The sequence below is a fragment of the Hippopotamus amphibius genome, chromosome 2 (assembly GCF_030028045.1).
Source record: "Hippopotamus amphibius kiboko isolate mHipAmp2 chromosome 2, mHipAmp2.hap2, whole genome shotgun sequence".
Lineage (NCBI taxonomy): Eukaryota > Metazoa > Chordata > Mammalia > Artiodactyla > Hippopotamidae > Hippopotamus > Hippopotamus amphibius.
In genome coordinates, this window is record NC_080187.1 from 50704651 (window position 1) to 50848829 (window position 144179).

At 37.6% G+C, this 144179-nt stretch overlaps 1 protein-coding gene across 1 annotated transcript; it reads right to left on the minus strand.

Annotated features, from left to right (window-relative positions):
- Positions 1-7985: 7985 nt before the first annotated feature.
- Positions 7986-104456, minus strand: CFAP95 (cilia and flagella associated protein 95). Its single transcript, XM_057724304.1, has 6 exons — positions 104245-104456; positions 75447-75555; positions 65279-65397; positions 64335-64403; positions 36172-36229; positions 7986-8260 (listed from the first exon to the last, which is right to left on the minus strand). The coding sequence occupies exons 1-6, from the start codon at positions 104394-104396 to the stop codon at positions 8069-8071; spliced, it is 699 nt and encodes a 232-aa protein (XP_057580287.1). The 5' UTR covers positions 104397-104456; the 3' UTR covers positions 7986-8068.
- Between the last annotated feature and the right edge of the window lie 39723 nt (positions 104457-144179).

Sequence of the window (144179 nt, forward strand, 5' to 3'; positions counted from 1 at the left end):
AAAAGGGAACCCTCCTGTACTGTTGGTAGGAATGTAAATTGATAAAGCCACTATGGAGAACAGTATGGAGGTTCCTTAAAAAACTAAAAATAGAACTACCATATGACCCAGCAATCCCACTGCTGGGCATATACCCTGAGAAAACCATAATTCAAAAATATACATGTACCACAATGTTCACTGCAGCACTATTTACAATAGCTAGGACATGGAAGCAACCCAAACGTCCATCAAAAGATGAATGGATAAAGAAGACGTGGCACCGGGACTTCCCTGGTGGCACAGTGGTTAAGAATCCACCTGCCAGTGCAGGAGACATGGGTTCAAACCCTGGTCAAGGAAGATCCCACATGCTGCGGAGCAACAAAGCCCACATGCTGCAACTACTGAAGCCTGCGCACCTAGAGCCTGTGCTCCACAACAAGAGAAGCCACCACCTTGGAGAAGCTCAAGCACGGCAAAGAAAAGTAGCCCTCGCTTGCCTCAACTAGAGAAAGGCTGCACACAGCAATGAAGACTCAACACAGCCAATAAATAAAAATTTAAAAATAAATAAATTAAAAAAAAAGAGATGTGGCACATATATACAGTGGAATATTACTCGGCCATAAAAAGCAATGAAATTGAGTTATTTGTACTGAGGTGGATAGACCTAGAATCTGTCACGGAGTGAAGTAAGCCAGAAAGAGAAAAACAAACACTGTATGCTAACGGATATATATGGAATCTAAAAAAAAAAGACCATACTGATGAACCTAGTGGCAGGGCAAGAATAAAGACGCAGAGGTAGAGAATGGACCTGAGGACACGGGATGGGGGGGCAGGGGAAGCTGGGATGAAGTGAGAAAGTAGCACTGACATATATACACTAACAAATGTAAACTAGATAGCTAGCGGAAAGCTGCTGCATAGCACAGGGAGATCAACTTGATGCTTGGTGATGACCTACAGGGGTCGAATAGGGAGGATGGGAGGGAGGCTCAAGAGGGAGGGGATATGGGGATATATGTGTAAATATAGCTGATTCACTTTGTTATACAGTGGAAACTGCACAACATTGTAAAGCAATTACACTGCAATATAAATATGAAGGAAAAAAAAAAAAGGAGGATTTCAGTCAGAGTAATGGATGACCTGACAAACTGTCTTGCCATACAGGACATTAAATTTTCTTAGGCCAATTTTGCCAACACCTCCCATTTCCCACGATTACCACTGAAGCTCTTGGTAATATAAACCTGTTAATTATCTGAGTCTTTCTAGCTGAAACCATTGTGATCATATGGATTGCAATTATTATCAATTACCCACACACTCACTATACCAGCATAAGGTCATGACAGATGTCTTTATGCCAATTCCCTCAGCATTTCTGAGTGCCCGCTGTATTTTAGACACAAGTGGCCCCCAATGAGCAGACACAATGCCTGATCTCCAAAAACTGTCAAATGGTAGTAAGAAAAGCAGGTGAGTGCCATAATAGAGAGACACACAAAAAGCACAAATGATTGGGGAGCAACTAATTCCAGACTTGAGGAGAATTAGGGAATATTTCAGAGGGAAGTGTTTATCAAACAGTCAGAAATGGTCACAAGTCTATGTTTTAAGCCTCTATGACCATAGCATCCTTATATCTTCTGGTTCACAGAAACTAAGGCTGTTAAATTACATGGAAAAACAAGGATTTCACATACACATAACATCAGGCAGAAAGTGGTCAGACTAAAGAGCTAGCTTTCTATTAGGAGGATCAGGTGGGCAATGGATTGTGTGGCCATTTGACAAACTGGCCCCACACAGGACAATGAAAAGCCACATGCTAAACAAATAGCATCTCAGTCTCTAAGAGTTGAATCACACTTGCCTCAACAGTGAGGATATGAAGAGTTTTGAGCTTATTTTCAGGTAATCTTGGTTTGAATTCCAGCAAGTCCCTTCACCAATTGGAGGCTTAAGTAACAAAGAGATGGTACTAATAATAACCACACACACACACACATACATGCACACATACATATACATATACAATATCCACTGAAGTTGTTGTGATGATGAAATGTTGTAAATATACTAAAAGTGATAGCATGTGTTGGTTCTCAGCTTTGGTAACTGACTAAATCTGTACATTCTGTACTCTAGCACTTGACAACTTTTAAGAAACTCAGTTTAGTCTCCTCACCTATATAACTGTTGCCTCCTCCAACTTCTAAGCCTGGATGACTTGGCTTCAGGGTATCAGCAAACCTCCTGAAATGGTATGTAGCATTGGATGGATGGTACTATCTTACAATGTGCCAAACTTAAGGGCTGCTGCCTCCCTGAGCTAGGAAGTGCTTTGATCCTTTAATTGCAATGAGATAGTCCTAGGACACCAGGAGACAGAGAAGTCAATATGCGTTTTTTCTTATTCCTTTATTCTCTATTTGCACTATTTCCAGATATCTGAAATTCTTCACAATTCTCAGCTATCCAGGACCCCTGCGTGGAGGGGTTTTCTTTGTCTTAGGAATGGATCCAGAGAGGTTATCCTAGCCCATAACTAGGCTCCACGAAGACCAATAACTACATGAGCAAGGGCCTCAAGTGACAAAAAGGCACCAAATTATGTTACCAATTTAACACAAATGGAGAAGTCTCCCTCTCTATTCTCTAGTAGAAGTAATGAACAGGAGGAGGCACAATTTCTATACAAAGGACTTTTCATAAGACTCATGCAACAGTACAGACTGTGGTAAACTATAAAAATGGACACAAATTACCCCCTCCTTCTACCTACACTCTTTGGTACGGCCCACCCACACAGACTTCAGGCTGGCCTCTTGACTTGCTCCAGGCAGGCTTTAGTAAACGTGACACAAGCAGATGTCTAACAAGTCCTTGTGCGCAGAAGCATCCCCATTTGCTGTTTTGGGATCCCTGCCACTACTACCAAATGAATAAGCCCAGTCTGTTCTGCCACACGATGAACAACTCATGGCCAGGGCATCCCTGACATCCCAGCTGTCCCTAAGCTAAATGTCAACCAGGTGAGGCCATCCTAGAACCGTGCAGCCCCAGAATAGAGAAACTGCCCTGTGGACCACAGAATAATAAGAAATACCATAAAGAACATACTGTTCTTTTAAGTCAGTATGTTTTCAGGTGGTTAGCAAAAGCTAATTGATAAAACTACACATCCTCTTTCATGCTTGCCAAAGATAAATACACTATATGTATGTGTGTACATGTGTGTGTGTATGTGTGTGTATGTGTGCATATATACATATATGTGTGTATCATACTTTGTCTTCTAGAAATGGGAACACAGACCTTAATATTTTGTTAAATATTACAATTTATTTAATCTTCTTCCAAAGGAAAGGAAAACTTCATTACTTAGTGATGTCAGAATATTTCCCAATGTTCTTCTCTCAACAGGAATATTTGTAACTTTTTCAGGGCAAAAGGTCTGTATTTCATTAGATCATCAAAGGAGTTCATGAGCACAGCAGGTTGAGATCCATGCTGAAAGGGGAAATTCTAGTATGAGGGAAGACTGTTAGAGAATGAGATGAGTTTGATTCCTGGAGAACAAGCCGTAGTTACTATTTTGACAAATGAAAAGTAGAACTACATGATGAAAAATTTAAAAACACATTTCCCCAGAATTTTATGAATAATTTCAATATTACTTTACTGACTTACTGTATCATCGTCACTACCATTATCAAAAATATTGATTAAACCACATACATGTATTATAAATTTTCACTTGACAGTGCTTGCCTACAAGATCTTCCAGGTTCTATTCATTTTCAAATATTCTGTGGCATTGGAATAGATATTCCAGTATTTGATTTTAAATGAAATCTTCCAAGCCACTTCTCAAGCCCCCCAAAAATCTTTTCTTTCAGATTGTGTTCCAATTTTTTTTTAATTATATTATGAAAAGTCATGATCTTAAAAGCTAAATAGCCAAATTTAAAAATGGAAAATGGATCTGAATAAAGATTTCTCCAAGGAAGATACACAAATGGCCAATAAGCACATAGGAAGATGCTTGACCTGACTAGCCATCCAGAAAATACAAATCAAAACCACAAAGAAACACTACTTCACACCCACTAGGTTGGCTATAATCAAAACAATGGAAAATAACAGATGTTGGCAAGATGTTGGCAAGAAATTGGAACCCTCAGGCATTGCTGGTGGGAATGTAAAATACTCTAGAAAACAGTCTGACAGTTCATCAAAAGGTTAAACATAGAGTTACCACATGACCCAGCAATTCCACTCCTACATATATGCCCAAGAGAAATGAAAACACATGTCTACACAAAAATTCATACATAAATATTCATGGCAACATTATTTATAATAGTCAAAAGGCAGAAATAACCCAACGTCCATCAACTGATGAATGGATAAATTGTGGTATAGCTATAAAATGGAATATTATTCAGCCAGAAAAGAATGAAGCACTGATAATGTGCTTCAACATGAAACCTTGGAAATATTATGTTAAGTGAAGGAAACTAGTCACAAAAGACCACACACTGTATGATTCCACTTATGTAAAAATATCCAGAATAGGCAAATCTATAGAGACAGAAAGTAGATTAGTGGTTTCTTGGAACTGAGAGATTGGGAGGCAATGGGGAATGACAACTAATGGATATGAGGTTTCTTCTGGGAGTGGTGAGAATGTTCTAAATTGATTGTGGTGATGGTAGCACACCTCTGTGAATATACCAAAAATCACTGAATTACACACTTTAAAAGGGTGGACTTTATAGTTTGGGAATCGTATCTTGATAAAGCTGTTAAATTTTTTTATAATGCTTATGATCTTAATATTTAGGACACTGATTTACTGTGTGAGATTTTGTTTGGGTTTTCCACTTTGATTTACAATATTTGCCTAGTGCTTGCCCCATCACAGCTATTTGGGTGGGCTTCCAGCTATTGGAAAACTGCCCTGTTGCTGACTCTGAAATAAAGTTAGCTTTTGGTCAGCATAGCTTTAAGAAATAATCTTTCTGCTGCTCTATTTTTGATGGTGGCAATGCCAGGCACTTCTGTGGGCTCTCCCAACCTACCACCTATCTTCTATGTCCCATAGGCAAGACTTTACCATTTCTGCCTAGGGTCTTGGTGAATCTGAAGTTTTTCTGTACCTCTAGAAAAAGGAACACTAGAATCCAGGGAGTGATTTTCCTCTGTAAACAAACCAGTGAACTGGCTGCGCCCTGCTTCTTGTCTTCATCTGCCAGCTCCATATTCTAGGGGTGGGGTCTGGTACCCTCACTTCCTGCCTCAGCACAAATGGATTCCCAGTATAAACCAGTGGATCTGAGATTTCTCTACTCTATATTTCTAAGGTTAACCACTTGGCCCGCTCTTCATCTCTATTTTCTACATCACATACTCTAGGATCTTGATTCCTACTTGGACTCAGCCAGATTTGCTGTCCCTACATTAGGAGGTGGCCTCTGCCTTTATCATGCTAATCTCAGTTACCTTGGGTAAAAGGTCACAATGCCTCTATAAATAAGTATACCAGGTGAGAACTGCAGCAAAATGATGAACTTAGCCCCATTCAGAGAGGATTTCCCGTCATACCTCTGCTGATTGTTGCTGTATCAAAATCAGATCAGTGCTGCCAGATCTGCAATGCGCCAAGGACATAATTTGGCTCAATTTTTTAAGATTAATGAAAAGAACACTCTGAAGACTAAATAAAACTTATCTGTAGGCCAAATTTAATCAAGGGCCACCCGTGCAATTCATCTACTTGGGATCTGCCCAACCAGTTGTCCATTGTCCCAGCAGCAGTGTGCATTCTGCCATAGTGAGCTCACACCAACGGTTCTGACATAATAATACATAAAGACCGAAAGAGAAATACTGAACAAATACGAACGCTAACTGTATAAACACCCAAGATACAGTGTTATTTTGGTGTCTCAGAGGGAATCCTACAAAGTATACATGTGGAACCATCAGAAGGCAGTGTGGTCAATTCCTAAAGAAGACATTCTCCAATGATCATATCTGAGTTCTAGCTTTTATTGTTTGAAATGGTCTTTGATACTGGTGAGGTGAACCATTAAAGCAGTTATCTAAATAAATTCAAATCAACACAAAATAATTATACCTGAAAGATCTAGGCAATCTTTATTTTTTTTCAATGCATCATTTTACTCGACTAAATACAGTCCCTCTTATTTCATTCTCCTTCCAATCAAACAAAAACTGATTTCTAAATTGATCCCTCATGGCAGACCCAGGTCATTTATGTAAAATGTAGTGTTAATCATTGTGACAATATAGAATTCCTGCTAAAGTAGCTGAATTTTTTTCTAAGTAAAAGACATTGTTCAAAGGTAGTGATATGGCCATTAAGACTTTTTCCTTACAAAAATAAAAAATAATCATGATGAGTAGCTTGACATACAGATTTGCATACTTCGAATAGCTGTCCATGCTAGATATGTTAATGAATGTTGAGTGATTAAATTTGAATTTGTAGTCTATGGAAGGAAAGGTAATGCTAGGGATATATCCACTAGAACAGGTAATATATAAAGAATTAACATTACATATTTATATATAATATACATATTTATACATATATATTTGTGTATATGTACAGACACATTAAAGCAGCAAGAAATTATAGTAAAACTCTGCTGGTGAATGCTTCCTTGGCATATTCACATTTTCTTTATTTATTATCATTTCTCTACTCACAAGGCTTATAGTCTTCCCCATATTTTGCTAATCAAATTAGCATTTATCATGAAATACTATGTCATGAATTTCTTTTTTTTTTTTTTTTTTTATAAATTTATTTATTTATTTATTGGCTGCGTTGGGTCTTCGTTGCTGCTCACGGGCTTTCTCTAGCTGCTGCGAGCGGGGACTCCTCTTCATTGTGGTGCGCGGGCTCCTCATTGCAATGGTTTCTCTTGTGGAGCACGGACTCCAGGCACGTGGGCTTCAATAGTTGCACCACATGAGCTCAATAGTTGTGGCTCACGGGCTCTAGAGCACAGGCTCAATAGTTGTGGCGCACAGGCTTAGTTGCTCCGTGGCATGTGGAATCTTCCCGGGGCAGGGCTCGAACCCGTGTCCCCTGCATTGGCAGGCGGATTCTTTACCACTGCGCCACCTGGGAAGTCCCATGAATTTCTTTTTTAAAGAAAAACAATGAGAGTAAATTTAGCCTCGGCTGACCAAATAAATAAACCCATCCTCAGAAAAATAAAAGTTCAAATGCACCTCAAAGATCGACTGGAATCTGCTATTTATGTAACTCTGGGCAAGCTACTTGAACTTCTGTAAGTCTGTTTGCTCATCTGTAAAATGGGAGTGCAAGTCAAAACAACTGCTAAGATTTCTTCTAAATCTAACACTAGATGACTGGATTTTCCATTAACCCCTAAAGTTTCACTAAGAGTCTGTCTGCATCTCTGCTACTCCATACAATCAAAAAGTATTATATTGAATACGGAAAAACACCATGCTAAATGATAATCCACAGTGCAGCTAGCCACCATAGTATGTTAAGATCTATAAACAGACACACTCTTCCTCAATACACACACACACACACACACACACACACTCAATATTACTATAGGGCCAGTGTTGCTCAAACTTCAGTCATTTGAGTTTCACATTGAATTTGAGTACAACCTAAATTTTTATTCACTTAAAGTGGAATTTATCTCATTTTTTAAAAATCAGACACACCCTAAGCAATCATGAGCTTGATTGTGTTAGTTTTATGCATTTTTTCCTAATAAAATTTAAAATAAATCCACAGTCAATAAAGTAAAATAAAATAAAATTCCTCCAAGTACCATCAAGAATTGGGTTATATACCCTCAATGATAAACATATTAAACTTTGCAAAATATAAGAGTAGCTTATGAAAAGAAGAATATACACACTGGTCTAGAATACAAGATTTTGTGTTAAAGGAATTTATTATCATAATATTTTCATTGCATTTATTAGGATAGAAAATCATCAACTGTTACATACATTACCTTTCATTAGTTATAGAATCTGATTCCATACATTACTGCAAAAAGGGAACAAAAGGGCCACCAGTTAATGGGTAGAGTTTTCGTTTTACACATGAATTGGCATAAATCCCACTCTCATCATGCCAGGTGTTGATACCAAATCTTTTGGAACCATTTAGATCTGTGAACTGAGAACGGCATTTTCTGTGGACAACTGAATAATCATCATCTTGACAAGGATAACCCTATGGGGGGAAAAGATAATATTAAATGACTGAAATATGTAAAAAGGAGTGATTTCCAAAAGTTGATCTTTAATATGCTAGTCTTATTATGATTAAAGGTTAATTTTCAAAGTTGATTAATTTAATCTCAAATTACTAATGCCTCTTGTATTTGGCTATTGCATTTATAAGTACTTCTAATTCTGAAAGAAGAATCTAGTTCATGGTTATTTTATTTATAAAATTAAAATGATAAATTATTATATATATAAAATTTTTCTAAACCATAAATATACAGTAAATAAGTATTTAAATTGTATGACCATCTACATAAGACAAAAACAATTGTAATTTAACTACCATTCAACATCTTTTTTTATTAACATTATAATCATTTCAAAGAATAATATCTTGGGTTTATTTTTAATACTTTCTATCAAGTCATACTTGCCAGTAAATGCCAAGCTAAAAGATTCATTCCTATGAGAAATTTATCTCAGTATAATCCAGTATAATATTTAAGGTATTTATCCTTAGAGCACTTCATAAAAGCTTCTATTGTAATAAAACAAGACACTATCACTGACCATTTCCCAAAGGGAATATTGATTCTCTCAGATTACATCAAGGGTAATCGTAGACAAGAAACACAAAGCTCTTGCACTGATTATCTAATTTCTGCTTTAAATTGGTACTAATTTTAAAGCACTAGGACAAGATTGAAATTAAATCACCAAAACTATAAAACAATGAAAGAACACCAAAATAGTTCTAATCTTGGATTGGTTTTATTGAAAATAATTGAAAATTCTAACCACATAATAATCATTATAATATCTATCTATTTACTGAGTGCCTATTATGGGTTGAACGGGGCAGTTGAGTATTTATAACTTTTAATCCACAAAAGGCTCTGAAGTAGGAATTATTACTCCCACTTTACATACAAGAAAAGATCACTTGCTTAAAATCTCAGGAGAGAATCTAAAGAATGCTAGCGATTCAGCCTATCTGAATGCCAGGGCTTCAAGCTATCTACCTGTGAGACACATTATCCCACCAGCACCCTCATGAAATTATTAATAATTAAGAGATAAAATATATAAACAATAAAATCCAAAAGCTACATAATAGCCACGTCACTTTCTATATAGTTTTGGGCTTTTGCTTTGTGTTGTTGAGGGTCTGTTTCTTTGGGGTTTGTTTGTTTCTTTTTGGTCAGGTAGAGAGGCCCTTTAAATGAGATTTGAGTGTTGCTAGCCAAACTGCCATCTAAGTAGGAGGCAGGATCTGCTCATTCCTACTCCAACTGCAGTGGAACTGAGGAGAGCTTCTCATGCAAGGTCAACGCCTTCATTTGGCGTCTCCTAGGCAGAAAGGACAATATATTTTGATGAGATGAGTGACAAGAATAAATGTGATGTTTTAGGAAAAGTATTCCGGCAGCAGAAGGTACTAAAGACTGAAGGTGAAAAGCACTGGATTCCAGAACTATGATTAGAACTGGATCTCAACAACTTACTACATGTCATTAACTGATGGATGTATAAATAAAATGTGGTCTATTCACACAATGAAATATTATTTGGCAACAAAAGGAATAAAATAGTGATAGTTCTATAGCACAGATGAACCTTGAAAACATTATGCTAAGTGAAAGAAACTAAGGCAAAAGCCAGATTGTATGATTCCCTATATGAAATATCCAAAAAATGCAAGTCCACAGAGATAGAAAGTAGCTTTGCCAGGGGATGGGGGAGGGGAAGGAATTAGTAGTGACATTAAGGGTTGTGACTGGATCACCAGGCACCAAGATACCTGGCTAAACATTATTTGCGGGTTGTGTCCGTGAAACTGTTTCCAGATGAAATTAGCATTTAAATGGATGGACTCAGTAAAGTTGTTTGCTTTCCCCAATGTGGGCGGGCATCATCCAATCTGTTGAGGGCCTGCATAGAGGAGAAAGGCAGAGAAAGTAACAATTGGCTCCTTCCTGCTTGATTGCTCAAGCTGAGACATTAATCTTATCCTGCACCTTGGTACTCCTAGTTCTCAAGCCTTCGACTGGAAGTGAATTATATCACTGGCTTTCCTGGGTTTTCAGCTTTGGTTTTGTTTCTGTAGAGAAACCTGACTAGTACAATGGGTTTCTTTGGGGGTGATGAAAATGTTCTGAAATTGACTGTGGTGATGACTGTATGACACTGGAGATACATTAAAAATTACTGAATTGTATGTTTTAAAAGGGTGAATTTTATGGCACATGAATTAAATCTCAGTAAATTATATCTCAGTAAAGCCATTATTTTTTAAAAGTAGATAAGTAGAGAGTGTTTGTTGCCTGTCGACACACATAAAACTGAGTGCTTCCCATTATTAGAGGTGTATTGGTAAACTAGTAGATTTACTAATCTACTAGGGGCAGAATCTAACTGACCTAAAACAATCTGGATAATCTCACTTCATTCTCAATGATAGTGATTAGTTCAGTGTTAGGCAAGTGGTTGAATTTGTCCAAACGGCTTAAAGCCTGAGACTTTTGTTCAAGAGTTTGGGGGAAAAACATTCTTTTTCCACTATTGGACATAAATAAGGAAGCATCTAGCCCAGGTTGCTGTTGGCAGCCTGCCTACAAGAACGGCAGGTTTGAGAGTCAGTAAAAGTATGATGACATTGCTATATCAATCCTTTCCTGAAGTCAGACTTTTCAAAAACAATGAGCCAATAAATTACTTTTACTGTCTGATCTAGTTTGAGCTGGTTTTTGTACAAACTTCTAAAAGCATCCTAACTAATATATACTGAATAATCTGCAATATTGGAACACTGAGAGAGCAAAGAAATGAGATTTAGAGCAAAGAAATGGGTCAAAAACAAGGGAGTTGGGCATATATAAAAAAGTAGGAGTAAAGGCAATGCAGTAAATTTGTGCCTAAGCATACACTCAGGAATTAGAAGGATGCAAACACAGAACAGGTGAATAAAGAAGGTTTTCAAAAATAAGAACAAACTATTAGGAACCAGGAGGGTATAATTATTATAAGGAAACAGAACAAATTATGTTTTTCAAAGTTTAATACAGAAGGCACAAAATAGAATAGAAGAAAGCAGCTTCACCAAGAAGGTCCTACCTCAAAGGACCTTTATATTGACTGCAGCTCTGACCCAAAGCCACATTGAGATGGTGGGAGTTTTGGACAAGCAAGTATTTACTTTGGTGCACCTCTCAAACCAGGTACGCAGGGAAGGGGGTAATCATTTCAAAATTATTAGTAGTTTCCCCCGTTCAGTGTATGTAACCACCCACTTTCCCAAGGGGAGATCAAAATTTGTTTTAGAAAAAAACGGCAACCAAAGAGCAAAGTAATTTTACCTTCTAATGCAAAATAGGGTTTTTCCGAAAGACAACAGCCTTGCAATCCAATTCACAGTCTTGAGGATTTTAGAATATCAGTAATACCTGGAAGACTCAGATCATAGATTTCTCCAAGCATGTAGAAAAAACATCCTTTGCCATGAAGGCTTTAACAAGAGTTGGAATGGTGAGTAGGGAGATAGGGAAGAAGTCTGGGGCATTGCAGGAAGGTGAAAATAAGAGAAAAGCAAAGCAGAACAGCAGAAATAGTCAATGCATTTCCCAATTTTCCCATCCCTAGACTTAAATCAGACAGAGTCTCATTGACGTGGACTAAGAGAAGTGTATTAGATAAATGAGAATAATGGCAGAAAGGCATAAGGGGTCTCCTAGCCCCCATCGCTCATGAAAACTCGAAAGAGACCACCTCTCAGGCTGTTCTTTCATTTACCTGGGGCACAGCCAAACCCAAACTGGCAGAGCAGCACGGTCAGACAGAGGGAGGCTCTGAGAATCACCAATCCTGAACCACGTTTGGTATACCTGTGGCATAAACAAGACCCTGAAGTAGTTGCAAGTCTACAGAGGGAGTTCAACTGTTAGCTGCAGAGCTGAGCATTGGAGCTAGGCACTGAATGGGAGTCACAGAAGGCTTCTGTGGGGTCAACAGTATCTATGGAAGTGGGAATGAGGTGGCGTTATCTCAAACATGCCATGAGGGCTCCAATCAAGCCCAGAGAAAAAGAGTGAGAAACTGAAAAAGACTGACAGTTAACAACAGCCACAGACTACAGCCACTTAGGGCAGTAAGGAAAAGAGCAACCAGGTGGACTTGGGATATCATACCAGAGACCAGAACAGGCAGAGACCACCACACAGAAAACACTGCTCTTCCCGTCTGGCAGCAGGATGCAAAGTTGCATCCCTCTTTCCATATACCTGGATGCCATCTCAGGGAAACATGCAGTTGCCATTGCTGCATAACCGGCCAACCCATACACAGCAGTATAAAACAGTAGATTCTTTAGATCAGGAATTTAGAAAGGTACAGCAAAGCCATCTTATTGCTTCACAATGTCTGGGGCCTCAGCTGGGAAGACCTGAAAGCTGAGATTGACAAGTTCTGGGGTTAGAAATATCTCTCATTCCAATTAGTAGTTGATGCTGGCTATCTGCTGGGACTTTAGCTAGGGCTGTTGATGGAACAGCTACACAACAACAACCTTTGTGCCTGCATGGGCTTCCTCACAGCATGGTGACTGGGTTCCAAGAATAAGGATGGCACAAAGAGAATCAGGAGGAAGCTGCGTTGCTTTTTATCAACTACTCCAGAAGTCACATAGCATCGGTTCCATCATAGTCACAGTTCACCCAGGTTCTAGGGGAAGTAACATGGATTCTGCCTCTCAATGTGAAAAATATCAAAATCACATTGTAAGGGCACATGCGATGGCAGCACATGTTGCAACCATTTTGGAAAAATAACAATCTGCCACAGGGAGAAAAGTGGGGTCTGTTGGGGTTCCCAAGACCACCCCTAGATTCAATGACTTTCTAGGAGGACTCATAAAACTTTATATAATTGTACTCGTTGGTATGACTGATTACAGCAAGTTGATTCAAAGCAAAGCCAGCAAAGGGAAAAGGCACATAGGCTAAAGTCCAGAAAATACAGGTGCGAAATTCTGAGACCAAGAGCCCTCTCCAAGTGAGTCACACAGGTTGCACTTAATTCCCCCAGCCATGAGTCGTAAATGCTATCTACTGGGGAAGCTGATTAGAGAATCCAAGGCCAAGATTTTTCTTGGGGGTTGGTCACATAGGCACCCACTGCCTAGCACATACCAAATGCCAGACTTCCAGAAGGAAAACAGGTGTTTAACATAAACCACATTGTGCAAACAGTTTAGACACAATGAGCTACTCTTACTAGGGAATTCTAATCTCTAGATGCCAATCAAAGGCCAACCTTATAAGCAGGCCTTTTAACAGATAACAGTCTCAGTTCTGCTTTTCTACACATAGGGGATGGGAGAGGATCTCTGAGAAAGTGAGAGTTTTTTCAAGGAAGATTAAATAGTTCCTATAGGAACTATTTAAATTATAGAATCAGACAAAGCTTTACATGGATTGCAGAGTTAGTGTTTTCCCACTGGTGATGGGCTTGGGAAGAGAGCCCGCTATCAGTTACTTCCTCTGCGTATATGAGATGCAGATAGTTTTTATAGTTTCAACACCCTAACATCATATTTAAATGTTTACTCAACATCTACTTAGTGGGGGTGGGAAGAAGTGTTTAGAAACTGTGTATAGAAAGAGACTTTTGCATTATCACACATTATTGGCTGATTCACTATTCTGGTGCCACACAGACCCTGAGTTCTGACAAAGTTCACTTAAGACAGGACTATCACTGCAAGCTTTTTCTGGGTCTCCAGATAGATGAGGGTAACCAAGTATTTGTCTCAAGTGTGGAGTGGGTGGGCATCAGAGCACAACAACTTAAGCAGAGCTGGCCTAGAGGAAACATTTCACAGGAAGAATTTAGAGGACTTACCAGCCTAACTGGGGATAAAGAACCAAAGATGTTCCACAGCTTCAGACCCGGATGTCTGGGACAGTTCTAACACCAATAAAAAAAATAAAAAAGACATGGAGATGGGGAGGACTTTTTTAAGGGGGGAAACGATGAGTCACTTCTCAGACATTTTTAATTAGAGATAATATCAGTATAAAACATTTATTTGAAAGGCAATGCTGTGGGACAGATGACCTGGAGAGAAGTCAGTGCCCTATGAAGAGCAGTGATCATTGGCTAGGGAAAATAGCTATAGGGAACATTACGGGAATCATGCATTTTATCTGAATAGGGACTGTGGCTTACACAATTATACTGTATCAATTTTCTCTGAGGTTGAAAATTTTATCAGAGCTATGTATCTTTGTTATTAAGAAATATACATTGAACTATTCAGAGGTAAAGGGGCACAAAGTCTCCAGCCTGCTCTTAAATGGTAAACAATTGATAACTCTAGGTAAAGATTATATGGGAGCTCCTCATGCTAGTCTTGTAACTTTCCTGTAAGTTTGAAATTATATAAAAATAAGTTACCCAAAAAAGGTGATGGTTATAGAGCCATGGGAGAGGGTGAATTCTCTGAGATAATGTAAAATGAGAGGAGCAGGGTTCTGGGACCCAAATCTTGGAGACACTCATGGCTGGGTTCATAAAGAAGCTATGAAAGACAGAGAAAAGGTATGGAGGGAGTGTTGCAATGTCATAGATTCTGAGGAAAGGGTGGGCAGAGAATGCAGTAGCAGCCAACAATTGCTCACTTCCAAAGAAGCATTACAGAGGGCAAGACCTGACAAAACACAACCAACAGTAAGAATCAATCACTTGTCATTTTTGAGTGTGCTGTTTCAGAGAAGGATTGAGGAAATTGAACGAAACATCCTGATAGAAGAGGGAAAGAAGTGTCAGAGAAAGGAACGCTGAGGGCAAACAGGCCCTGTAGAAACAGGAACCACTGAAGACCCAGTATGAGAATCACTGTAGGGAAAATCTGTGTTAAGGTTAATAAAGCTTTTTTCTTCCTTTTCTTTTCTTTCTCTTCCTTCTTCTTTTTAACAGATCATAGAAATACAGGTTAGGATATTACAGAAGGGTCTTCTTGAGTTACCAGTCGACCTTCCCTCATTGTGAAAGACAGATAGAACATGGTTTTACCACTTATATCAGTGTATTTTGTCATGGGTATCCAATTCTTAGATTCCCAATCCCTTCCCATCCTCATTCCCCTAGCCTCTTAGCATCATCTCCCAAACCTTTTTTCTTTCAGAATAAAATGAAATTGCTTTTTCTTAGTCAACCATATACCAATCTTTACCCATTCTCCAACCCCCCCCCCCCCAATTTTCTAAGGGGTTAGTCTGTAGTTACACTTATTCTTATATGATTTCATACCTTTTCTTTAGGACGTTTTATTTTTCATTGTTTTATTTTTCAAGGTCATTTTCAGTTTTCGGCCTGCCTTCTGGAACATCAGTAACTCTGCCTAATTTAATACTACAAGATAATTTGAAAGCACAGTCTCAATTCCTTCATCTCATCCATAAAAATACATAATGGATTATGTTTCCTGGCCAAATCAGTCACTGCGAACTAACCTTGTGTCCACCATTACATAGCTGTTAGCCACCTGGCATTCATACAGCAAAGATCACTCTTCCCTAGCACGCCTATAAGTATCCTCATTTGGTGTACTCCATTTACTCTTAAAAAAAGTATTGAGGCAATAAGCTTATTTATTTGAATGTCACATTGGATGGAATGAAAATAGATATTAAAGTATATTGCTGTGATATTTTGTTTGATTATTTTCAGTATTTATCATGTATAAAATTCTTCCCCACTTACATGCACTTGACTGAAGATCCGCTTTCCCCTAATAAGCTTGTCTTCTAAGAACACATACAGAGTGATGTGGGAAGAAAAGAACAATTCCCCTACAGCCAAAATTACTAACCCTGGGAATCACAGGGCATAGGCATCTTAGACAGATCCCTTTATTCATTTCCCTTCACTACTTTTAAAATGATTTCATTTCTATTGGATATTTTTTCTCCCAATGATTGAATTACAGATAAGAGTAACTGGCAAATGCAGCTACAAAGAACATGTAACTATTAGTTGGATATATTTTTGTTAACTCTTTAAGAAACCTTTACTATCTCTATTTATTTGATAAAATTTTACAAAGGAGAAGCATTTGTAACAAATACAGATATTCAACTAAAGAAAAATAGTCATAGGACCCTGAATAGCCAAAGCAATCTTGAGGGAAAAAGATGGAGCTGGAGGAATCAGAGTCCCTGACTTCAGACTATACTACAAAGCTACAGTAATCAAGACAATATGGTATTGGCACAAAACCAGAAATATAGATCAATGGTACAGGATAGAAAGCTCAGTGATAAACTATGGTCAACTAATCTATGGCAAAGGAGGCAAGGATATACAATGGAGAAAAGGTAGCCTCTTCAATAAGTGGTGCTGAGAAAACTGGACAGCTACATGTAAAAGAATGAAATTAGAACACTTCCTAACACCACACACAAATTTAAACTCAAAATGGATTAAAGACCTAAATGTAAGGCCAGACACTATAAAACTCCTAGAGGAAAACATAGGAAGAACACTCTTCGATGTAAATAACAGCAAGACCTTTTTTGATCCACCCCCTAGAATAATGGAAATAAAAACAAAAATAAATAAGTGGGACCTAATGAAACTTCAAAGCTTCTGCACAGCAAAGGAAACTATAAACAAGATGAAAAGACAACCCTCAGAATGAGAGAAAATATTTGCAAATGAATCAACAAAGGATTAATCTCCAAAATACATAAACAGTTCATGCAGCTCAATATCAAAAAACAAACAACCCAATCAGAAAATGGGCAGAAGACCTAAATAGGCATTTCTCTAAAGAAGACATACAGATGGCCAAGAGGCACATGAAAAGCTGCTCAATATCACTAATTATTAGAGAAATGCAAATCAAAACTACAATGAGGTATCACCTCACACCAGTTAGAATGGGCATCATCAGAAAATCTACAAACAGTAAATGCTGGAGAGGGTGTGGAGAAAAGGGAATGTTCTTGCACTGTTGGTGGGAATATAAATTGATACAGCCACTATGGAGAATAGTATGGCGGTTCTTCAAAAAACTAAAAATGGAATTACCATATGACCCAGCAATCCCACTACTGGGCCCATACCCAGAGAAAACCACAATTCAAAAAGCACATGCACCCCAATGTTCATTGCAGCACTATGTACAATAGCCAGGTCATGGAAGCAACCTAAATGTCCACCAACAGATAAATGGATAAAGAAGATGTGGTACATATATACAGTAGAATATTACTCAGACATGAAAAGGAATGAAATTGGGACATTTGTAGAGATGTGGATGGACCTAGAGACTGTCATACAGAGTGAAGTGAGTCAGAAAGAGAAAAACAAATATCATATATTAACACATGTATGCAGAATATAGAAAAATGGTACAGATCAACTGGTTTGCAAGGCAGAAACAGAGACACAGATGTAGAAAACAAACATATGGACACGAAGTGGGAAAGGCAGGGCAGGGGGATGGGGTGGGAGGGTTGGGGTGGGATGAACTGGGAGATTGGGACTGTCATATATACATTACTAATAAGAAAAAATATCAAACTGTATACTTTCAATACATGCAGTTTATTGCATGTCAATTATATTTCAATAAAAGTTCAAAAAAATCTATAAATATATCATTAATGAGTCTGGTCATCACAAAGAAAAATATAGAGATCTATATGAACAATCACATCATAAAATAAGCTGACTTTTAAAGACTAATCATTCAAACTTCAGTAATGGCCAGCATCAAAATCTAAGCAATACACTATTAAACCTTAGTTACTGACACACTTTTCTTTCTTATGCACAAATTTTGATTGGTCTTATCATTTTAATATAAAAAATAAATATCAACTTCCTATTCCTCAGTCTACATTACATGAGGACACCTGCCACTATTTTATATTTATAATGGTGTGGTTAGATATAAATTTGAGGCCCAGGGTTCTCAATTTTTCAATCTTTTGTTTTCGTTTTTTATTCTTTACAAAAGTCAGATATGTTTACTGTAGAAATTAAAGATAATCAAAAGGAAGAAAATAAAATCTCCCAGAATCCCAAGTTCCCTAAGGTAGAACTGAGCTTTTATGACTTGACCCAGAAACAAAAGGAGGTCATGGTTACTTAACTTCAGAAAGCAATATAAGATGAAGGTATACTATCAGAGGAAACAGCGTTCTTTCTGCTAAAAGGACACAACACTAAAAAGTACTTGGGGATCTGAGTTTCCTGAGGATCAAAACCCAAAATTTCTCAACTGTTAGTGATACATGAGGTGAGCGCGAGTTAAAACATTTATTTTTTAAATTTCAAGTAGACGAATTAAATGTCTGCCAAGGTACTTAATCAAAAAGATTACTTGGTCATAAATAAATATTAGGATAAGAAAGGATCAATGAGAATCAAATCATAGAATTTGAGAGCCAGAGAGCTCATAAAGATCTTTCTGTTTATATCAGTGAGCATTCTCCAGAGAATCAGAACCAGTAGGAGACAGATAGAAAGAGAGGATAGGGAGATAGGATAGACTATCTACCTGTCTTATCTCTCTATCTTATCTATGTACCTATCTATCTCTACATCTAAATACAGCTCAATGGGGGAAGCTGGGGAAGCCCTGTGGAGCTATATGAGCAACTGCCAGCAGATCCTAAGGTTGAAGCTGGGGCCTAGGAAATGTGGTCCCTTAGTGCTGGCAGAATGCCATGAGACTCAGATTCAGAATTTTTTGCCTGTAAGCCACAAAATCATGCCTATATGTACATGTATAAGGTTAGCACAATATGTGCAACACACATTGAGATCTTTCAGGCATGAATTTAGGTCAAGGAAGGCCACCATTTTCTTCTAAACCAGGTAACAGAGGGCTGTTTTTGTGGTTAACTAGCAGCAGCATTTTGGAAACACCTTGACATCAACCAGAAAATACTAGGTACAATCATGTGACCCCTTCCCTCTTCCTCAATTCCACTCCCCCACCACTGCCTCTTTTGCAGAAGAATCTAAAACTCTCTCTCATTTCGTTTCAGTCAGTAGCAAATAAGAAGATAAACAAGCATATTCAGCAAATGGCCATGATTCTTTTGCTAGTAGATAGTGAGTCAGAATCTTAACAGGACAAAAAAGAGAAAATTAAATAGTGGATACATTAAGATGCAGTACAAAGCAAAGTAGTACTAAAATAAAAGTCATGAAGACACATCATGACCCCTGAAATATTGCCTAATTGAAGTTCAGCCTTAATTTTCTGGATAAAAGTTTGGCAAAACCACACTTTATTCTAGACTACAGGTTTATACATGATTATTCCCTGTGGCCAGATTTACATTGCACAACTTTTTGTGGTATTATGTTTTAAAACAGAACAATGACAACAACAAAAAAGCAAGGAAAAAAAAGACTGTCTATACTGGAATGAAATTATGGAAGATCATGGGGACACAGAATGGAGCAAAGATGCAGAGAGGGCCTTAAGGAGAACTGAGAACGAAAGCTAGTTTAGTTTAGACAGGTGATGCTTCCTACAGAACCCCCAACCTGCTCTAGATTCACTTTTCGACCCAGCTGTTGGTGGTTTTCACCAAGTCACTCTTTCCCTTTTCTTCTTAAAGCCCCTGTTAGGCATCTCTTCCTAGCAAGCAGGAAACTAAAGGCAATTCCAGCCTTTGGGGAGTTTCTTTCATGTGACTGAGCCTAATACAACAATAAAGGGCTCTTGATGATGCTCACCTGACTCTTAGCCAAGGTGCATCTTGGTCTGGGGTGATATTCAAAGTATTTACAAATCAGTACACACCAGGCAGTCAGATTGGGCAAGTTCTAGATGCCCCTGGTCGGACAGGTGTTAAACTACCAGAAGGTCCAGGCTGGGCCCACTCAGCCATGAAGCACAGAAAGCACAGTGCCTATGGCCCATAGCATTTTAAAGGCCCACAAAAATGTTTTCATTTCTTTTTTAAAATCAGAATTTTCAAAATGATATATATAATAATAATGTGAATGTACTTGGTGCCACTAAATTGTACACTTAAAAAAGGGTTAAAATGGTAAATTTTACATTATGTATATTTTACCATAATAAAAAAATGCAAATGCCATTTAGAAAACATAACTCTATTAAATGATAGAAACTCATACTGAAGCCAGGAAATGATGCCAGTAATTTAATATCCATAAACATCTTAGGGCAGTAAGCAATGGCAGCTATCAGACAGAAAATTTTGCTTAAAATAGGGTACAAAAACCCAAAAGCACTTCTCAGAAAAAATGAGTATTGTATGATTTAGTTTTGTGTAATAACACTCATTAGTATATTGGTAATAATTTCAGGAGAGTTAACAATAACATGGTCACATAACATGGCCATAAAATACAATAATATAGTCACAAATAAGTCATAAATAGGCTAGGAGACAGAACACTATAAAAGAATAAAAGGAAAAGATAGGCAATCTTTACAAAATGCCAATGAGAAATATAGCCTAAGAAATACATCTCTTTAATAAGCCTTTAAATCCAAAAAAAAAAAAAAAAAAAAAGAATATAATCTAACCTGGATTATATCTGTCTTTAGAGCAATGCAGTTGTAAAATATATTATTTAATTTTTTTTTTATCTTTAAATGGAAGAAGGAGCCCACAAAGGCAAACATCCTCAGGGCCCAGGTAAGTCATAATGCAGCCCTGGGTCCCAGGAGTCCAGGGGAATGGCTGGGGTTACTTAGGTAGCAGGGTTCTGGGGAATTCCAGGCCACAGCACATTTCCAAGCAGCACAGCAATATCAATATTTTAACAATGCTATATCTGTACCAGGGCATGGAATCCAAGTGATAAGATAGGCCAATCCTGCCATTGACGGTAATGTTTTAAACAGATACAGCCTCTTTTCTTACCTACTATGCAACACTGCTTGGATTCCTTATAAGCAATTTTGAATGCATGCCAGCCTTAAAACATAACTCTCTATTAAAAACCTCCTCAGGTTTTTATCTCTGAAAGAACTAGGAAATGCAACAGTTTTTGGATATGCCTGGAAAGATAATTCAATAGGCAGCTCTATTTAGGAAAACAAAATGGTACTTCACGCAATAACGACCAACCAGATATAATCAAATGGCAGCTGCAGGGCTGGGAGGAGCCATTAACCTCCAAAGTTCTCCCACTGAGGGACTGGTCATTCGACTCAATCTTTGGTCCCACCTTTCTTTCCTGCTATCTTGTAGGTTGACGTCCAACACTTTAGATTTAGAATTTAGCCAACACCCTGGCTTACCATTTCTTCACCTTCTCAAGTCAATGACTTGGATTCCATTATAGAAACTTATTCCCATGGCCACATCTTGGGATCTGTCATTCCCCAGAATTGCTCTACATCTGAAATATGAATAAATTCCAGTACATCCCCTTTGCTCACTACCTCTAATTCTTCTAGCTCTCTCACTCCTTCACTACTGCCATGCTTGTTGTTTTCTTTAATTCCCTGGGCCTTTCAGCTTCCTGAGTTTGTTAGTCCATGCCTGAACTAATTATTTTCCTTACTAATCCTGAGTGTGTTTGGTTGACTCTCCATCATTACCCTCAGCTCACTTGTCCTTTGTCTCAAAGGCTCACATATCCTACAAATAGCCAGCCTTAAACCAATCTATTATTTTTTTTAAGCTCTTTACTGGAATATAATTGCTTTACATTTTTGTACCAGCTTTTGAGGTACACCAAAGTGAATCAGCTGTATTTATACATATATCCCCATATCCCCTCCCTCCCGCGACTCCCTCCCACCTTCCCTGTCCTGGCCCTTTAAGGCATCACCCATCATCGAGTTGATCTCCCTTTGTTATACAGCAACTTCCCACTAGCTATCTATTTTACAGTTGGTAGTGTGTATATGTCTATGCTACTCTCTCACTTTGTCCCAGCTTCCCCTTCGCCCCCCACCCCCCCAACCCCGTGTCCTCCAGTCCATTCTCTGCATCTGCATCCTTATTCTTGCCCTGTCACTGGGTTCATCAGTACCTTTTTTTTTTTAGATTCTGTATATATGAGTTAGCATACAGTATTTGTTTTTCTCTTTCTGGCTTACTTCACTCTGTATGACAGTCTCTAGGTCTATCCACCTCATTACATATAGCTCCATTTCATTCTTTTTTATGGCTGAGTAATATTCCATTCTATATATGTGCCACATCTTCTTTATCCATTCATCTGTTGATGGGCATTTAGGTTGCTTCCATGTCCTGGCTATTGTAAATAGTGCTGCAATGAGCATTATGGTACATGTTTCTTTTTGGATTATGGTTTTCTCTGGGTATATGCCCAGTAGTGGGATTGCTGGGTCATATGGCAGTTCTATTTTTAGTCTTCTGATATAACTTCTCTGCAACTTTTCCTTTATTTTGATTCTTTGGGAGAAGGATAGGGAAGTTTTAAGAGAAGGTAACTTTCATTGAAACTGGGGTGAGTTATAGTAAGTACAGTAAGTCCCCTACATACGAAACTTTAAGTTGCAAACTTTCAAAGATGCAAACGTGTGTTTGCATGTCCAATCATGTAAATTTGTTCACAGGTCTGGCATACATTGTTATATGCGTGCATCCTCTACAAGTGGTTGTGCTTTTGTGTACTTTACTGTATAGTACTGTTGCTTTGCAACACGAGCAGCTTACAATGAAGATCTGATGGAATTGGAGGCCCAGAGAAAGGACAAAGAAAGACAAGAGGAAGAAGTAACTGAAGAATTGAAGAGATTCATGACACAGGAAATGGCAAGGGGATTTTCTTTACCTGAGGAGGCACTGTTAGTTTTTGAGGCACAGGACCCTAACATGGAATGGTACGCAAAGGTTGCAGCAGTTACTGAGAATGCAATCCAGTGCTACTGTGTCATCTATGACAAGAAAAAAGAGCTACTACCCAGACATCACTGGATCATTTTTACAAGAGGGTAGATAGAATTGAATCCAGCAAGGAACTAGAACCTGTGCCATCAGCGTCAGGCGTGAGTGAAAGTGCAGCTTGCCCTCCATCTCCTATTGTTGATGATCCTTCAGCTCTACCATCTCCCCCCTCCTCTCCCTCCTCCAGTCAGTAATTCTTCTTGCCTGTTCACTCAATGCCAGCCCCTGTATGCCAGCTGTTGTACTGTACTATTGTACTTTCCAAGGTACTGTATGATTAAAAATGTTTTCTTTATTTCTTGTTTGTTTTTTTATGTATTATTTGTGTGAAAAGTATTATAAACCTATTACAGTACAGTACTATATAGCCGACTGTGTAAGTTGGGTACCTAGGCCAACTTTGTTGGACTTACAAACAAATTGGACTTACGAACTTGCTCTTGGAACAGAACTCCTTCGTATGTAGGGGACTTGCTGTATCCAGCTTTAAGAGGAGGAGTTCTGAAGAAGTTGCTTGCAATTCTCTTTCATTTCTCTCATTGAAAATGATTTCATAACTTCTTAATACTCTGTATTTATCATTCATGTCTAGAGCTATGGGGAGATAATTTGCATTCCCTTAAGACTTCTTACAATGCTATCCCACTTTATGCAACTATGAATTAAGCAAATATAAGAGACCATAATATAAAAATTTATAGTTTCAATTCATGCACAAAATTTAAAATAATACGAATCAAAATATTTTAAAATTTCTTCAGGAATTGCATAATTAGGTGGTAGCCTGAGTGAATGGTGAGCTGTGTTTATGCTAGGCCACATGGTGAAGCCTCTAGCAAGTTAAAAAATATTCTCCTTATTTTGTCGGTATTTTATGAACTATGCATTTGCTTATGTGCATGATAACTTCTAAGTCAGAGTTCAGTCACTATTCTGCTGCTATTTAACAATTCACTGTCATTACAATTTAAAATATTTTTTGTATTCTATAATGATGTAATGCAAGCATTCATTAAATGGGGGTGCTAGAAGCAACATGCTTCAAAATCAATTACTTTGACAAGGAACTTAGAAGTGAAGGAACAAAACTCTAAATAAAGCCAAAGAACTGCCATCGCATGCTGCATGCTATGCTGTTAATGTGGAAACAAGCAATATGAGAAATACTAGAAATAATGCTGGAAGAATTAAAGCACAAATATATAACAAAATGGCTAAAGATTCATGCACCCTGAGAATACAGCCCACATTATATTTATGCTTATGGGAAAATTAGTCCTTTGAATTTTGTGAGTTTTTAATTATGTCTTGCAACTTCCTTTTGTTTGGAGATGGAGCCAAATCCCATGTATATAAGGAAATGAGCCTGAATTGCATTTTTTTTTTAACTTAATTGCATTTATTTATTATTATTATTTTTTTTGGGGGGGGGTACACCAGGTTCAATCAACTGTTTTTATACACATATCCCCATATTCCCTCCCTTCCTTGATGCCCCCCCCTCGAGTCCCCCCCACCCTCCCTGCCCCAGTCCTCTAAGGCATCTTCCATCCTCGAGTTTGAATTGCATTTTTAAATAATATATTTGTTTCCTTGTGGTTTATCTGATTTTAAACCACCATGCTTGCTGCATTGGAAAATGCTGAAAAAATGAAGAAAATCATTTAGAATGTCACCATTCATTAGCCAGCTCTACTAGCATTTTGACAGTTTCTTCAGGCTCTTTTCCCCTATATTTTTACATAGTTTGGATAAAATACACATACAATTGTGTATCTTAAGGTTCTTCTTGACCTTAAATATGAAAATTTATCAAGACACTAAGAACTATCCATGGACTTTCTAAAGGCTACAAAATATCTCACCGTGATTATTACTTATTTAATTACAACTGTCAGAGAGGAAAAATCTTTCCTTTACACTTCCAGGTTCTTCTGACTGGTCTAAGAATTACACTTACATGAGACAGATTAACCGGAAAAGGCTAATTTAATTTCATGCAGACAGAAACCCCACATACATGAGAAGGTCCGAGTTCCTATATACATGAGAGGTTCAAAAACAGAAAAGTAAAATGAGGTATACATGTCACCCTGAGCTAAGGAATAGGATAGGGGCCTGGAGCTTCCAAGAACAGTAGGGTTCACAAGACAATAAGAAGAGCAGATGTTTGGCAATTAGACATTTCCCCTGCCATACAGATGGGGCTACTTAGCTAAAATTTATCTCCGGTAATAACTTTTTTTTTCTGGGAAAACTTCCCAATTTAAATTCTTCTAGGTCATTAAGGGAGGAGCAGTAGGTTATCTTGAACCCACAGGGTCTCAATTGTCTTTAACTCAAAAAAATCCTTATGCAGGAGTGATACATTTTGGGGAGGCTCATTCTGAACCCCTAGAGCACTACACCTAACACTAAAACATTAGGTAATTTCCAAGTTTTGCCATAATAATTCATAATTCAGTGATGAGTATCCTTACATATAAATTTTAACCCTAGTCTGAATTATTTTTCTTTGGGGAAATCCTTAGGAGAATGATTAGATCAAATAGTATCTCAATTCATATTGCCAAATTCCTTCCCAGAAAGATTAAAACAATTTACAATACTCCTGGCAATAGAAAAAAGTACCCATATCACCCCACTGTCACTCAACTGAGTGTTATTATTTTTAAAAATATTGCCAATTTTATTAGCAAAAAAATTTAATGCTTTAATTCACACATATTCTATTATTTGTAGATTGGGATTTTCCCTGTTATTTATCAGCTAGTTAATAATAATAATTTCCTGGGCTTCCCTGGTAGCACAGTGATTAAGAATCCGCCTGCCAATGCAGGGGACATGGGTTCGATCCCTGATCTAGGAAGATCCCACATGCCACAGAGTAGCTAAGCCCCTATGCCACAACTACTGAGCCTGCGCTCTAGAGCCTGCTAGCCACTACTAATGAGCCCGAGTGCCACAACTACTGAAGCCCACGCGCCTAGAGCCCATGCTCCTCAACAAGAGAAGTCACCACAATGAGAAGCCTGTGCACCGCAACGAAGAGTAGACCCTGCTCTCCGCAACTGCAGAAAGCCCCCACACAACAATTAAGACCCAACACAGCCATTAATAAAAATAAATTAATTAAAAATGATAATAATAATAATTTCCTAATTTGTGAATTGTCTTTATATGCCCTTTGCTTGTTTCCCTAGGTCTTTAACATTTTTCCTGCCAATAGGTCTGAATTCTTTTTCTTTATTTTTTTTAATTTTTTTTATTTTTTATTTTTTACAATAAACTGCATATATTTAGAGGGTACAATTTGGTATCCCAGTCTCCCAATTCGTTCCCCCCCCCAACCCTCCCCGCTTTCCCCACTTGGTGTCCATATGTTTGTTCTCTACATCTGTGTCTCTATTCCTGCCTTGCAAACCAGTTGATTTGTACCATTTTTCTACAGTCCACATATATGTGTTAATATACGGTATTTGTTTTTCTCTTTCTGACTCACTACACTCTGTATGAAGTCTCTAAGTCCATCCATGTCTCTAAAAATGTCCCAGTTTCATTGCTTTCTACAGCTGAGTAATATTCTATTGTATATATATACCACATCTACTTTATCCATTCATCTGTTGATGGACATTTAGGTTGCTTCCATGTCCTTGCTATTGTAAATAGTGCTGCAATGAACATGGGAGTGCATGTGTCTTTTTGAATTATGGTGTTCTCTGGGTATGTGCCCAGCAGTGGGATTGCTGGGTCATATGGTAGTTCTATTTTTAGTTTTGCAAGGAACCTCCATACTGTTCTCCATAGTGGCTGTATCAATTTACATTCCCACCAACAGTGCAAGAACGTTCCCTTTTCTCCACACCCTCTCCAGCATTTACTGTTTGTAGATTTTATGATAATGTCCACTCTAACCGGTGTGAGATGATACCTCATTGTAGTTTTCATTTGCATTTCTCTAATAATTAGTGATGTTGAGCAGCTTTTCATGTGCCTCTTGGCCATCCGTATGTCTTCTTTGGAGAAATGCCTATTTAGGTCTTCTGCCCATTTTTTGATTGGGTTGCTTGTTTTTTTGATATTGAGCTGCATAAACTGTTTATATATTTTGGAGATTAATCCTTTGTCTGTTGATTCATTTGCAAATATTTTCTCTCATTCTGAGGGTTGTCTTTTTGTCTTGCTTATAGTTCCCTTTGCTGTGCAGAAGCTTTGAAGTTTCATTAGGTCCCACTTATTTATTTTTGTTTTTAATTCCATTATTCTAGGGGGTGGATCAAAAAAGGTCTTGCTGTTATTTACATCGAAGAGTGTTCTTCCTATGTTTTCCTCTAGGAGTTTTATAGTGGCTGGCCTTACATTTAGGTCTTTAATCCATTTTGAGTTTATTTTTGTGTGTGGTGTTAGGAAGTGTTCTAATTTCATTCTTTTACATGTAGCTGTCCTGTTTCCCCAGCACCACTTATTGAAGAGGCTGCCTTTTCTCCATTGTATATCCTTGCCTCCTTTGTCATAGATTAGTTGACCGTAGCTTATCTCTGGGCTTTCTATCCTGTTCCATTGATCTATATTTCTGGTTTTGTGCCAGTACCATACTGTCTTGATCACTGTAGCCTTGTAGTATAGCCCAAAGTCAGGAAGCCTGATTCCACCAACTCCATCTTTCCTTCTCAAGATTGCTTTGGCTATTCAGGGTCTTTTGCATTTCCATACAAATCGTAAAATTTCTTGTTCTAGTTCTGTGAAAAATTCCATTGGTAATTTGATAGGGATTGCATTCAATCTATAAATTGCTTTCAGTAACATAGTCATTTTCACAATGTTGATTCTTCCAATCCAAGAACATGGTATGTCCCTCCATCTGTTCGTGTCATCTTTGATTTCTTTCATTAGTGTCTTATAGTTTTCTGAGTACAGGTCTTTTACCTCCTTGGTTAGGTTTTTTTTTTTTTTTTTTTTTACTTTAAATATATGCAATTTATTGTATGTCAACTATATCTCAATAAAAGTTCTTTAAAAAAATTTCCCCAAATAACAAAAGATATATATATATGACCTGTTGTGTCTTCCTTTCATTTAGCATGTTCTTTTTTTATTAATTTATTTATTTATTCTTTTTTTTTTTTTTTTTAATTTTATTTTTTTTGGGGGTACACCAGGTTCAATCAACTGTTTTTATACACATATCCCCATATTCCCTCCCTTCCTTGACGCCCCCCCCTCGATTCCCCCCCACCCTCCCTGCCCCAGTCCTCTAAGCCATCTTCCATCCTCGAGTTGGACTCCCTTTGTTATACAACAACTTCCCACTGACTATTTTACAGTTGGTAGTATATATATGTCTGTACTACTCTCCCGCTTCTTCTCAGTTTCCCCTTCACCCCCCGCCCCCTCCCATACCTCGAGTTTTCCAGTCCATTCCCTGTATCTGCTTCCCTGTTCTTGTCACTGAGTTCATCGGTACCATTTTTAGATTCCGTATATGTGAGTTAGCATACAATATTTGTCTTTCTCTTTCTGACTTACTTCACTCTGTATGACAGATTGTAGTTCTATCCACCTCATTACATATAGCTCCATCTCATCCCTTTTTATAGCTGAGTAATATTCCATTGTATATATATGCCACATCTTCTGTAGCCATTCATTTGTTGATGGGCATTTAGGTTGCTTCCATGTCCTGGCTATTGTAAAGAGTGCTGCAATAAACATTATGGTACAAGTTTCTTTTGGGATTATGGTTTTCTTTGGGTATATGCCCAGGAGTGGGATTACTGGATCATATGGTAGTTCTATTTGTAGTTTTTGAAGGAACCTCCAAATTGTTTTCCATAGTGGCTGTACCAACTTACAGTCCCACCAACAGTGCAGGAGAGTTCCCTTTTCTCCACACCCTCTCCAACATTTGTTGTTTCCAGACTTTGTGATGATGGCCATTCTGATTGGTGTGAGGTGATACCTCATTGTGGCTTTGACTTGCATTTCTCTGATGATGAGTGATGTGGAGCATCTTTTCATGTGTTTGTTGGCCATCTGTATGTCTTCTTTGGAGAAATGTCTATTTAGGTCTTCTGCCCATTTGTGGATTGGGTTATTTGCTTTTTTGGTATGAAGCTGCATGAGCTGCTTGTATATTTTGGAGGTTAATCCTTTGTCCGTTGTTTCATAGGCAATTATTTTTTCCCATTCTGAGGGTTGCCTTTTAGTCTTGTTTATGGTTTCTTTTGCTGTGCAAAAGCTTTTAAGTTTCATGAGGTCCCATTCGTTTATTCTTGATTTTATTTCCATGATTCTAGGAGGTGGGTCAAAAAGGATGTTGCTTTGATGTATGTCAAAGAGTGTTCTGCCTATGTTTTCCTCTAGGAGTTTGATAGTGTCTGGCCTTATATGTAGGTCTTTAATCCATTTGGAGTTTATTTTTGTGTATGGTGTTAGGAAGTGTTCTAATTTCATTCTTTTACATGTTGCTGTCCAATTTTCCCAGCACCACTTATTGAAGAGGCTGTCTTTTTTCCATTGTATACTCGTGCCTCCTTTGTCAAAGATAAGGTGCCCATATGTGTTTGGGCTTACTTCTGAGTTCTCTATTCTATTCCATTGATCTTCCTTTCTATTTTTGTGCCAGTACCATACTGTCTTGATCACTATGGCCTTGTAGTATAGTTTGAAGTCAGGAAGCCTGATTCCACCAACTCCATTTTTCCTTCTCAAGATTGCTTTGGCTATTCAGGGTCTTTTGCATTTCCATACAAATCGTAAAATTTCTTGTTCTAGTTCTGTGAAAAATTCCATTGGTAATTTGATAGGGATTGCATTCAATCTATAAATTGCTTTCAGTAATATAGTCATTTTCACAATGTTGATTCTTCCAATCCAAGAACATGGTATGTCCCTCCATCTGTTCGTGTCATCTTTGATTTCTTTCATTAGTGTCTTATAGTTTTCTGAGTACAGGTCTTTTACCTCCTTGGTTAGGTTTATTCCTAGGTATTTTATTCTTTTTGTTGCAATGGTGAATGGGATTGTTTCCTTAATTTCTCTTTCTGATCCTTCATTGTTAGTGTATAGAAATGCAAGAGATTTCTGTGTGTTAATTTTGTAATCTGCAACTTTACCAAATTCATTGATTAGCTCAAGTAGTTTTCTGCTGGCATCTTTAGGATTTTCTATGTATAGTGTCATGTCATCTGCGAACAGTGACAGTGTTACTTCTTCTTTTCCAATTTGGATTCCTTTTATTTCTTTTTATTCTCTGATTGCTGTGGCAAGGACTTCCAAAACTATGTTGAATAGTAGTGGCAAGAGTGGACATTTCTGTCTTATTCTGGATCTTAGAGGGAATGCTTTCATTTTTTCACCATTTAGAATGATGTTGGCTGTGGGTTTGTCATATATGGCCTTTATTATGTTGAGGTAGGTTCCCTCTATGCCCACCTTCTGGAGAGTTTTTATCATAAATGGATGGTGAATTTTGTCAAAAGCTTTCTCGGCATCTATTGAGATGATCATCTGGTTTTTACCCTTCAATTTGTTTATATGGTGTATCACATTGATTGATTTGCATATATTGAAGAATCCTTGCATTCCAGGGATAAACCCCACTTGATCATGGTGTATGATCCTTTTAATGTGTTGTTGGATTCTGTTGGCTAGTATTTTGTTGAGGATTTTTGCATCTAAGTTCATCAGCGATATTGGTCTGTAGTTTTCCTTTTTTGTAGTATCTTTGTCTGGTTTTGGTATCAGGGTGATGGTGGCCTCATAGAATGAGTTTGGGAGTGCTCCTTCCTCTGCAATTTTTTTTGGAAGAGTTTGAGAAGGATGGGTGTTAGCAGGTCTCCAAATGTTTGGTAAAATTCACCTGTGAAGCCATCTGGTCCTGGACTTTTGTTTGTTGGGAGATTTTTAATCACATTTTCCATTTCATTACTTGTGATTGTTCTGTTTAAATTTTCTATGTCTTCCTGATTCAGTCTTGGAAGGTTATACTTTTCTAAGAATCTGTCCATTTCATCCAGGTTGTCCATTTTATTGGCATATAGTTGCTTGTAGTAATCTCTTATGCTGCTTTTTATTTCTGTGGTGTCTGCTGTAACTTCTCCAGTTTCATTTCTAATTTTATTGATTTGAGCGCTCTCCCTCTTTTTCTTGATGAGTCTTGCTAGAGGTTTATCGATTTTATTTATCTTCTCAAAGAACCAGCTTTTAGTTTTATTGATTTTTCCTATTGTTTTCTTTGTTTCTATTTCATTTATTTTTGCTCTGATCTTTATGATTTCTCTCCATCTACTAACTTTGGGTTTTGTTTGCTCTTCTTTCTCTAGTTTCTTTAGGTGTAAGTTTAGATTGTTTATTTGAGATTTCTCTTGTTTCTTGAGGTAGGATTGTATCGCTATAAACTTCCCCCTTAGAACTGCCCTTGCTGCATCCCATAGGTTTTGGATCATTGTGTTTTCATTGTCATTTTTCTCTAGGTATTTTTTGATTTCCTCTTTGATTTCTTCAGTGATCTGTTGGTTATTTAGTAGCATATTGTTTAGCCTCCATGTATTTGTGTTTTTTACATTTTTTCCTGTAATTGATTTCTAATCTCATAGCGTTGTGGTCAGAAAGGATTCTTGATGTGATTTCAATTTTCTTGAATTTACCAAGGCTTGATTTGTGACCCAAAATGTGATCTATCCTGGAGAATGTTCTGTGTGCACTTGAGAAGAAAATGTAATCTGCTGCTTTTGGATGGAATGTCCTATAAATATCAATTAAATCTACCTGGTCTATTGTGTCATTTAAAACTTGTGTTTCCTTATTAATTTTCTGTCTGGATGATCTGTCTATTGGTGTAAGTGGGGTGTTAAAGTCCCCCACTATTATTGTGTTACTATCAGTTTCCTCTTTCATAGTTGTTAGCATTTGCCTTATGTATTGAGGTGCTCCTATATTGGGTGCATATATACTTATAATTGTTATCTCTTCTTCTTGGATTGATCCCGCAATCTCTATGTAGTGTCTCTTGTCTCTTGTAACATTTTTTATTTTAAAGTCTATTTTATCTGATATGAGTATTGCTACTCGAGCTTTCTTTTGATTTCCATTTGCATGGAATGTCTTTTTCCATCCCCTCACTTTCAGTCTGTATGTTTCCCTAGGTCTGAAGTGGGTCTCTTGTAGACAGCATGTATATGGGTCTTGTTTTTGTATCCATTCAGCCAGTCTGTGTCTTTTGGTTGGTGCATTTAGTCCATTTACATTCAAGTTAATTATCAATATGTATGTTCCTATTACCATTTCCTTAATTGTCTTGTTTTTGTTTCTGTAGGTCCTTTTCTTCTTTTATGTTTCCTGCTTAGAGAAGTTCCTTTAGCATTTGTTGTAGGGCTGGTTTGGTGGTGCTGAATTCTCTTAGCTGTTGCTTGTCTGTAAAGCTTTGGATTTCTCCATGGAACCTGAAAGAGATCCTTGCTGGGCAGAGTATTCTTGGTTGTAGCTTCTTCCCTTTCATCACCTGAAATATATCATGTCACTCCCTTCTGGCTTGCAGAGTTTCTGCTGAGAAGTCAGCTGTTAACCTGATGGGAGTTCCCTTGTATGTTATTTGTCATTTTTCCCTTGTTGCTTTTAATAGCTTTTCTCTGTCTTTAATTTTTGTCAGTTTGACTACTATATGTCTTGGCATGTTTCTCCTTGGGTTTATCCTGCCTGGGACTCTCTGAGCTTCCTGGACTTGGCTAGCTATTTCCTTTCCCATGTTAGGGAAGTTTTCAAGTATAATCTCTTCCAATATTTTCTCGGGTCCTTTCTCTCTCTCTTCTCCTTCTGGGACCCCTATAATGCAAATATTGGTGCATATAATGTTGTCCCAGAGGTCTCTTAGGCTGTCTTCAGTTCTTTTCATTCTTTTTTCTTTATTCTTTTCTGCATCGGTGATTATCACCATTCTGTCTTCCAGCTCACTTATTCGCCTTTCTGCCTCAGTTAATCTGCTCTTGGTTCTTTCCAGTGTATTTTTCATTTCAGTTATTTTGTTGCATATCTCTGTTTGTTTGTTCCTTAATTCTTCTAGGTCTTTAGTAAACTTTTCTTGCAACTTTTTGATCTTTGCATCCAATCTTTTTTCAAAGTCCTGGATCATCTTCACCATCATTATTCTGAATTCTTTTTCCAGAAGGGTGCCTATCTCCTCTTCATTTAGTTGTTTTTCTGGGGTTTTATCTTGTCCCTTCATCTGGTACAAAGTCTTTTGCCTTTTCATTTTCTGTGTCTTTCTGTGGCTGTGATTTTCAGTTCCACAAGATGATATACTGTTGATACTGCTTGATTCTGCTGTCTGCCCTCTTGTGGAGGAAGCTGTCTGGAAGGCTCGTGGGAGCTTCCTGATGGGAGGGACTAATGGTGGGTTGGGCTGGGTGGGCAGAGCTCAGTAAAACTTTAATCCGATTTGGTGGGTGGAGCTCAGTGACACTTTAATCTGCTTGTCTGCCAATGGGTGGGGCTGTGTTCCCACCCTGGTGGTTGTTTGGCCTGAGGTGACCCAGCACTGGAGCTTACAAGCTTTTTGGTGGGGCTAGTGGTGGACTCTGGGAGGGCTCATGCCAATGAGCACTTCCCAGAACCCCTGCTGCCAGTGCCCCTGTCTCCTCGGTGAGCCACAGCTGCCCCCCAACTCTGCAGGCAACCCTCCAATACCAGCAGGTAGGTCTGGTTCATTCTCCTATGGGGTCACTGCTGCTTCCCCCTGGGTCCTGGTGAGCACACTTTTTTGTGTGCCCTCCAAGAGTGGAGTCTCCATTTCCCCCAGTCCTGTGGAGGTCCTGCCATCAAATCCTGCTGGCTTTCAAAGTCTGATTGTCTGGGGATTCCTCCTCCCGTTGCTGGACCCCCAGGTTAGGAAGCCTAACCTGGAGCTCAGAACCCTCAGGACTTCTGCGGTATAACTGTTCTCCAGCTTGTGAGTCACCCATCCAGCATTTATGGAATTTGATTTTAATGTGATTGCGCCCCTCCTACTGTCTCATTGTGGCTTCTCCTTTGTCTCTGGATGTGGAGTGTTTTTTTTGGTGAGTTCCAGTGTCTTTCTGTCAATGATTGTTCAGCAGTTAGTTGTAATTCCGGTGCTCTTACAAGAGCTCACGTCCTCCTGCTACACCATCTTGATTCTTCTCCCTATTATTCTTTCTTAATTAGTTATGCTAGTCTTCCATGATTGATATATTGTGTTCATTCTATAAACTCTAAATTTTTGCTTAACTTAATGTGGTTATTTTTCCAGTGAATCCTATAAACCGGCAGTCCATGCCACTCTGCTCCATGCTCGGATGCCACTGTGGTGCCAGGGACCTAGGGAAGGGTCGTTCCCAGCCACCCCGTGCTGCCTCCCTAGACCCTGCTGACTCACCTGGGGCCGATGGCCTGAATTCTTTATGTATTAAGCATATTAATCCATAAGCTATCATATTTGCTTTTCTTATGGCTTGAATGCTATTTTTTAATGAGAAAAAATAAATAAGATTGTAACATAATGAAAGTAGTATCATGAATACTTTACTTCCCCTAAATTGATTATGCCACTGTTTCAAAAAACTTTTGGTTATTCTCATCTGTTTATACTTTCAAATAATTTTCAGAATCTTAGAGTTCTGATAGAAAACAAAATCCATTGGGATTTTTGATATAATTATATTAAATTTATAAATTTAGTTATAATTAATTTAATTTTCCAGTCCCCTCAAATGGTAGTTATTCCCTTGTATTTGAGATTTCTGTCTCAGTTACCTTTGGTGTATATTTATTTAAAAAAAAAAACTCTTAATGCCTTCAAATAACAATTTATTATTATCTTCTTGGAATCTCTCATGACTTACAGTCAGATGGCAGCTGGAGCTACAGTCCAAGCTCACTAGGCTGGATGTCCAAAATGGCTCATCACTCATCAGTGAGGCTCATCAGTGTTCCTCCTCATGGCCTCTCCCTCCAGCAGAGTAGCCTAGATTTCTTACACGGTGGCTCAGGGCTCCAAGAGTTGCAAGCAGTCTTATTAAAGCTAGCCTACATTTGGCATAGGGTTACTTTTGACATGTTCTATTGATCAAATCTGTCACTTGACAGCCTAAATTCAAAAAGTGGAGGAGCATTTACCACTTGGCCTGTCCACCATCTTTGGAGACAAACTACCACATCTTCCTTATTGATCTATATTTGATCTAGACTTTTCTTCATAAAAGTATTTAAAATTTGTGTTGCTATAGTATTTTGTATGTTTTTTTCTTTTATAGCTTACTAAGCAGTTATTGCTAATATGAAGGAAAGATATTGTCTTTGATATATTTATTTTGTATTCAACCACCTTATTAAATGGTCTTATTTATTCTAATTACTTCTTATTTTAACTTGTTTTAACTTGTACTATCTTGTTTCTCCTGAGAAGATAATCATACTATCTGAAAATAAAGATTTTTTTCTCCTCTTTTTCAATAGTTAAATCTCTTATCTATTGTACCAGTTAAGACTTCCAGAACAAGACTAATAGAAAGCAGCCTTATTTTCCTTTTGTTGTATAATTTTTTAAGTCCTAGTATATTGAAGTTGTAAACTGGACATATTTCACCAGCATACATATTTCCCAGAGCTAAATTAAACCACTTATTTTCATATGCTAATACAATACAAATGAATAGAGAGGCAGGTTCTCATTCCAGATAAATTGAATTTAGGGAGTGGAACAATAAAATAAGGTGAGGAAGAAAGTAACTAATATATTTTGGATACTGCAATATTTTAACCCTGAAATCTATAAACTTATTCCCAAAATAAACCATAACCATAAAATATTCCATTAACTTCCACAAATAGCTAATATCTCTAAATAAATATAAAACATCATAAATCTCAGCAATTTGTCCTTTCTTCTCAAGCTTGACTATTTACACTAGACGTAAAGAATCATGTTAAGTACGTAAATATTTAGAATATGGCTTTTCAGTGCTCTTATACTCACAAGTGGCTGATATTCATATGGTGGGGCATATTCTTCAGCGTATGTTGTCAATGCACACCTAAGAAGGGTAAGTCAATATTTAAGAAAAGAATGACTCCAAAAGAAAAACCTTTTAAGTATTTAGTAGTATATGCTTTACACAAAATAAAAACATTTCAAGGAAGATTGGCCCAAGTAAAAATTTTTTAATTTTTAAATTCCAAGTCCTCATTTATAGTGTTAACTAATACTAGTAAGTTCCCTTCCTTCAATTACATCCAATTCAGCCCCACCTACTATTCTTCTGTACTAATGATATGCTACCAACTCCAAGTCCCTAAGCTCAGGTGCATTCCAGACAAAGGATTCTCTTTTACACTCACTTTCTGCCTCTCAAATTGTTTTGATTCTATGCCCTGTGTTCTCTGCTAGATGACAACTGAAAAATAATGGAAGACAATCAGGCAGACTGAGATTACATAGATTCCCCAGCCTCCACCCCACGAAACACAGAAATGGTGAATGAAATTCATCCTTCTCCCCCAAGTCTACAAACACTACCAAGGGAAACTGTGTGGTACTAGAAATGAAGAGGATATTCATTAGAATGGGAGACCATAGCTGATGTCCCAAGACTCAAAGCTGGAGTTTGAACTGCCTATCAAGGACAGGAGACATGGCCTTGGGTTCACAGAAGGCACAGAGCTAAACTGCTACTTACAGCCAGGAATCTGTAAAGGCTGTACCTCCATGTAAAAGAAACCAAAGAAACTCCAGCCATCAGACCAGGGAAACTTGCAAGAAAGTCTCTCTCTAATGGGCATTCAGAATAGGGTGGAAAATATTCTCCTATGAGAAATTACAGTCCTGCCTCTGTTCCTGGCAATAGTATGGGATTACATGGTCAAAGAAACTCCTCTGAGAATTGCACACTTAAAAATATCAGGTACAAGAAAATCTAAACATTTTAATGCATGGATAAGCTGATGGGAAAGCAGAGAACTTAACAAGTAAAAGAATTAAAAATAATTACAAAGTTAACTAAGAATGGTTATTGGGTACAGGTGCTAATATTTACCTGGTGGTATCCACCAATTGCTGTTGGGCTTTCAGGGTGTGATTTCCAGAGGGGCAGCATTAGCATTATCTGGGGACTAATTAGAAATGCAAATACTTGTATGCTACCCCAAATCTACTGAATTAGAAGCTCTGGGGGTGGGCCCAGCAATCTGTGTGTTAATGAGCCCTATAGGTGATTCTAAAAGTATGAGTACTGGCAATTAAAAGAACAAAAATTAGAAGCGTAAGTTTCAAACCAACAAATAGGATATTATTTTTAAAAAATAATCTAATAGAAAGCAGGGAAGGAGAATAAGAGAGAAAGATCTTTTCTGCTCAGAAGACAAATTAAAATCATAAAAAATTAAATATCTTGGCAATCACAATGAAAGCAAAGGGATTAAATCCATCAGTGAAAGTATTTTCTCAAAATGAAATTGAACTTGTATTTCTCTAATGATTAGTGATGTTAAGCATCTTTTCATGTGTTTGTTGGTCATCTGTATGTCTTCTTTGGAGAAATATCTATTTAAGTCTTCTGCCCATTTGTGGATTGGGTTATTTGCTTTTTTGGTATTAAGCTGCATGAGCTGTTTGTATATTTTGGAGATTAATCCTTTGTCGGTTGCTTCGTTGGCAAGTATTTTCTCCCATTCTGAGGGTTGCCTTCTAGTCTTGTTTATGGTTTCTTTCGCTGTGCAAAAGCTTTTAAGTTTCATGAGGTCCCATTTGTTTATTCTTGATTTTATTTCCATTATTCTAGGAGGTGGGTCCAAAAGGATCTTGCTTTGATGTAAGCCAAAGCCACAATGAGGTATCACCTCACACCAGTCAGAATGGCCATCATCAAAAAATCTAGAAACAATAAATGTTGGAGAGGGTGTGGAGAAAAGGGAACTCTCCTGCACTGTTGGTGGGAATGTAAGTTGATACAGTCACTATGGAAAACAGTTTGGAGGTTCCTTAAAAAACTACAAATAGAACTAGCATATGATCCAGTAATCCCACTACTGGGCATATACCCAGAGAAAACCATAATCCAAAAAGAAACATGTACCATAATGCTCACTGCAGCACTACTTACAATAGCCAGGACATGGAAGCAACCTAAATGCCCATCAACAAATGAATGGATAAAGAAGATGTGGCACATATATACAATGGAATATTACTCAGCCATAAAAAAGAATGAAATGGAGCTATATGTAATGAGGTGGATAGACCTAGAGACTGTCATAGAGTGAAGTAAGCCAGAAAGAGAAAAACAAATACTGTATGCTAACTCATATATACGGGGGGAAAAAATGGTACTGATGAACCCAGTGACAGGGCAAGAATAAGGATGCAGATGCAGAGAATGGACTGGAGGACACAGGGTTGGGGGGCGGGAGGTGAAGGGGAAGCTGGGACAAAGTGAGAGAGTAGCATAGACATATTTACACTACCAACTGTAAAATAGATAGCTAGTGGGAAGTTGCTGTATAACAAAGGGAGATCAACTCGATGATGGGTGATGCCTTAGAGGGCCAGGACAGGGAAGGTGGGAGGGAGTTGTGGGAGGGAGGAGATATGGGGATATATGTATAAATACAGTTGAGTCACTTTGGTGTACCTCAAAAGCTGGTACAAAAGTGTAAAGCAATTATATTCCAGTAAAGAGCTTAAAAAAAATTAAATTGAACATCAAGTTGTATTATATAGTCCAACTCCATGCTTTTTTGTGTGTGTTTTGTTTTTCAAGTATAGTTGATTTATAATGTTATATTAGTTTCAGGTACGGTACAGTGATTCAGTATTTTTATAGATTATACTTCATTAACAGTTATTACAAAATAATGGCTATAATTCCCTGTGCTGTACAATATATCCTTGTTGCTTATTTTATACATAGTGGTTTTTATCACTTAATCCTACACACCAATCTTCCCCCTCCTCTCCTCCCTCTCCCCATTGCTAACCACTAGTTTGTTTTCTATGGATCTGTTTCTGTTTTGCTATATACATTTTTTGTTTCACTTTTTACATTACACATATATAAATGATAACATACAGTATTTGTCTTTCTCTGTCTGACTTATCTCACTAGGCCTAATATTCTCTAGGTCCATCCATGATGCCTGCAATGGCAGAATTATATTCTTTTTATGGCTGAGTAAAAATACCATTTTACATATATACCACATCTTTATCCATTCATCTGTTGATGGACACTTTGGTTGTTTCTGTATCCTGGCTATTGTAAACAGTGCTGCTATGAACATTAGGGTGCATGCATCTTTTCAAATTAGTGTTTTTGTTTTTTCTGGATATATACTCAGGTGTGGAATTGCTGGATCATAAGACAGTTCTATTTTTAGTTTTTTTGAAGAAACTTCATACTGTTTTCCACAGTGTCTGTACCAACTTACATTCCCACCAACAGTGTACAGGGGTTCCCTTTTCTTCACATTCTCACCTACATTTGTTATTTGTGTTCATTTTTAATGATAGCCATTCTGATAGGTGTGAGGTGATATCTCATTGTTGTTTTGATTTGCAGTTCTCTAACTTTTCATGTGCCTGTTAGCCACCTATATGTCTTCCTTTGAAAAATGTCTATTCAGGTCCTCTGCCCATTTTTTGATTGGGTTGTTTGTGGTTTTTTTGATACTGAGTTGTATGTGTATGAGCTGTTTATATATTTTGGATATTAACCCCTTGTCATTCATATCATTTGCAAATATTTTCTCCTATTCAGTAGGTTATCTTTTAGTTTTGCCAAACGTTTCCTTTGCTGTGCAAAAGATTTTAAGTTTGATTAGGTCCCATTTGTTTATTTTTGCTTATATTTCTTTTGCCTTAGGAGACAGACCCCAAAAAGCATTACTATGATCTATGCCAATGAGTGTTCTGCCTATGTTTTCCTCTAGGAGTTTTATGGTATCCAGCCTTACAGTTAGGTCTTTAATCCATTTTTAGTTTATTTTTGTATATGGTGTTAGAGTATGTTCTAATTTCTTTGTTTTATATATAGCTGTCTAGTTTTTCCAGCACCACTTATTGAAGAGACTGTCTTTTCTCCACTGTATATTCTTGCCTCTTTTGTCATAGATTATTTGACCATAGTTGTCTGGGTTTCTTTCTGAGCTCTCTATTCTGTTCCACTGATTTATGTATCTGGTTTTGTACCAGTACCATGCTATTTTGATTACTGTAGCTTTGTAGTAGATTCTGAAGTCAGGAAGAATGATACCTCCAGCTTTGTTCTTTTTTTCTGAAGATCACTTTGGCAATTTTATGTCTTTTGTGGGTCTATATAAATTTTAGGATTATTTGTTCTAGTTCTGTGAAAATGTCATGAGTATTTTGATAGGGATTGCATTAATTGCTTGCTTTGGATAGTATGGCCATTTTAACAATATTAATTTTCTAATCCATGAACATTGGATATCTTTCCATTTTTTAATATTATTTCAATTTCCTTCATCAGTATTTTACAGTTTTCAGAGTATAGGTATTTCACATCCTTGGTTAAGTTTATTCCTAGGTATTTTATAATTCTTGATTCAATTTTAAATGAGTCCCCTCTCCTGTTTTTTGCTTTCTCTTTCTTTAGTATATAGAAAAGCAACAGATTTATATATATTAATCTTGTATCCTGCAACTTTACTGAATTAATTTATTAGTTCTAATAGTTTTTTGGTGGAGATTTTAGGGTTTTTCTATATATGGTATCATGTCACCTACAAATGGTACAATTTTACTTCTTCCCTTCCACTTTGGATGCCTTTTATCTCTTTTTCTTATGTGATATCTATGACTAGGACTTCCAAAACTGTGTAAATAGAAGTGGCAAGAATGGGCATCCTTGTCTTGTTCCAGACTCTTAGCATATATTGGAGCATGAGCTGTGATGGACTGGTCACTGAATAGAGTTCTGGGCTGCCTCTGTGGTACTGCTTGAGTAAGCATTAATAATGGCCACTGTGCCCCTATCGAGAATCAAGTCACCTCTGTATCCCATGGCCAAGCTTTTTCCCTGGTCATGGCAGCCCCAGATTCAGTACCATCCTGTGATGTGGAGTAAGCAAGGCTAAAGTGTTTGCTCAGCTCAGGCTGGAGCACGTGCCAAAGTGGCTGCAGGAAACCCAGCAGCCACTAGAGCAGCCTTCTATTTGCCTTCTCTGCCCTGCCTCAGAATCCAGGCTTCCCACAGCCCTCTTGTTAGTCCCAGCAGTCCTCCAGCCAGCCAAAGGGGCCCATCTCCCCTTTTCTGGACTGGGGCACCCAATCTGTGACTTGAACCACTCAGCCTGCAGGGTAGGTCTCCACCCATGTAATCTCCTTTTTCTTCTGAGCTCCCTCCCAGGGGCACAGGTCCGAAGTTGATCACTTTTCTTTCCTCTCTACCCGATTACATGTGGACCTTTCTTATAGCCTTAGTTGTACAGAGGTCTTCCTGCCAGTTTCCAGTTCATTTCCAGTGAGAATCGTTCCACATGTAGATGTATTTTTGTGTGTGTGTTCATGGGAGGAGGTGAGTTTCATGTTCTCCTACTCCATCATCTTGGTTGATCTCCTCCTCAACTTTATGCTTTTACACCTAAAATAAAATTATTTTCAAAAAAAGTTTGAAAGTTAAAGGATATAAAAAGATATATCCAGCAAATATTAACCAAAAGTAAGTGAATGTTCTATATTAATAACATATGTAATCAACATTACATCAAAAATTATTAGTTATAAAGATTATTACCTACTGATTAAAGGAACAAGTCATTAAGAAGATATAACAATCCTAAATCAATAAACCTAACAACACAGAGAATATGTAAGGCAAAAAAATGACAGAATCACAAAGATAAAATGATAAATTCACAATTATAGAGGAAGATTATACCACATGCCTAGATCCTTTCGTTCCTTAAATCTAAATCTACATACATCCTCCAAACCGCATACATTAACAACAAAGCAAACAAAATCACACAAATGGCCATGCGTAGAGCATAACAGGCTAGAAAAGACTACAAACTTTTATTTACACAGAGGTGGGAGAACTATCCAGAATCAGTGGAATCAGATCCAGAGCCAATGCTAGAGCAAAATCAGGTGGGGATTATATGGAAGAGAAGAGAAAGTGGCAAGCCCCTAGAGGCGATGAAACACAGAAGACATTACCTCCATAAAGAGGGCATCCTTCCCTGATGGGAAAATACTGAGAACAAGTCTGAGGCTAGAGGATTTGAACACTGGCTTTCCAAGAAAAAGACTTGGAAAGTATGTAGGACCACAACAGCAGTCTTGGGAAGGCACTGCCTTTGGGGTAACTAACAAGGTAAAGAAAAATAAGAAATTAAGCCCAGAAATTAAGGGACCTAGAACTACTACTCTTCCAAAAAAGATGCCATTAATGAAATAAAGTTCACTTCACTGATTCAACAGAGGAGGGCACTCTTGAACCAAGATATTGAGGAAACTGCCCAACCTTTTCATTCCCTCTGTATGATTACCTGATTGCTGCTAGTCCAAGAAAATTCAACATACTTAAGCAGCAAAGGGCAACATTACTATGAGAAGAAAACAATAAATCAAAATCAAAATCTTCCCCAGAAACATTTTCCTAAATAGTCACAGAAGTCCTCTATCAGCATTTCTATTCAATGATATATTAAAGATTCTAGCAAATACAGCAAAACAAGAAAAAGAAGCACAAATATAATAACTGGAATGGAAAAACAATATTTTCATTTTCCAACAGGTGATAAGGTTGCAATACCCATGAAAATCTACAAACCATAAAAATAGGCAACTTTCAGGAAAGTTGTTGGATACATGATCAATATACAAAAATATCATAGCTATACATCAGCAGCAAGAAATAAGAAAGCATAATTAAAGTGGTAAAATCCCACTTATAATTGTAATAAAATCTCTAAGCTTCCTATATGAAAACAATTAACAGAAGATTGACATTTATGGAGAAAATTTATTAAAAATTTTAAAGAACATAAAATAACTCCTTTATTTATGATAGATGACTCAATATATGTTATATACATGTATATATATGTATATATATATAATTTCTAAAAGGTTTACTGTCTGACATTTTATATATAGGTCTTTTTTTTTTAAGGTCTTTATTGGAATATAATTGCTTTACACTGTTGTGCCAGTTTTTGCTGTACAACAAAGTGAATCAGCTGTATTTACACATATATCCCCATATCCCCACCCTCCCGCGACTTCTTCCCACCTTCCCTATCCCAGCCCTCTAAGTCATCACCTATCCTCGAGCTGACTTCCCTGTATATATAGGTCTTGATTAAATTATAAGTTAAAACTTCTACTGCTCAAAAGACAGTATAAACAGAGTTACAAGAGAAGCCATAGACTAGAAGAAATTACAAAATTAACCAAATCAAGATTCGTAACCAGAATAAAAAATTCTTACAATAAAAGACAAAATACCATAAAAAATTGATTTTTTAAATAACCAGTCAATTCACAGTAGAAGAAATCAGAATGGCTAATAAATATTTGAAAATAAATTCAGGCTTAAATTCAGTAATTAGTGAAATGCAAAGTAAAACAACAATATACTATTTTATTTCATTATTTTTTAAAATTTTATTTTATTTATTTATTTATTATTTTTGGGGGGATACACCAAGATCAATCATCTGTTTTTATACACATAGCCCCATATTTCCTCCCTCCCTTGACTCCCCCCCACCCTCCCTCGAGTCCCCCCCATCCTCCCCCTCCAAGTACTCTAATGCATCTTCCATCCTCTAGTTGAACTCCCTTTGTTATACAACAACGTCCCACTGGCTATCTATTTTACAGTTGGTAGTATATATATGTCTGTGCTACTCTCTCGCTTCGTCTCAGCTTCCCCTTCACCCCCCGCCCCCTCCCAAACCTCGAGTTCTCCACTCCATTCTCTGCATCTGCGTCCTTATTCTTGTCACTGAGTTCATCAGTACAATTTTTAGATTCCGTATATGTGAGTTAGCATACAATATTTGTCTTTCTCTTTCTGACTTACTTCACTCTGTATGACACACTCTAGGTATATCCACCTCATTACATATAGCTCCATCTCATCCCTTTTTATAGCTGAGTAATATTCCATTGTGTATGTATGTATATATATATATATATATGCCACATCTTCTTTATCCATTCATTTGTTGATGGGCATTTAGGTTGCTTCCATGTCCTGGCTACTGTAAAGAGTGCTGCAATAAATATTATGGTACATGTTTCTTTTGGGATTATGGTTTTCTTTGGGTATATGCCCAGGAGTGGGATTACTGGATCATATGGTAGTTCTATTTGTAGTTTTTGAAGGAACCTCCAAATTGTTTTCCATAGTGGCTGTACCAACTTACAATCCCACCAACAGTGCAGGAGAGTTCCCTTTTCTCCACACCCTCTCCAACATTTGTTGTTTCCAGATTTTGTGATGATGGCCATTCTGATTGGTGTGAGGTGATACCTCATTGTGGCTTTGACTTGCATTTCTCTGATGATTAGTGATGTTGAGCATCTTTTCATGTGTTTGTTGGCCATCTGTATGTCTTCTTTGGAGAAATGTCTATTTAAGTCTTCTGCCCATTTGTGGATTGGGTTATTTGCTTTTTTGGTATTAAGCTGCATGAGCTGTTTATATATTTTGGAGGTTAATCCTTTGTCCATTGCTTCATAGGCAATTATTTTTTCCCATTCTGAGGGTTGCCTTCTAGTCTTGTTTATGGTTTCTTTCGCTGTGCAAAAGCTTTTAAGTTTCATGAGGTACCATTTGTTTATTCTTGATTTTATTTCCATGATTCTAGAAGGTGGGTCCAAAAGGATCTTGCTTTGATGGATGTCATAGAGTGCTCTGACTATGTTTCCCTCTAGGAGTTTTACAGTGTCTGCCCTTACATGTAGGTCTTTAATCCATTTGGAGTTTATTTTTGTGTATGGTGTTAGGAAGTGTACTAATTTCATTCTTTTACATGTAGCTGTCCAATTTTCCCAGCACCACTTATTGAAGAGGCTGTCTTTTTTCCATTGTATATTCATGCCTCCTTTGTCAAAGATAGGGTGCCCATATGTGTTTGGGCTTACTTCTGAGTTCGCTATTCTATTCCATTGATCTTCCTTTCTATTTTTGTGCCAGTAACATACTGTCTTGATCACTATGGCCTTGTAGTATAGTTTGAAGTCAGGAAGCCTGATTCCACCAACTTCATGTTTCCTTCTCAAGATTGCTTTGGTTATTCAGGGTCTTTTGCATTTCCATACAAATCGTAAGATTCCTTGCTCTAGTTCTGTGAAAAATGCCATTGGTAATTTGATCGGGATTGCATTGAATCTGTAAATTGCTTTGGGTAGTACAGTCATTTTCACGATGTTGATTCTTCCAATCCAGGAACATGGTATGTCCCTCCATCTGTTTGTGTCATCTTTGATTTCTTTCATCAATGTCTTATAGTTTTCTGCACACAGATCTTTTGCCTCCTTAGGCAGGTTTATTCCTCGGTATTTTATTCTTTTTGTTGCAATGGTGAATGGGAGAGTTTCCTTCATTTCTCTTTCTGCTCTTCCGTTGTTAGTGTATAGGAATGCAAGAGATTTCTGTGCATTAATTTTGTATCCTGCTACTTTACTAAACTCATCAATGAGTGCTAGCAGTTTTCTGGTAGAGTCTTTAGGGTTTTCTATATATAATATCATGTCATCTGCAAAGAGTGACAATTTTACTTCTTCTTTTCCAATTTGGAGTCCTTTGATTTCTTTTTCTTCTCTGATTGCTGTGGCTAAAACTTCCAAAACTATGTTGAATTATAATGGTGAGAGTGGACACCCTTGCCTTGTTCCTGTTCTTAGAGGGAATTCTTCCAGTTTTTCCCCATTGAGAATGATGTTGGCTTTTGGTTTCTCATATATGGCTTTTATTATGTTGAGGTAATTTCCTTCTATGCCCATTTTCTGGAGAGTTTTTATCATAAATGGATGTTGAACTTTGTCAAAAGCTTTTTCTGCATCTATTGAGATGATCACATGGTTTTTAGCCTTCAATTTGTTCATATGATGTATCACATTGATTGATTTGCATATACTGAAGAATCCTTGCATCCCAGGGATAAACCCCACTTGATCATGGTGTATGATTTTTTTAACGTGCTGTTGGAGTCTGTTTGCTAGTATCTTGTTGAGGATTTTTGCATCTATATTCATCAGTGATATTGGTCTGTAGTTTTCTTTTCTTGTGACATCTTTGCCTGGTTTTGGTATCAGGGTGATGGTAGCCTCGTAGAATGAGTTTGGGAGTGTTCTGCCTTCTGCAATATTTTGGAAGAGTTTGAGAAGGATAGGTGTTAGCTCTTCTTGAAATGTTTGATAGAATTCGCCCGTGAACCCATCTGGTCCTGGGCTTTTGTTTGTTGGGAGATTTTTAATCACTGCCTCAATTTCCATACTTGTGATTGGTCTGTTCATATTTTCTATTTCTTCCTGGTTCAGTCTTGGAAGATTGTACTTTTCTAAGAATGTATCCATTTCTTCCAGGTTATCCAACGTATTGGCATATAGTTGCTTGTCGTAGTCTCTCATGATGTTTTGTATTTCTGAGGTGTCCGTTGTTACTTCTCCTTTTTCATTTCTAATTCTGTTGATTTGCATCTTCTCCCTTTTTTTCTTGATGAGTCTGGCTAATGGTTTATCAATTTTGTTAATCTTCTCAAAGAACCAGCTTTTAGTTTCATTTATTTTTCTTATGGTTTCTTTCCTTTCTTTTTCATTTATTTCTGCTCTGATCTTTATGATTTCTTTCCTTCTGTTCACTTTGGGGTTTCTTTGTTCTTCTTTCTCTAGTTGTTTTAGGTGTAAGGTTAGGTTGTTTATTCGATAATTTTCTTGTTTCTTAAGGTAGGACTGTATTGCTATAAACTTCCCTCTTAGAACTGCTTTTGCTGCATCCCATAGGTTTTGGGTTGTTGTGTTTTCATTGTCGTTTGTTTCTAGATATTTTTTGATTTCTTCTTTGATTTCTTTAGTGATTTCTTCGTTGTTTAAGAGTGAATTGTTTAGCCTCCATGTGTTTGTATTTTTTGCAGTTTTTTTCCTGTAATTGATATCTAGTCTCTTGGCGTTGTGGTCTGAGAAGATGCTTGATATGATTTCAATTTTCTTGAATGTGCTGAGGTCTGATTTGTGACCCAAGATGTGATCTATCCTGGAAAATGTTCCGTGTGCACTTGAGAAGAAAGTGTATTCTGTCGTTTTTGGATGGAATGTCCTATAAATATCAGTTAAGTCGAGATGGTCTAATGTGTCATTTAAAGCTTGTGTGTCCTTATTTATTTTCTGTTTGGATGATCTGTCCATTGATGTAAGTGGGGTGTTCAAGTCTCCCACTATCATTGTGTTACTGTCGATGTCCCCTTTTATAGCTGTTAGCATTTGCCTTATGTATTGAGGTGCTCCGATGTTGGGGGCATAGATAGTTACCATTGTGATATGTTCTTCTTGAATGGATCCCTTGATCATTATGTAGTGTCCTTCCTTGTCTCTTGTAATAGTCTTTACTTTCAAGTCTAAGTTGTCTGATATGAGTATTGCTACTCCAGCTTTCTTTTGACTTCCATTTGCATGGAATATCTTTTTCCATCCCTTGACTTTCAGTCTATATGTATCCCTTGGTCTGAAGTGGGTTTCTTGTAGGCAGCATATAGAAGGGTCTTGTTTTTGTATCCATTCAGCCTGTCTGTGTCTTTTGGTTGGAGCATTTAATCCATTGACATTTAAAGTGATTATTGACATGTGTGTTCCAATTACCATTTTCTTAATTGTTTTGGGTTTGTATTTGTAGGTGTTTTCCTTTTCTTGTGTTTTCTACTTAGAGAAGTTCCTTTAGCACTTGTTGTAAGGCTGGTTTGGTGGTGCTGAATTCTCTTAACTTTTGCTTGTCTGGAAAGCTTTTGATTTCTCCCTCAAATCTGAATGAGATTGTTGCTGGGTAGAGTATTCTTGGCTGTAGGTTTCTCTCTTTCAGGACTTTCAGTATATCCTGCCATTCCCTTCTGGCCTGCAGAGTTTCTGTAGAAAGGTCAGCTGTTATCCTGATGCGTTTTCCCTTATATGTTGTTTGTTGCTTTTCTCTTGCTGCTTTTAATATTTTTTTCTTTGTCTTTAATTGTCATTAGTTTGATTACTATGTGTCTTGGTGTATTTCTCCTTGGGTTTATTCTGTATGGGACTCTCTGTGCTTCTTGGACTTGGTTAAGTATTTCCTTTCCCATGTTGGGGAAGTTTTCCACTATAACCTCTTCAAATATTTTCTCAGACCCTTTCTTGTTTTCTTCTTCTTCTGGGATGCCTATAATTCGAATGTTGGTACGCTTAATGTTATCACTGAGGTCTCTGAGACTGTCTTCTAATCTTTTTATTCTTTTTTCTTTTTCCTGCTCTGTGGCGTTTATTTCCCCCATTCTATCTTCCAACTCACTTATTCGTTCTTCTGCCTCAGTCATTCTGCTGGTTATAGCATCTAGAGTATTTTTTATTTCAGTTATTTTGTTATCCATTGCTGTTTGTCTTTCTGAGTTCTTATGAACTGTTTCTTGTACTTTCTCTATTTTGTTATCGAGATTTTGTATCATTTTTACTATCATTACTCTGAATTCTTTTTCAGGCATTTTTCCTATTTCCTCCTCATTTATTTGGTCTTGTGGGGTTTTTTTCCTGCTCCTTTGCCTGCATGGTGTTTCTTTGTTTCCTCATGGTTGTCCAAACTTTTGGGGTTGCTTGTCCTGGTGATAGAGGTGTTTATAGAAGACTGTCCAAGCCTCAGACTAATGTCCAAGTATTGGATTAAGCAAATATTAAGTCTAGGAAACACATACATGTATAAGACACAGGATTACTGAATCCATTAGGACATAAGGCTCTAGAAAGACCTGACAGAACCCCAGTGTGCTATCAGATATTCAAAGAGAAACCCAACAGAAATTGACAACTGAAACAGAACAAATCAGAGACAAAAGCAAAAGCAAACAAACAAACAAATAACACCTTACACATACAAACATTAATCCAGGGAGATTTTGTAAGCTAGGATCAAATATAGAAAAGAGCCAGAGTACCACCAGAGAGAATGGAGATTCTCAGAATGTAATTAAACAACTGTACTAAGAACTAAGATAAAGACAAAAACCTAATATTAAATACCAAGGCGGTGCGTCATCTGGAGAATAGAGCAAGGAGTCTGAGCAGATTGATAGTGTTGCTTATAAGTATGTTAAGATAAAATAAACTTAAAATGACTGGAAGAAAGGGGAACAGAAGAGGGTAGTGTGGTTGGAAATATGCAAATAAAAAGAAAGAAATAGAAATGTATAAAAGATAGGGATGAAAGGAAAGTATGAGAGATATATTGTCCATACTACCAAAAACTTAGCTAGATATAGAAGTATATAAAAAGGCAAAAAAAAAAAAAAAAGAATAAAAAATATCATTAAAAAATTATGTTATAAAACTTGTAGATCCCTTAGGGCTAAGAACATACTTAATAAAGGAAAAAAGAAAAAAAGAGAGAGGGAAAAAGAGAAAAAAAAAAAGGAAAAAAAAAATCCAGAACTGATCCCAGAATGGACCAGTTCAATAGGAATTGATACTACTATTTCTGTTTCCTTAGAGTCTCAGCTGTAAGTGTCCTTCTCCTTGCCTTGGGTTTTTTTGCATTATTCTGTGACCAGCAGAGGTTCCTTTATTGTTCATCTGTAAGCGACGGTGTGTGAGGAGGGAGAGGGTGCAATAGTGGCTCCTTCTCCTGGGAGTGAGTGAGCAGTGGCGCACTGTTGTTTCAGTCGGGCTTGGAGTGCCTGTTGCAGAGGGACGCTGGTGGCTCAGGCTTAAACAGAAAGTCTTAGAGTTGGGCCTCTCGGGTTTTTTGTTTGTTTTTTTCTCGGCAGCCTCCGTGCTGCCGGCTCCAAGGGGTTTTAATCTAGCCCTGCCCGAGTGCCTGAGGGTGCTTGTTATCCCTGATTGCCTTAGGTGGCCCATGGGCGTCTCTCCACTGCCTGTTGCAGAGGCGCCGAAAGAGAGAGAGAGGCTATGCGCGCGGCTCCTCCCCCCGGCCCATGAGCCTGCAGCCTCCAGTCGCCATCATGGCCGGGCAGCTCTCAGGGGAAGGCACTCCTCTCCGCGGACCTCTTCCCTCCTGTCCTCTCAGTCCGTCACCTTACTGGCAACAATGTTTCTCACCCTGAACCAGCTCTCCGGTTCCCACGCTCCTGCTCCCGGACCCTCTGTTTAGCTGTGGATCGATGTCTTGGTCCAGGAACGCTAAGCTGCGCTGCGGACCCTCCGTATGTTTCTCACTCCCTCCCGTCTGCCACAGCTCCGCTGCTTCACCCTCTTTGAGCCCTCGTAGATGCCTCCCTACCAGTTATGTTGGGCTCCTTGCGGTCCTTTCTGGTGTCCGAGGCCGTCTGCTGGTGTTCAGCTGGTTCTCTGTGGGAATTATTGCGTCCTTCGGTGTATTCCCAATGCATCTGTGGAGAGGGATGCATTCCACGTCCTTCTACTTTGCCGCCATCTTTTTTCTTCTTCCGTCCAGTACTGTTTTTAATTAACTCCCTTTTTGGTCCAAGATAATTTTAATTGTGCCTTCTCTTACTTACTACCTATTAACAATCAGGCAGGCAAAGTCTGAGGCCATTGATCATTGTAATCATATAACTTAACCCCCTTCACTCTGATTCCAAACAGACTGGCATCCTTTTGATTATAGTTTGGCTTTCTATACAGTTTTTTACAGAGGAAGAATGCTTTTATTAGGCTGACATAACTGGTGCACTTGAAGATTTTACTACTCATTATAAATTAACTAATTAGAATTCTGGCTTTTTTTGAGTTTAATGAGCACAAGTCAATTTCCATGAGCCAGATAAATTCTGAAGCACAGATAAAATTGTCTTCCTGGAAATGTAAAACTAAAGAAGAGATGCTGGTAAAGTCACAAAGATAATGCCACAATGAAAGGATGCTTGGAAGTTCGTCAGCTGGCTTTCACCCAGCACCACCCACAGTTTGCCACACATGCCCTCTTCAACCTTCAATAGTTGTAAGGTAGAGAACAACTAAAGGCGTTTTGTACAATAAGAAAGGAAAAGGAGTCTGATATTGAAGTTATCATTAAAGCCATGGTATTATTTAAAATACCTACACCCCGGGCTTCCTAGGTGGTGCAGGGATTAAGAATCTGCCTGCCAATGCAGGGGACACGGATTCGATCCCTGCTTCAGGAAGATCCCAAATGCCGTGGAACAGCTAAGCCTGTGCGCCACAACTATTGAGCCTGCACTTTAGAGCCCATGAGTCACAATTATTGAGCTCATGTGCTGCAACTACTGAAGCCCACGCGCCTAGAGTCCGTGCTCTGCAACAAGAAAAGCCATGGCAATGAGGAGCCCATGCACCACAATGAAGAGTAGCCCCCACTCACCGCAACTAAAGGAAAGCCCGCGCACAGCAAAAAAAGACCTAACACAGCCAAATAATTAAATAAATAAATAAATTTAAAATACCTACACCTGCAATAATAGCAATGGCAACATGTATGACTCTATGACAAGATGATGTACCAAAATCTAGGACAAGATGATGTATCATGGAATCACAGTTTCTTAAATCTGGAAGAAGGTTAAAGGTTAACTGCTTCTTTTGTGTTCTGTCAAGAGGAGGGGCAGATATTTTCTCGCCCAGCTTCCCAGTAGCCAGAATAATGGCACATGACATCTATTCAACAAATCAGATGGTCCCACTTAAGAATCTGAATCTAAGTTAGTAACTCAAGGAAGCAGAGAATTAAGTTGGAATTAATCCAATCGCTGACAGCAGGAGAAGCAGCATCCATTATTTAGAATGAGTATAGCCACAGAGGGCCATGAATTCTACTTGACTCTGTCGTACAAGGGAAGGGGGATCTTACGGCCACTCTAGGAAATTCTGTCTCATTCTCGACAAGCAACCATCATTAAAAACAAACAATCTCATATTGCGCTAAAATGGATATCCCTGTCATTTCCTCCTCCTTCTATTTACTGAGGAGGCTACAAAGATCAAATTTGATAGTTCTTCCACAACTGCTGAATGCCAGGACTATTTTTCAGAAACCAACCTTGAAGAAGCTAGTGGGCTAGAGGTGGGGAGGAAAGATGAAGTGAGAGATAATTTGAATCTGCTTTTACTACTGATCCAAGCCAAGCCTTGGCTTACTTCCCTAGCAATTTAGAAGCACTATTTCCCTGCCATCAAGAACATAGAACTCTAAACCCAGAGATTCTAGTCTCTGTTTACAACCAAGTGGTCATGGGGCCTTGAGCAAGTAACTTAAACTCTCTGCATCTTAATTTCCCTTATTAGTATCTGATCCACATGTATTTATAGAATGGATGGATTAATTAATGAGGAATTGGAATCCTTTATTACCTCTGTGCTTTGACTTCTTCATTTATACAATTAATAAAATACTCACCCAAATGACCTTGTAATGAATGTGAGGAGGAAAAGGATAGTGTATAATGCATGCGAAAGTGTTTTGAAGGATATGGAGCACTCCGTCCACCTAAGCATGAAAGACAATGTACTACAGTGGTTAAGAACAACACAGCCTCTGCAGTCAGACAGAATGGACATGAATTTAAAACCCAGCTCTGGTGCTTATTAGGTAAGGAACTTTTGGAAAGTTACTTTACCTCTCTGAGCCGCTCTGTAATGGAGATAGTTGCAGCATCCATCTTAAAGAATGAGAATTAAATGAAATAAGGTACGAAAGCCCTTAGCTCAGTGCCAGACACATAGTATGTGCTCATGATAACACGAGAAGAAAAAAGCAATACTGTAATGATATTAAGTAAACAGTAGAAGAACATGATTTACTTTGCATTTTAATTGCATTATTCGAGCTGCTGGGTGGAGAATGAATTGAAAGGGACAACAGCGGAGGCAGAGGAACTAGTTAAGATATTTATATTAGCAACTGGGTCTGAGTTAGTGACCTCTCTCATGCTCCAGTCTCAAATATCTACTTGCTCTCTGACATTTGCTCTTCCTCCTATCTTCACTGCCTCAATGAATGGGCCCATTAATCCCCAGCTGCTTAAGCCAGAAACCTGGTATTCAACCTTGAGTCTTCTTTACCCTCATAACTAACCAATCATCAAGTAAACGTCTATTCCTCTCTTTTAATATGTCTAAAATCTGAACCCTTCTTTTCCTCCACACCACCATCACTAAAGCTCGGGCTCTTATTATGTCTTGCCTTTTTTAGTTCAACAGTCTTCTGACTGTAGTCTCAGGTGCCTAACAATCTGTTTTCTGCTTTCTGAACACAAATCTGATCATTCCTACCCCACACTTTAAAACCCTTCACTCCTGCCTACATGATAAAGTCCAAATTCCTTAACATAGCTTTCAGGCACTGCTTGCTTTGTCCCCAGCAACTCTCTCCAACTTTAGCTGTCATCAGTGCAAATGTGTACTCTGTGAACCAGTCATGACCATCATAGATCCCACTAGTCCCTGCCTTTGTATGGCCTATATCCTCTTCCTGGGGTGCCCTTCTCTCCTGTTGGTCAGGCTAACTCCAACTCCTATTTCTCATGATTTAACTCAGGTTTCACTATGTTTACCCTACCATGTTGTAGGGTGTAGGCTGTCTTATTCAACCCCTATTCCAACCTTCCTTCTCCCCTGTCTTTCTCTACTTAGAAGACTCTTGCAGTCAAGGGTGGCCAGCCAAGGGTGGCCATGTCACAATCTATCCAACAGATGTAAAATGAAGATCCTGAAGAGGGTTTTCTTTATCTCTTTATTTTCCCACTTCTTCCTTTCTAGAACAGATTGCTGTTGGAAGACATAGTAACCATCTTGAGACTATGAGGATGAAAGCTACCTAGCAAAGCTGGCAGAGAAGAAAGACAAAAAGACCCGGTATCCTTGATGACATTGTTTAGGTGCCACATCAGTCTTGAACTCCCTTATATTTCATGGCAGATGAACAAATTCCTTAATTATTCAAACTGCTACTAGTTAGGTTTTCTTTACTTTCAGCCAACTATATTCCTCACTAATACACGAGAATTGACTGGTTATTTTTCTGTTTCATATATTAGATAATGAGCTACTTCAGGAATGAGGGTGTCTTTTGTCTCCATATTCCTAATACATAGTAGGCACTCATTAAATGTTTATGTTGAAAGAATGAACTCAGATATGTGGGACAAATAAAATTTCTTCAAGCCTAATAACTTTTGGAAGCCATTTGAAAATAATGTGTTATTCTTACATGTTAGGGTAATAATTTAACTATGTAAATAGCGAATAAAGGACCAAATTAAATTTGGATAGCAGCAGAGATTTCTGTAATTCTGGAAAGTTTTTATCCCTGTGAAACCACCTCTATGGTTCAAAGATGCATAGTATAGTACTATCCACCCACTGAAGGCTTATTTTAAGTAATTATAAATCATGATAAATTTATGACAACCACATAAACTTCCAATATTATAAAGAATAATACCAGTAATACAGGCTCATCACTAATGGGCATGGGATAAAAGGAAACAGGATTAAATATAAGTTACACAACACTGACATTTTGAAAATCCTTACCACTCATTTGTTTTATTAGCTCATCAGTTTCAAAAGGTTGAACTGCTTGCATGCCCAATGGATTATCAACGACAAAACTATATACCAATAGGCCAAATAACGGTAGAAGTAGCCATATAATCTTGATAGTTAGAGATAGGAAGGTTGTTTCAATTTTCCCATTGCCTGGTTTCAAATAACAACCATGTTATTATCTCTGATTATTATATGGGATGACGGGCTCAGCTGGGTGGTTTTTCTGCTCCACGTGATGTCATTTAGAGCTACAGTCATCCAGGTATTTGACTAGATTCAAATATCCAAGACCGTTCAGTCACATGGCTGGCACCTGGTTTTGTCTGTTGTCTGGGAGCTCAGTTGGAGCTGTCAAATACAGTATCTTGGTTCACTTGCATGTGTCTTGGGTTACTTAAAGAATGTCAGCTACAGTCCAAGAAGTGGAAAGCAGCAACTGCCAATCCCTTTAAGGTATGCATTCAGAAGTCTGAGGACATCAGTTCTGCTATATTCTATTGATCAAAGCCAGTCATAAGGCCAGCCAAGAATAACCTCTGCCTCTTGATGGGAGCTGTGGCATGCATGTACAGAGAGGGAAGGAACTGTTGGCAGCCACCTCTGGAGACTAGTGACCATACTTTCACCAGTATTTCCTCTTCAAGAGCTTGCTGCTAAAGGCTAAATGTAGCTATTATCATCTCTGGGTCTACAGAGGAAAGTGTATTCAGAGTCCTAGTTGATCTATCATTCAGAGAAGCAGCTTAATAGAGTGGCTAAGATCATGAACTTTGATGTGAGACTATCTCAGTTCAAATCCTGGCTCATTATTACTTATCAGCTGTGAGTGTTTGAACATGTTACTTGACTTCTCCATATCTTTTTTACCCCCTCCATAGAATGTAGATGATGATGGAAGCAACTCATAGAGTTTTTATAGGGAGTAAATAAATCAGAACATGTAAAACCCTTATAATGGTGCCTAGTACATAATAAACACCATATAAGTATTTGCTATTATTAGTATTACTCAAGTTATGTTATTCAAGCTCGATGAAGAGAAAAAAAGGGAAAATACCATCACACATAAAAAGAATATAATCAGAACTCTTTTTCCATACCTCTGCTTAGCTTCATTTACAGATAATGCTCCACTAGCATCAGGATGCCCTCTGTAACTTGTCACCTGGAGCACAAGAGGGCACCTTGCCCAAAACTCCAATTACTATCCTACAGTGTTTTCTGACTGGCCTGGCTTGGGTAATATGCCCAACACTTGGGTTTGTGGGGAGGTGGGAGTAGAGAACAGAATCACCCCATTCATCATACAGCCTAACTGGATTACACTGAATGGGAGAGAGAATGTTATTCAAAAGAAGAAAGCTGGACACACAGAAACAAAAGATCCTACAACAGATAAGAAGGGGAGTCAACAAAAAGTTATATGCACCCATATGTTCACAGCAGCATTCACAATAGTCAAGACATGGAAACAACCTAAATGTCCATAGACAGATGAATGGATAAAGAAGATGTGGTACATATATACAATGGAATGTTACTCAGCCATAAAAAAGAATGAAATGATGCTATTTGCAGCAACATGGATGGACACAGAGATGATCATACTAAGTGAGTATGTCAGAAAGAGAAAGACAAATACTATATGATATCACATATATGGAATCTAAAATATAACACAAATGAACTTATCTACAAAACAGAATAGACTGACAGATATAGAGAACAGATCTGTGGTTTTCCAAGGGGAAGCGATGGATTGGGAGTTTGGGATTAGCAGATACAAACTATTATATATAGAAGAGGTTAAACAACAAGGTCCTACTGTATAACACAGGGAACTATATTCAATATCCTGTGATAAAGTATATGGAAAAGAATATGAAAAAGAATATATATATATATGAATCACTTTGCTGTACAACAGAAATTAACGCAACATTGTAAATCAATGATACTTCAATAAAATAATTTTTTTTAAAAGAAGGGGAATCAAGAAGTGAATTCAGGTCTATCTCACTCTCATTCCATAGTCTTTCACCACACCATTCTCCTCTCCACATTTTCTTTGTTCTTATTCTCATCACCATCACCATAGGTCAACTTTTAAACTTTTTTTCTTGTGGAGAAATGTTCAACAACAAGGTGGTATTTTACCAAGAGACAAGTCACAACACAAGACCCTGAGTAGAAAAGAAAGTAAATGCCTTGCACTTTGAGGGGAAAAAAAAAATCCTCCTGCTATTCATATTCAGTCCCTTTCCTCTGAGGAGTGCCAAAGGTTTTACAGATGTTACATGCCCCATTGAGAGCAGTAAACTGAGGGAGTTTAAACTGTGGCCTGAGCTTGCTACTGCTACTGTCAGGTAATCATGCCACACACATATGGATAAGTGTTCTAGGCCAAGGATGAAAACTTAACCATCTGAACTACTTTTTGGCCTCGTTTACTTTGTCCATTTAGGCGACTACAGATGCCTTTCTCCTTTAGAACCATAAAATTTTAGAGCAGGAAAGGACTTTACAGATCATTTGGTTCAATCCTCTCATTTTCCAGATGGAAACAACTGGAGCCCAGAGAGGGTTATTAGCCAGCACAAGGTCACATAGCAGGTTTAATGCAGCTCCCAAAGTAGAATCCATGTCTCCTATTTTCCTATACCTTGCTCTTTCTTAGAAACCACACTATGTCCAAAAAGCTACTCAGTGATCTAAAACACTACTAATTTCTTTCTTTTCCAGTCATGTGGATCACATAAATGTTTGGATGACTCTGGAAACAAGACACACATCATAAAATTTCAACAATAAGCACTAATCACTACCACCAGAAGGCAATAAAATCTGGCAAAAATGACAGGACACCTTAGTTAGAGCTGACCTTGTAAAAGGTCTACCTTGCTTCTTCCCTATCCTCTAGTAGGTGGTCAATACTTCTTGGTTGCCCTCAAACCAACCCAGGAGACCATGGACTTGCTTCCATCCCAGCAAATATTCTATGCCAGAATTGGCTTTTTCCTGTCAAAAAAAAAAAAGAACTTCTCTTGTGAACCATTATCCTAGGACCACATATGATTATATATGTATATTTAAATAAGGGCTTCTGAGAAATATAAGATCTTAAAATTAAATTTATACTACATCTCTCTTTCAAAATTGGATTTGCTTTGTATAGTTTTTGTTGTTGTTTTGTTCTGTTGTTTTGGTTTCTTGGTTTTTGTTTGTTTAATGGTCATAGACACAGTCAAGATATACATGGAAAATCTTACTTCTTAGAATAAATCAGCTACAACTGTCTGGTTCTACAGACAAATCATATAATGATTTTGTACTAGATAATTAGACATCCAGGAGCCTTCTGATAATTAGTGATTAGTCTTCCATGCCCCATAAAGAGTACTTTCAAATTAAGCGAAAGTTCCATGAGAACTCTTGAGAACAAGGTATGAGGGCAAAAAAAGACTCAGATTAATTTATTATATCTTTATGTTCCCATTCCCTTTTCCTATGTGCCTTAAAGGAAATGTGCCTCATTACTTTTCTACACCTTTAATGTCTCTATCCATGTAGTAAAGGCAATGTATGTTAGAGATCCCTAAATATGCAACTGTATCCATTTGAGACCATAAGAGCACTGTTAATGTCTAAGAGGTCTTTGAGCTTCCTTGACTTTCACCCCTTCTATCACTGGCCATCATCAATTCCTTGGTAACTCACTGATGGAAATGTGATCAACTCTCAAGAGAAGCAATAGCTCTCGTTTTGGATGAGCTCAATCTAGCTTCAAAGCATACCAATCTCATTTTTAAAGTGTAAGTCATCAATATCACTTTTGGTTTCAACCTATATTCCCTATATTGCAACTGTTTAAAATTTATCTCTATCTGTGACATACGTGGAAGGAATTATCCACCAAGGCCTTTTCCCTATTTAAGGTCAGGAGTGATAAGTCCAGTGGTGTCAAACATTCTAGTTCTGATTTTCAACATGTTTCACTGAGATGTTTGCTGCCAATTTAAGGAAGAAAGGTGTTGTATCTCCTTTACATTGGTTCAAAATAAAGTGGGCTACTGCTTGAGTTGTGAGAAAAGAAACAGACTGTCAAATGCCATCACAACATAATGGGTGTTATTTAAAATTAAGATAAATCCATCTGACTAATGTCTCCTTAAAAACAAAGCTAAACCTGTATTCTGATTTCTTTTCCATTGAGGTAAACTGGTTACAGCTTTTCTTTTATAAGTTGAAGCACACTATTTTGGTTACAGCTTTTCTTTTATAAGTTGAAGCACACTATTTTGGTCCATTGAGCAAACTCATTTTTATTCATTGCCTTTTAAAGTTGACATTTAACTTCTATAGCTGTAGACTTGGCAAGAAGCAAAAGAATATTTAATATTCAAGAGAGCAGATTCTAAAACACCACAGCATTCTATTGCATGGAATGTCCTATAATTAGTGTACATTAACTGAAAGAATTACATACAGAATTAGTGGAGGACGGTTGAAGGTGCTCATGTATTTATTTCCTTGCTAATACTTGTGAATCAAATAAAACAAACAAGTAATTCTACCAATTCAAACTAATAAGGGCTGAGTTTCTAAAAGACCATGTCTTTTCATGTATGTACCAGAATAGAATTGAGAACAACTTTGGTTCTTCAGGACTTAAAGTCCTAAATCAAGTAAAATAGGAATTAGCCATACCTCTTTTCCATTGTAATTTGCTGTTCAACATCAGAAATAATTAATTTGTTCATTCAAGAAATTAATTATATCTGCTGTAGTTCAGGCTCTCTGTTAGGCCTAGGGGAGAGCTGCAACAGCCTTGTGCTTTGGAGCATTGAATTCAGCAAGAAAAATAAATAAGAATGTAAGTAATAGCAGCCTAAATGAATAGTGTAAGGATAAAAGAAGTACATGGTGCTATGAACACCCACAAGGGACCTACCATGGGGGCTAGGGGTGGCAGTAGGAAGGGAAGGTCCTCTGGAGGAGGTGACATTTCAGATGAGACTGAATGACTTCAGGGTTAATATTGAATGTGCACATCAAATCTTACTTCCTCAAAAGGCTTCACTAAAATCAAATTAAAGATACTTAAAAAAGTAAAAAATAAACCTACAAGAACAAGGAGAACAGAAAAAGGGACAAGAGAAATGAATTTTGAAAACTCAAGAGAAGATGGACAAGTGGTCTTTGACTTAGCAGAAAGCTGAATAAATCCTAAATCAGCAAAGGAAGACTGGGGGAGAGCTGTTTGAGAAGCACAAAAGCTCCAGTTTCCTCCTCTACACCCCACCACTGGATAACTGTCCCCCCTCCTACTCCAGCTGGAAGCTAGAAATTATTCACTAGAAAGGGTAAAAGAGAAAGTCCTTGACCAACAATACAGTTTGGTGACCATTCACAATGAAGGATTAACATTGATGTCTCAGCGAATTGTCTTACTCACTCCAAGAACACAGGCACAAGCCCTTTGCCCTCAGATGGGCAGTTTGGGGAACTCCCTCTGGGGAATGTGACCAGCCATGAGGAAAGACTAAAATATTGATACTAGGGTTTCTACCAAAAAAAAAATGGCCCCTAGATTCCTCCAGTGAAGCTCCAAATCAACAAGCCTCACACACAGGCTCTGAGCCTCATCTCTTTATCTTGAGCAGAGAACCAAGAATTAATTACCAAACAGCTGAGGAAGTGTCTAGTATGGAAGATAGATACCAAGCAAACAAGTAAAAGGCAAACTAATCAAAAGTATCTTGGAGGAAATAGACATGATGCATGGAGAAAAACATTAAGGAAAACAAACTATCATTAACATCCCCAGATAGATACTTCAGTCATGAAACAAACAAACAAACAAACAAAAAAGGATTCTATAAAAACAGACAGATTCAGAAAACAAAAAGAGAACTCAGAGTAGGGCTGAAGACACAGCAAGTAAAGTAGAGAGTAAAGATAAATATAAAATAGAGAGAAAACAAGAAAATTAGAGAACCAGGCCAGGCAAACCGCATCCAAATAAAGGATTTCCAAAAAGTGAGAATGGAGAAAATGGAGGGTATTAACAACATCAATGAAATAAATCAAGAATATTTTCCTGAACTGATATATAGGAGTTTCTAGATCGAAAGGGTTTGCCAAGTGTCTGGCCCAGCTGATCTGCATAGCATTTACCATATTTGCACAAATTACTATTCTAACTGTTTCACATGTGTTAACTTGCTTAATCATCACAACAACCCTATAACATCAGTGACTTTATAATTATCACCCCCATTTTACAGATGAAGAAACTGAGGTACAAAATGGTTAAGCAACTAGCCCAAGTTCACACTGCTAGTAAGTGGCAGGGCCAGGATTTGAAAGCAGGTAATGTAGCCTTGGAGCCCACTACACAATACTACCATACAGGAGGGAGCACTATTATTGTGAAATTTCAGAATACACTATAGACAGTTGTATTTGATTTTTTAAAGCAAGAGTATGTACAATTTTGATACTGCATGTAGAGTCCAGCCCTTGACTGAGAACCTGAGGGATATCCTATGCAGACTTGTGTTCCCACCTCCAAACACAACTTCCTTCTGTTTAATACTCTGTCCTACAAATTACAGTTACATCAGAAGCTCTAAATTCCTATTTCCGCCTCCTAGCTCAACAATAACACTGCTCTACTCTTGGGCTCACCTCCCGGCACTGCAGCCACGAAAAGTGACCTCAGTAATTAAGTGATGTTCACTTCTCATCTTTAGGAGCACAGAACCACACTGGTTGCAATCCAACCCTTGACAAGAGTTGCCTAATATATTTTGCCCAGTGGTATAGTTATTCGTTGCAGGATAGTAATTCTGAAACCAGTCATCACATGCCTGAAGATATCTTTATTTGACTCTCACATTTAAATAATTCTGGGTTCAAAATTCTTTTCCTTCAATACTTTAATATTATGCTTTTGCATCCACTTTTTCTGTTGGAAAGTTAATGTCAACCTGATTTTTATTATATTGCCTTACATTTGCAACTGTTTTATTTCCCTAAATAATAAAGCCTTAAATTTCTGTTCCATTGGTTTTAAATTCCTGTTACATTTGTTTCATCAAGTCCATTTCATCTGGTATAGGTTGCCCATATCTTTCCATTCTTCATGATGCTTTTGTTCTTTAGATGTGTCATGATATTTTTTTAAGACTGGGAATTCATCTGTATTATTACTAAGACTATCAGTTGCCTCTGCTTTTGATGACCACATAAGTGGTCCCCTGAAAAAGGAGGCTTAGCTGGTGTCTTCACTGTGAATGTAGGAGACATGAGTTGAGTGCCTCTACTGCACTTCTCTGGGCTTAACTACACTTATTTTCCCTGGCATTTCTTTCTCCTCAAGATATACTGCTTAGTTCCTCTATATCTGAGATTGCTTTCCCTAATTGGAATTGGGGAAGACAACTCAGAGTCCTACTGGCTATGTGTACTGGCATTACAGATCTCAATGCTGAGATCAGAGCTGCAGGGAGGTAGGTTGTTGGCATCAAAATTTCTGTTATACAAAGCCTTGGGTGTCTCATTTTTCTGTCCTGGGCTGAAAACAGCAGTCAAAATCAATGCAGAAAAATCCAGCTTTGAGTATATAATCTAAGTTTGCAAGCACAATAGTTAAGACTCATTCAGCTCCTATCCAAGCCTGGCCCACTAAGATCACAGCTCTCACCCTCGGTTGGCCCAAGTGTCCATCTAGAGACCTTAACCCTGCCTTCTCTCTTCTCCCTTCCTCCCATCCTTCAGCAATCTCATGCTCTAGCCCATCATTTTCTAAAGAGTTTCTCAGAATTTTGATATAGTTGTCAATGTCTGCCTCTGGATTCATTCTGTCTTCCCAAGTCTTTACTGGAATTTCTAGATTTCAGTGCAAGAAAAGGAGCCAGTAAGATGTTTTTAGTTCATCACCTTGATGGAAGCCAGAAGCCCATCTCCTCAAGGATCATTCTGGGAACGCTCCCTGTGGATCTCCCAGCCTACTTAGAGATGCTACAGCAGGCTGTGGGGGACACAGACCAGGCCAGCCTTGCTAGAGTAATGAAGATTAGAACCCTCAGTTTAGAATACCTGGCAAAAATTGTAACAGATGACTGTGAAATGGGGTAGCGCATTATCATTTAGTGTACTTTCCACCCCCACCCTAGGCAGACTGCAAAATAGGTTAGGTCTAATGCCAGACAGTTCTCAAAGGAAGCAAAAACATCTAAATTGCCAGTGATGATATGCACTATCTTCATAATACACAATCCAACACTTAGAATTTTTTCATGCTTGTAAGTACCTATATTTCATCACCTATCTATTTATCATTACAGAAATGAAAGTTTGCCTTCTTTAGAAAGATGAGTGGAAACAAAATTTCTTTTCTGTAGTAACAAGTCATGCTGCTCCCAAAAGAAATGTATTTCTTTTGTCAGTAAAAAAAACAGTAGTTTCTTGCTATAAGTCAAGACTCATTATTCACAGTAATATTCTGAAAAGTCACTATAAACACTGAATTAGCAAATCCTGAACCTCTTAGGGGAAATACAGAGTTAGTTTCCTTCAAACTTCTGGTCACAATATTCTCATCAACCACTCAATACATAGCTTGGTTTTATGTGTGTTTCTGTTTAAAGACACTTTATTCAATATATAGTTGCTTCATTAACAATGAATGTGGCCAACAGCACTGCAACTCATGCCTGAAGGAAGCTTATGTAACACACCTATTTTCTGCATAAGGCACATCACAGTTGTCTTGCCCTTAGGAACACTAGATAGCACTTTAGCACTACACTTGGAAGCCATTTCAAATAGCAAAATCACCAGCAAAAACCACCCCCCAAAAATGCAAAAAAACATACATGACTGTGAAAATGACACTCGTGTATAGTATGAGAGCTGAAATGAGAAGGCAGAGTCTCACCTTGTTCTACCTCAGCTGGGAATGTGTGCATAGGGTGGCTCAAATTTTTTGCCACTTTATGCATACCCATTAATGGCTGCAACAGTACCCTTAGTATTGATTTGGGTGTTACAAATAAATTTTAGCAAGTAAGAGAATTTGCAAATATAGAATCTATAAATAATGAGTATTGACTACTGTATTATAATTATCATTATTGCTTGCATATTGATGGGAAAAATCTTTTGTTAAAGGAAAGAAGTCAACGCTGATTTTTTTGTGCACACACACATCACTGTTCATAATTTTTAAATGATAATCTATTTTTCTTCTAACAGGTCTGATGGTATTAATAAATTGGGAAAAAGTAAACAAATACCATTTTTTTTAAAAAAAGGAAAGAAGTCTGTAAGATGCCAAATAAAGGGCACTTTGTTGACCTTGGTTCACCCCAACTTCTTCATCCCTGCAAACAAATTTCCTGAACCATTAAGAAATATTTTGTGCAATCTGCTGCAGTTTAGGGACTACGAACATTTTGCGCCAATCCGGTGGGTGTCTAGTAAAGAGAGCTCCAAAACCTGTGGCAGGCAATCCAGTGTGCCTGGAAACAAAATAACAATTCTTAGAAAACATGTCAAATTGACATTTATAAACTTTCAAAGCCATACAAAACTAATTTGGGAGCTGAATTTTTATTATAATTTTGTAAAGGATTTCCATGTTTGCAACTTTTAATGCACTTTGCAAAATAAAATGTCCCAACAAGTGAATGGAAAAAAATTTCAGCATTTTGTCCAATAACTACAATACATGATGAAGTCTAATGTCATGCATTTCCATGGAAAGGCACTATGCCAGGTTACAGGACTACAGACGTGACTAAGAAACAGTTCCTACCCTCAAGGAACAATCTCAGAGGAAACATTTTCATATAAATAATTTGAATGTAAGTCCAACTGCTATGTAGAACATAAACAAAATGCTCAGAGAGCAAGAATATAAGAACAATTAATTCTTATTAATGACAGCTTATGTAATTCTTACTGCATGTCAGGCAGTATTTTTATGCACATTTCATACTTCTTTTCATCTAAACTTAACCTTATGAAGTAGATACTTTTAAAACTCCCATTTTATGAACTGAGGATTATAGGTACCACATAATTTTCACAAGTAAATTGTGGAGATGGGGTTCAAACACAGGCAGTCAGAACCATGACCAGAAAAAAAATGTGTAAAGGGGAAATGACATTTTAGCTGGACCTAGAATGCATAGTGCTGATTGGCAAACAACCAAGGGAAAGGGAATTCCAAACAGAGGGAAAAGCATGAATAGGAAGCAAGGAAACGAGATGTGTTGATTGTGCTTGATGCGGTCCTATGATGTGTAGCTGGGACCACTATACCTCTTCACTATTTATATAAACCCTTTCTTGAATGTGCCTGTTCTTAAGCAAAGGACAACATGAAGCATACCTTTCAATAATTCCAGAGCTCATTGTTTCCTCATTCAATAAAGCCTTGCTCTTTATTTCAGCCAATTCTGTGTTTAAACAAACTTGTGCCATTTTTTCATGTGTTTCTGATATCCAAATCTGGAAAAATAAAAGCCACATATAAGGAAAATAAATGAATTGCCAAAAATGCTCAGTTACTAAAATATATTTCTATTGAAGTACATTTCGATTTTAATTGTTGACTCCATTAACATTAAAAAATAAGAAATGTCCCAAAGCAGTCAAAGATTTCATTATAAATATGTGAAAATGGCAATTCTTTACTATCTTTTGTTGGAAAATAAAAATCAAATCCGTTGTTTCCATGAAACGGAAAGTACTGCATTCAACTAAATACTAATGCTTTTTGCTTTCTATTTCCTTCTCAAGGTTAGTATATTTTAACTTCTCTAAGTAAGAAAATGCAGCAATCACTCTGTAAATCACATAGGACTTCAGATACCATCATCATCATCATTATCCATCCTCTATCATAGAAGAAAATTCAACGAATTATCAAGAAATTATCACTATGATAAAAACCTGATAATTACAGGATGTACTCAAGTCAATTGCAGAAGCATCATGGGTAATATCTAGAGGATCTCAGAACAAAAATGGATGCTGAGGAGTCAATATTTTTTCCCATACAAAACTCTAGAAGATCACAAATGTGGAAGTTTACAGCAGATATTCAGAACTAGCCACCTCCAAGAGAACCAATTACTTTCTTCAAATCTGAAGACTAGCTTCCCTAAGACATCCAGTGAAGCCCAAGATCATATTAAGTTCCACTAGATTTGGTTCAAAAAAGAGAAACTACTGTTTAGAAATTTGGAGACTTCAGCTGCAAGAGTCAAATTCCCTAGGTCCATTTTTGCTAAGTATAAAAAGGCTCTGTAAAACTAAGAACCCATCCTACTCAAAGCAATTTTAACTATAGTCACTGATCCTGGTTCCCTGGTCTACTCCTTGGCTTCTATGACCACTGCCCCCTAAGACCTTAACATTTTGAATCACCAGCCTCCCGGCCTAATTTCCCAGCTCTGAACTCCCATACTCTTAGCTCACTACTCTTGCTCACAGATTCCAAGGTTCATAAATCAATGGCAGGGACACTGTAATGGGCTTCATATTTTATACATTAACGAAAAATAAAACACTATCTCTTAGGGAAAAAATTACTAGATATCATTTTGTTTTAGGTATAAGGTTGATTCAAAAATTAACCTTAGATATGCTCTAATCAGTTTTGACAGTAAAATATTTCAATATATCAAACACCATTGAAAATTATATGAAACAAAGATATTGCCAAATTGAAATAATGAGTAATAAATGGAAACAGATAATAGCATTAGTGGCTCTTAGGTTTATTGATTGCTTATTCTGTATCAGATATCATATTAAGCACTTTATATATGTTATTCTCCTAAATACTTAAAGACACCCTGAGTGCTGTGTATCAATCATAGTGACAGAAGGAAAAGAAAAATCAAATGGGGAAATAAAGAGAGTTTAATAAAGAATCTATTTATAAAACTGTGGCAGGAATTCAGAAAATCAACAAATAATGATGAAGCATCCTGAAGACAGCATTATTGGGGAGCCATATGGTAGGGCAGTTATGGAACCCAGAAAGATCTACAGCTGTAAAAAGAGGGTCACTTGGTAGTTGTGGCTTTCAACAGACACAGTGTTTTAGTCTGTGTAGGCTGCTGTTACAAATACCACAGACTGAGTGTCTTATAAACAACAGAAATTTATTTCTCACAGTTCTAAAGGCTGGGAAGGCCAAGATCAAGGCACTAGCAGAGACTGATGAGAGCCTACTTCCTAGTTGATAGACAGCCATCTTTTCAGTGTCCTCACAAGGCAGAAGTGGGGAAGGAGCTCTTTGGTGTCTCTTTCATAAGAGCATTAATCTCATTCATGAGGGCTCCACCCTCATGAACTAATCACCTCCCAAATGCCCCATCTCCTAATTCTATCACACTAGGAGTTAGAATTTCAACATTTGAATTTGGGAGGGACACAAACATTCAATCCATAGCATATAGCCACTTCCAAACCATGGCCCTGCAGGGAGGAGAGCACAGGAGTAAATGTCCAAGCCAATTCTCCTCCCACTGCTGATCACCTGTCAGTGCCTTCCACAGGCCAATTCCTGGCAATTGACAGGAAGCCGGAGGGCAAAAAGAGCTCACTGATGCAATCCATAAAGGTCAGCCTGTTTGACACAGAGCAGGGTTGAGATGGGTACAGAATGGATCTGGAGGAGAAAAGGAAGGACTCTTGGCATAGTTTATCTTCATTTTCAGGAAGGGAAAACTGAGGCTGAAAGGGATTAAGTAATGCCTGGGTAAACCAGAGAGAAAAGTAGAAGTTCCACAATTCAAAACATGCAGTCTGACTCATTCATTCATTCATCCATCCATATCTGTGAAGTGTGAGGCATGCTACTAAGTTCTAAAGCTAGAGTATTAAAACCCAGAGGCTGTACTGGCTGTAGCTTAGTTAGCTGCAATAAATCATGTGGATAATGCTAACAGAAATAGCACATGGCCAGACACCATTCTAAATGTCTTCACGTTAAATGCTCATGAAAACTCTAATCCCACTTTACACCTATGGAAATAAAGACATGAAAAATTGTAAACTCTCAACCAAAGTTACAGCCTAGTAAGTAGTGGAGCCAAGAATCAATGAGAAGCCATCTGACTCCAGAGCCCACTCTTAACCTCTGTGTTTCCTGTATCAGAGGTAAATGTTATCCCCCAATATTAGACTTCCCATCTTCATCAATAATAGAACCCCCAAATTTTAGCTGGGCCCATGAGGTTTCAGACTACACTTTCTAGTCTCCCTTATACTTAATATGACCAGTGACTAGTTCTGGACAACAGGGCATAAACGGAATAAACATATACAGCCTCCAGGAAAGGTCCTGCTTCTGTTTCTCTTTCTCCTGTGTGGAATGTGGACATAATGACAGGTTTCCAGCAGCCATATTGGGCCCTACACAAGGATGGCAGAGCGGAAAGCTAGAAGCAGTAGGTCTCTAACAATTTATGGAACTTCCATACCAGTGCTGGCCTGCTATCCTCTAGACCTTTTACATAAAAGAATAAAACCTTATGTGAACAGCCACTGTTGATTTTTGATTTCTGCTTCATGTAGGCAAACCTAATCCTACACCATCTTAATGTGAAAAATCACTTTGGTCTAGAAATGTTCATAACCTGACATAAGGGTGGATAATTTATAAAAGCACTTCCATATGTTCAAAAGTCTTTTATGCTTTATATATATATCACAAACTGGAGATTGGCAATTTGATATGTGAGATAGCTAAATTAACACAACACAGTACCAACTCACAGGGTAATCACTAAAATTTCCATTTAATTTGCATGATAAAATCTAGCTTGAGTCAAATGGTAATATAAAAAATATCTAATATGTATACAGGAAGTGCACTTCATAATATCATTCTTATTCTCCGTTTTCCTGAGTATCAATTTTTTTAAGTCCCAATTTCTAATCTTCCAAGATGAACTCTTCCCATATGTGCTACATTTTTAAAAAGCCGGTAGACATATAACCTGGGTAACAGGTACAGGAAAAGAGAAGGTCATTCAGGGCTTCCCCTCAAGTTCCACATTTGAGTGTAACCAACCTCTTTGTGCTGAGGATGACTTAGCCCCTGGCAGAATTTCTCTTGGCAAGATTCATTTTAAATGATGTCCAATTGACATTTCTTTTTTGGTTTCCTTATAGGGTTCCCTGAAAGCATGCTCCTCTGACCCATACTGAAGGAAGTGCAGGCAATTCTCAAGTCAAGTCTCCCATCTTATGCCACAGGCTGCTTCAGGAATGAGTCAGATCCCAGACCACCTAGTTCCCCAACTTCAGGAGAACATTTATCAAACTCCCTTCAGGCCCCATACTATAGCTTGATGAACAGGACATACTTCTGCCCCCACCCAGTGGGGACAAGAGGGATGGGACTCAGCATGTACATCCCTCCAAATGACTTCTCCAAATTCCAAATACTCTCATCCAGGTCTCTTCAATTTCAACCTTTTCTTTTTTCCATTTTTTTTTAAACTTCAACAAGGATGAGAGATCCTGAGGTTCAAAACCAGTTACTGCCCAAATGCTTTGCATGTTCTCATTTTGAAATGAAGGAGAAATTGGCATCTGTTATCTTAGATCTTCAGTCATAATTGAGGAAGAGTCTTGTTTTATCCTGTTACACAGCACTCCCCCATCACTGCCAAAAAAGTTATCATCAAAAAGTAATAGACACTTTGTTAAAAGTCTCTACCTCTAAAAATCATCCAAAAGGTTATTCTTATTTCTCAGCAGTACTTTTTTCCTGTTTTCTGTTTTTGTGGCTCTACTTTCATGTCTAAGTGAACTCAGTAGTACCACATACAGATTATTTAAAGGATTCTAGAGAAGCAGAGAGGCCCCCTTTCCATCATTATTTTGAACAACTGAGACTCACGGGTTGCAATCAGAAAGATAATTTCAATCAGAATACTGCCCGTTCAAGTTAGCCTTTAGGGGATGGTTCTTTCCCTGCACCTAGAATAAATAAATTATGGACAAGCACCATATTTTCTTCTGATCACTTTCAGATAACAAAACCACTGCTTATGACAAAAACAGTCTCAGTTAAGCACTTAATATTAGTAGAATAATCACAAGAGGGCCTTTTATTTGTCTAGTTGTCTGAGGGAAGGACAGAGCAGACTAAGCGAAGAAACAGAAAATCAGCCAACCCTCCCCCTACACACACATCCCTCTGCAGACTTCCCTGGCCTGGAGCAGACTCTAGCTGGAGGAGGAGAAAATCTTTAACCCTAAGTAAAATTCATCATTTCGATGAGATATTTTAATTATTGAAATGTGACCAACAGACTTTTTATTGTCTGAGACTGATGATAAAAATTATGGAAACTGCACAAGATTTTATCCAGAAGGAGAGAAAGAACTAATTCCATAAAGTAGGGCAAAAAGACAATGGAGGTAAAGAATGTGCATGTGTGTGTGTGTGTGTGTGATTGCACCTTTTGAGTCCCATTTGTTCAACCTAACAGTTATACCTGCTAAAGCAAATTGGTATACACGAAATATTAAAATCTCGTTTCTCTAAAAGTTAAATTAGGGCATGATTATTGACATAGAAAAAGAGTTGCAAAGGAAAGTAATGGGACCAAAATGGCAGATGTCTCATTTCATTCATGTTCCAAATCCCTAGAAATGATAAAGAAGATATTTGATAGAACTAATAAGCCCATAGCTGCAGCATAACACAAGGAAAGTACACTCAAGTTGGTCAAAATTTATACAGAATTCCTGAAACAGGAAAGGCAGATACAATTGTGCTGATACTGGAAAAGATAATCCAAAGTAGATCCAGGAGAGGATGTTGGAATTTGTGGCATCAACACTAAACTCAGAGATTACAGAGACAGGAAGCAAGAGACTCAACAGCACACTATCCCCAAACATCTTCCTTGTCCCTGGTTTAAGTGGTTCTCCTCCACTGACATTTAAAACTATTCCATTTACAAAAATTTGATCCATATGCCTCTTTCAGGTACTTAGATCTGAATGCAAGAAGCATCTGTATGTAAGATTGTAGTGCTCAAAATACTATTCCACTACATCAATCAGAAAAAAAATACCTAAATCAATTAAGTAAATGATAATTGAATTTCTCAGATCCATTATAATTATATCCCTTTATATGCCCTTTAGGGTCATTAATTTTTTTAAAATATTTATTTGTTTTACTTATTTACTTGGTTGTACTGGGTCTTAGTTGCAGCTAGTGGGCCCCTTAGTTGTGGCTCAAGGGCTCCTCAGTTGTGGCATGTGAACTCTTAGTAGCAGCATGCATGTGGGATCTAGTTCCCTGACCAGGGATCAAACCTGGACCCCCTGCATTGGGAGTTCAGAGTCTTAACCATTGTGCCATCAGGGAAGTCCCAGCGTCATTAATTTTTAAATGTATTCTCATCCACTAAAACAGCTCATATTTGAGACCTATTAGCTATGTTAGCACACTTTTGTACTATTGATTTATTTGCCATTTTTAAGTCCAAAGTGACTGTGATGCTATTAATACTAATATTAGCCTAATCTGCTCATCAGTGTTGTCCTGTTAGTTCCAAAAATGCCTTGGCATTGATCCATTAGCTGTATAAGAAAAATCTGTTTAATGAAATTACTCCAGTTCCTCTTTGTTCCTTTATATCTGAAATTTCTCACCTTCTATGACACAGCATCAAATTTGCTCTCCATTTAATCCTTCTGAGTTTATGAGATTCAATATGCAACACTTCCTCAGAAGTAGTCTTATGTAAGTGATTGTGGCAGGGCCTTTGGTAGTGTTGTGGGGATCCTTTGGTGAGAGACTTTACAAATGAAGAAACAATGATAGAAGTATTCTTGATCATTTATTTTGCATGGGACTCACTCTGTTATAGCTAAGTAGTAACCTCAATAAAGTCCAAATAAAATACCAAAACAAAATATTGTAGTTTAAAACACTATTTCTCATGATCACTTGGACTAATAAGGCAATCAGAGAAACTCCAGTGGCTTGAATCACTGCTCCCCTGTGAATCCATGGCCCCACTCAGCCTCCTGAAGCCTGAGCGGCCATTGGGGTAAGAATTCAATTATGCCACCACTCAAACTTGGGTAGTATGTTTCTAGATTCCACCAACATATGGTTCCTTTAAACATTCAGCTCAGGAGCTTCATGTGGTCACCTCCACCAGGATGCCATCCTTTTTTTTTTTTTTTGGCCGCAACCTTGCGTGGCTTGCCAGATCTTAGTTCCCCAACCACCAGGGAGTGAATCCAGGTCATCAGCAGTGAAAGCACTGAGTCCCAACCACTGGATCACCAAGGAATTCCTTAGGAAGCCATCCTTGACCCTTCCCTCAACCCACTTCAGCTCCAGTGCCCCTCACAGCATCCTGATCTTCTCCCTATCACATCATCCATCACAGAAACTACCACTGTGGTTGCATGCACTCATTAACCCCATAAGCTTGTGAGTTCCTGATGTACAGTGACCTTGCTTTGAATTATGTTTCTTACCCCAGCACTCAGCATGATAACTTGGTACAACATTTCTTATCCCAGCAATTAATAAAATAACAAGACCTTAATACATGTTTGTTAAATACAGTCTTCCTTCCTTTTTTTCTTCCACAAATATTTATTGAGCACCCACTATGTGCCAGACACCATTCTAGGAGCTAGAAATAACAGCAGAGAACAAAACAGACCAAAGTCCCTTCTCTCATGAAGCTTGTATTCTAGTAGGGGGAGCAGACAATTAACAACTAAAAAGTCTTAAGTATGTCCAGTCATTGAAGTGCCATGAAGAAAACTAAGTAAGGGAAGGGGATAGAGAGATGTGAATAGACTTCTATTTTACATACAAATGGGAAACTGGCTCATTGAACAAGTGGGACTTGTAAGTAGATACAATCAGAAAAAAAACAAATATATTCTGCTTCCATTGCTGCCCATTCATAGTTACTTGGAGGGGTTAATTCTTTTTTATGCTTTTTGATGAAATATAGGACAGGCTCCAGGACTTTTCTGGTCACTCTCAGATAATATATTGATAAAATCCTTCTGGCTACTTCTGTCCCAAGAAGAGTCTTTTTGAGGTAAGTAAAATGCCCAGTCCCGTGTACTAGCCAAAACTTTATTTAAAAATGAAAGATTCTCATTCCTCCACCTTGGGCATGCTTTAGTCTGGCCTACTTCAGTTGGCTTCTTCCCAGTTGTCGCCCTCGGACTTTCCCCTATACCCCAACTCCTTCTGGCTCTTGAGCATTTAAGATGAGGGCGAGGGGACATGAGGAAGCAGAGAAGCAAATGTAGGAAAAGTGGACATGTAATCTTGTTTTGGTTTCCTCTGGGCGTGTCTGTGTCTGACCCTCTCTGGCACCAATGGATGTTCAAAGCTGACTTTCTTAGGGTGTTCTAATAGAAGCTGCGATCCTTTCTGGGAACAGTCAATGGTATGTTCCGTGATGCTGGATGCCAATTTCTGCACTTAAATGTCCTGTCTCAGCCCATAGAAATACAGTCCATCCCTCTCCCATCCCTACGTGAGATACTCTTGGGCAAGCTCTATAATGGTTCCCTGTCATCTTCTCTTCTACATGGCTCACATCTGGGCCTGAGTACTCACTTATCCTTGCCCCATCACTGATATATATATAGCTAGTTCCCTTCTTTCTGCTCTGCTGCTTCAGACAGATCACCAGTCTCAAATCTGTAACTTCACCAGGAATCCAACGGGGCCTGCAGATGAGACTTACAGCACACCTTTTTCAAAATCATGTCTCTATTTTCAAACTGAAATTTGGCTTTGCAGCACGTTGGGAAGTGGACCCCAATTTGGTTCAGTAACGTTCCCATCTAATACACATTGTAAACCTGGTAGAGGAAGGACAAGATTTCAATAACCATGAACAAAATTTGTAAAGAAGGTAAATATTATCTTATTTATACATCCTTTACTAAACCTAAGGCTTAACAACTACAATGCATGGAATATAAGGAATGAATGTTTGAGGTTCCTATACCTCATATTTCACTTCATATCACTTCCTCCCACAATCCAGAGACCAAGAACATTTTCACTTAGGAATCAAAAACAAATGTTTTTAAGGGTCAAAGATGCTAAGTGCATGCCAGGCACTGTCTGCCTTGCCCAACTTGCTCTTGTCCTCATCATGCTCAAGAAAGTGAAGGGAAGCTGGATTTGGGAGAGCTGGGCAGGGTGGTTATTTTCTGAGTTGGACATTGGACTCTAGAGCTTCCATCCATGTTCATGGTCATTAGCTCCATGGCTCATGACCAATTAGGCAGCCTGGTGCAAATGCAAGAAGGTAGGGTAGAAACTGAGGAAACTATCAGAATGCCCCTGAGATTTAAGCTGTGAGGCAAGAGAAGAATGGAACAGAGAAAAACAGAGAGGCCAAGAGAGACTGTGTGTGTGTCAGAGAGGAGAGAGAGAGAGAGAGAGAATGTTTTGCCTTAGAGCCGTCTTGGTTCCTATAAGTGTCTTCGTTCCATATTCAGGCAGCTGTAGCTTTATAATAAATTCCTACTTTTCAGGCTATCCTTATTTTTTATTCTCTGCCTATGGTAACTATAAGAGGAAGGGGAGAAACAGCATGGGCTGTTAATTCATGCCCATCACCCTGCAGAACAGAAAATTTTCTAGAACCATTACCAAAGCAGAATTATGGATCTTCCTAGGCTTACCCTTTTCAAAGTAGCCTGGCCTTTTGGGGGCAGAATATGATATACAAACCCCATCTTCTCAACACATTCACATTTGTCCTTGTCAAATTACCAGCTCTTCAGGCCCCAAGGCCATACTATGAGGTTGAATTGAGTCTTCAACTAGTCCCAAAACTCTTGATATTGTAGGACAAAATTTGGGAATCTTTGGGGAGTTGAGTTCCTGCACACTGATTGAGCAGATGGCCAAGGAGTAACCCACCCACAGCAATTCAAACAGGAAGTACTTATGTAATGATACTCCTTTTGTAACTTGGTTGTACAAATGTTATGAGAATAATAATAGCATGTTTAAATTACAATTCTATCACCTTAAGACAAGTACTAAAGATCTGAAATCAAAGAGATGGGTTCAGACTCTCACTCTTCTACTCCCTGGCTGGGTGACTTCGAGTAAGTCACTTAACTTCTAGGAGTTTCTCCCCATTTGAAAGATAGAGATAATAATACCTACTTCACAGGATGATGGTGAAGGTTAGAGGAGACATCTAGCAAGATGCGGCAGCTGCAGCAACACCATCACAACAACAATAATAATTTCTTGAGCATTTACTATGTGCCAGGCACTGAGTTAGGCACTTTATTTGCTTTATTTTATTTAATTTCCCAATAACCTTATGAAGTGTGCCCATTTTACAGGTAAGGTCACTGAAGCACACAGTGGCTAGGTCACCTGCCTAAGTAACTAACACAGCTAAGAGGAGTAATGAAAATGTGCTCCTCCCTCCACTTTTTCATGTTTCACTAGGAGGAAGATTTCGGACTTAAAGAAATTAGTAGCTACTACTTACTGGGGGTTCATTGGTTCCAAGTCGCCAATATGTTGAATTACACAGTTTTTTTACTTCTTCAGGACCCTCTATATCATAATCTTTGGGGTAAGTTTCTCTGTCACGGTGCCTTAAGGAAAAAATTAGAATCTGTTAGGGGATAAAGCTTATTTATCACATATTGCATTTAAATGTTTTAAAAATTATGCAGTGAAAACTTACTATATTTGTGACATTGTTCTAATAATAAATTTACTGGATTTGGGGACATATAACATATTTCCTATCTCTTTTCAATTAACACTGAGGCTACTTCCTAAAAATTTAGCACATGTGATAAAACTAATAATATCACAAAACAATACTTATCCAACACAGTAATTATTCAGTGACTCCAATGAAGTGAATCTTATTGAATAATGTAGATTAGTTACTGAAACAAATTATAAAATAAGACAGGGTACTATCTTAGAAAGGCAACTTACCACTATAGAAATTTTTCTACCATTGAACTGAATCTTAATTACAATTTTTTTTCAAAATGAGAGCAAAATATTTACTCATATGAATTTACTCATGTGCTTCCTGCTTCTAAAGAGGGTCTAAAGGAAAAACAGTTCTTAAAACATGTAGATGAAAGAGGAAAAAAGTATTCTGAACATCTTGACTAAAAGGGTGGTTAGAAATAATAATAAAGGAGGGATTTGGGGACAGGTAAGGAAAAAGGAGTTGAAGTGGCCCATGACAGAAATAGTTATTTTCACAAAGTTTTCTTGGGTGAGATAAAGGAAGCTAAACCCAAACACCCATCAAGAGGCTTTGCTATCAAGGGATATGGGGATAGGACTATGTGAGGGACACTGAGGTAACCAAGAATTTTAACATCTACGCACTCATCTGTTTGTTCATTCAGCAAATATTTTAAGTACCTATTACATGCCAGGCATTTTGTTAGGTGCAGGGGATACAATGTGGAGTAAGTGTGATGTAATCCTTGCCTTCAGTTGTTCATAGTCTGGAGAGAGACAGGCAATTAAACAAGAGAAATCTACAATGTGGTAAGTGTGGGCACAGGACTACAGAAGCAGAACAGCATCCACTAACCTGGATGGGGCACTCAGCCTCCAAATTAGGAAACCCTTTAGGACCTGACCCCCCCTCCCCCGCACCTCATCCCACTGCATTGGAGCTGGGCCCCTGCACTGCATTCAAATTATACCCTTACCTTCCCACTTCCAAGCATGGAAGCAGAGCTCTGCACAGAACACAGCAGAGAGGGAGCCAGCATGTGAGCCCTCTGCCTTCCTCACATCTGAGCAATAATTGCAAAACACTAAGAGCATTTTGGTACCATACCATTTTTTGAGAGCCTGAGAGAAAGCTCTCACTGCAGTTCTTTGGGGGAAATATTGAACACTAAGAACCAGGAGTGGCAGAGTGAATGGGGCCATGGGTTTGAGTCATTGCTCAGCCACGTCCTAGCTGTGTGACCTTGAGGAAGTCACTTAATTTTTCTGTGCTTTTATTTTCACATGTGTAAAATGAGAACAGAAATTACACCAATTTCTTTTAAGATTTTTGTAAGAATTAAAAGGAAAAAAATTAAAGGTAGAAAGTCCTTCATATACTGTATAGAACCATATAAACCTATGTACAGTGAATACTAACCTGGCTTCGAAAAATTCTGGTGTATAAGAATTGTAACTTAATTTTTCCATAATCATACGTAATTTCTCTTCTAAGTGCTCATATTTCCAGGTGGAAAAAACTTAATCTTGGTCAATTCTGGATCCCTTCCAACTCTAAAGCGTTCGTGTGGTACCACAATGCCAAGAATCCATCTTTGTTGCCATCATATCTCCTTGCTGGCATCTGTGGAAACATCCTCATTCTCCTGTGGTCTTCCATTATGGATCTGTGCAGATCTCTGCTACGCCTTCCTGGTCCTGCCACACAGTCTACAGACTGGCACTCTGCCACAAGGGTTACACTATCCACCCCACCAAAAACCTTTTCGTTTCCCTTTCCACCCAGGGTTCTTAGAAACCTAGATGCCATCCCTGAGCTGTTTGCTTGGCACACCAAGAAGGCACTTATTTCATGTCCCCACCATACTGGGCTTGGGGGACACAAGAGCTCTACATTTCAACAGCTCTTAAAACATTACCCTGGGAATGAAGGGCTAAGCAGTGATAGGTCTCATCTGCCCTAGGATTTCCAAAGTCTTAATTCGAATTTAGGATCCAAGAAAAATTCACACGTTCTCAGCTTCTCTGGCCTCTTCTATCTTCAGTCCAAAAACTCTTCATCTGCTATGGGACAGGGTAGCCCAGCTCTTCATCGATTCTTCCAAATCTATGGTGTCATCCTAAAACCTAAGCTTTTGAACTCCAAAGCCAAGCATTTGGCTCTTTTGTTGCCTGCTGGGTCTTTCTTCCCTTAGGCAATAAAACCAGAATACCTCCCTAGGAGTATAGGAAGGAAGGGGCAAAGTACCAGGTAACATTTCAACATATTATCTTCAGGGTCCACCTCCTTTTTAGGCACTTGTAGGCACAGTACCCAAGGCTTGTTGTACTTTAGGGGCCCAGGAAAGTGTTTTAATCATTTTTAAATCAGAAAAAAAGGAATATAATCCAATTTGAATTATATCCATCTTTATACCAAAGCAGTCATAAACTATCATTTTAAAGTTTTTTTAATGGAGGAAGGGAAAGATAATTAGTGTCCATGAAAGTCAGAATGCAGCCTTGATTATTCCACCATGTGTTTTAAGTTGTATTATAACTAGATTATTACAAAGAATGCAGACATGTTCCTTTTCTTACCACAGTCTCAGAAAACAGCCAAAAGCCCAGCATTAAAACATGAATCTGGGGGCTTCCTAGGTGGTGCAGTGGTTGAGAATCCGCCTGCCAATGAAGGGGACATGGGCTCAATCCCTGCTCCAGGAAGATCCCACATGCCGCAGAGAAACTAAGCCTGTGCACCACAACTATTTAGCCTGCGCTTTAGAGCCCGTGAGCCACAGCTATTGAGCCCATGTGCTGCAACTACTGAAGCCCACGCGCCTAGAGCCTGTGCTCCGCAACAAGAGAAACCACAGCAATGAGGAGCCCGCGCACCACAACGAAAAGTAGCCCCCACTCAGCACAACTAAAGAAAGCCCGCGCAGAGCAAAAAGGAGACCCAACACAGCCAATAAAATTAATTAATTAATTATTTTTTTTAAAAAAACATGAATCTGGAGAGAAAAGATGGCGGCGAAGTAGAGGGACGTGGAATGCATCCCTCTCCACAGATGCATTGGGAATGCACCAAAGGATGCAATAATTCCCACAGAGAACCAACTGAACACCAGCAGACGACCTCGGACACCAGAAAGTACCACAAGGATCCCAACATAACCAGTAGGGAGGCATCTACAATGGCTCAAAGAGGGTGAAGCGGCTGAGCTGTGGCAGATGGAAGGGAGTGAGAAACACATGGAAGGTCCGCACCACAGCTCAGTGTTCCCGGACTGAGACGTCGATTCACAGCTGAACAGAGGGTCTGGGAGTAGGACCGTGGGAATCGGAGAGCTGGTTCAGGGTGAGAAACATTGTTGCCAGTAAGGTGATGGACTGAGAGGACAGGAGGGAAGAGGCCCGCGGTGAGGAGTGCCTGCCCCTGAGAGCTGCCTGGCCACGATGGCAGCCGGATGCTGCAGGCTCACAGGCGGGGGTAGGAGCCACAGGCATAGCCTCTCTCTCTCTTTCGGAGCCTGCAAAGGGCAGTGGAGGGACCCCTGTGGGCTACCTAAGGCATTCAGGGATAACAAGGACCCTCAGGGCCTCGGGTGGGGCTAGCTTAAAGACCCAGCATGCAGCGGAGACCAGGCTTGGAATGCCGGCAGCAGGGAGGCTGCAGAGAAAAAAAAAAAAAAACCCCGCAGAGAGGCCCAACTCTGAGACATTCTGTTTACACCTGAGCCACCTGCGTCCCTCTGCAACAGGCACCTCAAAGCCCAACTGAAACGACGGTGCACCACTGCTCACTAACTCCCAGGGGAAGGAGCCACTATTGTACCCTTTCCCTCCCCACACACCAAAACTTACAGATGAACAATAAAGGAAGCTCTGCTGGTCACAGAATAATACAAAAACCCCAAGGTGAGTATTAGGACACTTACAGCTGAGACTCTAAGGAAACAGAAATATTAGTATCAATTCTATTGAACTGGTCCATTCTGGGATCCGTTCTAGTTTCTGGTTTTTCTGTTTGTTTGTTTTTTGTTTTTTTTTTTTTCTTTATTGATTACGATCCTAGCCCTAAGGGATCTACAAGTTTTATAATATTTTTTTATAATATTTTTTATTCTATTTTTATTTTTAGCCTTTTTATATACTTCTATTTCTAGCTAAGTTTTTGGTACTATGGACTATATATCTCTCCTACCTTCCTTTCATCTCTATCTTTTATACATTTTTATTTGCTTCTTTTTATTTGCATATTTCCAGTCACACTACCCTCTTCTGTTCCCCTGTCTTCCATCCATTTTTAGTTTATTTTATCTTAACATACTTATAAGCAACACTATCAATATGCTCAGACTCCTTGCTCTATTCTCCAGATGACACACCGCCTTGGTATTTAATATTAGGTTTTTGTCTTTATCTTAGCTCTTAGTACAATTGTCTAATTTCATTCTGAGAATCTCCATTCTGTCTGGTGGTACTCTAGCTCTTTTTTATATTTCATCCTAGCTTACAATATCTCCCTGGATTAGTGTTTGTATGTGCAAGGTGTTATTGTTTGTTTGTTTGTTTTTGCTTTTGTTTCTCTTTTGTTCTGCTTTGGTTTTCAATTTCTGTTGGTTTTCTCTATGAATATCTGATAGCATACTGGGGTTCTGTCAGGTCTTTCCAGAGCCTTATGTCCTAATGGATTCAGTAATTGTGTGTCTTATACATATAAGTGTTTCCTAGACTTAGTATTTGTTTAACCCAACACTCAGACATTAGTCTGGGGCTTGGACAGTCTTCTATAAACACATCTATCACCAGGACACGCAACCCCAGAAGTTTGGACAACCATGAGGAAACAAAGAAACACCATGCAGGCAAAGGAGTAGGAAAAAAACCCACCAGACCAAATAAATGAAGAGGAAATAGGAAAAATGCCTGAAAAAGAATTCAGAGTAATGATGGTAAAAATGATCCAAAATCTCGATAACAAAATAGAGAAAGTACAAGAAACAGTTCATAAGAACTCAGAAAAACAAACAGCAATGGATAACAAAATAACTGAAATAAAAAATACTCTAGATGCTATAACCAGCAGAATGACTGAGGCAGAAGAACGAATAAGTGAGTTGGAAGATAGAATGGGGGAAATAACTGCCACAGAGCAGGAAAAAGAAATAAGAATAAAAAGAATAGGAGACAGTCTCAGAGACCTCAGTGATAACATTAAGCGTACCAACATTCGAATTATAAGCATCCAAGAAGAAGAAGAAAACAAGAAAGGGTCTGAGAAAATATTTAAAGAGGTCATAGTGGAAAACTTCCCCAACATGGGAAAGGAAATAATTAACCAAGTCCAAGAAGCACAGAGAGTCCCATACACAATAAACCCAAAGAGAAATACACCAAGACACATATTAATCAAAGTAATGACAATTAAACACAAAGAAAAATATTAAAAGCAGCAAGAGAAAAGCAACAAATAACATATAAGGGAAAACCCATCAGGATAACAGCTGACCTTTCTACAGAAACTCTGCAGGCCAGAAGGGAATGGCAGGATATACTGAAGGTCCTGAAAGAGAAAAACCTACAGCCAAGAATACTCTACCCAGCAACAATCGCATTCAGATTTGATGGAGAAATCAAAAGCTTTCCAGACAAGCAAAAGTTAAGAGAATTCAGCACCACCAAACCAGCCTTACAACAAGTGCTAAAGGAACTTCTCTAAGTAGGACACACAAGAAAAGGAAAACACCTACAAATACAAACCCAAAACAATTAAGAAAATGGTAATAGGAACACACATGTCAATAATCACCTTAAATGTAAATGGATTAAATGCTCCAACCAAAAGACACAGACAGGCTGAATGGATACAAAAACAAGACCCTTCTATATGCTGCCTACAAGAAACCCACTTCAGACCAAGGGATACATATAGACTGAAAGTCAAGGGATGGAAAAAGATATTCCATGCAAATGGAAGTCAAAAGAAAGCTGGAGTAGCAATACTCATATCAGACAAATTAGACTTGAAAGTAAAGACTATTAAAAGAGACAAGGAAGGACACTATGTAATGATCAAGGGATTCATCCAAGAAGAACATATCACAAGGGTAAATATCTATGCACCCAATATAGGAGCATCTCAATACATAAGGCAAATGCTAACAGCCATGAAAAGGGACATCGACAGTAACACAATAATAGTGGGAGACTTGAACACCCCACTTACATCAATGGACAGATCATCCAAACAGAAAATAAATAAGGACACACAAGCTTTAAATGACACATTAGACCATCTTGACTTAATTGATATTTATAGGACATTCCATCCAAAAACGACAGACTACACTTTCTTCTCAAGTGCACACGGAACATTTTCCAGGATAGATCACATCTTGGGTCACAATTCAAACCTTGGCAAATTCAAGAAAATTGAAATCATATCAAGCATCTTCTCAGACCACAACACCATGAGACTAGATAACAATTACAAGAAAAAAATGCAAAAAATACAAATACATGGAGGCTAAACAATTCACTCTTAAACAACCAAGAAATCACTAAAGAAATCAAAGAGGAAATCAAAAAATATCTAGAAACAAACGACAATGAAAACACAACAACCCAAAAACTATGGGACACAGCAAAAGCAGTTCTAAGAGGGAAGTTTATAGCAATACAGTCCTACCTTAAGAAACAAGAAAAGTATCGAATAAACAACCTAACCTTACACCTAAAACAACTAGAGAAAGAGAACAAAGAAACCCCAAAGTGAGCAGAAGGAAAGAAATCATAAAGATCAGAGCAGAAATAAATGAAAAAGAGAACAAGGAAACCATAGCAAAAATAAATAAAACTAAAAGCTGGTTCTTTGAGAAGATTAACAAAATTGATAAACCATTAGCCAGACTCATCAAGAAATAAAGGGAGAAGATGCAAATCAACAGAATTAGAAATGAAAAAGGAGAAGTAACAACGGACACCACAGAAATACGAAAGATCATGAGAGACTACTACAAGCAACTATATGCCAATACACTGGATAACCTGGAAGAAATGGATACATTCTTAGAAAAATACAATCTTCCAAGACTGAACCAGGAAGAAATAGAAAATATGAACAGACCAATCACAAGTATGGAAATTGAGGCAGTGATTAAAAATCTCCCAACACACAAAAGCCCAGGACCAGATGGGTTCACGGGCGAATTCTATCAAACATTTTGAGAAGAGCTAACACCTATCCTTCTCAAACTCTTCCAAAATATTGCAGAAGGCAGAACACTCCCAAACTCATTCTACGAGGCTACCATCACCCTGATACCAAAACCAGGCAAAGATGTCACAAAAAAAGAAAATTACAGACCAATATCACTGATGAATATAGATGCAAAAATCCTCAACAAAATACTAGCAAACAGAATCCAACAGCACGTTAAAAAAATCATACACCATGATCAAGTGGGGTTTATCCCTGGGATGCAAGGATTCTTCAGTATATGCAAATCAATCAATGCGATACATCATATGAACAAATTGAAGGCTAAGAACCATATGATCATCTCAATAGATGCAGAAAAAGTTTTTTGATAAAATTCACCATCCATTTATGACAAAAGCTCTCCAGAAAATGGACATAGAAGGAAATTACCTCAACATAATAAAAGCCATATATGAGAAACCAAAAGGCAACATCATTCTCAATGGGGAAAAACTGAAAGAATTCCCTTTTAGAACAGGATCAAGACAAGGGTGTCCACTCTCACCATTATTATTCAAAATAGTTTTGGAAGTTTTAGCCACAGCAATCAGAGAAGAAAATGAAATCAAAGGAATCCAAATTGCAAAAGAAGAAGTCAAATTGTCACTCTTTGCAGATGACATGATATTATACATAGAAACCCTAAAGACTCTACCAGAAAACTGCTAGCACTAATTGATGAGTTTAGTAAAGTAGCAGGATACAAAATTAATGCACGGAAATCTCTTGCATTCCTATACACTAACAACGGAAGAGCAGAAAGAGAAATTAAGGAAACTCTCCCATTCACCCTTGCAACAAAAAGAATAAAATATCTAGGAATAATCCTGCCTAAGGAGGCAAAAGATCTGCATGCAGAAAACTTTAAGACATTGATGAAAGAAATTAAAGACGACACAAACAGATGGAGGAACATACCATGTTCCTGGATTGGAAGAATCAACACTGTGAAAATGACTGTACTACCCAAAGCAATTTACAGATTCAATGCAATCCCGATCAAATTACCAATGGCATTTTTCACAGAACTAGAGCAAGAAATCATACGATTTGTATGGAAATGCAAAAGACCCCGAATAGCCAAAGCAGTCTTGAAAAGGAAAAATGGAGTTGGTGGAATTAGGCTTCCTGACTTCAAACTATACTACAAGGCCATAGTGATCAAGACAGTATGGTACTGGCACAAAAATAGAAAGGAAGATCAATGGAATAGAATAGAGAACTCGGAAGTAAGCCCAAGCACATATGGGCACCTTATCTTTGACAAAGGAGGCACGAATATACAATGTAAAAAAGACAGCCTCTTCAATGAGTGGTGCTGGGAAAATTGGACAGCAACATGTAAAAGAATGAAATTAGAACACTTCTTAACACCATACACAAAAATAAACTCCAAATGGATTAAATGCCTAAATGTATGGCCAGACACTATAAAACTCATAGAGGAAAACACAGGCAGAACACTCTAGGACATACATCAAAGCAAGATCCTTTTTGACTCACCTCCTAGAATCATGGAAATAAAATCAAGAATAAACAAACGGGACCTCATGAAACTTGAAAGCTTTTGCACAGCAAAAGAAACCATAAACAAGACAAGAAGGCAACCCTCAGATTGGGAAAAAAATAGTTGCCAACGAAACAATGGACAAAGGATTAACCTCCAAAATATACAAGCAGCTCATACAGCTTAATACCAAAAAAGCAAACAACCCAATCCACAAATGGGCAGAAGACTTAAATAGACATTTCTCCAACGAAGACATACAGATGGCCAACAAACACATGAAAAGCTGCTCAACATCACTAATCATCAGAGAAATGCAAGTCAAAGCCACAATGAGGTATCACCTCACACTGGTCAGAATGGCCTTCATCACAAAATCTGGAAACAACAAATGTTGGAGAGGGTGTGGAGAAAAGGGAACTCTCCTGCATTGCTGGTGGGAATGTAAGTTGGTATAGCCACCAGGGAAGACAGTTTGGAGGTTCCTTAAAAAACTGCAAATAGAACTACCATATGAATCAGTAATCCCACTCCTGGGCATATACCCAAAGAAAATCATAATCCGAAAAGAAGCATGTACCATAATGTTTATTGCAGCACTATTTTCAATAGCCAGGACATGGAAGCAACCAAAATGCCCATCAACAAATGAATGGATAAAGAAGATGTGGCATATATATATACAATGGAATATTACTCAGCTATAAAAAGGGATGAGATGGAGCTATATGTAATGAGGTGGATAGACCTAGAGTCTGTCATACAGAGTGAAGTAAGTCAGAAAGAGAAAGACAAATATTGTATGCTAACTCATATATATGGAATCTAAAAATGGTACTGATGAACCCAGTGACAAGACAAGAATAAGGATGCAGATGTAGAGAATGGACTGGAGATCTCAAGGTTTGGTGGGGCAGGGGGTGAAAGGGAAGCTGGGACGAAGTGAGAGAGTAGCATAGACATATATATATACTACCAACTGTAAAATAGATAGCCAGTGGGAAGTTGCTGTATAACAAAGGAAGTTCAACTCGAGGATGGATGATGCCTTAGAGGACTGGGATGGGGAGGGTGGGGGGGAGTCGAGGGAGGGAGGGAATATGGGGATATGTGTATAAATACAGATGATTGACCTTGGTGTACCTCAAAAACTGGTACAAGAGTGTAATGAAATTATATTCCAATAAAAAAAGGAAATATGACCTTAATGCTAATGTATCAATATCGTTTCATTAATTGTAACAAATATACTACACTAATGTAAGATGTCAAGAATGAGGAAATTGGGTACACGGTATATGGTAGCTCTCTGTACTATCTTCTCAATTTTTTCTGTAAATCTTAAACTGTTCTAAAACAAAAAGCTTATTTAAACAAAAAATTTTTAAAAATAAAATAAAAAATAAAACATGAATCTATAATGAAACTTTGCAGGATGGAGTTAATGCAATTGGCATTCCCTTATGCATGCTGGCTGCCCACAAATGATGTGTCCACTGCCTGCTGGCTTTGAAAGATACACAGCTAAAGACCTGCCCCTGCTTCCCAGAGGCTGCCAGCCTAGCAAAAATAAATATACATGTGTAAAAATTATGAAATATATAAAATATGGTAAAATATAAAATTAAATATAAAATATATATTTATTTTATGCTAAATATATATTTGCTACATAAAGCAACCATAAAAATGATTAGGGTATTATAAAGGAAATGGGAGGCCTAGTTATTCCCTAACTTTATTATGTCAGTTGAACATTGGCAGGTGCCTCAGTTTCCCCAAGATGAACTGAGACTCGTACACTGAGCACACAAATCAGCTGATTGAGAGTCTCAAGTGAAAAGTGACATAAACATGGAAATATTAATATGTGTAATAATATTGTGTCTATCTATAATATGCTTTGTTGGGTATTTTTAAATACTTTGCCAATACCAATTAAGCTTTATAGCATCTTTGTAAGATAAATATATATATACATAAAAATAAAAATAATCAAGGTATTTATACACACACACACACACTTTATATTGCCTTGTTTGCCTTGCTACCTGTATTTATTTATGGTTGCCATGACTTCTCATTTATTGCAATAAAAATTCTTTATGAGAAAATAATGAATATAATGAAATAAAATTTATAATGTCTCTAGAACAGTAACTATCAAACTTTTTGATCACAGTCCCCACCTATACCATTACAACCCACCCTGAGACATTTGCCAATGTCTGGAGACGTTTTTAGTTGTTGCATCTGGGTGGGGTGGGTTGTTACTGGCATCTAGTGGGTAGAGGCCAGCAATGCTGCTAAACATCCTACAGTGCACAGGACAGCTCCCCACAACAAAGAAATATCTGACCCAAAATGTCAAAAGTGCCAAGGCCGAGAAAGCTCTAGAGAATCATTGTGTATCAGATTCTTAGATCAGTGATCCCCAAACCTTAGCACAGAGCAGCAAAACTTTACCCCCCCAAATTTGTAAAACCAGCATAAAATAGCCAACATTTTGTCTTGACAGGAACATTAAAAGTAAAATAACTGGGACTTCTCTTGTGGCACAGTGGATAAGAATCCACCTGCCAATGAGGGGACATGGGTTTGATCCCTGGTCCAGGAAGATCCCACATGCTGTGGAGCAACTAAGCCCGTTTGCCACAACTACTGAGCCCACGTGTCACAACTACTGAAGCCCGCATGCATAGAACCCATGCTCCACAAAGAGAAGCCACTGCAATGAGAAGCCTATGCACTGCAACGAAGAACAGCACCCCCTGCCACAACTAGAGAAAGCCCACGTGTAGCAACGAAGACCCAATGCAGCAAAATAAATAAATAAATAAATAAATGAATAAAATAACTACCTAGCACCTTTAATAAGGAGACTTCTAACACCAAAGATAAGTAAAAACAATCTTAGAGTCCCTTAAACTGAATAAATTTAGCTATATGCAAAACTTGCTACATTGTCCTTACAGTTTGTACATCACCTTGGATTAGTAAAAAGGTCATTATTGACCAGCACTGGTCTAGTCTACAGACTGCATCTGCAGATATTAATTTTCCCCAGACATGAATTTGACAGCAGCAGTCAGTTCAAGGCTAAAGCAGCTTGAATACAGGTATTCTGCGCTACTAACTGAAGGAAGAGCTGTGTTTTTGATGTCAGATATGCAGATACAGGCTGACATTCTTGCTGGGAGGAGAGCCTCCAGGGCCTCTTGCCAGCAGGGCCAGAATCTTCCTTGACAATCAGCCTTGCTTCTGCTGAGGACTTTGCTCTATCAAGCTCAGAGCTAAATGCTGTGGGCTACTTCTTTATATGAAAAATCCTTATGTAAGACATTCTTAATTACAAGAAAGGAAATTCACTTTCTCTACCCTACTGTGGGAGGGTATGAATATGAATAGTATGAATATGAATAGAATTACAAATGGGGAAAGGGCTGACAGACAGGACAGGATCAGGGCTGCCAACTGTATAAAAAGGAGCTTGGAACCATGACCCAGTTGTTAAAAATGCCACTTGGACTGATTCAGAGAGGATTAAGGTCAATAGAATTTAGTAGGGCAAAGATAGCACAAGCAGGTCCCATTCTAGACAATTCCCCACCACCAATCCTACAATCACCTGAACACTCTAGATCCTGTGTTTCCTGTCTCTTCCAGCCTAACACAGTCCCAAGTAAAGCCTTGTGAAAAGCGCTTTGTGGATCTGTTTCTGGGGTCCTTTCAGGGCTTGGGTTTCCTACCATAAGAGTTGGATGATTTCACATCAAATCAAATCTGTAAGCCCCCCTTGACTGAACACATATAAATTCTTAAGGGTGTTGCAGGACTGAACAACTCAACTCCAGAGCATCCTCAGGCAGAGATCTGCAGCTCCCCTCAGGCCACCCCAAGCCATAGTGGTCCAGCTCCCAGGGGAGGACAAGATGGGGTTAGACCACAGGATTCTCCTTGCAGGAGAGGAGACCAAGTTACTCTCTAGGGTTTCTCTGGTGCCATGACTGAAATGGGAGAAGCAAAGTGGGGGTTTGCAAAGAAACCATTATCTTTATCACGTCCCCACCTTTCACATTTTAAAATAATTGCCCATTAATGAATCTTCCTTTTCATTAGACTAAGAACATTTTAGACACAGGGATCATTTTTTACTCATCTTTGTGATCTCAGTGCCTAACAAAGACTAACATGTCATAAATGCTTATTAAATCTTAAGTGATTGATTGAATTTCTTACATTTTGTTACTGTCACCTTAATATAAATGCTGAAAGCAAAGGCTTTCAAACGTGTCCATAAAAATAAAGAGCATCCCACCTCACTCTACAAAAGCACACATAAAAAAGGAGCGATTATGCATATAGAGATGCTAGTTCTTTGCAACAAAAACTTGTCTCCAGAGGAATTATAAATCTGCTTGCTGAATGGGAAAACTCTCAGCACACATATGCATAACACTGATTGCAAAGGGGGTGTGAATCTGAGCACTATCTGACATGACAACAATGAAAACCCAAGCCGAATTCTGGTTTCTGGTTACTTGACAAGAGACACATTTTCTTTGTGAATTCCAAAGATGTTAAAATGTTTAGTTAAGACTCCAGATGGCAGAATATATTAATTTTAAATTTTAGAACTATTAATGTAGTTCACAACTACTCTGTCAGCTGTTGTATTTTCTGATGTAAATCTAAGCCAAATGAGAAGAGGACGATATCTTTCTTATTAGGTTTTATAATCATCTGCTATCTAGGACTTTAAGAGAAAATTACCTCAGAGAGTCAGCTATATTTTCTGACACATTAGAAGCATTAAAACCAGTAGAATCAAAGACTACAAAGAAATATTTGACAATCCTCTTTAAAGATTTCACAGGCAAATGATCTATATGCCAAGGTAGTGCTATTTGGTGGCACATTTACCAAACTGACAAATGAAGACTTCTAGATGTATTTGCAAGAGTCATAAAGAAAATCTTATGTCCTTGGGAGAAATGATGACATTTCAGACTTATGAAGAGGGGCTTTGTTTTTCAATGTCTCATGCTCTATGTGATTTGTGCATCTGTAACTATGAAACTATACAATCTGAAACCTAAACTGCACTCAAAAGAAAAATATTTGACAGAGGCAGATAAGTGAAGTCATATTCTTCACTCAACATACATTGAATGGCATGTAAATAAGACCCATCATTATTATGAATTTTTTTTCATAAGAAACTCTTCAAAAATAAGAAGCCCTATGGAGACTATTGGGAGTAAACAAAAGGAATACAGCATGGGAGGCTGTCTATCTTAACAGCTGAAATGTTAAATAAATATTGTCAGTATGATTAACTGCCAGACACATGACTTTGAAAACAGCTGGAGGGACATGTATTAAATGGGATGACACTATAATTGATTATCCCACCTGGGACATTGTTAGAGGGAAATTAGGTACCAAGTATACTGGGAGTATTGAAAACCAGGATTGTCCTGGTCAGATCAGGATTGGGACATTCTGTTACCCTGTGTTTTGACTACTGGATCTCAATTATCTTCAGATCCTAGGATACTTCTTATGGTTCCTTTGATCTCCCCTCCAGAAACAGCTTGTATTGGCTGGTCAAAGACACTGTGTGTGGTGGAATAGTAGAACTAAAAAGAGACCAAGTTTTTAAAGTGCATTATGTATTAGTAGCTACTGTTATCCAAAGAACACCTAGACAGTATGTTGGCATGAATGGCACGGAGACAAATTTGGCCCCTGCAAAACAAGAAACATGCCTAATTACCTGCATAAACGCCTATCCCTATAGTTTTAATATTACCAGCATAGATGATTTGAAATAATTACTCTAGAAGAAGATCAAATGATTATATTATGTGAGCTTAAGGACCATTTTAATGCACACTTCTGTGAATCCATGAGTAATGCATGTTGAGCAGATAATACAAGGTTCTTTGTTTTCAAAGCAATTCATTTCATTCACATTAGAAACAAATGAAAAAGCCTTTCTTCATAAATAGTATCTATAGTTAAAACAGTTTTCCATTATGAACATAGCTACACAAATGAGCACTTTTTCCATTTCTTCCTAGAAATCATTCAAAAGCAGCAAAGGAAATGAAAAAATTAAAATAAAACCAATTTTTGGCAAAGTTATTGTATAATCCCTAAATTACATCATGCGCAAGGGCTATCTTAAGCAGCCAAGATCCAGTTGACGACAAATGGAAGAAGCAGAGACAAGAGGCTATAGCAAGAAATCTCAGTAGTGAGATTGCCCAGAAGTATGAACTCTCAGAGCACCAGCCAAACTACATGCACATAGTTACGCAGTTAAATTCTTTCACTGAAAACAATGGAAAATGTTATATTTTATATATAGCATTTATATATGTATAAATATATATATATTTTTAAAATATTCCAACACATTAAAAGTATTTACGAGCAGAAAATCCAGTGGGGAATTTCCAGGCCAATTTTTGGATGAAAGCCTGTAACGACAGGGGGTAAACAGAACTTGAAAACACTAAATCTGCTGACACCCTTGGGATATTTGCTAATATTGCATGGGGGCAATGGCTTCAGTGCTAGAGGAACTAAAGGCTAGTCCTGGAGTCCACCTAGGAGGGGAATTTTAGAAGGAAGTCTTCCATATGTGATAGAGATTATACTTGCCAATACAATTTCTCATTTTTACTGGGAATATAAGAGGTTAAAATTCCCAGCTCCCTTGCAGTTAGTGAGGCCATTTGACTAGCTCTGGCCAATAAATTAAAAAAGAGCAGAAATCATATATGTCATTTCTGGGCTAAGACAGTGAAAGCTCTTGCATAATTCTCAACTCTTTTTTTCCCCTGACAGAACAATTGATTACTTTCTAGATGATGGAGCCTCAATCAGCCTGAGCCTCAGAGTATCTATGTGGAGGAGTGCCCACCCTCCACCAAAAACCTATAGCAGACTTTGTGTGAGAAGGCAATACACCTTTACGTGTTAAGCCACTGAGATTTTTGGAGCTGTTTGTTATCATAGATTAAGCCTAGCCTAATCTAACACAGAAATAAGTACCAGAAGTGGGGTGGGTGCTATTGTAGCAAAAATTTAAAATATTATGGCACTGGCTAAAGACCAGGCAAAGACAAGAGGAAGCTGATATCAGAGGCAGGAGAGGTCAAACATTTAATAGCCTCAGTAGGTTAAGAGTCAAACCACGTACCTAGTGAGATTGGGAAAGAGACTGGAAGACAGGTGGTTAGTTCTATATGCAAATTGCTATGATAACTGGCTTTGCCAAAGTATTTTAAAAAGAGAGATAAATTCAGGAAATTGGCTGGTTTACAGGAAGATAGAAGGAAATGAGAGATTCCAGAAATTTGGAGCCTTGAAATATTAAAAGGGCCAAGAACTTTTAGATCTCAGAGAGAAAACTGAAAAAGACTTTTTCGAGACAAAGTTCCATTAAAAGCTCAGCCTGGCAGCAAAGCTCACCTTTTATTAGACCCTCCCAGTGAATTAAGTTGCATTGGAGCAACTTAATTAAGGAGCAAACATATCCTTAAGGAGATAGCCAAAAAAAATTCCCAGGGTTTCTGATTTCTGTAACTACAATAGTATCAAAGTGATGGTCAAGGTATTATGAGGAAACAGTAAAGAAATATAGCAAGTTTGGGAACTTTGTCTAGAAAGAATTGAGAATGAGGTTACCAGCAGTTGGAACTAATTGGATTCAAACAAATAAGAAACTTACTAAGTTTTTAAGAACTGTACTTCCTAATAAGGTAGCGGTCCGCATTTAAAAATCCTTTAACTGTTCAATATTTAAAATACCTTTTGGTCCCCAAACTTCTGGGAACAAAAAGTGAACAGAAAAGCAAAACGACCCATAGAAGGGCATAGCCTACAACACTCATTGCAGGGTGGTCAAGGAGAATATTGGAAAAGAAAAGATGATACACAGGGCAGAGCCAAGCGCCATAGAGAACAATGGGAAAAGTATGCTGCCTGAAGACAGAATCAGGGTCTAAGCAAAGAACGTTCCTGACACCAAGGTATGACTCCCTAACAATGTCTACCTGACAGGATTTAGAAAGGACCGTAGACAAATGACTGCCCTGTCCCTTCCAACCTTCCTCTTTCTGAACCAGAGTGCTCGTTACAGTTATCTTGTCTCTGTCCCACCATTGTATATTAGGTACATGGAGACCAAGCAGAAAAATTGTCTGCTTTGTAGGTTTTTGAACCAAGTAGAGTCACACTAGACTTAGCAGAGAGACAATAGCATAACATATGGAGATCTTGAACTTTTGACATATGACTAGATAGAATTTGGGTCATTTTCCTTGGGTAAATGGGTAAACATAATTGGGTTGCATGTGGAAACAGTGAAACCAATATTTGGTGACCTGCCTAAAGAACACAACTTCAAGTGCACATGGAACTTTCGTGAAAATTAAGGAAAAATATTTCAATATGTTTGAAAGATATAAATGGCAAAGCAATAAAACTAGAAATTCATAACACATTTAAAAAGAGATACTTCTTCAATCTGAGAATATGTAAGCACTTTATCAAATAACTCTTTAATCAAAGATCAATACAAACAAACTGCTGAATTTCTCAAAAATACCAATAAATAGAAATACCACTTATGAGAATCCATAGGATATAGCTAAAGTAGAACCCAGAGAAAAATTCAAGGCTTTAAGTACTTATATCAATAGAAAAAAAACAATGAGAATAAATAAATGAAACACCTAATTCAAAAACCTAAAAAAAAGCACAAACAAGCCTGATATTAGAATGACAGAGTAATTCAAAATAAAAACAAAACTAAATGTTAGAAAATGGAATAAGTAAGCAAAATAGACAAACTCCTACCTAAAAAATCAAGGAAAAGGGCAGAAGATACAAACAAAATAATATTCCATAGAATGTAATATTATTAGGCAATAAAAAGAAATGAAGTACTGATACATGCTACAACACAGATAAACCTTGAAAACACTATGCCAAGTAAAAGAAGCCAGTCACACAGGAACATATATGATTCCATTCATATGAAATGTCCAGAATAGGCCAGTCTATAGAGACAGGAAGTATATTAGTGGTTGTCTAGGGTTCGAGGGCAAAGGAAGCAGGATTTATTTTAAGATTAATGAAAATGTTCTAAAATCAATTGTTTTGATGGATGTACAACTCCATGAATATACTAAAAGTCTTTGATTTATACACTTTAAAAGGGTGGTAGTATAGAATATGAACTATATCTTAATAAAAATAAGATATAACCATCACAAGAAGAAAAAATTTTAAATCATTAAAGACTACCTTCCATAACTTGATGCAAATATATTTGGAAAACTAGATGGCACACGTAACTTTCTAAGAAGAACAATTTACCAATATTGTCCTCAGTAGAGGCAAAAAGTCTAAACAGACAATTTCCAAAGAAGAAATAGACAGGTTGTCAAAGGAAAAAGAGTTACCCCCTAAAACAGTACTAGGCCCAGATGGTTTTACTGTGGGAGGAAATTTCTTACCTGTGCCTGAATGTCTAGCAGGACATTTGAACTACCTTGAGCTGCTCACTTGCCAGAGATACACAGTCATGGGTGGGGTCAATAAGACCCATAATAAATCACATTACATTCACTATACTCACTTTGACATAAGTGTAAACCAACCAGAAGTGGCCTTTGCCAACTATTTATATTTATTACAGGATTGTTTAAACATACCAAAAAATTCCCATAAGTAAAACGCAATCTATCTAGACTAAATTCTTCTAACTCATACAACACACATATTCTTTCAAGGTCTAGGTAGAAGGCCACAATATCTTAACCTTTAGGAGACTGCCTGCAATGAAAATTTGGTTGCTTTGTTGGGATGCAATCCTACCATAAGAGCAGGTGCCAATGAGCTCTGAAAGCTCAGGGTTCCTATATGGTTACAAGTAATACATTCCTTTTCTGTGAAGATCTTTCAGGGATTTTGATGATCACACCTTTGCTATGAATGGCCATATGCAAATTAGCTTACTGTCCCCACCCATATGATTGTAGGTTTATGGATATGTAACTTGGGCATCATTACCAGTCATTGTGCAATCGAAAATGCACACATATTTTCAAACGCTCTGGGGGAAGGAACAGTAATGCCCTCAGTTGAAAACTAACTAACATGTCATCTTTAGTCTTCCATATGAACCTCAGGAGCTAGGACAACCTCCTCTAGAAAACTTTCCCTGGTCTAATAGTCTAAGTGCTCCTCTTGGATGTCTCCAGAGTGCTCTGCTTACCCCAATCCTAGCACATATCACAGTGCATAATAATTTCCCAGCAAGCCTCCTCAGCTCCTGTCTCACAGTAATCTTGACCTCCTAAGGGCAGGGAGGATGTCTTGTTCACTGCCAAATCCCAAACCCAGTAGATGCCATTCATAAGAGAGCTATTTATTTAGAAAGAAAAACATTTTTTCTTTGTCTTGGGGTTTTTTGTTTTTGGTTTTTTGGGGTTTTATTGTTTGTTTTTCAAAAGCTCATTTAATGTTTCTGGCTCCTGGTTGAGCATCTCAGTGTTTTCCCAAGTGCTTAAAAAATTTTAACAAGTCATTCATACATTTTAATTTCAAAATATTCTTCCTACCACTTTCTATAAAAGGAGGCTAAATTCTTAGCAATAAATAAATTCCATGATATTAATTCTTCCATTTGATTAAACCTGGAACAATCTGATTGGGGATCTAACATTTCAGCAAAGAAACATTAGAATTTTTCTGCCAATTAATTACCTTTGTTAAAGCATCAAAACTTAGTTTGATCAAAATAAAACATACTATGTGACTAATAATAATTAAAATGTAATTGTATTTCAAAATGAAATATTAGAAACAATAATAAAAGATGTGTCTATCAAAAACAATAATACAATATTCAAATTTATTCAGAACTTCTTTAAATCATCACAAAAATATGTTCACCAAATCTCTACACAAGATTTCTATTTTCTGCCTATTACACCAAAGGTCAATTTTTTAAAACTGCATAGGTGGATGCCAGTTGGGTGGGTGAGTGAGGGAGTTTAAAGTCAAAATAACAGCTAATGTAGGGTATCATCAATACGTTAATGGATTATATTGTAAACTTTTGCTATGAAATTGTGTATTTGGAATTTGGAATTCATTCTCCACTGTAGTAGCTCTCTATGGGATGATCTCCTGTAGATATCTACAGGATCGGGTGGGATATAGTAGGTATCTTTAGGATTATCAGCCTAGCTCTCCTTCTTTCTCCTGGGTGTGTCCATTTTGTCCCATGGCTATTGGAGAGCTGCCATTTTCCACCAATCCTTGCCCAGTCAGATGACCCACATAGATACTTGGCCCAGGAATGGACATCTGACCTGGAATTTTTAAATTCAGAACTGAAAATACCTTAAAACCAACTTTTTTGTTGGATGAAGATGTAAGTTACAAATTCCAGAACCATAACAGCCATGTTTCCCATAGTCTTCAATGGTAATATGAGGCAAACACAAAGAGGAGGAGAGAGGAGAAATGAAGCAAGACCTGGATGCACTAGTATCCCTATGCCTGTTGTTCCTGAGGTCGACCTGCACCCCTGCCCTGCATCTTATCTAGTGATCAACCATTCCATGAATATCATGAACTAATTCATTTTCTCGCTTCCTTAGGCTAGTGCAAGCTGAGTATCTTTCAACTGCAACCAAAAGAAGTCTGATCAGGACACACAGAAAACAGTACGGATAGGGTGGCTTCCCAGGCCAATTCAGAGAAGCTTATCAGTGCTAGTTCTAGTACTATTGAAAACCTTAAGCCCTGAGCCTGGATATCCTTGCGTCCACAGACTGAATCTCTCCTTATCAAAATGTCACTAAATCCCACATTCTTCATACATCCTCCCTCACTCCCCACATTCTTACGTAGAAAAAGATCATCAATAAGAGAAGGTTCTGGTGACTCCTGTGGCCCAGGAGAGAGACGGCCCCAAGGACTGATAGGGAGTTGGCTCAGGCAGAAGTACTTGTATAAGCAATGATCTTTCCTAATGCATGTGCACCCACACGAGGAAACGCCTGTCCTATAATACTCTGCCTTGCAGAGCAAGGGTTCATCTTGCAAGTAAAACTGTTTTATTTTGGCCACCAATTAAATTGAACAAAACCTTACACAAAGGTCAAGGCACAATTTTATAACCACTGGTTTTCAGAAAACAAATTTGGTTGGGCTTTCATAAAAGAGAATAGCATTGAAAGAAAAATATAGTCAGGACAAAAGGATGCAGAATGTCCTGCATCATCCTGAAAAATAGAAAATAAGGTGCTTCACAACCCCCACCCAAAAAAAAACTACTACATTCAAAAGCATTTGTGGGTATGTGCGTATATTGAGGAATAAGAATGTAGCACTAGATTAAAAATAACCATGGCATAGGATCTACCATTATAGAACACAGACAAGAATGAAAGGGTGGTTAAACCAAATGAATGCGAATAGCATCATCCTTTTTACCCAACATAAACTAGCAATTAAAAAGATATTTTAAAAAGACTCATAATAAACCATGAAGAATGACTCAGACACTGAAAGAGATGAAGTATTGGGTTTAAATTCTGATCATTTAGAGAATGTCTGCTTCAGGGGAAAAGCTGTAGAAAGTGTTATCTAATTTTTCAAGTAATTTTACTTTATTCTTACTATGAAAATAATACACATTCATTACGGAAAATGTAAAAGTGGCAAAGAGGAAAAAAGAAAAGGACAAATAATCCACAATTCCACCATCCAGTAATAAATATTTTGTGTTATATGGTAAATATTCTTTCAGTCTCTTTTCAATACATATAGACATATACTTTTAACAAAAGAATTCATTACATGCTACTTCTTTTTTTACTTAAAGTGAGATTATATTTTCAAATATTAATCTTTGCACTTCTTTTCTTTGCTAAACTCTTTAAAATAACCACCGTTCTAATAAATCAGTGGCATCCACATTTGCCTTAGGAAGATATAGGACTGTTTTGCCAGAAATATGAAGGAAAAGGGCTGGTGATTAACTTCTGACTAACAATAAACATTTTTTTAGTCCTGAGTGAGATGTTTTTCTTGAAAGTCAGGAGCTATTAAGAAATAAAAGGTCTAAATTTCTCAAACTTCTATTAACAACAAGATCCAGAAGGTCCCAAACGTGGCACAAGTAGGGTGACCCTATCATTTATTTTATAAAGGAGATCACTTTAAAAAGTGAGAGAAGGGCTTTTGATAAGTCTCAGGCCAATGGGAGTAAGCTCTACTGGGCAAACCACAGCATACGCATACCCTCTCTACAGGGCATTTCATGAAATTAAGGGTCAGTGGGCCAGCTATGGGGCCACCACATTCAGGGATAAGGTGCCCCACCACAGAGGCTACCACCAGCCTAAGTCAGGGCCCAGGGAAGGAGGAGCACAACTTGGGGATCTATAGTCCTAAGGAGAGCCAAAACAGAAATGAGTCTGTAGGCCGAGACCTCTGGTATTCAACAAACCAACCGGATTAGTCAAAAATTCACCAGCAGCAGGCACAGAAGTTGGATAAAGGATGAGGTGAGCAAGAACAAAGACCCATACGTAGATCTGGGAGCCTCACTCCCCCATCACCAAAAGATCATATAACTTCAGTCCCTCATGCACACACAGATAACACTAGGAAAAGGACAGGGTGGAGGAGGTAGGGCTCAGAAGAGTGGGCACTGCTCTAAAAGAGACTATTTTAACCTAAAACCAACTGTTTAAACTCAAAGAAACAGAAAAACCCTTTAATTGGCATGTTTGAATTTTTTCTAGTAACCAATAGTTGAAAAGCCATTAGGATCAGTTTTAGAAAACAAATTTTATATATATATCTGACTTGAATGCAAATTTCTAATTCTGCTGCTGACCAGATAGTAAATATATTTCCATCTCATTGGTCTACTATCACATCATCTTAAATGGTCACACAATATTATAACTTACAATGTTTTTTAAAGTATGAGTTAAGAAACTAAGATGTCTCTTTAAAGTGTGACTATCATTTATCCCTATTTAACTCAAAATTTTCTAAGTACCCCTGTCAGTCCCTGATAAGTCATGTACTACATCCAGGAAGAGCACAAGTTTAGCTCCCATTTTTAAATTCTTTACCATTCTAATTGGAAGCCTAGTGCTTTATACCTCTGTAAGTCCACCTATACAGACCAAACATGCTTCAATGTCATCCTGTTGTGTTGGGATCAGGGCTGTGTATTTGCAGAAACATGGATGGACCTAGAGATTGTCATACCAAGGCAAGTAAGTCAGAAAGAGAAAGATAAATACCACATGATATATCTCATATGTGGAATATAAAATATGACACAAATGAACATTCTACAAAACAGAAACAGACTCACAGGTGGAGTACAGACTTGTGGTTGCCAAGGGGAAGGGCAATGGGGGAAGAAAGGATTGGGAGTTTGGGATAAGCAGATACAAACTATTATATAGAGGATGGATTATCAACAAGTTCCTACTGTATAGCATAGAGAACTATATTCAATATCCTGTAATAAGTCATAATGGAAAAGAATTTGAAAAAGAATATATGTATAACTGAATCACTTTACTGTATAGCAGAAATTAACACAACATTGTAAATCAACTATACTTCAATAAAATTTTTTAAAAAAAGGATCAGGGCTGTGAAAATCAGCTCTGGCTTTATTATGGAATTGTGCCATCCTACAGTCCTTACCTCAGGGTATTTTTAAAATATAAAATAGAGGCCCCCAGCCTGCAGTGTCTTTTGTGTTTGTGTGTGTGTTCTTTCTGTCCGCTCACTTGTTCATTTCTTTGATAAACATTGGTTACCCACTATGTTCTTACTCTTTGCCCCGAGGCTTGCTCTTCTCACTTCTCATTACTGACTAAAAAAGCTTTAAAGTCTCTTCTCTCTCCTTTCCACATAACCAAACATTTAAAATGCACAAAATAAGAGTTAAAAGCTTTCAACTGAGGACCCAAGTTGTTAAAGTAGAAGGATGGAGGCTTGCTGGAAGGGGAAGCATTTACGGATTTCAACAGAGGCAGGCTGTAACATGTGGTTACTAAAGGGCTTTCTTATTTTCTTTGCCTTTTTATCCTGAATGTGCATTGGAGATGTGAGAAGATGGGATTGCTGGCTAGAGAAGATCTATGTAACTCTAGTTTGGTCCTTAGTGGTATAAAGGACTCTAAATATTTCCAGGTTAGTCCCCGAGAAAACTGCTAATTAAGTATAGCAAGAACATAAAATAATTAGCAAATTCGTATCTATTTTTTAAGTATACTAATGATATCCTAGTGCTTTGAAACTGGATTCTCCTCTGAACGTGGAGTACCTTGAATATATATGAACTCCCTGTTTAAACAGCCCAACAGGGTATAAGTCTGAAGAGCGTCACAGAAACCTCTTTAATTTCTTTCCCCGACCCAAATGATTTTCTGTAAAAATCTTTAAAACTATCAAGTTTCCGACCCCACAGTTATCACCACATTTTAATTCTACTTCCTTTTTTCCCTTTCTCTTTCTGTTTTCTTCCTATAATGGGGAGTTGGGGAGACAGTAAAATGCCCAGGCTCTTTAATTTAGGGTTTACGCAGGAAAGAGAAGTAATTGAAATTACAAATATATAAAATTAACCTGAGTCCTTAAAACTCAAGTGTCACCATGGAGACCAGTGCATGAACTGTCTCCATGGAAATGAGAATGAATTTTTTGGCTCATCACTTATTAACAGATATCAATTTGGCCAAGGAAGAAGAGATGAGAATAAATAAATAAATAAATAAATAAATAAATAAATAAATAAATAAATTTAATAAGAACTAGCCTTACATCAGAGATTTATTAAGGGCAAATCTAGTCGTTCTGGTTCTTAGTATTCCATTATTCCAATGAGTGGGAAAATATCCCAAGAGAAAACTTCCCCTCAACTCATAATTTCCGATGGAAACATCTGATGATATAGCTCCATAAGTGCTACAGGAATGAATAGAGACAGATAATTTCTAGAAAAGGCCTTTCCCACTCAGAAGCATCAGGTGTGATACAGGTGATATAGCTCTCTATCCACCACTCTAGCTGCAAGGAAGACATGGTTCCTACGCAACCTCTTATCCAGTAATGGACCAGAAATACCTCTAACAACTATTTTGGGTATTTCACTTTATCATATCTATTAGACACGACTGTTTTTAATATGTGCAGTGAAGTCAAACTGACTTCTATTACATTCCACAAAAAAAGTAACACAGGAATCATCCAAATGTTTACTGTATAAGCAGAGGTACCTCAGAATTTCTCCCAGTTAAATTCTATTTTGCAAACCTATAGGCACAGTCCCTTAGTTGATCAAATACTCAGTTGAGAGGCCACCCAAATGGTGTATTTTAGATAATAAGCATTCATCAATTAAATAATCACTAATAAAAGGTTAAAATTCAAGAAAAGTTTTAATATATAATAAAATAAGTCAATAGAAAGCAAACAATTATGACCAAAATGCATAAAAACAAAATGGTCGATGATATTTACTCATTTGGAAATTTATACAACTTGAACTTTACACAGTTTTTTTAGGACAGATCTTGGTAACTGGTTGGATATGGAAGGAAAGCAAGGATGCCAGTAGCACAGACTGCTCAGAGAAATGCAAGTGTTTCCCAAATTTTATAATTGATTCTCACCATTGTTATGTTCTATAAAGTCACAAACAATTAGCAAATACTGAATCATTGCTCCTAGGGGAAATGCAAGATTAGGTTCCTGTGAGCCTCTGGTCACATTTTCATGAACCAATTAATACATAACCCGGTTTTATGTGTGTTTCTGTTTAATGACATCTTGTTTAATATATATCGTTGACTCACTAACATTGAATTCACAGCCAATAGCACTGTAACTCATATCTGAATGAAGCTTATGTAATGCACATATTTTCCCCACAAGGCACATGACAGCCTTCTTGCACTTAGGAACACTAGATAGCACCTTCAGCACTATGTTAGGGGGCCATCTGAACAATGATAGCGCCAACAAAAAGTACAAAAATGCCAAAAACATGGCACTAAATAGACCATGAAAAGAATAGTTGTTTACAGTAAGAGGAGCTGAAATAAGAAGGTAGAGTATCTGACATCAACTGAGAATATGTGTGGGATGATTCAAATTTTTTGCCTCTCTGCACATGTCCATAAATGACCATGAAAGCACTGCAAGAATTCATGTGGGGTTACATATAAATTTTTGCAAGTAGATGAATTTGCAAATACAGGATCTACAAATAATGAGATCAACTGTATTTACCAACTATAGAGAACCCTTTCTATTTCCCTATGATGCTACTTCTTACTATTACATTGTACTTGCTTATTCTCCTTTGTATACCTAAGGAACTCCTATTCTTCCTTCTAAACCTTGCTCAGAGAACCATATACACTAACCTCCCCCTCCTGTTACCTTTGCCTCTTATACTCATCTCTATTTTGCACAAATCAGATTATACTGACTTTACTGACATTCTTCTTTACTGGCCTATGAAATTTGTTGAGGTCAATGACCATGTCCTAATACATGTATATAACCTTTACTGTGCTTACTATGTGCCAGGCTATATGTCAAAAGATGCTTCACATACAATACCTTGTTTAATCTTACAATAATCCTATCACCCCCATTTTACAGTTGTAGAAACAGAAGCCTAGAACAGTCATGTCACTTGCTATATCACAAGCTGCAGAGTTGGTATTCAAACCTAAAGCCCAAGTTTTTAACCATTATGTTATCCTAAATAAATATTAGTTACTATATATTATTGATTGCTTACCATGTGCAAGGCATAGTATCAAATGCTTTATACAAATTATCTCATTGAATCCACTTTATCCATCTCTGTGTCTCCAACACGCAGCAAAGTGCATGACACAAAAATGTTTGTTGGGTTGAATTTATTTCTTCCTTCTCCCAAACCTCCTTTCTAAAACCAGCAGCATGAGAACTCTCTACGTTTCTGGCAGTGGCCAGCATGACTGTCAGTGTTACACCACCCCTCTCTCCTACCAAGTTCCTTATTTCCTTCTCATCTATACTCTTCTGTGGTTTTGCCATTGATGTCTATAATGTCCACAAGGCAACTTTTCAAAGCAAAGATAGTACAGAAGGAAGCAGAAGCACTGTCCACTTGAAAAAGATTTTTCTCTTTAACAATAATTTCTGGCCATGATTTATATTATGACCTAAATCCTTATGATGTAACAAAATCATGAAAGAGCTAAGTGTTTTGCTTAAGGGTTGTGAGATAAGCCCTGTATGAGGCTAAAGGAGGATTTTCTATTTCCCAGTGTAGATTTTTATTCTAAATTAATATAACCTCTCACAGTGAGTTCAGTATATGCAGAGAGCTGGTTTTAGGGATGAGAAGCAAAAGGGAGAGAGCTCGTGGGAAAGTGCGTAGGCTGTAGAAAGTCTGCAAGACAGAAACAGCAAGATTCACATACTACACATTACATGAATGAATGAGATCAAGGAGGGCTTAGCCTTAGGGCTAGAGTCAAAATCATTCATCTTCTTTCAAAGCTGAAAGTATAATGAAGACAAGATTTGAGATTTCATTTCAAATCTTCCTCTTCCCCAGAATATTCCAAATAATCCAAAAACAATTACTGTCAACAGTACAGTACAATTTTGGGAAAATTGACCCAAAGGACAGAATTCTGAATGCCTTAAAAGGCCTCACTTTTCTCCCAATTATACGTCATAGTTTCACTATCGGTCACTGTAATATTTAATAAAGAGGAGAATCTCTAAGTGAATTCCAAACCCACAGCCTAATACAGAGGAAGTAAATAAAATGTTTCCTAAGGCCAGGCAAGAACCTGAAATTACCAGAGAAAGAAGGAGTAGACTCATCTCAAGGAGAAGCCAGTGTTCAGCTCCAGTACATTCAGAGTTATCAGAAAGAATGAAATACCTTGTTGTCAAGCCTATCAGATTTTCAAGAGAAGACACCAACCTAGATTTCTATGTAAATATCCCGGTTTTAAATGTAGACAATTAATTTAAAAGAAAAATGTAAGCACAGTGCATGTCAAATAAACTATGTCTGCTGGTTTACCCAGTGGGGGATGCCAGTCTGCAATCTCTGGCCAGAATAGTCCTAGCAGCCTAGGGAACATTTTAGGTACCTCTTTTGAATCATTCATTGTGTCTCACGGCCCCTGAGAAATGGCAGTCCTGGAGGCCATCCTCTGAACAGGCATCTCCTCTTTCTGTGCCCTTGGTCTCCTAATGGACCCTGACTTTTATGAGCAAGCACTTGTCTCAAACATGATTTCCAGGCCTCTGCAAACACCCTCCACCTCCACCCTCTGTGTGGGTGATCTATGACCTCTGGCAGACAGGGTCTGGCTGCAGCAGGTCTCTTGTGTGTGCTAGGGAGCTGCTCTGGGAGGGCTCTCCTATCTCGTCCACCCTGCCTCAACTCTCATTCCTACCTGCCCCAACTCTCATTCCTACCCTCTCTATCTCTCCTTTGAAGATCTGTTTCCCTTTCTCTTCTGTCTTTTCTCTCCCAGTTCTCGCTCTTGTGTGATCTTTTTCTTTCTTCCTCTGCTCTTCTTTTCCTCTTTTCTCATTCTTTTCTGTTTATTTTATCCTCTCCACCCTTGTCCTCTCTCTCCTACTCTCCTTTCCTCTCCTCCCCCATCCCTCCCCTTCTCCCTCTCCCAACACCTAGGAACTGCAAGAGAACTTGCTCACCAGGAATACACCAACACTGGCTTCGAGTATTTCTTGTGATGGGAGCGGAGGGTTAGGGAGCCCTTGCGCTCCATCAAGTCCGTGGGTCCAAGTTCAAACCCGTATGGCCTACGGCTGCACCAATCCTGACAGGAGCTGTCAGAGCTCTCCATGGTGGCTCTCCTGTTACAGACCTCAGAGGATTTCTCTCTGCACCTATCCTGCTCCCTGTGCAGACAGGGGCCAAGATTCGGCGTCTCTCATCTCCTAAGCAACCTGGGGCGGGGTCAATGGAAAGGGCGGGGCCAATAGAGAGGCGGATCCCTCAAACCTAATAGCCCTGGTTTCCTAGACAGTGTATGCTTTACTGATTAGAAAGAAACTACACTTCCCAGAATCCAATGAGGGGAGTGAACGGGCTACATAGCGGTTGAGAGGGACAACTGCATCCTGGGATCTGTAGTTTCGCCCTCCTAATAGCCCAATCCTTAGAGTGGGCGGAGTTAAGGGGGAGCGCGGGGTCAGTTAAGGATTAAGTGGACCTGAGCCCGGAGCTGGTCTGTTCGGGCTGTCCATGGGGAAGTTTCTTTTTACCATTCATCATCTGTTCCCACCACACCTTCTGCTTACAAGTTATGTAAATTTAACTAAAAGGAAGCAAGAAAACACCCCTCAAACCATAAAATATGCCTTTTCTTTACAGCTTTTCTGAGAAAGAGAAGGAGCGGGATCATTTAGCAAATCAGCTAAAAAGTTTGAGGATGAAAAAGGTTTGTCTAGTTCCGGTTTCAGCTGCTCTCTCAACCTTTCTGAGCACGGATTTTTTCCTCCGAAAGGCGGAGGGAATGGGATCGAGGAGGCGGGTGAGGACACAAGAATCTAAGATCCCTTCAGGCTGTAATGGCTGAAACCTCTATGTAGAGTTTAGGGCTCTGGGGCATTCAGCTCCCCCAAATTTGCCAAGTTCTCCTGGTTTTAACATTTAATATGTTGTGACAATACAAACTCATCACATTATTGTTTTGTGACTTACATGTAAGAAGGAGATTTCAAAAAGATTATCTATGGCATTCTGTCCAGAAATCTTTGGAACTGTCTTGTGCTTATTCCACTTTTGGGTTTCCAAGAAAAGAATATTTAGCACATCAGAATTCTCTTCCCCAACCTCAGCTGAGCACTTTAAGGGCATTAATGGACTTAATCATGGCCATCCCTCTGACCTGGCATAGCTCTTAGTATATACATACCATCATTTTAGAGTGCTGAGTGAACTAATGAGTGAATATTATGTTTGATTACCTTAGATTTACCCAGGCTTCCATAAATTCCAGAAGTTTCTTACTTTAAGAAGACCACATTACACACACACACAAAAACTCAAACTTAAAAACACAAATTAAGAGATATTTCACGTCACAAATAGATTCTCTAGTTCATAAAAGATTTATTATGGTACTCATATAAATAGTGAAGTGTTCTTTTGGATCAGATTTCACAAATTTGATTACACACAACTACTAAGTGCCTTTCTGTGGCCTGTGGTACCCAGTGTGGGCACCTGTGGTATGCTTAGGCCTCTATTTTACTGACAGCCATAGCTAAGTCAGGTTTTTTAGAACCAGACAAGTAGTCCACTGTCACCTGCTTAGTGCTAGTAGAGCGCTGACTGCTATCTTAGCCCCTTTCTTCTTGAAGGAATGAAAAGAAAAATAGAAATTAAAAGAGTAAACAAGATCCATGTTAAGCTCAATTCTGTCCAATCAAAGCATAGCACACTGCTGTCACTCCAGAAATATTACCATCATACTATCATTTGGTTTACTTTATTTTATTTTACTTACACTTAAAGTATATTTATTTTACTTATGCTTTAAGTGGTATCAATATAATATATGTGCATCCAAGATGTCAGGTCTCTGTAGCCAGTTTGACTCAGAGATGGAAGCTGCCCAGAGCCAAGCCCTTTCTCTGATGCTGTAGAGACTTAAAAGCTCTTTAGCACACCAAGTAGCCATGTAGTATGAAAACAAACAAAACAAACATAATTTGTTATTTTAGAGCTCCTTAAGCCAAGCTGACAGCCTTTTGAAGTCTAAGGATATGCTCTTTTGTTATACTCTTTCCCCTTTATATCAACTTTATTGTCTTCTGTATCTACTAAACACTTTTTGACATCCTCAACTTGAGATGTAAGAGATTAACTCTCTGATACCCTCAAATTCAGACATATTCTATTCTCTTTGTATACACCAGTACATTCTGTGGAATTTTTCATTTTTTGATTCTGTCCTTACCAGTAATAGAACAGCATTTATTGAAGAGGGGTTTTGTGAGAATTACATAAGATGATAAATATATTGAAAGCAGAAGGAACAGTGCCTAATACTTGCTCAGCCCTCAATTAAATTTCAATTACTAATGCTATTACTACATCTTAACTTTGTCCTTATCATTTTGGAAAAGTATTCTAAAATGTGCTTGTTGTTTGTGTGGAGTTTCCTAAGTATACTTCACTGCTTTTCAAGTTTTGTCTGTTTACAGGGTCTATTTAATGAATATCTTTTTATCATACTTTAATATGAAATTTAATAGTCTGAACCAGAAAAACGTTGGCAAGATATCTTGATATGTTACCAGTGATAACAATGGTTTTGTATTCAAATGGGATCTTTTCAAGACCATTAATAAGCTTTATTCTTTATAAATAAAAAATCACTGATCATCAACATACTCGAGTTATTCCTGCTTTCCTCAAACTTCATCAAACTAATGAAGTGTAGGGCTTAATGCAGTGCCTTCTATTGTATTAATCTCTTTTCAACATAATATCCTTGGGGTGAGAAAATTACAGGTCAGGTGGCTGAAACAGGACTTCTCTGTGAGATCGGTGCAGGCAGATCAACTCAGGAAGTGGGAATCCCTTTGTCTGAGCCTACTCTAGTATATTTCTTTATTAGCTTTATCAGACCCTTAAAAAGGTTGCCAAGAAGACCTGACCAGGACAGCAAACCTAAAACAGATGTAACCCAGCCAGATGTAAATGGCCCCAGAAGTTAACCTCTTTACCATCACCTTTCCTTCCTATCTTAATAGCCTGCATGATTCCTGGAAAAACCCCTGCTCCAGACCTTCCAAACTCACCATCAGCATATCCTCTCCCAGCATTAAAATTCTTCTACCAAATGTCATGCAATTATCTGGGAGAAAAAAAATTTAATTATGTAAGAAAATTAATTTGTACTATCTCCCTGCTGAATCTAGTTCAAATCTATTAAAAACTTGTATTTAAGTTGTATAACACTTAGAAGTTTAAAACTAAGTATTTATGTCTTAATCAAGGGTTGCCCAGTAATTTTTTAGTTCTCCAGAAATAAGGACCTCCCATCACCCACCACATATACATCTAGGGGCTCACTTTCAAATATTTTGTATAAAAAAGTTACGGTCCACCAGCTAGCTCAAAATCAATGAGAGGTGTCTGCTCTTGCCCGCTCCTTCTGTCCCCCATCTCCTGTCCTCTCTCCCTCCTCTCCCTTCTTTTCCTTTTCCCCACTTTTCCTCCACTTATCCCTTCCTCTTCCATCTCTACTCCTTATCTTCTTTCCTTCTTCCTTCTCCTTTCTCTCCTTCCACCTTCCCTCTCTCTGTTTCCTCTTCTTCTTCCTCCTCCTCTGAGAAGTGGTATGGATTTTAGAGTCAGAATCTACCGCTGAGCACCCAAGACAATCTGGTACAATTCAGTTACATGAAAAACATGAAAGAAAAATAGTAAGACGTAGAAATCAGGGCCAAAATTTATATGAATAATCTCACACTTAATGACCCAGGAACTCTTAAATGAATCAACTCCAATGAAAGCTTCAATCTTCTTTCCTTTCCTTTAACTATTCATAACTACCAATAGTCTTTTTCAGAAGAATTTAACCTTGAGTTTGATTCCTCTGTGCTTCTAATTTGGATTGCAAATGTAGTAGGTATTGACCTGCTCTCAAACCATTATTAACAAGTATCGATTAAGTCCTGTCATACAACATGCATTATTTCTGAAACTCCTATTCTAGGCATTACTTTATTAAATATTAAATGTATAGTATTATATAATTCAGCATTTCCCTTATTCTGATATCCAATCCAGACAATAAGTAAAATTCTTTGGCAAAGTTGTTCATAACTATCACATTGAAAATTTAATGGCCTGGGTTAGAGCATTTAATGACATGCTCTAACATAAATGTAGATTAAGGATTTCTTTAATATCCTACAAGTTGGATATCCTTAATTATTCAAAGACTGAATATCCATTTTCACAAATGATCTAAACCCTTGGTTTCTTTCTTTTCTTTTCTGTGCTGCTTTGGTGTTTTGGCACCTTCACTGTTTATTAGCGGCAAGAAGGAGAAAATTTAGCTACCAGTTACCAGTTCTTATGAAAGAGTGGTGCTGGAAAATAAATTCAATATCTTTGTCACTTTCTTTATTCCTTGTGGTCTTTAATCTAGATAAAGGAACATTTTCTCCCGGAGAAGAAGCTCAGAGGAAAGAAATCAGATTTGGGCTCCTTTCTGCTCCTGGTGGTGGAAGACATTTTCCCATGTTCCCCGAAGTCCTACCCTCATCTGCATGATGAGCAGGCTGGTAAGAAACTGATGGAAAGGCTTCTCCCAAAGGGTCAGGTGTATGCAGAAGATTTCTGGTTGTTGAGTAAGCCAAGGACACAGCTGAGGATGCTGGGTCACCAGTCTGTGGGTCGAGGAGAGAAGCTTAGCGCAGAAGTTGGAGAACTTTCTGAACCTGTAGGCACTTTCTCAAGGTTGCATGATTTTCAGTTTCCAGTGTTCGGTTGGCATATGTCAGACTTATGGTGCTGTTTCCTCTGTTAATTAAATCTCTTTCTATAGCATGATGTTTAGGTTGCTTTAAAGTAGGGCGGCTTAGGCTATTTCAGGAGAAAGATCATTTTCTAAAGTGCCAGGAGGGGGCTAAAAACAAGTATGATAACATTAAAACATAATAATAAAGGAAATAAAGACTTAAGAGTAAGGATCTTCAAGACCAAGAATTCATTTACTTTCCTGTCACTCATTCTATGACTACTTAGTATATTCCTTAAAATTTGGAGCATGGCTCAAGTTGGGAAAGAGAGTTCCAATATTTCTTTTAATAGGAAACTGGAGATACTGTTCAACAAATACTGTTTGCCAGAAAAGGAGTGTTTTTGAGGTGTGTGCTATGGGGGCTATAAAGGTAAGTCCACCGTGGAGCTCTACAGGCATTGGAGGCAGGTCAGCTGTTTTACTATTCCTCCACCTTAACAACTCCTCTCTTCCTCCTGGGCGCACCATGCAGCCCTGCTAGGACTGAGGAATGGAGGAGAGGTAAGTGGTGGGGTAGGGGAGAGGAGGAGTCTTATTTGACTGCTGACCCTGTAATTTTCTGTCAAGGCCCTCTGGGTGATGATGCCTGAATGTTGACCATGGGGAACTTTTGTGGGTTCCTCAAGGGCCCCCTGTGAGGACTGCATTGTTGCTAAGAGCAGGGAATATATCCTCCTGATTATTTAGATCATCTTACCCTTGCAAGAATACTTCTTGGACAGAGCCCTTTGAAATCAGCTCATACTCAGCTATTCTTTACAATGTCCATTCTTGCCCATGGGAAACAGCGTTTTTGGTGCCCTTCAAATCCTGGAAGCACAGGCTGCTTCTCTCCAGGCTCTGCCATCATACGCAGCTCCAGGATGCCTCTAACCTTTAGACATTTCTAGGCTAGAAATGGGCACAACTCACTTGGTGCTCCAAAACCCTGGAGTACACGTTAAGCTCTCTGAGAGAATTCTAAAACCCTGCTCACATGGTAAAGGTGTTCTGCATCCAATTCCACCATGGGAGTTGGGGAGCAGGGGGTAGCCCGTACCAACAGGCAATTCTCAGGGCACAAGCTGGGTATCCTATAATTCAACTCAATTCTGACACTATCTACCCAGAGACAGCATCAAATTCCATGGGTTAAGGGTTCAGCCCCACAAGACCGCCTTCCACTTACTAGTCACAAGCCCAGGTTGTTACCTGTACTTCTGACCAATTGTAAATCAGAGAGTACCACAACCCTCTCCTTGGGTTCACTTAGATTGCTAGAATATCTCACAGAACTCAGAAAATATTTTACTTACTAGAACACAAGTTTATTATAAAAGGATATAGTTCAGGAACAGAGGAAGAGAGGAAGCTAGATGGAAGAGAGGCAGAGGACAAGGTATGGGGAAAGGGAGCCAGGGTTTCCATGTTCTCCCAGGTGTGCTACTCTCCCCAAATCTCCACATGTTCGCCAAGTCCAGTAGCTCTCTGCACCCTGTTCTTTTGGGTTTTGATGGAAGCCTCATTACATTGGCATGATTGACTAAATCATTGGCCATTAGTGACTGATTCAACCTCCAAGCCCTCTCCCCTCCCTAAAGGTTGGGGGTGGGACTGGAGGTTCCTACCCTCTAATCACTTTGTTGGTTCTCCTGGCAACCTGCCCTTTTCCTTAGGTGAGGTCCAGAAGTCATCTCATTTACATAACAGGAGACGACTTTGTTGCTCTGCTTGCTTAGGAAATTCCAAGGATTTAAAATCTCTGTGAGTCATGAACCATGGACAAAGACCCAATATATATTTCTTATTATAAATTACAATATCACACTTGGCTTGAATGGAAAAGGGAGAAAAAAAGAGGAAACTATAGCATTATACCAACTCTCTCCAAAGAAATCCTCATCACTGCTCTTCCTCCCCTCTGCCAGTCTGACCTTCATATATATGTGTTTGTGTGGATAGACAGATATAGATATTATAGCATCAATCACTTTCTGAAAGTGTGTCTCCTCTGCCCCACAGCCCACCCTGTGTTCTCCAGCTAGAACTGATCATTCCCTCCTCTCTGTTCTTGCAACATCTTGAACATGTTTTATAATGGTACCTATCACACTGTAGAAAAATTAATTTTTTATGTTTATCTTCCCTGCTGAAGAGACTTGAGGACACCATCATTTTGGCATCCCCAGTGTGCGGCATCATGTCCAGAACCTGCATGGTAGTGGAGAAAAAGTGAAGCCAGAATTCACTGAGTATTTTCTAATTGTCACACTCCATACTAGGCACTTAATCATCACAGCAGGCTTATGAAGTTGGAACTATTTTAGATTTACTTTAAAGCTGAAAAAATAGGGCTTAGTTAATTTAACTGACTTTCCAAAATCATGGAGCTAAACAGTGAAGATAAGATTTGAATGCAGTCAGTTGGACTTCCCATTCAGTCTTTACTCAATGTTGTCACCTAGTGTAATAGAAAAGTGGTTTTAGTTAAAATTGTGGCTTATTTTCTAATTAATTAAAATTAACTTTTAAAATTTTATTATAATTAATTTTTAAATTTCCTCTAAATATAATTTTACTATAAATTTTATTCCAAATTTACTTTGAATATTTTATTTAACATGTAGCATTTATGTAAAAATATTTAGAACAGGTATCTTTAACCTGGAATTTGTATCTCAAACAAAAAATTTTATAGCTTTATTTTTCTAGTTCTAATTGAAATTTATATTTCCTTCTATTTTCAATGTAGGCAACAGACCACATGGCATTAGCACATATGTCACAAATAGAAATCATAGATATCTTCTTATTATATTATTGCTGTTGCAAATATCCCAAAATAGCATTTACCTTCATACTACTTTGAAATTCTGATTGTTACTAGATCCATGTTGGATCTTGTTAATTAAGGCATTAATAAAAAAATCACAAAAGCCCAGAGATAAACCCTCGTGCCTATGGTCACCTAATCTATGACAAAGGAGGCAAGAATATACAATGGAGAAAAGATAGCCTCTTCAATAAGTGGTGCTGGGAAAACTGGACAGCTTCATGTAAAAGAATGAAATTAGAACACTTCCTAACACCATACACAAAAATTAACTCAAAATGAATTAAAGACCTAAATGTAAGGCCAGACATTATAAAACTCTTAGAGAAAAACATAGGCAGAACACTCTTTGATATAAATCACAGCAACATCTTTTTTGATCCACCTCCTAGAGTAATGAAAATAAAACAAAAATAAACAAATGGGGCCTAATGAAACTTAAAAGCTTTTGCACAGCAAAGGAAAACATAAACAAGATGAAAAGACAACCCTCAGAATGGGAGAAAATATTTGCAAATTAAGCAACTGATAAAGGAGTCATCTCCAAAATATACAAGCAGCTCATACAGCTCAATATCAAAAAAACAAACAACCAATCAAAAAATGAGCAGAAGACCCAAATAGACATTTCTCCAAAGAAGACATACAGATGGCCAACAAACACATGAAAAGATGCTCAACATCACTAATTATTAGACAAATGCCGATCATAACTGCAGTGAGGTATCACCTCACATCGGTCCGAATGGCCATTATCAAAAAATCTACAAACAATAAATGCTGGAGAGGGTATGGAGAAAAGGGAACCGTCATACACTGTTGGTGGGAATGTAAATTGATACAGCCACTATGGAGAACAGCATGGAAGTTTCTTAAAAAACTAAAAATAGAACTCCCATATGACCCAACAGACACCCAGAAAAAACCATAATTCTAAAAAACACATGCACACCAATGTTCATAGCAGCACTATTTGCAATAGCCAGGACATGAAAGCAACCCAAATGCCCATCAACAGATGAATGGATAAAGAAGATGTGGTACATATATACAATGGAATATTACTCAGCCATAAAAAGGAATTAAATTGGGTCATTTGTAGAGACATGGATGGACCTAGAGTGTCATACAGAGTGAAGTAAATCAGAAAGAGAAAAGCAAATATCATATACTAACACGTATAAGTGAAATCTAGAAAAATGGTATAGATGATCTTATTTGCAAAGCAGAAATAGAAACAGAAGTAGAGAACAAATGTATGGATACCATGGGGGAAATGGGGTGGGGTGAGAGAAATTAGGAGGCTGGAATTGACACATATACATTATTGATAGTATGTATAAAATAGACAACTGATGGGAACATACTGTATAGCATAGGGAGCTCTCCCTAATGCACTGTAGTAACCTAAATGGGAGGGAAATCCAAAAGGGAGGGGATATTTGTATGTGTATGGCTGATTCATTTGTCTGTGCAGTGGAGGCTAACGCAACGTTGTAAAGCAACAACACTCCAATATAAGTTTAAAAAATAAATAAAATAAAAATACCCCCTCAAAAAATTGCATATAATACTATATCAAAAATTCATAGGCATTTTTAGTATTTGGATAAGCTACTATGATTAATTCCCTTGGTAATCCTATGTACTATTTTATGCATTTAAAAATCATTATTCAGAAAAGGTCTATAGGCTTTACCAGATGCTCTAAAGGTCCATTTCACACACACCAGAATGGTCAAGAACCTCTGGTTTTAAATTTAAAACATATAAGTAATTTATTAAATATTAGCTAAATTCTTAGTTACTTGTTAATTTTTTAAAAGTCTGCTGTATATTTGTTCCTGGATATACTTTTTTTTCCTACCAAGAGAAAAAGTAACAAGGATTTAGGCCTCGCTTAGTGGAGTTCAAATATATGTTTGAAGAATGAAACAGTAAATAAATAATAACTAAAAATATCTGCAGGAAAATTAACATCATCAACCAAAGACATTATGAAAGATTAGTATTAATAAAAGGCTGAAATTATAATATTCAAACTATTTGGAAAGAAACTCAGTAGCATTTGACCAAAAAGAAACTTTTCTAGGTCCTTAAGACCCTTCTAGTTTGCCAACTCTGGAAGACAGAGTCTGAGAAAAAAAAAAGTGCAGAAGGAAATGAAAACTTCTCTACTTTTAGGACTGAATTTGAAGTAGTCACATAATTGTTTTAGAATAAATTAGGTCCAGAGACTTTCCAAGTAACACTAATGATATTTCTAGTTAAAATTTCCCTAATAATAATGACTCAGCTAGTACACTGTTGATGACAAATGAAAGAAAGCCAAATGAAACTTGTTAGTACAGAAAGAAGAATTTATGGGCTCATGTAATTGAAAATTTCAGGGACACTTCTTGCTTCCAACACATCTGAATCCCAGGGATTGATGATGTCTTTGGGATGCTGTTCCACTATTCCTTGGTTCTGCTTTCCTTCTAGGGTTAGCTTATTCTCAGGCAAGTCCCCCCAGAATTGCCACCAACTTACACTGTTCCCCGTTCTCTCACAACATAAAGTGTTCCTCTTTCCCCTAGCTCCAACAAAAGTCCTGGGCAATGACTGACCTGAATAGACTCTTGTCATTACTCTGAAAAAAATCACTAGAGCCAGGCACAGGATTGATGTGGTACTCTCTCCAGCTTGATCTGTGTCATGGATTACCCTCCGAGGTGAGGTCTACACTTTCTGAGCAATCTAGACTAAAAGTATGGGATTAGACTAAAGGAAAAAATAGGTTGCTATTTTCAGGAAAGCATGTCTATAAGCAAAAACAACAGATGTCTTACTATAGACCACTATAGACAGTAACAATGACATCCCATCCATAAATCACTTTATAAAATATTTTTACATATACTTTCTTACTTGGCCCTTATGAAAAGTATGTGGGGGATATACTGTCTTTTCTATTTCTAAGATGATTAAACTGAAGCACACATCCAGTAAGAAGCAAAGCCAGTTTTATACTCTTATCTTTAGACTCCAAGGATTGCAGGAGTCTGGTCTCTAGGACTATTTCTTCAGTTGAGCCTTTATAACTTTTGTCTCCCTGGATATGTTATAACTTTTCTACCTAAGGCATTAGGTAGTCATATGTTAGGTTATCAGTATGTTTCCAAAATCACTCCCTTGTTAATTTCCTCTGAAATTACACAATTCAATATCCCAAGGCTTTCATAAAATATAGTCAAGGGTCTCTTGTCCCTTTGCCCTGTCATTTAGGATCAAACTTCATTTTTGTCCTGAAGAACATCTGGCTCACATTTTGCCTTTCTTTTGCTCTCATTCCCCCTATGATTGGATTGATTTTCCTTTCTCTGAATAATCCCACCCCCCTGTGTTGTGTCTGTTGTCTACGAGTGGACTAGAGGACTTGAGTCTTATTTCCTCAGAGTTCTCTTGTCACTCTGGAGTCCAGAGATGGAAAAGTGTATCTGAGTTCTAAAACATTTCAGTGTAAACTTTTATTCACAGTGGAAGGTTAAATGTGTGTTTTCTTCATAGCAATGATTTTAGAACAAGTATGATTTTATTTTCATATAAAATTTCATATAAAATACCAAGATCTCAATATTATCTCCAAAAATATTCAAAAAGACTGTATCTAGTAATATCAAAAACTATAGTTTCAACATTAAAGGAAACTACCCTGAAATGTATTTTAAATGTCATCATATAGCTCAGGCTGTGTCATTTCTTCTCATTTGCCAATGTCTATTCTATCTGGTTTAAGATGAACTAAATTTCTATTTCTGAGTAAACCTTATTATTATTGAAAAATGCATCATATTTTCTCCCAGTGTGGATATGCATGAGGAGAATATTTTGTGTAAAAATTAATTGCCTTTTTTTCTTGGCACATTATGAGAACTGTTTTGGAAGTAAAATATATTAATGATTACTCTGATTTACCAATTTGAAAGTTGTTTTCAATACTATGACACAAAATTTCCTTCCATTACAGTCAGAATGTAGGATAAATGTTTCTTCCAGAGGGATATCATTTCTTATTTTTTATCTAAATGTATAAGAGTCATGGAATAAGCAAGCTTAGAATCTGAGCTCATGGGAAGGGAAAGTAAAGGTTATTTGGTACAGCATCTTAGCCAAAGTAGAAATGTACTCCTGGCCTCTAAACTACTGCTGAGAATACTTATCCTACCTCCACGTAAGCTCAGAGTTGAGCACGCACACTTCACAAAGGTGGCCCATTCCAATTTTGAACAAGTATAATCATAAGTTCTGTCTTATGTTGAGCTAATGTGAACTTCCTTGCTTGATGCACCTGTTGGTTCTGCTTCTTGAAAATAAAAGATAAGCTTTATTTCTCTCGAGAACAAGATCCTTTCAGACATTTGAAGAGTTATAATTTGGCTTCTCTTTTCCCAGGTAAACAGAGTAAACAAACTTACCTGTTCTTCATCTTTATTATGGCTGAACCTTTGGATGTGCATCACTTTGATCACGACCTCCTTAAAAAAGTGTTCTCAGAATAGAGCACAATATTTTACTCTCACAAATGCTGACTACAGTGGAGCTACTCTGTCCCATACATTTGATTTTGCGCTTTTATTAGCACAACCTAAGCAGGAGAGGAAGTAAGTAAGAGAGGACAGGAAAAAGGTAAGAAGAGAGGGAGGGAGGGAGGGAGGGAGAGAAGGGAGCGAGGGAGGGAGGGGAGAAGAAACAGAAAATAGATGAACTGCAACCAGATCAGGGAGAAATAAATTCAAAATATATGTATGTCCCAAGGCTAATACTAGGACCAGAACTACTATTTGGAGACTAAGCTTTTGGACCTCTTGCAAGGTTGGAGAGCTTATAGCAAGCCTCCTGCATGAAGCCTAGGGCCTTTGAAGCAACAACTGAAGGAGTTTATGAAATACAAATCCTCTCTGAAGCCAATTATCCCCAATTTAGACTCTCAGGATTCCCCCAGGTTAAATTCAACAAATGTGAACTCACAAAAATCTATTGGCAAATATAGAAAGAAATAAACTAGGAAGAGCAAAAACAACAAAGAACAGATTTAGGTCTCCTATCCCCCCTAAATCAGATATTCAAATTATTAGATGCAGCATGTGAGATAACTCTGAATGGAAATTCCAAAGAAACAAATCTCAGAATCATAAAACAATCTCTCAAAAATAGAGAAACTTGCGATGTGAACACGGATGCATTAATCAGTAGTTTCCCCCTCTCATCATGGAAATCTTATGAAAGCCACAAATATGTGGGGAAAAAAATTTAAATTTTGTTAAAATAAGAGAGAGACTGCAAAATATTTATAAAGGCTGCTGAGCCTTTAGGATTCCTGTAGTAGTGAGTGCATAAGCGCCTAAGAGCAAAATGGTAGACAGAATCCTAAAATTTATGCTCGCTGCTGGAACCAGGATTCCCTGAACTAATCTGAGCGTGAATATGATGAATGGGGTGTTACATCTGTGATTACGTGGCAATCACGTGGCAACTGGGATTGTGTAGATGCAATTAAGAGTACCAATCAGTTGATTCTGAGTTAATCAAAAGGGAGAATATGCACGTGAACTTCATCTAATCTCACGAGCCCTTTGAAAGCGGAGAGTTTTCTCTGTCTATTGGCAGAAGGGAAATTCAGAGAGATCTAACACAGAAGGATTCAAGACATTGCTGGTTTCGAAGATGGGGGAGCCATATAAAGCATGGGAGAGTGGCCTCTAGGCTCTATGAGAGTGGTCCACAGCTGACAGCTAGTAGGAAAATGCACACTCCAGTCCTATATTTGTAGGGAAGTGAGTTCTGCCAACAACCAGAATAAGCATGGACGTGATTTCTTCCCCAGATACTCCATAAACAGCCCAGTCCAGCTGACACTTGATCTTGGCCACGTGAAACCCTCTTTAGAGAACCTGTGACGTCTGCTCAGACTTCTGACCTATAGAGCCATGAGCTATTATATGAGTGTTGTCTTATGGCCATTAAATTTGTGGTAATTTGTTATGCAGCAATAGAGAACTAAAATAAGTGATATTTCAGAAAGTACTACTAAAAAATGCCTAAAGATGCTGAGCCACATCTTGAGGTACAGAAAGTATCCCTAATGAGCCACAAGTGGATTGGGAAGGTGAAGTGAATGGTATCAGATGGCCCCATCAGTCACATGACTGATGACTGACGTTAAATAGAAGAGGAGGGCTGAAAAAAGTCTGCTACTTTATACTTTCCAATGAGCCTAGTTCTTATCATCTCTGCTGAAAAAGGATATTTTAATTGCTATTTTCATTAATGTAAAATTGTGTCTTTCATTCCATTTTAATTATTTTGACTTTGAATTATACTTGTTGGAGATTTATATTGCAACATCTACCCTGTGGTTATTTGTGTTTTCCTGGTATATCTCAGCTTACTTTTTATTCTTAGTCATCTAGCATCATTTGGGATGGGGTTCACTTATAGATAGAATTTAGTTAATCTTCCCTTTTCAAAGGGGAAATTTAAAACTTTTTCTTTGTCATACTTTATTTTTTGTCATTACATTATCTTTTTTTCTTTTCAATATTTTCTTGCTTTCCTTTTATTTCTGTCTGCTCTATGGACTATGCTTTATTTGCTACTATATTTCCCATTGACTTCAAAAGTAAATTGTTTTAATTTTACTAGTGGTTCTGATGAAGCTTTTCCAACATATTCTCTAACTTGCACTTCCTTATGTTTCAAGATCAGGAATAAAATATCACCTCTTGACAATATGTAAGATGACAGTGCTCAGAACAACGTATGCCATCATCAAATACCTATTAAATTAGACTGAGTTGAAATCGGTTTGTTCTTCAATCTCATTTGAAATTATTCGAGGACTTCCCTGGTGGCTCAGCAGTTAAGAATCTGCCTGCCAATGCAGGCGACAGGGGTTTGATCCCTGGTCCGGGAAGATCCCACATGCCACGGAGCAACCAAGCCTGTGTGCCACAACTACTGAGCATGTGTGCCACAACTACTGAGCATGTGTGCCACAACTACTGAAGCCTGTGTGCCTAGAGCCCATGCTCTGCAACAAGAGAAGCCACTGCAATGAGAAGACTGCGCACTGCAATGAAGAGTAGCCCCTGCTTGTTGCAACTAGAGAAAGCCTGTGCGCAACAACGAAGGCCCAACACAACCAAAAAATAAAAATAAATAAATTTATTTTTTAAAAAAAGAAATTATTTGAGACATGGGATTCATACAATATCTCAGACAGCTGGGGGTACAGAAGTTTAAGTAACATGGCCTCTGGTAATGCAAGCAGAAATGTTTCTAAATGAATGGTAAGAAAGCCCTGTCAAAGTTTCATTATTGTTACTACTCATTGAAAGCCACTGAAGTACTGCATTTTTAAAACTATGCATAAAAATCAGTTCAGTAGTTGACAATCAATCTCTCTTCCTGTTCAAACAACACCCAAGGGAGAATTGGTTCATTTACTTTTCAGTGTCTTTTGCTTCCTTCCAATCTAAACTTCCATGCCAGGGATGTAGCAGTGCCTCTACAATTCCCAGAAAGAGTTTTTGAGCACCTGCAATGTAGCGTCCTGTCCAAGGACCATTTAGCTGTCAAGATTTACTACCAAGTCCTTCAGCAAGTTGCTCAACTTATCACTACAGCTCCATGAATAGCTTTATCGGATGACACAGTCTTAAATCACTTAAATCTGAGAGAGAGCAATGGAGAGCTATTTCAAAGCCTTACACAGTGGTAGCATTAAAGTGTGTGGATGAAACATGATGGCCATGAAGGTGTTTTGGAAGAAAAACCAGTCATCACTTCTGTTTGCTCTCCATTTCTTGCTCATATTACTTTTCTAATTTCAGGATAAGCTTTACAGCTGATCTAAGTGTTAGTTAGCATGACTCCCAGAGGCTTCTGGCAAAGTGACCCCTATTCTGGCTCTGCATTGCTAAGTTTAAGAATATACTAGGATCAGGATGCAGTAGTTTGCATGCACATGGAGTGATGAATAGGGGCTGTTCAGGCTTAGGTTTACTGTACTGTACTGCACTGCCTCCTATAATCATATTGTGTTTTGTACTGAGAGATTTCATGTAAAAATAACAATGACCAAATTATATACAAAAATAGATCTCTGACCCACAACCTGCAACAACTTGGCCATGAAATCAACCAGCCTCAGGAAGCCAGCCTGCTATAATTCAGACTTACAGGAAGTCAAACTTCTATCTCCAGTGATGGTCCAGGAAGCCAAAGAGTAACCCCTGTAACAATCTACCTCAAATGGCCAGGATTTGATTAATAATTAACAGCTTTCCTAATATTTGTCCCCAACCTGCCTACAGCTTTCCCCATGCCAACAGCTTCCAATCAGGGCATACCTGTAGCCTTCTCTTTTTTCTGTTGCAACTCTGCCTGCCTTTGAGTCTCTGCTAATGTGCAACTGACAGTGACTGAATCCCTTACTATAGCAAACTCTGAATAAATAGCCTTTGTTTGCTTTCATTTGGTTAGTCTTCATTTATTTCCATAGTATAAATCTGAGTTTAAAGAGGTGCTCCTGGCTCCAAAAAGTTGGTCTCCAGCACATATGCATGCTAATCTACTTCGAGAACCGATCCAGTCTTGTATACTTAAGTCTAAACGTAAAGAGAAAGACTATTAAGACTGATATGACTCTTACTCAGATGCTATTATCTGTAACTATGCACGCATGCTGAGGATTTCAGAAGCTAGAACCGCCATCTGTGTGAAGTATGTTGCTGACGTCTGTGATGTGTATCATGACTGTGCTGATTTCCTTTTAGGTACTCTTGATAATTAAATCCTGCTTGATCTACCCAAGGAGCATGTATCTGGTCTTTCCATCAGTCTGGGCTTACAAGTGACATTGTCAACACAATGGTCATGCACATTCTACTTCTCAGATTAGGTAGGTAGGGCTTGTATATTTTGGAGAGGAATAGAAAAATTTTTGTCTTCTGTCCAAGGCTAGAACTTATAGATAACTGTTAAGGGTAGTATTTCTTTACCTGGGGCCAGGTACTATTTGGGGAAGGAAGGGCAATAAAGGTAGAGAGAGCAGCATAAGAAAGGTGAGGAGGCAGGAACACATAGAGCAATGCTGTGCATCTCATGAGCCTCCAAAATATGCCATATGGTTTACATCAAACTTCAAACACAGACTTCCAGCTTCCACAAGCTGAGGGAACAAGGGAAGGAAAGACTCTGAAGCAAACTTTGCCCTGAGGGGAGTTTTTTAACACCATTTATTTCTGGGTTCTCTTGCACTAAGGGGATGAGCAACATCTATAGCCAAATATAGAGTTAAACATTTAATAACTAACCTCTTTTAACTCATGCATTAAATGTAATAACGTATGCATGTTGTTTCTCTCTGCTAACTATGCTGGTAAGTGCTATCTTGTTTGAATGGCTCTTCTTGAGTCACAGGTGCATAGGATCAAGCGGTCAGCAGAAAAACAGGACATCTTGACTGGAGGCCGACAACTGCAATGGCCACGAATCACGGAAATATCAAAAGAAGTGATGCCAGCCCAGCCAGGTCTTGGTCATGTAGTCTGCGACCCTCACCCTCAAAATTCTCCTTTAATAGACCTGCCCTCTTTCAGAGGGTAGAAAGCCAATTTTCAAGATGTTGGTCTGCAGCCCTCCTCACTTGCTGGCAAATTAATAAATTTATCTCTCCTTTATCCTCAAAACTTTGTCCTCATTATTCCCATTTGGCATTGGGGACAGGGACAGAATTTTCATTTTCACGTCCACATAGGTGCCACGAAGCTCCCCAGACATCCCCATCTGTTGTTCTCCTTCATTCTCACTGCGCAAGGATCACCATCACATTTGACTCTAAGTGGGACTGTGACACAGTCCAGATGTTCATTTTCAATCATTTGAGACCTAAATATGTCAAAAATATTTCAAAGGGAGCATTAGGTAAAACAATTATGTGCTAAATATGAATGTCTACTTCTCTCTTTGCATTGCTAATTTCCTCTTTGGTATTAATCACAGTTGCTAATATTCATGTCATCATCTGTAATAGAGCTCCCAATTCTGTCAATCTGCAACATATCATTCAAGTAGCAGCAATTTTCTTTTATAATCTCAAGATTTTTCTATCCTATATATATACATTATAGAAAATAAGAAAGAGAAATGAAACAAGGAAAGAAAGATTGAGGGAAGGAGGGAGAGAGGGAGAAAGGTCTCAATACCAACACCACTATTAATATTTTGATATAAAACTTTCCAATTATGCTTGTTGTTATGTAATCACAGTATACAATAACAATATACAATAACATCTTTCTTTACTCAATAGTATGTAAAGATCTTTCCATACATTCTGCAATGTGAACGTTAATAACAGGAGAACATTTCAAAGTTTGGGTAGTCCATACAATGTCTCCTGCTGTTAAATATTTATCGTTTCCTATTTTTCATTATTATAAGGAATTTTGCCATTAACATCCTATAACTAATTCTTTTCCTGCATGCATGATGACTTTCACATCAAAAAAATGTAGAAATTGAATATATGGATCAAAAGCTAAGCACATCTTTATAACTTTTGATCTGTGTATCAAAGAGCCCTCCAGAAAGCTTTTAAGAATTTACATTCCTTCCAGCAATGCATGAGTGTGTTCATTTCCCCATGTGCTCTATGTCTGAGTATTATACTTAAGGAGGTAATTTCCCCCCACTTTGGCCCCTCTTTCCTTTTTACCTCTTGCCACCTGTTAATGCAATAATGCACAAGAGTTTTCCTAAAACTCTTTATTTGTCTTGCATACACCTAACTACAATGCCTCCCAAGGATCAGTGATACACAGAATCTGAAGGTTGTAACTCAGCCTCTCTAGAATAGATCAAGGGCCTTGGGGAAAAGCTCAGTAACAGAAAAAGGCCTGGGGGGTGTGACAATGAGGGAAATGAAAATTGATTCTTGGAAGTTTATCTAAGAAAGACTCTAAATAGAATGAAAGGTGACTCTGTGGGAAAAGTAAATCAACATGTTGCACCATCTTCTGGATACAGTGTTCAGCCTACACATTACCCTTGAACTCCAGGCTTATATATTATCTAACAACCTATTTTGAGATTCATACTTGTTTAGCTGATTCTCTCATCACCACTACTACCAACACACAGTCAATCAGAAAAACCTATTCCTTCTTCCTCCAAATATATCTTTACCTGGTCCACTTTTCCCCAAATTACTGTTTATTATTGCCATCTCTCATCTGACTATAGATTCTTAATTGTTCTCCCTGCTTCTACAATCCATTCTCTACACAGAAGCCAGAGAGTGATAGTCATACATGTCATCTCCCAGCTTAAAAAAATTCAATGACTTCCTCTGGCTCTTGGAATGAAATCACAATTCCTTATGTAGCCTGCAAGCCCTTACACATGAATAGGATTCTATTCATCTCTCTGATGCCATTTGGTACTACTTTCCTCCTCCATCACCCTGTACCAACCACACTGGCATCATTAAGCTTCTATAGCATGCTGAGTCCTTTTCCACATGAGAACTTATGTCTTTTCTGTTCCACCTCCTTGATTATTCTTCTCCTCACTTTTTACATGGGCAGATCTTCCCATCCATCATGTTTCACCTCAGGAAGAGCCTCTCAGACTCTCCTACTAACGTTGCTCTCAATCACCAACGCATTAATTCTCCATCACATAACCTATTTTTTCCTTTGTAAGAAAACCAAAACAACCTTCTTTATTTCTTTGTTAACTTGGTTGTTGTCTTATTCTGTAGAATGTAATCTCTATGAGTCCAGTGACTTACTCTTCATAGAACCACAGTATCACCAGCACCTACTAGAATGGCATATTGTTGACACTCAAAAAAGTCTGATGAATAAAAAAATGGAAGGTATATTCATGGTCAACTAAAATCATATTTTCTTTGTGGTAACATATTTTTTACATATACATATAATTATTATAGCCATAACTGAGGAGTTACTTGATTTTTTAAATAATTTTTAATTTGGTTGCTAAAAAGGAATACAGCATTGTTTGAATAATCTAAAATTCATTTAACCATTGTCCCTTATTTTTGGAAATTTAGTTTTTTACCATTTTTTACTATTATAAGCAATACTGTCATATATATACAAAGCTAATATATAATTAAAGTTTCTTACTGAAGTTGCTTTGCTAGATCAAAATCTTTTTATATGTTTCACCAAATTTCCTTCTGAAAGTATTAAACCAACTGACTTTCCATTAGCTGTAAACTAAAATTCATTTGGTACACTAGATTGCATTCAGCTAAAAGGAAGAGTAAGACCCAATGGAAACTGGTTAACAAAGAAAAATATCTCAAAAAATATAAAAAAGACCAATGACAGAGCAGTTTTTAATACTGCATGATTAAATGGCTCAATAAAGTCATTCTTCATCTCTCTACTTTGCCCTCAGGCTGACTCCTGTCAGGATTACAAGATAGCTGAAGCAGTTCTGCACTGAACATCCCAGCAAGACCAGAACCAGAGATAAAAATCGATCATATTTCCTTGTGTCTCCTTCCTGGGAAGAGGAAATCTTTCCCAGGAACCCAACAGCAAAATTCCCTCAGGTCTCACTGGCTGGAAATGGGTGACATGCCCTCTCCTAAACTAGTCACTGATAAGAAGAATGGGACTACCAGAAAGACTTTATAGCTAAACCTTAAACCTATCTGGATTCTATCCTAGAGTAAACATAAGGATTCTGCCAGTAAAAAAAAAGTTGAGGTGGGATGAATTTTGGTAAGAAATCAGTAGTATCTGATAATATGGAGTTTTAACATTAAAAAAAATCTTTGAAAATTTGTTTGATGAAGACATTTAAAACTGCATTTATTTGACTATTAGTTTGCATTAACATTTTCTCATGTGTTCTGCACTCCATTCCATCTTTTTAAACTCCTTTTGGAGGGCACAGCCCTTCTCTGTGGCAGTAAAAAAAGAAGAGAAAAAGGAAAGGAAGCTAATCTGCAGGCTGACATCAATACTAAAATCTCAAGGTAGTTTACAAGAACCACCACATGAGAAGTCTCTCTATAGCTGCCAAATCCACACGTTTCATCCAAGCACTGCTGACTGCTCAGTAGAACAAGTGAGGCAATACGAATCCACAAAACATTATTTGCACTAACCATATCTTTATTGGCAGGAGAATCAATAGGACTATAGCTCCCAAGAAGTTTCTTAAGTTTTGCTGACAGCTTGATACTACTCCCTTGTAATTTCATATTATAATATGTTCTAGACTTCTCCCAAACTTGTCCCCAGAACTTCCCTTAAGGTAGAACAAGTTAGATCACACATAGCTTCAACTCCAGTTACGTTTTGGCTTATTTTCTCATGGGTTTTCTATTATAATATCATTAATTTAGGGAATAACTGATGCCACTGACAGCGGAACCCACAGAGTATATTCTAACCAGACTATCAGCTCCATTAATGTGAACCCCACTGCAACAATAAATGGTCTGCAATGCCTCCTCCGTATCTTAACCTGTTTTCTGCTAACATTTCCATGCTAGTTATTAATTAAATACATTTTAATTATAACTAAATAATGATACATTTCCTTCTTTTGAAAAGATTTCCCTTTTGAACAATAACAACATGTTCACTGGACAGTTACTGGATTGTTTATCATTTGCTGATTTTTATATGGGCTATTTATATATTAAGAATGTTGATTATACGTTTTTTTCTTATTTTATTTTTGTCTTTCAAACTTGATTAATGTGATTTTATATATATAATCTATCAACATTGTTTCTTTATGTTTTCTGCCTTGGGTAACATTTTTAGGAAGACTTTCCACTCTGAGATCAGATATATCCACTCATTCTTTTCAAAGATTTTAAGCCTTTTGATTTTGCAGTAAATGTCAGACTTTATGTGTATAATTATATATTTAGCTAATAAAAACCTTTCAAATACCAATCAGAAAATTATTTGGTGTGATACATTTAAATTGATATAATAAATGAGGTCTTTCATGCACAGCACTGTCCTGTTGATACTGTTCCTTTCCCTCACATTCATTTGCTCTCTCTGGATGACACCATCATCACTCACAGGTACAGCATCCACACCAATGACCACTAAATCCAAATTTCCAGGTCGACTTATAAAGGAATTCCCCCAGCCCATAAGAAGTAGGAGAACATTAGAGTTAGGAGGAAAGATTTGAGACTCAGGGGCAAAAGGATTGAAGGAAAGGTAAATGTTGTAAATGTTGAACTAGCTCTGTCATTCAGAAGCAAGGGGTCAACTCTATTTCATTAATGTTTTATTTGCTCTGGCCAAGGTCAAAGTGATTCCAGCTAGTCTCCTATGGCAAGAAAAAATGGATACTATTTAGAATCAGAAAATAAAGAATTGTGGGGAGGTTGAAAAAGGAAAATATTATTCATGACTTTTTCTCAAACTGTGCATTGTGGGGAAACCAGCAATCAGGGCTCTCATAATAACTAAAGAATACACACCTACTTAACTGTCATAATTACAATTCATGAACTGAAAGGGAGGAAAAGATGTTCAAGAGTCTTTTCCCTCTGAGTATATGTCTTAAATATCTATTTTTTACATAAAGTGATTGGTACACTGCCACTATTTAAAAAACTATTTTCTAGTCGAAATTAAAAGCTGCAAATCAAAAATAGATCAGTTAGGCTTAATTTTCCAGAGATAAATCAATGAAATTCTTAAACTATTCTTACATGGTACTCTGAAGGTTTTCTTAGAAATTTAAAGTGAGAGAATTCAGGATACAGATGTTTGAAGCTGTTTTGTTGTTTTTATTGAATTACTGACTAAATTGATAGGTTTAACCTTCTGTGTATTCTATGAGGGGAGGCACAGGGAAAACGGTTTTTGACAACTTAAACTTAAGAAAACAGATACCTCAAAAAAGTTGAAAAGGCTGGATTAAGGACACATAGCTAGAAAGGGGCAGAATCAGGACTGAAAGTCAGGTTTTCAGATTCTAATTTTGGTGTTATTTCTGCTCTATGCTCCTTTTACTATAAAATCCTTATTTTCTAGGATTTTTATACTAAGTTGATAATAATCTGATTTGCAACAATTTTAATGGCTAATAATATTGGAGCACTAAGAAGATAAGGTTGGGGATACAAGAAGCATCAAAGAAAAAATAAGTTGTCATCATACCCTTTCATTTAATCGGTATGGCTTTGAGCCAAAGCGAAAAGAGGAGGGAGCCTGTAAAAAGCTGGTATGTGACATTCAAAATTCTAGAATTAGATATCCTTGATTTTAAAAAGGAAAAAAACCAAACCTCTAACCATTCTTTTAAAGGAAGGCACGTACTGGGTTGTGAAGCTCAACAGAAGAACATGCACTCTGTCACAAAGCTGATTTGGGTTCAAGATTCAGCTCTGCCACTAACTCATTATGTGCCTTTGGGTTAAGCCGCTTCTCTCTCTTTTTTTAATTGGAGTATAATTCCTTTACAATGTTGTGTTAGTTTCTGTTGTACAACAATGTGAATCAGCTGTGTGTGTGTGTGTGTGTGTGTGTGTGTGTGTGTGTGTGTGTGTATCCCCGCCCCTCTTGGACCTTCCCCACCAACCCCCACCCAAATTCCCACCCACAGAGAATCTGTGATCTTCACAGAGCACCGAGCTGAGCTTCCTGTGCTTTATAGCATGTTCCCACTAGCTATCTGTTTTACACATGGTAGTGTATATATGTCAATCCTAATTTCCCAATTCGTCCCACCCTTCCCCTATCCCCTTGTGTCCACATGTCCATTCTCTACGACTATGTCTCTATTCCTTCCCTGCAAATCGGTTCATCTGTACCATTTTTCTAGATTACATATATATGCGTTAATATACAATATTTGTTTTTCTCTTTCTGTAAGCTGCTTTTCTAAGCCCTACTTACCTCATCTAGACAATGGAGAAAAATAAAGCAGCTACCTTATAGGGTTGCTAAGGATTAAATGCAATATATTTAGAGCATTTAACACAGTGCCAGGCACAAGGTAAACACAGTAATGATCCCTTGTTTTGGTTTTGTCACAATAATGAGTAAAGATAGTTCCATGAGGCTGCTTCATGATGGCCCAAGGAAAGGCTCAGCTCCAGAACCTGGAATCCTATTCCTTTCTAATTCCTTGATCTTGGATCAGAGAGTAAACCCTGATGTGTTATCCATGGTGATCATAGAATTTGGAGACAGAGGGAAGTCTGACTTAATTTGCAGTTTAATCTTGAATACAGTAATTTCATCTCATTCCTTACCTGTGAATTGAGGACACTGATAAGATCTCAACAAGTTGTTTTGAGGGCTACATAAATTAGAGGGTAAAGAGAGGGTATTTTTGCATAAAACATGGGTTATAATTACTTACCTGCAGACATATGAGGGGTATTACTATCAGCAGAGCCTCCTCCTCCTACTATTACTACAATTTTTCAAGGTTCATTTTCCTGACACCCATCTCCTCTTCCCAGGGCAATTCTAGGCTTCCTTATTATGACCAAAACAGGCTTATTCATTGGATATAATCACCCGGGATTCTGAAATGCCATGCTGCCTCCTGCTTTACACATTAATCAGATCATTGCAGCTACTGAGTAGCAGCACCAGTTCACAATCTGCGAACTCCTAAAGGTCCACTGCAAACTCCTAAGATCCACTTCTCATCTTTCTTTTCAATCCTAGCACAGAGTCTAACATTGAGAATTAACTCCAGAAATGGTAGGTTGGGTCAGACTATGGAAGCCTTTTGTATCATGAACAAAAATCTGGATTTTTCTTTGGTGGTTGGTAAAGCATAGCTGAAAGCTGTTAAGCACAGAAATGACACAGTCATTTTTGTGTATTAGAAAAATCACTTTGGAAGTTGTGTGGAGGTTAGTAGGAGGCCTGGCCTGGAGGTATGACCTGCATAATCAATAACATCAAGAGAAGAGGAAATATGCTAAGAATTCTGCCTAATAAGGAAGGCAAGTATTGAAAATAATCTTTCAAATATTTCCAGCAATATCCTTAACATTTCAATTTAATTATGTTCAAGTACATAGAGTGGAGGCCAGTGGCATGAAACAGACTTCATGAGTGAGTATTAAAATACACACACACGCACGTGCGCTCACACACACACAACAATGATGCCTCAAAATACATGAAGCTTTTTAATTCTAGTCCTTTTCTTTCAGCAGAGTCAATCTAAATGTTGGTAGAAATGGGAAAAAATCTAGGAATTAAAGAAAACCAATTTTCCCCATCCAGATAATTCATGGGTTTCCAATATTGTATCTACTAGCAAATAGCTATCTAAAATAATGTAAATTGCTTTTGAAACTTTCTCTTCGATGAGTTCTCAAAAGCTTAAAAATATCCTAGGCTAGAAAATTACTTATCCTAGAAACGTAATTTCTTGTCTTAAAGTCAAAATATATATAGGAATGAACTGACAGCTTGCTTGTAAAACCCTGTACTAGAATTTAAAAGGAAAAATCTAGATTTTTTTAAAGGTCATCTTAATTTTAAAATCTACACTTGGCTGCTCATAATATACAATTAACTCCCTCAATAACAAAGGAATTAAATTGTATGACACTGAGTTTCATATCTGGTTTATAATTTAAAATGGAAAAGTCTTATTTACATAGTCAAAAAGGTATCAGGGAGCAGTTTAGATTTTTCCAAATATAATTTCTGAAATAAAATCCTGAACATATTTTGTTTAAACAAGTTACACCTACTTTATTAGGACCATACTGATTGAGAGTTTCTGATCTTTCAATCAGTGGATACTCAAAAGTTTTCATTTGCACTATTCAAAAGAAAGTCTTGGTATACAAAGTAGATTTGCATCTAAATAAGACTATAAGTGAATACGATAATCTGCTTTAGAAAAGAAGTTTCCTGGGAGCAGGGTCTAGTTTTGGCCATCTTTGTCACCTCAGTTGAAACTCTTCATTAAATAGAACGTTTTGTTTGAAGACGGATACTGCTAACCACAAATGAATCTCCTCTTTTTATTGCAACAAGTTAAAAGAATTTACTTAATAGTTCTAGCTATTAAAAAATTACATTAAAATTCCACAATCTAGATGTACCACTAGTCAGACTGACTCTCCATAAATAATAATTTCTTTAAGTTTTAAAGAAGAGTATAAAATTAATTTCTAAAATGGGTTCACTTTTCTTGAAAGAAAAAAACATACTTATGAAATAATACTTTTCTTGTTGAAATAAAAGAGAACTGTCAGCTCTGTTACAGCCAGTAATAAAGAGCCAATCCTTTCTTGATGTTGGTGTTGAGTTGGCACTGTTTCATGGACTTACCTAAAGATTTTAACAATGAAAAAAATGATTAAAAGATAGCTTATGTTAGTTGGTTCTACTATTGATTTGTTGACTCAAATATATGTCATCAATGCCAATGAAAAACTTAACTCATTCTGACACAGATATAAATGGGTGTGGACTTATGATTAGAGCTACTCTGGGTCAAAATTAAATCTTATCAAAAAATTGGGGAGAAAATATAAAACCATTTTAACTGAAATACATTTTTATGTTTTATTTGAAATTTTGTATAAAGAACATATTCATTAGCACAGTATTAAATTTGCTCAAGTAACACATAAAGTCATTTTAACTAGAGTTTTTGAAATACAGGAAGGTTCTCAAGCAAATAATATTCAAGCAAATATTCTGTCTGTTCCTTTCATATTTCATTCTTTTGAGCACCATGTTGACACCCTTTCCATGATGCCATTTTTACCAGTCTACCACATGACAACTAAGCTTCACCATACTCTTCATAACACTAAGAAATTACAATTGCATAGTGCAATTTAGCATGGTGAAAATGTAGGCTTTTCTAAAAGAGAAAATAGAGTTAAGAATGTCCTTTTAAGTCTATCTTACAATAAATTTCATGTGAATTAGCTTCCTATAAAATTAACAAATTTAAGTGTTAAAAAATTAACAAGACAAAATATAATTTTAAATATCTGACAATACTGCAGGTATTGATGGTAATTTTTGCTACTAGTCTAAAATGGAACAAAGGAATAAGAACCTCAGAATTCTGCATTACAATTTTCCTTACAATGATGCATTATATCTTTAATAAAATATTTCAACACATTAAGAATATAAGTCAATTAACATTCCTTCTTATAATACCTCATTAATAGTAAATGGTTAGTTCAGTTAAAAACTCTACAGTTGCTAAATCATTGCCTTTGTTTATTAAATTATACAGCAAAGAAACATTATCTCTATTAATTTATTGCCCAAGACTTTTTCATAATCCCATGTTAACAATGAACATCTTGAGGGAGTGATCAAGATGGTAGAGTCAGAAGGCCCTGAGCTCATCTCCTCTCACAGGCACACCAAAATTGCAACTATTTACAGAGCAATTATCCATGAGAGAGACCTGAAAACTAGCAGAAAAGATCTTCTACAGCTAAGAATACAAAGAAGGAACCACAATGAAATGGGTAAGAGGGGCAGAGACATGGTATAATGAAGACCCAGATCCCCCAGGTGAACAACCCATAAATGTGAGAATTACTATTGCAGAGGTTCTCCCCAAGGAGTGAGGGGTCTGAGCCTTATACTGGGGGCTCCCCAGACGCAGGGTCCTACATAGCAAAATGAGCCCCTAGAACGTTTGGATTTGAAGGCCAGAGAGGCTTGCTTTTGGGAGAGCCAGAGGACTATGAGAAATAAACTCCACCCTTAAAGGGCACACACAAATCTCACATGCTCCAAGACCAAGGGCATAAGCAGTAATTTGAAGGGAGCCTGGGTCAGACCCACTTCCTAATCTTGGAGAGCCTCTGGGAGAGGAAGAAAGCAGCTGAAACTCACTCTGGGGACAGAGATGCTGGCAGCAGCTATTTTTAGGGAGCTCACCTCACCACAAGTATACTGGTGCTGATAAGTGCCATTTTGGAGCCCTCCCTCTAGCTTATTAGTGCTGGGACCTGATCCTGTCCACTAGCTTGTGGGCACCAGTTCTGAGACACCTCAAGCCAGGAAGCCAGCTGGGTGGGAACAGAGCCCACCCACCAGCAGGCTGCCTGCTATAGGACCCCCTGAGGTTCCAGCCACCCTGGGACCTGGCACCATCCACCAGAAGATCCAGGACCTAGCCTCACCCCCAAGTGCAAATCAAAACTACAATGAGATACTACTTCACACCTGTCAGAATGGCTATTATCTGACAACAATAAGTGTTGGCAAAGATGTGGAGAAAAGGGAAACTTCATGCACTGTTGGTGGGAATGTAAAATGGTGCTGCCACTAGGGAAAACAGTATGGAGATTCCTCAAAAAACTAAAAATAGAACTACTATATGATCCAGCAATTCTACTCCTGGGTATTAATCCAAAGAAAACAAAAACACTAATTAGAAAGAACATATGTACTTCTATGTTCATTGCAGCATTATTTACAATAACCAAGATATGGAAGCAACCTAAATGTTCATCAACAGATGAACAGATAAAGAAGACGTGGTATATATTCACAATGGAATATGATTCAGCCATATAAAAGAACAAAATCTTCTCACTTGTGACAACATGGGTGGACCTAGAGGGTCTTATGCTAAGTGAAATAAGTCAGACAGGAAAAGACAAATACCATATGATTTCACTTATATGTGTTCCCATCAAAAGGAAAAAATTTTTATATTTCTTTAATTTTGTATCTATTTGAGGTGATGGATGTTCACTAAATCTATTGTGGTAACCATTTCATGAGGTATGTAAGTCAAATCATTATGTTGTATGCCGTAAACTTATACGGTGCTATATGTCAATTATATCTCAATAAAAAAAAAATTTTTTTTAAATCTTCTCTGCAGGCAGAACACTCTATGACATACATCAAAGCAAGATCCTTTTGGACCCACCTCCTAGAATCAGGGAAATAAAATCAAGAATAAACAAATGGGACCTCATGAAACTTAAAAGCTTTTGCACAGCGAAAGAAACCATAAACAAGACTAGAAGGCAACCCTCAGAATGGGAAAAAATAATTGCCTATGAAACAACGGACAAAGGATTAACCTCCAAAATATACAAGCAGCTCATGCAGCTTAATACCAAAAAAGCAAATAACTCAATCCACAAATGGGCAGAAGACCTAAATAGACATTTCTCCAAAGAAGACATACAGATGGCCAACACACACATGAAAAGATGCTCAACATCACTAATCATCAGAGAAATGCAAGTCAAAGCCACAATGAGGTATCACCTCACACCGATCAGAATGGCCATCATCACAAAATCTGGAAACAACAAATGTTGGAGAGGGTGTGGAGAAAAGGGAACTCTCCTGCACTGTTGGTGGGACTGTAAGTTGGTACAGCCACTATGGAAAACAATTTGGAGGTTCCTTAAAAAGCTACAAATAGAACTACCATATGATCCAGTCATCCCACTACTGGGCATATACCCAAAGAAAACCATAATCCCAAAAGAAACTTGTACCATAATGTTTATTGCAGCACTATTTACAACAGCCAAGACATGGAAGCAACTTAAATGCCCATCAAAAAATGAATGGATAAAGAAGATGCGGCATATATACACAATAGAATATTACTCAGCTATAAAAAGGGATGAGATGGAGCTATATGAGGTAGGTAGAACTACAATCTGTCATACAGAATGAAGTAAGTCAGAAAAAGAAGGACAAATATTGTATGCTAACTCACATATACAGAATCTAAAAATGGTACTGATGAACTCAGTGACAAGAACAAGGACGCAGATACAGAGAATGGACTGGAGAACTCGAGGTATGGGAGCGGGCTGGGGGTGAAGGGGAAACTGAGACGAAGCGAGAGAGTAGCACAGACATATATATACTACCAACTGTAAAACAGATAGTCCGTGGGAAGTTGTTGTATAACAAAGGGAGTCCAACTAGAGGATGGAAGATGCCTTAGAGGACTGGGGTGGGGAGGGTGGGGGGGACTCGAGGGGGGGCAGTCAAGGAAGGGAGGGAATATGGGGATATGTGTATAAAAACAGATGATTGAACTTGGTGTACCCCCAAAAAAATAATAATTAAAAAAAAAAAAAAAAGAATGGCCATCATCACAAAATCTGGAAACAACAAATGTTGGAGAGGGTGTGGAGAAAAGGGAACTCTCTTGCACTGTTGGTGGGAATGTAAGTTGGTACAGCCACTATGGAAAACAATTTGGAGGTTCCTTAAAAAACTGCAAATAGAACTACCATATGATCCAGTAATCCCACTACTGGGCATATACCCAAAGAAAACCATAATCCAAAAAGAAACATGTACCATAATGTTTATTGCAGCACTATTTACAATAGCCAGGACATGGAAGCAACCTAAATGCCCATCAACAAATGAATGGATAAAGAAGATGTGGCATATATATACAATGGAATATTACTCAGCTATAAAAAGGGATGAGATGGAGCTATATGTCATGAGGTGGATATACCTAGAGTCTGTCATACAGAGTGAAGTAAGTCAGAAAGAGAAAGACAAATATTGTATGCTAACTCACATATACAGAATCTAAAAATGGTACTGATGAACTCAGTGACAAGAACAAGGATGCAGATGCAGAGAATGGACTGGAGAACTCGAGGTTTGGGGGGGGGCGGGGGATGAAGGGGAAGCTGAGACGAAGCGAGAGAGTAGCACAGACATATATATAGTACCAACTGTTAAATAGATAGCCAGTGGGAAGTTGTTGTATAACAAAGGGAGTCCAACTCGAGGATGGAAGATGCCTTAGAGGACTGGGGCGGGGAGGGTGGGGGGGACTCGAGGGAGGGTGGGGGGGGAGTTGAGGGAGGGAGGGAATATGGGGATATGTGTATAAAAACAGATGATTGAACTTGGTGTACCCCCCCCCCAAAATAATAAATAAATTTTAAAAAAAAAGAAAAAGAAAATATGACCCACAAATAGAAAAAAATTAAATTAAATTAAAAAAATAAAAATCTTCTCTGCAAATAAAATATGCTGTCATTAATGCACACACAAAAATTAACTTTTGCTTTATTTGTGATTAGTGAATTATATCTAGCAAATCAAAAAATATCTCAGTAAGGCTATTGTATGAATCTGGATAGAAATCTCTGCTGTCTTAATGTGGTTGTATGTCGAAGTTTCTTAAACACCTTACTTTCTTTTTTAGTTAAAAATCCATTAACTAATGATTTGTGGCTTTATGTCAAATTTATTTTTCATATACACTTAAAATGAATGCTTGTGCTGAATAACAACATAAACTTCATAAACTTGGCAAACGTACAAGTAAAGACCAGAAATAAAAAAACCCACATTAATCCTATCCATAAAATGTATGGTCCCTTAAAAAAAAGTAAAAAGTTAATAGTTTCCTTGTATATAATGAAAAGTAAAATTTGAAAGAAACTTGTTTTGTCGCCACCTTAAAGCAACAAGACATAAATATATTGTTTAAATAAAATACTGGTAAATAATTAATACTGTTTAACAACTTAATGTTTAAAAAAAATAAACTCTTTAGTAAAATTACCTGTTTAAATAAGTGTAATTATGCAAACCTATGCCATAGACCTCTTTACCCTAAGAGCAGACCCACAGCACTCTGAGATTTTAAAGGGGTCAGATAGTATAATTGTTTCTGTAAATAAGTTAATTCTAAAAGGTAATTTAATTAAAGGTTATACTATAATTTCAGAATTACTAGAATGAAAAGCTGCCTAATGAAAATATTTATGCTGCTTAAAACTTTGTATCCTTCCAGCAACCAGTCTTCTATAAAACAGTGAGTGATTCAAAAAATATTTGTAAATAAATTCTTTTTGTGGTTAATTCAAAAATCTAAAAAATGCCTTTCTAACTTCTCATTCTAGTCTTTGTCTTTTATGACATGTAATAAGAGATTTCAGACATCATTAAATCTATTGTTAAAGATTTATCCTTAAAGAAACATTGCAGACTATTTCTGCTAATGGGAGGCTAGATTGTTCAATCTAATCTTTCAGTTGAATAGAACTAAAATTCCAGTTAAAGTTTTTAAAAAACTCCTCAAAGCACTGAAGACATATATATACTACCAACTGTAAAATAGATAGCCAGTGGGAAGTTGTTATATAACAAAGGGAGTTCAACTCGAGGATGGAAGATGCCTTAGAAGACTGGGACAGGGAGGGTGGGGGGGGAGTCGAAGGAGGGAGGGAATACGGGAATATGTGTATAAAAACAGATGATTGAACTTGGTGTACCCCCAAAAAAATAATAAATTAAAAAAAAAAAAAAAACTCCTTAAAGCACTGAAGAGCTGTCAAGAGACTAAAAACCCACAGGTCAAAAATCTAAGGAAAATTGGAACCCAGATAGCTAAGTGGAACACCTGAACTCCTTAGCCATGTTTGTCCTGAGACATCTGCTAATGTCATTTGGTTTTGGCCTCATCTGCCATGGGAACAGATGTTAAGCTGAAGGGCCAACCCCAAATGAGCAATCAAATAGGAGCTCAAAGGGACACTGATTAAAATATGGATGAACCAGATTTAAACACACCCCTGCCTCTTTCACCCCCACTCATAGCACACTGTGGAACACAGGAGGCTCAGAGAGTAAAGAAAGCATATCCTGAGAACTTGGGGCCAAGGGCTAGCCCTAAGACAGATTTTTTAAAGGTTCATAGTCAGGGAACCTAAACTGTGAATTGGTTTCAGGTGGTGACAGACTGATGGTGTTCCAGGCACCTGGCAGAAGCAAAAGTAAGTCCTTCTATGAGGAAGGCATCATCATCTTAAGCCTTAAAGAATCCCCCCCAAAATATTTTTTCAGGGACAATAAGCACACACACACACAAAAAAACAGTATCATGAACAAAATAACCAAAACAATAATTTCAAGAAAGAGATATGCAAACACTTTAGATATTATATAGAGATTATAAAATAACTATGGTTATTCTATTTAAACAAAGAAAAGTATCTGAGAGGAATAGGTAACTCTAGAAAGAAGCCTAGCATATTTGTAAAACAACTTCTAAAAATAAAAAATTCAACAATAAAATGTACAATTCTAAGCTTATTAAACATTGTTAGAGTGATTTAGAATGAAAAGAGAAAGAGGCAGACAGAATATTTAAAGAAATATTGACTTAAAAACTTCTCATTTGACACAAATTATTAACACATGCAAGAAGCTCAACAAAACTCCAAGTAGAATAAATTTAAAGAAAGTCATAACACATCATAATCAAATTGTCAAAAGACAAAGATAAAAACTTGAGGGCAGCAAAAGAGAAGCATTTCATCATATACAAGGAATCCTCAATAAAACTAATGGCTGATGTCTCATCAAAAAACATAGAGGTCAGAAGGTATGAGGATGACACATCCAAAGCGCTGAAAGAGAAAGACTATCAACCAAGATTCCCATACCCACTAAAACTATTCGTCAAAAATGAAGGAAAAAAAGACATTCCCAGATAAAAAAACAGAGAAAAATTTTCATACACAGACCTGCCATACAAGAAATATTAAAGGGAGTCCTCTAGGTTGAAACGAAAAGACACTAGACAGTAAGTCAAATCCATATGAAGAAATAAAGAGCACTAATAGAGGTGACCAAATAGGTAAATCTAAAAAGCAGTATAAATATATTTTTCAGTTTAGAACTCTTTTTTTATATCTCCTATTTGATTTTAAACACAGTTGCATAAAGGAATGATTATAATCAGTGTTGGTGAGCATACAATATATAAAGATGTAATATGTATGACAGTAACAGCACAAAGGAGGAAGGAGAAAGTGGAGCTATATAGCAGCAAATTTTTATAAACTATTGTTATTAAGTTGTTTTTATTTTGAACTAGATTGTTAAAGGTAAGATTTTAATTGTAATCCCTACAAAAGCCATCTCTAGGAAACCCAACAAAAATAAACTCAAAAAACAAATGCAATAAAAGAAAGGACAAGGTAATTAAAGTGGTAAGCTATATTTATTTAATACAAAAAAAAACAGTAATAGAGCAGCAAAAAGACATGACATATAGAAAAATAGCAAAATGCAGATATAAAGCATTCCTTATTATTAATTATATTAAATATAAATATATTAATATCAAATTAAAAGGCAAAGGATGGAAAAAGATACACCACATAAATATCCAAAAAAAGAACCAGCCATACTATAATATCAGAAAAAAATAGACTTTAAGACAAAATCTGTTACTAGAGATAAAGGATATTTTATAATGATTAAAGGATGGATCCATCAAGAACATACAACAATTATAAACATACATTCACCCATCAACAAAGCCCCAAAATACATGAGGGAAAAACTGACAGAATTGAAAGAGAAATTGACTATAGTAGTTGAGGAATGCAACATCCAAGTTTCAATAATGAAAAATACAACTAAAAATAAGATTAAGGAGACTTGCACAACACTATAAATCAACTGAACCTAACAGATATCTACAGAACACCTTACCTAAAAACAGCAAAATACATATTCTTCTCAAGAGTACATGGAATGTTTTCCAGAATACACCATTATATTAAATTATAAAAGAAGCCTCAATAAGTTTAAAACTATTGAAATCATACAAAGTATGGTCTCTGACCAAAACAGAATGAAATAAGACATAAATAACAGACAGAAATTAGGGAAGTTCACAAATATATGGAAATTGAACAACACTCTGAAATAATGAAGAGGTCAAAGAAAAATCACAATGGAAATTAGAAAATACCTTGAGATAAATGAAAATCAAAACACAACATATAAAAATTTACTGGATTTAGTTAAAACAGTGCTTAGAGGGAAATGTATAGCTATGAATACCTATATAAAAAAGAAGAAAGCTCTCAACTCAATAACCTAACCTTCCATCTTAAGAAACTAGAACAAGTAGGGACTTCCCTGACGGTGCAGTGGTTAAGAATCCATCGGCCAATGCAGGGGACACAGGTTTGATCCCTGATCTGGGAAGATCCCACATGCCATGGAGCAACTAAGCCCATGCACCACAACTACTAAGCCTGTGCTCTAGAGCCCGTGAGCCACAACTACTGAACCCACATGCCACAACTACTGAAGCCTACGTGTCTAGAGCCCATCCTCTGCAACAAGAGAAGACACCACAATGAGAAGTCTGAGCACTGCAATGAAGAGTAGTCCCTGCTCTTCACAACTAGAGAAAGCCCATGCACAGCAACAAAGACCCAACACAGCCAATTAATTAATTAATTAATTTAGAAAAAGGAAAAAGAAACTAGAAAAAGTAGAGATGTGGCACTTTAATTGGGCCTTTATTTGTTCATTTGACAAATGCTGAAGTGCTTACTCTGTTCAGGTAATATGCCACTTACTAGGAAAACAGAGATGAAATGGATTATCTCATTTTATTATGTGACAAAACAAAACTGTGTATGTATAGATATATGTGTGTGCTCAACTTATATATGTATGTATAACTAAACATAGTAGAAAATAATGAGAGCACCCTTGAAAAATGGGTAGATTTCAACAGAGAAGCATAGGCCCCTTCAATGGCTCCCTGCAACCCTTTCAGAAAAATTTCAACTGCCAAAATATGGTCTCAAGTTTCCTCACGATTCAGCCTCTAACCAAATTCCCAGGTGATTTCCTCTATTGTTTCTTTATTATATCTATGATATACATTGCCTATTCTATCCTTTCTTATTTTTTCCCATCCTTTTCTTTCATTCATCTATCCATACCTTTAGGTATTAATTGAGAGCCCATTATATGCAAGGCAAGGTACAGACACACAGCACTGCACAGGAAAAATAGGGTTCTAGCCCTTGTGGAGTTACATTCTATAGAATGATAAAGATATTGAACTAATTAGACAGCTGTTAATTACATTTGATATATGCTACAAGGAAAAAATACAGGAGTCTTGAGTATATAATGAGTGTTTTAGTCTTTTTTTCCTTTCAGGTACTTGACTTCATGTGTAGTAAGTATCAAATATGCTACGTGCCTTGGCAATACACATACATGACAGAGGATGCTAGATAAGCTCTTAAAACATTCGGGGGCCTGTCATGATAGTGAAGCTTCTAAGAGCCAAGTAGTCTGGGGCATGTCACAATATTTCTGTCAACATGAAGGACAAGTTGCTTCATCTTGTACACTCTACCACTGAGAGACACATGGGCCACTTTAGATTCAGGAGGCAATATGTACTCTACTCACATGTTCTAGTTTGAATAATTTACTGAGTAACATAGTTTTGAATGGATCCCAGAGCTTCCACGCAAGCTGATCTTGGGCCATATGACCCAGAAGATCCAGTTGTAGCAAAAAATCTTTTTTAAATGTCATGGCAATGCCCTTAGGGTTTTGGAAAAAAAAAGACTATCCTCTTTTATTGATAAATATTATCCTTTTGAGAAACAGTTCTGGATTTGCTACTGGGCTACCACGGGACACCATGTAACCACGTGACATAAGCGGTCCATGGTGAGCTGTTCAGTGTGTTACAAAAAAGAAAAAAGAGGATACAGAAAAGAAGAAAAGTTGGAACTAGGCAGTCATGCTCATAGTTGACATCCAGGTGAAAGCAATATTGAATCTGAAATCACTTTACAAACACTATCAGGTCAGTAAAAGTTATTAGCTTGGCCTTCTTTCAATTTCTGAGACATGCTATGTAAACTCTCTTCTTCTTAAGGACTTCACGCATATGGTTTCCACTACTGGTGAGGCTCTTCTGCTTTTCACAGGGCTGGTTCCTCCTTATCTTTCAGGTCTCAGCTTAAATATCACCACCCAGAGTAGGTTTCCCTGACCATACTGTATAAAGCTATGCTCTTATTCCCACATTGTTATCATCTAGCATGGTAACTTGCTTTTACCTTTTGTATCATGTATTACATTTTTTCATTATATATTTTTCTGTTTACTTGAATATTGTATATCTCTTCCAATAGATGGCAAGTCCTACAAGAAGGCAAAAGTAATGTCTGTTTTTTTCACCATTGTATACCTAGCAGCTAGCACAATGTCTTATACACAGTAATATTCATTACAACTTGTAGAATAAATAAATGCAATTACTTGGAGTCTCATCCCTCAGAGGTGGTATTTAACCTTCTCCTCCTATGAACCCAATACACAACATTTTGCACTGTCCTTTTTTGCACACTGCTGGTGATTTTGGAGACTTACCATAGAAATTAAAGTGCGTAAAGCCAGAAGATGGTAATTGGGGAGTTCCTCTTTGACATTCCTTTCCAAAACTCAGACTGTCAGTCTCTATAAATACTATACTACAAGTTAGAGCATAATTCAACATTTAACAAAGAAAGATCATTCCCTATGGGTGATTTTGGCCTGTCGTTAATTTGGGTAAGTTTCAGAGGTGGCTTAAAACATGGAGATGGGAAGTAATTGAGAAATAAGGTATATTTTTATTATAAAATTTCTGAGCTGAAAAATTAGCTTAAGAAGTGAGATGAAAGAAGAGGAGATATAGCCCTTAGTTTTAGGCAGTTACTGAAGAAGTTTCAGGCTAAACCTCTTGTGTAGTAAAAATGAAGCTCTTACTACTTTCCTAAACTTCCAGTTATGATTTTTTAACCTATGGTTTACATTATTGTCATATTTACACTGAAGAATAAGAAAGACATAAAGCAAAAAATAACTCCTTAAGAACATACTCATATTTGGATACTTCTTTTCCTCAGTCATCCCCTAAACAGCATATTACTAAGAAATTCCTACAAAAATTTGACATCTTTAGTACATGAGAAACATTGAATCCATCACGCAGACATACCCATCTCCCTGGACGTTTCCACATGCAAGCCCTGGATTGCCTCTTCTCTCCAGACCTTTTCTCCTGTTCCTTTCTGAAGATTACATCATGGGTTTCCTGGGCCTCTGTGGTAGGAAGAAGAGGATAAAGGAAAAGGATGACATTTTGGAACTATCGAATGTCAAGAAAAATAAAACACCACTTACCCAGCAGCAAAAACCATATTATACAACTAGTATCTTCATTCCTCTATCATCATGGATTTCAACACCAGCATTAACTGATCATTTAAAGCCATCATCGTGATTAGCATCTTTATAACATTTACCTACTTTGGTTAAAAAAGTCCATATTTTAACTAGGAAATTAATTGTAATGCCAGTATAATTCTCTTTAGAATATTAAACAATAGAGTTTCATTTTGAAAGTTAATATTTAGATTCATCTTAGGTTGCTTTTGTGTTTTAATACTGACTTACCTGTAATGACGTTGTATCTACTCAAAGAAATAAGTAATAATTTGTATAGTGCTTCACAGTGCTATCACATGCATTTTCTTATTTTTATCTCAACAATTATAATAATGCAGTGTTACAAGTAACAATATTCAATATCTTATAATAACCTATATAATAATCTGGAAAATAATCTAAAAAAATATGTATATGTATGTGTGTGTGTATATATATATATTTACATATATAACTGAATCACTTTGCTGTACACCCAAAACTAACACAATATTGTAAATCAACTATATATTAACTATAAATAATAAACTTTCTGAAAAAACAATAATGGAGTACTGGATATATCAACTAAGTATAAGAATAGATGGCATTTGTGGGACTTCCCAGGTGGCACAGTGGGTAGGAATCTGCCTGCCAATGCAGTGGACACGGGTTCGATCCCTGCCCCAGGAAGATACCACATGCCACGGAGCAACTAAGCCATGTGCCACAACTATTGAGCCTGTGCTCTAGGACCCATGAGCCACAACTATTGAGTCCATGTGCCGCAACTACTGAAGCCCACGTGCCTAAAGCCCATGCTCTGCAACAAGAGAGGCCACCACAATGAGAAGCCAGCGCACCACAATGGAGAATAGCCCCCACTCACTGCAACTAGAGAAAGCCTGTGTGCAGCAATGAGGACCCAATGCAGCCAATAAAATAAAATTAATTAACTAATTAATTAAAAAAAAAAAGCCTTCCCCAGGTACCCCAGTCTGGGTTAAGTGCCCTTTAAAAACATGAATAGATGGCATTTGTAATTCATGGTTTCGTGACTTTAAAAAAAAATAGTTCTTAATCATATATGAAGTTTTGTATTTGGGAAAATAAACCTACAAACTGTGACTCAAAATTCATTTATTAATTTCTATTCCTTTTCTTGAAATTTCTTTAAAAATTAATAATTTGGCTGTGTCAGGTCTTAGTTGCAACATGTGGGATCTTTCATTGTGGAGTGCAGGTCTCTCTCTAGTTGTGGCACACAGGCTCAGTAGTTGCAGTGCATGGGCTCTCTAGTTGTGATGCATGGGCTCAGTATTTGCAGTGCGTGGGCTCTAGTTGTGGCATGTTGGCTCTAGAGTGTGCAGGCTTAGTTACCCTGAAGCATGTGGGATCTTAGGTGCCAGACCAGGAATTGAACCTGTGTCCCCTGCATTGGGAGGCTGATTCGTAACCATTGGACTACCAGCGAAGTCCCTTGAATTGGTTTTTAATAAGAACATTACAGATACCATTACTCCTATTGATTTTTCTTAAGAATTCATAAAAAGACATTGATATTGTGATTTCTTGATTTGTATTTCCCTTTCCTATTTCTTTGTAAGTTCTTAGATTTTAAATTATGGGACAGTGATTAAGGTTGAGGTTTGGTATACTATAAGTATATAATTAGTCACAATGGTAATATAATAGAAGCACTTAAAATTGAGTGTTTCATTATTTTAATGGAGGAAATATGCTTGTTGTTTTTGTAATAATAGCACATGGTAAAAACATGTTTAGTACTATTTACACTCTATCCTGTATAATGTTACCATAATAAAATGGACTTCAATCCAAATAATGGAGTAAATAAATAACACACCATAGTGACAAAAGTAGAATAATACAAAGTAAAGATGAAAACAGATTATAAGGTTATCTACAACACTGCACAAAAGTAATTACAGTTGACCTTTGAACAACAAGTGTTTAAATTGCACAGGTCCACTTATACACAATTTTTTTTCAATAGTAAATACTACAGTACTATGATCCAGGTTTGGTTGAATCCCCAGGTACTGAACCACAGATAAGGAAGAATTGGAACCAGGGATGTGGAGGGCTGACTGTAAATTATACACAGATTTTTGACTGTGTGGAAGGTCCGCTCCCCAAACTGTTACATTGTTCAGGGGTCAACTGTGC

What these genes read in the sequence shown, in the direction of transcription:
- CFAP95 (XM_057724304.1), bottom strand. Translation starts at nt 104,396, where the DNA reads ATGGAGAGCTCTGACAGCTCCTGTCAGGATTGGTGCAGCCGTAGGCCA. An exon ending in TTGGAACCAATGAACCCCCA is followed by an intron (nt 65,398 to 75,446) that starts GTAAGTAGTAGC and finishes TTATTTTTCCAG; the next exon opens with ATTTGGATATCAGAAACACA. An exon ending in CCACCGGATTGGCGCAAAAT is followed by an intron (nt 36,230 to 64,334) that starts GTTCGTAGTCCC and finishes TACCCTTCTTAG; the next exon opens with GTGTGCATTGACAACATACG.